We start from the raw sequence: 144179 nt of genomic DNA, 5'->3' as shown, positions 1-144179 counted from the left end.
ATCTGGAAAAGAACGGGAAATCTGAAATTATGGCAGTTTTCTTTTCATCGCGACTGAATCTTCACTCATACCCATAGCTCCAGATGTCAGACTCTTAGATGGGTTCGAAACGTTGTCGACCAAAAAACCAATTTAGTTCGTGCTATGTGCTGTCGCCCAGTAGAACATCCGTAAATGATAATTAAAAGTAACACCACAACAATGGAGCATAGGAAAAACGTATCTGTGACAGATCGTTCTGTCGATGTTGTGTAGGTGAGTTGGTAGAGCGTGCAGGTATCATATCGAAGGTCCCAAGATCAAATAGTACGGATTGTAAACTTTTTAAAATTGTTTACGCTTGAAACTGTTATATGGGGGCAAATTTTCCTGAGATGTAAAAAGACTTTTCGGAGCTTTTAGCAATGTTTTTTCGGAAGTCTGTTTTCGTTTCGATAGTTGAACGTTACGTACTTATTAATTATCTTATTATTGTGTTTATTACTACTATTAGTTTTATTACTATTGTTATTATTATTGTTATTACTATTACTATACTTCCGCGTGTGTGATGCAATTGTTTCTTTATTTTTCTGTTCTGATTGTATACACTGTGAAACTTCAAATGTATTCTATAGGTTTACTACCTTCAACGAATCGAAGCAAAAGCAGACTGCCAATAGAATGTTGCTGTAAACTTCAAACAACGCTTTTACATGTCGTAAAAACGTTGTCCCATATAATACTTTCATGCATAAAACAGTAAATTTTTTTATTGTTGTCACTGACGTTTGAACCCACGACCCGATATATGACACTCTGACGCGGTACCAAGTTCCCCACTCAAACTATATATATTAGGTACTCATAGTTATGCTTTTCCGGTGCTCTGTAAATCTGGAGCTACTTTTAATTAACGTTTACGCTGGATGATAGCACACAGTAAAAATGAAATAGGAGTTCTGGTTGATACTCTATCGACATACAACATTTGCTACCGATCTGAGTGTCTGACAGAAACCTGGGCAAACTCAAATTATTGATACCAGAGACGTAGTTGAGTGATTAAAACAATCTCCAGAATTTCACAAATTTTCTGGAGGCGACCAGCTTTTTAGAGCTAACTGTGGTGATCGCTTTCAAATTTCCGGTTCACGGTACGCACACAGCGGGACAATGGGCTCTGACCTGTGTGCTGCAGGAGTACGTGGCATGGGCAAGGTTTCAAATACTTGTCCTCGCGTTCTCTTCTATGTGGTGTAGGACGTCCTCTTCAAAATCGAGTTGCAATGCGGCTGTGGAGCACCACAGTCCTCCTAGTTTCGAAAGTACCAATTTCTCGCAGTCACTGTTGTAATTCAGTGGTCCCCAACCTAGAGGTAATTACACCCTGAGGGGTAAAATGAAACTTTCCGAGGGGTGAAACCAAAATGGATTATTGATGATTTAATGACCACTGAAAATTATTTTTAAGAGTAATCATCATTATGGTACACTCCAATATGTAACGGAGGATCATCATCTTCCATTTGACATCCAGTTCCTGATAAAAGCCTCCTCTAAATATTTCGATGCACTGCGACTTTGAGCGATACGAATTCCTGTGGCTCCTGATTATTTTCTAATGTCATCTGCCTACGTACCTCCCGTTAATTTTCCTCGGTCTTTGGTTGTTTCTTAGAATCCATAAGAGAATTCCCTTTGCCCGTGTACCATCCATCTTCTTGGCTGTTGTCCACCCCACATCCGCCTTTTTCTGTCTCTATCACAATTACGCCTTCTACTCTATTCTGTTCCGTAACATGTTTATTTGCATTCTTGTCGTTTCCAGTAATATACAACGTGCCTCTCTCCATGCCTCGCTAAGTAGCCCTCGAACTTTGAATGGTTTTCTTGTTAAAAGGCCATGGACCACTGCAAAAGAGTCATCAGCACTCGAGACCATTTTAACTTTTCTGCTTATTCCTTTTGCTGTCCATCGAGTGGTAGTAGTTATTGCTCGTTGTGAATAATAAATTCTAGCAGCAACTATTCTTCTATGTAGAAAGTTGACACGTAAATATCTGGGCTCTAAGCTCAAATTCTGTGGCTGACGGAATATTTTCAGACAAGGAAGTTAATGCGAAAGCACTATTTCTCGCACCTCAAAAAGGCAACATACTCCAAACAGATTTCCTTGAAAGGGAAAAGATATTAATTTGGCGAAAGTTCGGTGATCAGAAGCTTTATTATTGGATCGGTGATTATTGTAAGAGCTCTTAACGTGAACGTGCATCTCCGACTACGGTGGCAAAGGAAACAAAATCGAAGAAGTGAATTAACATTATTTCTTGATGCAGTGAAAAACGTAGAGAACATGTGAATTTCAGTTGTTTGAACATTAGTTAAGAATTGAAAATCATTTGTCATCTTGAAAGATAAGTGTTAATTACTTGAAATTTAATGTTTAATTAGGCCCCAAACTTTGTTCGGAATATTGGATATCATCTGACCTCGTTCAGGGGCAATGGGCGTAGAAAGATTGGGAACCATTGTTGTAGTCGGACGAAGGTATCATGTGATGTCTTAATTACAGCAGGGTCTCACGACTACGCCCCCTTCTCAGTTTGTGTGCGTACCATGAAGCGTGAGATTGAAAGTGATCCAATCCTCAAACTTATTTTACGAGTATATCCATACAATATATTTCCGGACACGATTTCCTTCACAAAACTTCATCTACTAAGTATTCTCTACAACACCTAGAAGCTTGTAATAGGAATTTTGAATCACCCTGTACCTACAAAGAAGAAAATGAGGCGGCCAGAGTGGCCCCGTGGTTCTAGGCGCTACAGTCTGGAACCGCGCGACCGCTACGACGGCAGGTTCGAGTCCTGCCTCGGGCATGGATGTGTGTGATGTCCTTAGGTTGCTTAGGTTTAAGTAGTTCTAAGTTCTAGGGGACTGATGACCTCAGAAGTTAAGTGCCATAGTGCTCAGAACCATTTTTGAAGAAAATGAAAACAAGACGCGAGTCCGGAGAACATGTGAAATTGAGAGATAAATACATCCATGTAAATCTTCTAAAGGAAATACTACACTCAACTTTTCCCGAATGGGCAGTCAAACTTTCAATAACTCGTTAGAATTGCTTAGCTCTGAGACTGAAAAGGAATACACAGTTACGCGAAAATCTGTTCCAGTTTGTCAACGACAATCTATAATTTTGAGATATCTGGCAACTGGAGCATGTCTAAGATTTAAAATTTGTATCCTGCAGTGCAGCTTTCACGCTGGTTTGCACTACGAACTATCAAGTATTGAAAGACAATATTATTTTGTTGGATTCCCGCTTGTACGTCGTACGTGGAATGTTGATTCGTTCTCTGCTTCTTCCACTATAATACTTGGATGGGAAAGACCTCTTCCATTTTGCTGGTGGCATGTGATCTTTTGTTTTTGTCCATATAATCCTTTGATCTAAGTTTCACAATTGTGGAAACCTACGCATCAAAGAGGTAAAATGCAATATGGAGAAAATTCCCTCTCGCTCAAAGTGGACGACGAGGCATCAACATTTGTGCGGTCCATCATCTTCAGTGCCCGACAGGGAAATGGCATTTATCTGGCAAATGCAAGCGTAAACGGTCAAAACTGTTTCTTGAATCGGTCGTCTATCAAAATTTCTCTCAAACACACCAAACGCAGTATTTATTTGATAACGTCAAACAAAGTAGCACATTGCCAAAAAAATTTACACGCACGAGAAACTTGACAAATTCTTTTATCGGCTACAGGTGCCTTAATGATCATGCACGTTCTGCATTATCTAACGACTAAGTATCCATCTGTTGCACGACGGGAAAGAACATCTCTACCCGCCAGTATAGTGAGCGGTAGTGCTATGGAATCATGTATAAGATATGAAGATGGCATCTGTTCTTTCGGACATGTCCGAAAAAACTCTTCATATCGTTTAAGGCTAACCGGCTGATTACCTTCTTCAGTGCGAATGCACACGATTTGCCTGAACTCTTACGGAACTCGGTGGATTGTCTGCCGCGAGTAATGGGTATGATGGCAGGGGCACTACGAACGTAGTGTGTGGACTATAAGTTGAGAATGTGTGTCTCACGGGGAGCGTGCCGGCGATAAATCCCTGCAGTCGCACTATACTCTGTGCCCTCGGTGGCTCAGATGGATAGTGTGTCTGTTATGCAAGCAGGAGGTCCCGGGTTCGAGTCCCGGTCAGGGCACACATTTTCAACTGTCCCCGTTGATGTATATCAACGCCCGTCAACAGTTAATGGTATTGATTTAATTGTAATTCCATATATAAGAGTTGTGCGGGTTTCCTGGCCTAATAATATGATAAATATCTGAACCAGCCATGACGACGAGAGAATGGGGGATCGAATAACACATTACAACATAAAATCGCGCACCTGCGTTGGGGAACGACCCACGATCTTAAGTTTCAGTGTTGACGTTTTAGTGTACCTTCATGGCGCACAGTCCATTTGGGTATTGTTAACCTTTGTTGGGCGCTGGATCAAGAAATAAATTGTTCTTGGCCATGCATGTTAATACGTTATTGCAGTGCCTGCATGTTAAGAGGTATGATCCAATGTTCCTTCGGACATGCACGCTTATATGTTCGAAGGAACATTTCATTGTACTTCTGAACAACGCAGGCTCTGCAGTATCGTATTTATCCGCCGATACCAGGCTGCGACTTTCAATGAAAATGTCCTCCCCCTGGACAGGAATTGTACGTCTACATCTACATGGATACTCTGCAAATCACATTCAAGTGCCTGGCAGAGGGTACATCGAATCACCTTCATAATCCTCTATTATTCCAATCTCGTATAGCGCGTGTAAAGAATGAACACCTGTATCTATCAGTACGAGCTCTAATTTCCCTTATTTTATCGTGGTGATCGTTCCTCCCTATGTAGGTCGGTGTCAACAAAATATTTTCGCATTCGGAGGGGAAGGTTGGTGATTGGAATTTCGTGAGAAGATTCTGTCGCAACGAAAAACGCCTTTCTTTTAATGATTTCCAGCCCAAATCCTGTATCATTTCTGTGACACTCTCTCCCATATTTCGCGATAATACAAAACGTGATGCCTTTCTTTGAACTTTTTCGATGTACTCCGTCAGTCCTAGTGAGGATCTCACACCGTGCAGCAGTATTCTAAAAGAGGACGGACAAGTGTAGGGTAGGCAGTCTCCTTAGTACGTCTGTTACATTTTCGAAGTGTCCTGCCAATAAAACGCAGTCTTTGGTTAGCGTTGCCCACAACATTTTCTGTGTGTTCCTTCCAATTTAAGTTGTTCGTAATTGTAATACCTAGGTATTTAGTTGAACTTACAGCTTTTAGATTAGACTGATTTATCGTGTAACCGAAGTTTAACGAATTCCTTTTAGCGCTCATGTGGATGACCTCACACTTTTCGTTATTTAGGGTCAACTGCCACTTTTCACACTACTCAGATGTCTTTTCTAAATCGTTCTGCAGTTTGTTTTGATCTTCTGATTACTTTATTAGTCGATAAACGACAGCGTCATCTGCAAACAACCGAAGACGGTTGCCCAGATTGTCTCCCACATCGTTTATATAGATAAGGAACAGCAAAGGGTCTATAACACTACTTTGTGGAACGCCAGAAATCACTTCTGTTTTACTCGATGACTTTCCGTCAGTTACTACGAACTGCGACCTCTCTGACAGGAAATCACAAATCCAGTCACATAAATGAGACGATATTCCATAAGCACGCAATTTCACTACGAGCCGCTAGTGTGGTACAGTGTCAAAAGACTTCCGGAAATCCAGAAATACGGAATCGATCTGAAATCCCTTGTCAGTAGCACTCAACACTTCATGCGAATGAAGAGCTAGTTGTGTTTAACAGGAACGATGTTTTCTAAATCCATGTTGACTGTGTGTCAATAGACCGTTTTCTTCGAGGTAATTCATAATGTTCGAACACAATATATGTTCTAGAATCCTGCTGCATATCGACGTTAACGATATGGGCCTGTAATTGAGTGGATTACTCCTATTACCTTCTTGAATATTGGTGTGACCTGTGGAACTTTCCAGTCTTTGGGTACGGATCTTTCGGCGAGCGAACGGTTGTATATGTTTGTTAAGTATGGGGCTAATGCATCAGCATACTCCGAAAGGAACCTAATTGGTGTACAGTCTGGACCAGAAAACTTGCTTTTATTAAGTGATTTAAGTTGCTTCACTACTCCGAGAATATTTACTTCTACATTACTCATGTTGGCAGCTGTTCTAGATTCGAGTTCTGGAATATTTACTTCGTCTTTTTTTGTGAAGGCGTTTCGGAAGGCTGTGTTTAGTAACTCTGCTTTGGAAGCACTGTCTTCGATAGTATCTCCATTGCTATCGCGCAGAGAAGGCATTGATTGTTTCTTGCCGCTAACATATTTCACATACGACCAGAGTCTCTTTGGATTTTCTGCCAGGTTTCGAGACAAAGCTTCGTTGTGGAAAGTGTTATAGGCATCTCGCATTGAAGTCCGTGCTAAATTTCGAGCTTCTGTAAAAGAACCCGAATCTTGGGGATTTTGCGTCTGTTTAAATTTGGCGTGTTTGTTTCGCTGTTTCTGCAACAGTGTTCTAACCCGTTTTGTGTACGGTACCAAGGAGGGTCAGCTCCGTCGTTTGTTAATTTATGAATTTTTATCTGCTTTTTTGAATAGGTATATTTTTCGCTTATTTTTCGAGGATTTGGGGATTGCAATGTTCAATCTCGCTACGACAACTCTGTGTTCACTAATCCCTGAATCGGTTTTGATGCTCGTTATTAACTCAGGATTATTTGTTGCTAAGAGGTCAAGTTGTTTTCACAACCGTTTACTATTCACGTGGGCTCATGAACTAACTGCTCGAAATAATTTTCAGAGAATGCGTTTAGCACAATTTCGGATGATATTTTATGCGTACCTCCGGAATTAAACATGTATTTTCGCCAACATATTGAGGGTAAATTAAAGTCATCACCAGCTATTATCGTATGAGTCGGGTATGTGTTTGAAATCAAACTCAAGTTTTCTTTGAACCTTTCAGCAACTGCATCATCTGAATTGGGAGGTCGGTAAAAGGATCCAATTATTATTTTATTCCGGTTGCCAACAATGACCTCTGCCCATACGAACTCACAGGAAGTTTCTACTTCAATTTCGCGACAAGTTAAACTACTTCTGACAGCAACAAACAGGCCACCGCCTAGCGTGTTTAGCCTATCCTTTCGGAACACCGTTAGGTTCTTCGCAAAAATTTCGGCTGAGCTTATATCCGGCTTTAGCGAGCTTTCAGTGCCTATAACGATTTGAGCATCAGTGCTTCCTATTAGCACTCGGAGCTCTGGTACTTTCCCAACACAGCTACGACGATTTACAACTGTTATACCAATGGTTCCTGTATCTACGTTCTATGTACGAGTGTACGAGTGCAGCTTGTGACGCAGGTACGAAGAAATATGGAAGTTTGGGTGCGGTCGTGGGTCATACACGGGTAGTCAAAGCGGTTAAGGCGAGCGCTCGTATAAAGCTGGAAATCCTGGTTCGAGTATCAGCCGGGCACAAACTTCCGTTGTCATCATTCCATTATATAGCTGCGAATACATTTTATGTACTAAACGTTAACGTCCTTCTATTAGAATCTTCACTATCCGTGTCATTATGGAGTACTCAACAATTCGACGTGGAAGAGAAGCAATACTGAGGAACATAACTGACGCTGTGTATGGCGAAATCACAGCCTGCAACAGTCGATCAAATCTACGATTCCTTGAGGCCTCAGAATGTCCTGTCAACCGATCCCTTCTTTTAGCCAAGCTGTGCCATAAATTTATTTTTTTCTCCAGTTCGATTCAGTACCGCTTCATTAGTTGCTCGAGCTACTCATCTAATCTCGAATATTCTCCTGTAGCACAGCATTTCTACAGCTTCTACTATCTTTTTGTCTGAACTGAAAATTGTCCACGTTTCGCTCCCACACAAACAGGGTCAGTTCGAGGATATTTTTACACACAAGCAGCATTTCATTTGGCGCCCCCCCCCCCCTCCTCCCCTTCCCCTATCCCCCCTTTTCCCGTGGACACTTTCACCCGTATCAAACTTTGCTGTCAACTGTGATACGCGCTGTGTACAAATCTTGCACCTTTGGTGCCCAAGAGGCGCTACTAATTGCATACGTCCTCTCAACTTCGAGCACGAAATGGCGGCTCGTATCGCTTGGGCTTTAAACGGCCACGCATGCAAATTCTCTTTCTCATAAAAGCTTTCCTTGCTTTGCCAGTCTGCATTTTATAACTTCTCTATTTTTGCCATCTTTTGCTGCTTGAATAATTAAAAAAAAACTCATTTACTACTGCCAGTGTTTACTCTGTCTACATTCCATTAGCCTTGTTTTACTTTTGTTGATAGTCATCTTATAACCTCTTTTCAAGACATGATCCATTCCATTCAGCTGTTCTTCCAAGTCTTTAGCTGTCTCTGACAGAACTACCAAGCAGCTTCATGGAATCAGTAAACTTTCTCCCAGGATTTAGTTGTTGTCGTTGTGTTTTTTTTATTAACAGATATGTCTCTATTGGATGTTAACTGCATCAGTTGTTAAAGAGAATTTGTGATACACCCTAGGGAAAAAGAACAGACCCACTACAAAGGAATTACATTATCCCTGGACGGCAATTGATAAATGTGATGTACATGTACAGACAAACAAATGATTACAGTTTCAGACCAACTGGATGATTTATTAACGAGAAAGAGCTTCACAAACGAGCAAGTCAACAACGTGTTAGTCCACCTCTGGTCCTTATATAAGCAATTATTCGGTTTGGCATTGACTGATAGAGTTGTCAGGTGCTCACTGAGGAATACCGTGTCAAATTCTGTCTAAATGGCGTGTTAGCTCGTCAAAATCATGAGCTATTTGGAGGGCCTTGCCTACAATGCTCCAAATGTTCTCAATTGCTGAGAGATCCGGCGACCTTGCTGGCCAAGGTAGGGTTTGGCATGCATGAAGATGAACAGTAAAAACTCTCGCTGAGTGCAGGCAGGCATTATCTTGATGAAATGTAAGCCCAAGATGGCTTGCCATGAAGGGCAAGAAAACCCACGTAGAATATTGTCAGTGTATTGCTGTGCTGTAATGGTGAGGCAGATGAGAACCAAAGGGGCCCTGCTGTGAAATGAAATGGTAACCTGACCATCACTCTTGGTCATCAGGCCAAATGATGGGTGGCAGTCAGGTTGGTATCCCACAGTTGACAGGGGAGTCTCCAGCCTCCAGGCCCTGATGACCAGCGAGACGTCCCAGGCAGAGATGAGATACCTGACTGTCACCTACCATATGGCCGTACAACCAGGAGCGATGGTCTATGGTGCCATTTCATTTCTTAGCGGGACCCCTCTGCCTGTCATCCACTGCATCCTGACAGCACAGCAGTATGCTGACAATATTCTATGCTCTATTTTGTTGCCCTTCATGGAAAGCGATCCTCAGCTTACATTTCAGCAAGATAATACCAGCCCACACACGGTGAGAGTTTCTATTGCTTGTCTTCACACTTGCCAAACTGTACCTTGGCCACTTGGCCAGCAAGGTCACCAGATCTCTCCCCAACCGAGAACGTTTGGAACATTATCAGTAGGGCCCTCCAATCAGGTTGCGATTTTTACGATTTGATGTACCGATTGGACAGAATGTGGCACAATATCCCTCATGGGGACATCCAGCAGCTCTATCAATCAGTGCTAATCATCCTCTTGAATAAATTATCCAATTTGTCTGAAATTATAATCATTTGTTTATCTGTCTATGTACCTCACATCTACTGATTTCAGGCCCATTCAAATAATTCCTTGATGGTGCTTCTTATTTATTTCATTGATTTTTTTTGTTTTGTCTTAAAGTATGCTTTAAAAGAGAAACAAATAAATTCGTTTACTGTATCATGAAACGTTCCACCAGCCATAATGCATCCCCTCTGTGAATGCTGTTCTCAGGAACAGAATGAGTTAGCTGCTGTTTGTAAGCAGCTGGAAATCACCCTGGAAGCTATCAAATGATTGGAAGATGCTGCAAATAAGTGTGTTTGGGAGTGCTACCAAGAGACATGTACCAGTGGTACAAAAGGTACCTCAGGAACCAGTACCATCATCTCTTATGGATACTGTCTCCTCTACAGCAAGTACACAATCTATAAATCTGCCATTGTTCATCCACTTGGCTGTGAGTAATATGCCAGTAGTAAGTCGAGGGGCTCTGCACTGTGGAGACAGTAATGAGGGAGACTCGCAATTTTGCAGCCATCTGCTGAACCAACAAATTTGAGGTGCTGTCCACCATGAAACTGAAATAAGGCAGTAGACTAAACTTCATGCATCTGTGTCCAGTGTTTGTTAGCAGGAGTACTCATTTACTACCATTTTATTTGCCATACTGCATTTATAAGAGTACTGTTTAATATTGCTCCATATTGTGTTCAATTTCTTGTTGGGGGTGGTTCAGTTTTTGGTGCAGAGTACATGTGTCTTATCTTTAACCTATACACACGTATTGTCTGGGAGCTTTTTCATATTTTATAACATTTAATTATGATCAACTGTCAGAATTAGGTGGAGGTTTCTCTTTCCGGCAAAGCGTATATAAATCCAACATGTTGTCCATCCCTTGGCCTTGTTCTCTTTAATTTTACACTCATTTGTAATAGGGGATAACAAGAATCAAATATTAGAGGTATTACATTTTTAAAAACTTAAATTTTTTATCAACATTGCGTGCTGTTCACAATGTTCCTCTCATATGCTTCCTGTAGACACCATGTCAGTCAGTGGCTAAATTTCTCTTATAAATGTTTTTACTAGTTTTAGGTTTTACTATGAATATTTAACCTTCATGGTCAGATAAATCATTTATATTCAGTTTTACAATTAAATAACAACATGTATTTAGGTCTACGAACAAGCTGTCAACATCTATTGTATTCTGGTCTTCGGTCCTTGTTGGCATCTTTATTCTTGGAAGTAATCCAAATTAGGACATCAATATCTGAAGGGGTCTTCAATTAGTACTTGCTATAGCAAGGACAAACATGATTTATGGACCATAGTACTTTATAGAGAAACACATAAGATATAGGTTGTGCATAGCACTGAACACATTGACTGGACAACAGTAATACAGCATAAAGAATAGGCTGAGCACTCGTTTGCAATAGCTTAAATAATGCTGTTTTTTGGGTGGCTCAGCAGAGCATGCCAGGGGGCTGATCCAGGTGGCCTCTATAAGCGGGCCTACACACACACACACACACACACACACACACACACACACACACACACACATACACACACAGTGGTCAAAGGAATTAGGGGAAAATGCGAATCAGTGTCTGGTACGTTAAATCTATTTTCAGACAGCCATTGCCTGTGGTCTTATTGCTTAGCTTGAGACCTATGCTTTCACCATAACAACAACTAAAGTCATTCACAATCTATTGTTTACGTTGTCCATTACAGCACCAGGCGACCCCTCAGAAGCAAGTGAATGGCGGTGTCCTAATGCTCTCTAATGAGGTACGTAGATGACAGCTGTCGTTTTTAGATGTGTTATTCAACCAAGCACATCCAACTCAATATCTTAATTCAGTGCAAGTTGCAAAGGCTTTCTGTCTGATGCAACAAGGATATCTCTCCATCTGTTGTCCATAGGTTGTCCATGCTAAGGGAGACAAGTCACTACACAGCACGAGTTGGATAAGGTTTTCAATGCATTAAAACCTCACATGAAGACTTATCTCTGTGTTGTGGCATCGTTCATTGTTCACAAAACACAGTAATTGATTCTTTCAAGCATGTAATGTAGTTCACCGAGTTTACAGCTAAGAGATAGTACATTTAAATGAAGAAGCAGAACATCATTATTGCTACAGAAAGGTATTTTCATTTCACTGGGTTTTGTGTGTTTACTTGTTTCCACTGAATGATCACCAATAAAACTTTGTTTTTTTCCCAGATCCATGTGAGTTAGGCTTGGTCAATACTGGGAGTTTCCTTGCTGTGTCTTAGCATCTTGCAGCTTACACACCACTTTAGAATGCTGTAATGCTGAAGAGAAGTAGATTGTTGCCTGGCCAATTGCTCTGGCTACCCCCCCCCCCCCCTCCCCAAGATGATGGTGCAAAACTGTTTGAGAATGGAGCCTCTGTGGGGCCGCTGATGTGGGCTCCCATAACAGAAAAACTATCTGCAGCTTGTTGCACCTCATTGTCCAGGTAGAAGCAAAGAATTTCCTCTTGATCAAATTGGTGGTCTGGCCCCAGGGACAGACAGGAAAGAACATCCACATTTGCATGCTGGGATGTACTTCTGAAATATATTTTTTATGTGTATCTTTAGAAAAACAATGCCCATTGCTAGAGCCAATGAGCTGAGCAATCTGGGAAATGGGCTGTGGGGGTTGATCAATGACATCAATGGCTTATGGTCAATTACCAAGTGGAACTTGGTGCAATAAAGAAAGCAAATATAATTGCCAGTGTTTCTTTCTCAGTTTGAGATTGTGCAGAGGGGAGGGTTTTCGAAGTGTAAATTGTGGGGTGCTGTGAACTTTCAGCCCCTCAGTGAGTGAGGATGGCTCCCACCCAGCAGTCCAATGCATCCATCACGACCAGTATCTGCTTCATGGGTTGGAACATTGCTAAACTAGGTGCTGAGAGTAGACATCTCCTAAACTCTTGCAATGCTGTAATTCTTCAGGCTTTCCTGGCGATCTAATGACATATTGGGTTATCGGGTGTTCTGCCACATATCAGCAGAAGGAGTACCTGGTGAAGGGGGAAGGCCACAGGCATAAATACAGGACCAGGTCCACTCGAGGAGTAGTCTCAGATCACACATGATGAAGGTAATGAGTTACGCTACCGAAATATTGTGCAGTACAGCGCTGATATCCGGCAGAACATCCGTCAACCCAAGATGTCTCGGAATGCTGTTTCACTTGCAGCTGACCACACAAAAGCTACTCCCTTCTTACAGAAGGGACATAGTGTATGAGTTATTTGAGATGCCACTGGAATGAATTTTGCATAATATAGAATTGTTGCCAGAAAGGTCTGGAGCTGCTTCAGATTCACAGGCCTAGGCATGGATGCAATTGCTTTGACATGTTTTTGTGTTGATAAGACACATTCATAGAAAGGACATGGCCTAAATATTCCATTGAAGGTTGAAAAAAATTCATGTTTGATGAGGTTGCACTTTAATCCCGCCTCCTGAAAAACAAAAAAGAATAACTTCAGGTTCATTAAATGCTGCTTGGTGCAACTTCCTGTAATGACAATGTCATCTGAATAGTTAATGCAACCTGGCATGATGTACAAGCTCTTCCAGGAACTTCTGGGAAATTGCCAGGGCACTAGAGACCCCAAGGGCCAACTACTTATATCTGTATACAGTGCGTGGCATATAATCACCAGTATCTTCTGTGAACATTGGTCTAATGGAAGCTGTAAGCAAGCACCAGCGAGTCATATCTGGAGATAAAGTGTCCACCCACCAGCTTTGCATACAGATCCTCAGCTGCGGAATGGAATGCATACCCTTGTCAGCTGGAACATTCACTGCGACCTTAAAGTTTCAACACAGTCTGAGTTCACCATACAGTTTCTTGGTGACAAACAGGGAAATAGTCCTCTGATTTGATCATATAGGTTATATCATATCCAATCTTTGCAACCTGTCTAATTCATCCTTGGCCTTCTCCTATAGCGCCAGTGGCACTGGCAGATGGCAAACTAAGCAAGGCCTTACTGAAGGTTTCAGCAAAATGTGAGCTTGAAAATTCTTCACTTTTCCCATACCAAAAGAAAAAAGTTAAGGAATCCAGTGCAGAGCACAGCCAGTTGTGGAGAAAGAGAAATATCTGAGATCAGGTTTACTGTGTCACTGATGTAAAATCCAGGAAATGTTAGTGCTTACAGACTGAAAAGGTTCTCAGTGTCATAACTACTTATGAATAAGAAAGTTAAGTCCCTGGTTACTCTGTGAATGGTGATCTCATGACCATGAGGTGAGAATTGCCACCCAACAAACAGACACAACCATGTCTTGCATATTAGTGCAGTCTGTGCACCAGAATGGATACTTCTGATAACAGTCTGGGCAGAATGAGTAATGCTGTTGAAACCTGGGATGATGTGAGACCCCTGTTTCAATGCGGAAAGACGCATATGCCACTGTTTGAATATTGCCATGACATCACTGCTGGCTGCTAAATCTGCTTTGCGTCTGGGTTCGCTGTTTCATCAAACTGTAATGCTTTTAACTGAAACTCTTTATTGTGTGGTGTGTGGATGATTATGTCTATGATGATGCCTTCAGCATAAAATCTTTGGTAATGGGTGTAAAAACCTTACATCAGTGAGTTAGCCGATGGAGTTCAGCCACCTAAGATTCACAAGACTGACTCGGTTGCTTGCAACACTGGTAAAATTTGAGGCAAGTAGAAATCACCTGACAACGTTTTTGACAGTGAGTACTTAACAAAGAATAAATTTTGTTGAAAGTCAATTTATCAGGTTCCATCTGGGGGGGAGGGGTTCAGCTTGCACAGCAACTGACAAGTTTTACAGAAGAATATGGATTACCAGTATCACCATCATTTTACTTAAACACAGATGTTGTCACAGCCTTTGTTCGTAAGAGTTTTAGTCATCCAGTTTTTTCTCATATGGTTGGAATGGTGAAGGACTGACCATTAGCTGCTGCAGTACTATAGCCAGGAGGTCCTCCATATGCCTTTGACTTTCCACTGGATGAGCCATCAGCTGTTGCATAACAACAGTTAGAGATGGTTCCCCTTGGTAACTGGAAATAAGGAAATGACAGTTATCATTCAGTGCACAGAGTCCATAGTTCACAGAAAAGGTCACTGTCCTAAGCATCAGTCGAGCACCAAAATTTGCACGCACATTTTTGCCGTTCAAATGATTCAACATACACACGTTAAGTCCACAGAAACAAGTTGTGTTATGGAACAGACTACAGCACATGCCAGCACAAGGCACACTAATATGAAATTGAGATCAGGAGTGTTACAACATCCAAATCTTGGACTTTTACTTGTCATGTTTCCATCTCTTTGGATAATTTTTGTCATTCTTCACTGATGGATCAGCCTCTTCACACCAAAAGAAAAAGATTTTATTACACCCTACACACATCAATCCTGTTTTTATAGTTTTACAGCATTTTCTACAGAGCTCTGCACTCACACTTAAATTTTCATGAGAATGCGATGGTCACTTTCTTCCTTTGTCCATTTCCTTTGTCACAGATATTTTTAAATTTGATCCCAAAATCTTCTTGTTGTTTTATGTGTGTTTCATGTTCATATTTTTCAATTAATGTGCACATTTATTAATACTCTGCTAAGGTCATTTATGCACTCTGTGTTGATAAATTTTTAATCTAATTCAATATTTGGGGCTAACCATATTTTCTGTTTAGGATCTGCATTCACACAGCTACAATGATGCATAGTTTTGCACTGAAGACACGTAATGCCCTTCATTGCAAACTTTTCATAAAATCATGGGTTTCCATTCATACACGTGTATATTCATAAGATGACATGGTTTCTCTGCATGCGGAATTGCTGCCATATTTTTATGTTTTCACCTTGCATATCCTAGAGTTATTATTTAAAGGTGGTTCTTAAAGCCTTGTAAGTAGGGTTTCTTGGGAAACTTTAAATCTATCTTCAATAATAAGCCTGTTCGGTTTTTCAGCATCTCTGTGACCATTTGTGCTGCCCTTCTCCGTGTTCATTCAATATCCCTTCATAATCCTATTTGATATGCATCCCATGCACTTGAGCAATATTCTAAGATTGATCGTGCATGTGATTTGTAAGCAATCTCCTTTGTAGACTGATTGCTTCCTAGTATTCCACCTACCTTGCAATTTACACTCAGTGGCATGTTACATCATATTCCAAAGGCATGAAACTAACCTCGGAACAGAGTAACATAATGTATAGGATTCCATAGGGATTGGTACTGGGCCAGATCTTGTTCTTAACTAACATAAATGATCTTCCAATGACTTCAAGGATGGTTAAAACCCTGTACTGTCAGGTGTTAGCTCCAGAAGTAGGCTTTGTTGGTCTTACACTAAATGAAGCATTGTGTGTAATATTTCCTTGAGATAAAAACATGTAAGAAGTTGAAATGATGTCAGTACATAGATATACCCATGCAAAAACCTCACTTCAGCATAATTTGGCCAAGTGACGCTTACTCTAATGACCTAGGGCTTATCATGTATATTTTCACTCTCTGTTGTCTAATCACATTATTTTCTGGGGTATTGCACCTAAAATAAATAAAATATTTATGCAACAGAAGGGTGCAGCAAAAGTATTGTGTGAAGTAAATCTTCCAATGACTTCAAGGATGGTTAAAACCCTTTAGTGTCAGGTGTTAGCTCCAGAAGTAGGCTTTGTTGGTCTTACACTAAATGAAGCATTGTGTGTAATATTTCCTTGAGATAAAAACATGTAAGAAGTTGAAATGATGTCAGTACATAGATATACCTATGCAAAAACCTCACTTCAGCATAATTTGGCCAAGTGACTCTTACTCTAATGACCTAGGGCTTATTATGTATATTTTCACTCTCTGTTGTCTAATCACATTATTTTCTGGGGTAGTGCACCTAAAATAAATAAAATATTTATGCAACAGAAGGGTGCAGCAAAAGTATTGTGTGAAGTAAATAACCACACATCTTGCAGAAGCTGTTTTATGGACAAACAAAATAATGTTCGTGTAGATCTTGTCACCTTCTCTAGTACACAGAATCAGCAAAACCCCACCCAAATCAGAAAAAGAAATTGAGAACCACAACCTTTACAGAGTTGAGGATTGAAAGTTCTGTTAGCTAAATGGCCTGGAGTAGCATTAATTGTAAAACTGTATGGCATGTAGATACACATATATTGTCAAGAGGACTCTGTATTTACAAATTGTTAGAATATGAAGCACTAAACAATATATTTTGGAAATATCTGACAAGATGTGAGTACATATAATGAAAATTCGAGAAGACAAGCTGCTGATTAGCAAAAGACTTTCTACATCTACATGTATTCTTTGCAAACTATTGCAAACTGCATGGCACAGGGTACTTCCCATTGTACCATTTATTAGGCCTCCTTCCACTTCTACACTCCTGGAAATGGAAAAAAGAACACATTGACACCGGTGTGTCAGACCCACCATACTTGCTCCGGACACTGCGAGAGGGCTGTACAAGCAATGATCACACGCACGGCACAGCGGACACACCAGGAACCGCGGTGTTGGCCGTTGAATGGCGCTAGCTGTGCAGCATTTGTGCACCACCGCCATCAGTGTCAGCCAGTTTGCCGTGGCATACGGAACTCCATCGCAGTCTTTAACACTGGTAGCATGTCGCGACAGCGTGGACGTGAACCGTATGTGCAGTTGACGGACTTTGAGCGAGGGCGTATAGTGGGCATGCGGGAGGCCGGGTGGACGTACCGCCGAATTGCTCAACACGTGGGGCGTGAGGTCTCCACAGTACATCGATGTTGTCGCCAGTGGTCGGCGGAAGGTGCACGTGCCCGTCGACCTGGGACCGGACCGCAGCGACGCACGGATGCACGCCAAGACCGTAGGATCCTACGCAGTGCCGTAGGGGACCGCACCGCCACTTCCCATCAAATTAGGGACACTGTTGCTCCTGGGGTATCGGCGAGGACCATTCGCAACCGTCTCCATGAAGCTGGGCTACGGTCCCGCACACCGTTAGGCCGTCTTCCGCTCACGCCCCAACATCGTGCAGTCCGCCTCCAGTGGTGTCGCGACAGGCGTGAATGGAGGGACGAATGGAGACGTGTCGTCTTCAGCGATGAGAGTCGCTTCTGCCTTGGTGCCAATGATGGTCGTATGCGTGTTTGGCGCCGTGCAGGTGAGCGCCACAATCAGGACTGCATACGACCGAGGCACACAGGGCCAACACTCGGCATCATGGTGTGGGGAGCAATCTCCTACACTGGCCGTACACCACTGGTGATCGTCGAGGGGACACTGAATAGTGCACGGTACATCCAAACCGTCATTGAACCCATCGTTCTACCATTCCTAGACCGGCAAGGGAACTTGCTGTTCCAACAGGACAATGCACGTCCGCATGTATCCCGTGCCACCCAACGTGCTCTAGAAGGTGTAAGTCAACTACCCTGGCCAGCAAGATCTCCGGATCTGTCCCCCATTGAGCATGTTTGGGACTGGATGAAGCGTCGTCTCACGCGGTCTGCACGTCCAGCACGAACGCTGGTCCAACTGAGGCGCCAGGTGGAAATGGCATGGCAAGCCATTCCACAGGACTACATCCAGCATCTCTACGATCGTCGCCATGGGAGAATAGCAGCCTACATTGCTGCGAAAGGTGGATATACACTGTACTAGTGCCGACATTGTGCATGCTCTGTTGCCTGTGTCTATGTGCCTGTGGTTCTGTCAGTGTGATCATGTGATGTATCTGACCCCAGGAATGTGTCAATAAAGTTTCCCCTTCCTGGGACTATGAATTCATGGTGTTCTTATTTCAATTTCCAGGAGTGTATTTATATGTGGAGGATGGGAAGAAAGAGTGCTTAAATGCCTCTGTACACATCATAACTAGTCTAATTTTGTCCTTGTAGTCCCTGTGGGTGAGATATATAAGAAGTTGTAGCAGATTCCTAGATTCCTAACTTATAGCTACGGCTACCATCTGTTCCAATTCTTAGGGCTCATCCCTACTTTTTATAACTGTCCAGTGCCCTTCGATGAGTATGGTGGGACCCACTCAAGTACCTCATGATCATCTATTTTTACAGTTTTTTTTTCCTCTTTTATTTTACATTCTGTTGCCCGCAGCACAGTATGCATCAGTATAAGACATTATGTCTCAGTAAGTATAATAGTTTTTGTAGTTATGAAATGTAAAAATATGTTTTTGTCAGATATTTTGATGGTTCAGTTTTGACACTTCTTTACTATGATGCTACATGTCAAAACTGAACTGTCAAAATATCTGGCAAAAATGTATTTTTACATTTTATAACTACAAGAACTATTAAACTCACCGAGACACGACAGAAAGACTTTACTATAGATGCAATATGGTTGTCACTTCCAACTACACATCACCTGATGATGACAATAAGCCAAAACAGGCCTGTCACATAAAATATTTTTAAAAAAAGCGTATTACCTTATTGCCATTGGTTTGGAGCATCCATTTCCATAACATCTTCTTCTTTTAGCCAAAGTCAGTATGTTTAAAAGACATGAGAGAGCAACACCTCCTTTTCATTATGTGTTGCAACATGGTTCGTAGTTACTGTGGAAAGTGAATTTCTTGTTAAAATAAACTATAAAATGAGCTGCTCACAGTTCTGTCAGCATGTTCTAAGCGAGAAGAAATTTCCCATGTCAACTACATCAGACAAATACTTCTATAAGTTCCATCCACAACCCCACTATTTTTCATCAGTGTATCAGATAATCACTATTAAGTTTCAAAATAATCAATTTTTGACAATATAATTACATCATATTGCACTATTGAAATATTTTAAGTTTCAAGTGTGGTATTTGTAGTTTAATTTTGCTGTGAGGATAAAAACTAACACATTAGTACAAATTGCATGTTTAATATACTAAGTGCTTCCTTTTGTTTGAAGTGTTCTGAACCTTGACTTGCCAAAGTTGGCAGTCCCAAGTTTACTTGTCAAAGGTGGAAATCCTGCTTACAGCTGGTTCTTGAGCTCCACAAGTTTCTCTCATTTGTCATACAAAACTGTGACCGTTCACAATACCCTTCTTTGTATACTTTTATAATTCCTAAGCCGTAGTGGATATTTCTGGTGGTAAATATGACATACTAGTACCCTCAAAAGAATTATTTTATTCATAATGAGCAACACAATACAACATAGGTACAATAGGTAACATGGTCTGGAAAACTAAAGTACTTGTTACGACTGTCTCTCAAGAACCCAAAATTTTTGATTATGCAGAAATCTTTCCCATTATCAATCATGTTTGGATCAATCATTAAATAGTTATTTCTGTCATTGCTACACTTTCACTATCTCCTGTGAGACTAATTTGGTATGGGTCCCATACACTTGAGCAATATTTTAGGTAGTGTGACACAAATCTATTATCAGCACACTTGTTGCTATCCTACATATGACCTGAAGTCTGCCACTTGCTTTTCCTACAGTTGAGCCTGTGTGATCATTCTATTTCAAATTTCTATAAATTGGAACTCCCGAGTATTTGTGTGAATTGGCTGATTCCAACTGTGACTTATTGATATTATAGGCACAGGGCAGTATATGTTTTCACTTTGTGAAGTGCACAATTTCACATTTTTGAAAATTTAAAGCAAGTTTCCAAATTTTATACCTTTGAAACCTTATTATGATATGACTGAATATTTGTACAGATTTCTTCAGATCATTCTATCATTATCGATAGATTATATCATCTGCAGAAAATCTTAGGTTACCGTTAATTGTCCGCAAGATCATCAATATACAACATGAACAGCAAGGTTCCCAACAAACTACCAGGAAGCACACCTAAATTTAGTTCTGCATCTGCCAATGACTCTCCATCCAAAATAATATTATTGTTTATTCTTGTACATGTGTTATTGTAGAAATGTAGTACAGTGCCCTAAATGTTTCATTGCACAATGCATGTCACCACTATAGAGCAAGGGAACTTACGAGAAACAGAAGGAGAAAGTGATGTATGGAAGACTTGTTCCAGCAAAGCAATAAAAAGTCATGACGATGAATTTTTGGTAACACAGGCTGTTTATTAGGTCAGACAAACTACTATACCTTATTTAAAAAAAAAACATACAGAGAAAAAATTGTCAGTGCACCAATTTGAGGTGGGATTTGTATAGCCGAGGTTCTTAATTCATGAGTTCTGGCACAGAACGGGTGTTAAATTTATAGTTGGGAGCCTTCACTAAGATTAACACATGTTAGAAAATTCAACATAAACACTAAAAGTTCATTCCTCATGGAGGCTGTGGGAAACCATGTAAGAACTAAATGGGATGGTCTACATGGATACTCCGCAATTGCATGAATGAATACAATGTACAGATCACTTACAGGGGTAGCTGCATGTGGAATGATTGGCCTCTGGAATTGGAAGGCAGGTTCTCCAAAGTGACCTGGACTGCTAAAGAGGATGTGACATATTAGCCATACAGTACGAATGTGACTGGTTCTGCTTGGAAAATTGTGGCATTTGCAAACTATGTGCTGCTAAGCAATGCACAAGGCTGACTGACCAGATTTGTCCTCTAATAGTCATCTTGTGGTGCTCAGGTCCTTGTTGGAAGGACTGGTTCGCCAATGAAAAGTTGAGCATTCATGCTCTTGCACACACTGACTGTTCACCACTAGAACAAGTGGAAGAATGCCAGCATTGCACATTAACTACAGTTCCAAGCAGAAGTCCTGGTAAGCAGGTCACAATAATGGGGGGAAACACATTCCCAACAGTAGGTGCCCACTATGGCATGGGTGCTTTGGAGAGCATGTAGGTGCAACTGTGAGGTAAGGATCATCTGCTAGGACAGACTGTGGGATTCACAAAATTTTAGAATTTAGAGAGGTGCCACTCAACTCCCGCCCCACCGCCAACTACAAGAGGAGGACATTAGGATAACAATGCCACTTGCATATATAGGACATTGAACATTGAGGTTTGGGTCCCATTGTCAATGGTGGTGGCGTGTGGTGGTGTCAGTCAGGTAGCAGAGGCTGGTGACAGGCAAGTTCTGTGATGTCTTACAGCAGGGCATGCCAGCATCATGTGCAGTTGGAGGGAACAGATGGCTACTGTTGGTGGCTGGTTTGGTGTGCTGGCTGTGGTGGCATGGGTCTGGCTGTATTCTGGCAGTAAATAAGCATATCGTCTAGGTAGGCTGCAGAGGACCTCATCTAAGAAACATTTCCAAGTTTTTATGGCAGTGTGGAGGCCAAACATCATCAAGAGGCTTTAAAAGAGACCTCAAGGTGTAACAATTGCTGTCTTGCCAATGTCTGCTGGCGTGACCAGGATCTGTGTAAAAGCATGTTGTGCAATCTGTTTCACTATTACTGTGTAAGAGTGGGATGGGATAAAAGTCAGGAATGGTTTTCGCATGAACCACCAATATCACTGCAAGGGCACCAGGCCCCAACCTTCTTAGGTCCTAAATGAAGTGTGGAGCAGAGAGGGCTTTTGGATGGGTGGAGGATTCGAGCAGCAGTGGTCTCGATATTTCTGCATGCACAAATCTGTGCTTGTCTGGTAGAAGAACACAAATGTTACAGTGAGCAATATAGTGCACCATGTCGTAGTGCACCTTGCGAGGGTTGCAAGGGGCCCAGGTGACGAGGGGGAATTGGGAAAGGAGATTGGTGAAAGTTGTTTGATGATAAAGTGAGTGGCAGACTGGGAAGTGTAGAGGGTGGAGTGGCCCAACGGATTGTCAACTTGGCAGTATTGTGTGAGGCCAGGGAAAAGATAAAAAATTTGCACCAACGACTAGGTTGATCATATTAGCCATGGTGAAGGCCAAAGAAACTCTTCACAGAGGTCAAGATCAGTATAATAGGTAAGGGACTGTATGTAGTGATGACAGAGCCAATTGCAATAGTGAGGAGGAAGGACAAGGGCAGGAGTTTACACGGGAAGATGGACAGGCCTGAGCTGATGTCAGTGAGGTAGGAGATGGGTGAAGTGGGGTTACAGCAGTCAAATGTGAACAGGTGTTAGGAAGTTGCTGAGCAACTGGGCATACCTACTGCCAGTTACTGATTGCTTCTGGATGACATGAGCACAGCGGTTTACAATTGGTAGTGTCACTGCCAAAGCACTTATGATAGCAGTACATGGGCTTGGTATCCTCTAGCTCACTGGTCAAGTGGAAGGAGGGATAGAGTCATAGGGATACTCAGGCCAGTACATTGGCAGTTACCATGGAGGGAGGGAGCACAGTTATACGAGATATTTGGATTGTGAGCTTGGGTCATGTGTGCTGTGGTAGAGGAGAGAGGGGTGCAGAAACAACTGAGTGTAATAGTTAAGTTTGCCATTTTGCTGCTCAAATGCACCATTATTTGTGTTAGGTCTGGCTATGCATCCTGAGGTGTGGACTGTGGAGGCATAACTGTCAGCTGTGCTTCAGGGCGACTGGGGGCTTGTTGTTGTAGGGGCGGAGGAGATAGCCGAGTAAGGGGCCCAGGAGGTGACTGCAGCTGACAGGCTAAGGCACTCAAACACCCTCTCTGTTGTTAAGGTGGTGGTATTGATGTCAGTATGTGCCTGAACAGTGAGCACTACACAGCTCACAGCAGGCAGGTGAAAATTTCAGTTCTGAAATAAAAGCTTGTCTGGCAAGACACATGGTTCAGCTAAGATATGGAGATGTTTCAGGAGCTGTGTGGGTCTTACGTTGGATTACTCCTCTGAAGAAAATAGTGCCTGAGAGAGCTGCATTTTGTATGCTGACAATTGCATGATTAGGTGCTCATTTAAGTTACAGTAACTGCTGGACCATGGAGTGTCAGTGATGGAGTCATGAGCCTCTGTTGTGATAGCTGGTTTGAGTTTATCAATGGTAAGAGCAAACTTTGTTATGTTGCTTGTAATTCTGGACCTGTAATTCAGCAGGGAGGTGGATGGAAGCTCGGCTCATCTAATGGGTCATCAATGGGACATATGCTTAAAGTGTAGCAAACTGGATGAGGAACTGATTTAAACTGGCCACCTGTACCAGTGGGTTGGACAGATGAGGTGCAGGAGTCTGACTGGACTAAACACTCTCTAGTGTGGATGATATTTCAGGGGTCTGCTTGGTGGGACAGTTCTCAACATAGGGTCATCCTTGGACATGAGTGCAGTATGTATCCTAGTGGGAGAGATAAATAAAACATACACTTGATGCTCATGAGTATGCAGGCCCAGTAGAGAAACAGAGACTAAATACTGCATGTAGCTCGTGGTGCAAAACAGACACTTGAATGGTAGCCTAATGGGGAAAGGCATTATTGGTGGAACATATGAAGACTGGAACTGATAGAATGAGGGCAGTCAAGGTCTGGATCACCAGTGTGGAAATACAGTGTGATGCTATAAGTGTTTCACTGCACTATGGGCATCACCTCTATACAGTGAGGGTAATTTAAGGGAAATGAAAAGAGAAAGTGGGAAGCGACATATGGAATGTCCAGTAAAGCAATAAAAAGTCATGGGGGAGAACTTCTGATAACACAGGCTATTTATTAGGCCTGACAAACTACTACACATTATTTACAAAAAAATATGGAGAAAAAATAGAAGGGAGAACCGATAGAGGTACTCAAGTACCCTCCGCCACACACCGTCAGGTGGCTTGCGGAGTATGGATGTAGATGTAGATATAGATGTAGAATTTGAAGTGAGATTTGTATCATCAAAGCTCTTAATATGTCAGTTCTGGCAGACAAACAAACACATTAAATTTGTAGATGGAAGCCTTCACGAAGATTAACACGTTTAAAAAATATCAACATAAACGGTGAAAGTTTGTCCCTCATACAGGAGAGACAGTGACTGGGTGCTGTCACACATGAAGGAAGAACATGAGAACTAATTGGGACAGACCACGTGGATATGCAGCACTGGCATGAAGCGATATAATGTACAAGGCACTTATGTGTGTCACTGCGCGTGGAATAAATGAGCTCTGGAATTGGAAGGTGGGCTCTCCATAGCAACTTGGGAATGCTAAAGAGAATATGGCACATGAGCAACTGGTACTGCTCAGAAAGCTATGGTGCCAGAAAGCAATCTACTGCTAAGTGATGCACAAGGCCAGCTCATCAGATTTTTTCTCGAATAGTCATCGTGTGATGCTGAGTTTCTTGTTGGAGGCACTACTTCACAAGCAAAATATGGAGCACTCATGTGCCTGCTGCAGTGACTGTTTACCAGTAGAATACATGGAAGAATATCTGACTTGCACACCAATGGGAATGCTGAGGAGAAGGCACAGTAGGCAGGTCATGGTAGAAGGGGAAATACATTCCTGTTGGTAAGTGCCTACAATGGCATAGGTTCTTTGGAGAGCATTAACTGTGAAAGTGAGGGAAGAATTATTTGCTAGGAAAGGCCTTAGGACCTGAGAAATTTTTGAATTTAGAGAGGCTCAACATTGTTATTGTTTGTGTCATTCTATGAGGTGTGTTCAAAAAGAAACCGAACTTTTGCTGTATTAGATTTCCTGCTTAATGTACAATGTTTTAAGCACTGTCCTCTACAAAATAGTCCCTCTAGTGGCAATACACCATTCCCATTGTTTCTTCCAGTTTTGGAACGCATCCTGGAACACACTTTGTGAGATTGCATGCAGGTTTCTCATCATATTGCCCTGTATCTCCTCTAAGGTTTGGAAAAGATGTCCTTTCAATGTGTTTTTCAGTTTAGGAAACAGGGAAAAGTCTGCTGGGACTATGGGACTAGGTCCAGAGACTATGGTGAATGGGGCACAACAGGAATCTGGTGTTTTGCTAGATAGCTGCAGACAAGGAGTGCTGCATGAGTTGGCACATTGTCATGCTGCAATATCCATCTCTGGCTTTCCCCACAATTTAGGCTTGTTTCTGTGCATAGCATCCCTCATACAAACTAGGACTCCCTGCTAGATTTCCTTGTTTACCATCAGACCATGTGGCTCAAATTCATGATGGATAATGCCTTGCTAGTCAAAAAACACAACCAACATCATTCTGACCTTTGACCAATTCATGTGTGCTTTTTTTTGACAAGGTGACCCTTTGCCCACCAACTGTGATGACTGCATTTTTCTTTCAGCATCATAGCCGCACACCCATGTTTTATCGCCTGTTATGATGTTCCTAAGAAAGTTTTCATTGTCATTAACAGTGGCAAGCAGTTTCTTGCACATTTCAACATGGATCTGTTTCTGATCTTCAGTCAACAAAATGTGCTATGAATTTTGCACTGACATGATGCATCTCAAGTTTTTCACTCAAAATTTGATGGCATGATCCTATGCTGATGTTACCCTCCTCAGCAACTTCCCAAAAAGTTAAACAACATTTTCCATGAATCACGGCATGAACACAATCCACATGGCCACCATCTATGAGTGGAAGGACATCCAGACTTGGAATTATCACAGACCGACATTCTGCCCTGTTTAAAACACTTAAACGACTCATAGCACTGCATGCAACTCATACAGTCTTCCTCGTATGCTTGTTTAAGCATTTGAAATGACTCTGTGAAAGTTTTGCCAATTTTGTACCTAAATTTCACACACACACACACACACACACACTGTTTTTCAAGCTCCTTCATTACACTAATCTGACAATTACTACTGATTACTTCTGATGATTACTTCAGCAGCTGCGGTTCATTTGCTAATTGTCCGAGTGACACGAGGCAAATGTCAGTTTGTCATTTAAACCTGCTGCTAGGCATACTCACTAGCCACAGTGCAGGCTCTCTGGTTGGCAATCTATTTTAAAAGTTAGGTTTCTTTTTGAACACACCTTGTACGTTAATACATGTACTGTACTGTACTTGTGCACCACCTGCCTTCCCTGCTTATTTCTGTGTCTGTGTGAGAACAAGTATAGGCCAGTTGTGTTTTGACTTTGAATGGAGATAGTCAAATCAGTCCATTTGGACATTCAAGCATTTTATTTCATAGGTGACAAGTCCACAGTGCAGTGATGGCTGTTTTATATTTTATGACTGACTAGGATTTTGTCAACCAGATTATGTATTCCCCTTAGTTTTGTTACTGCTTTTAATTTCCTACTATTTACTATATATTGCCTGTTTTGTTTCCTACAGGTGTAGAACTGTTAATAATTGTTGTGCCATTGCATAAAAGCTTTTTTGCTGAACTTGCCTTTCATAAAATTGCAAGTTAAGGATTGATGTGGTTTTTACTGATATAACAAGTTTGCTCAACTTGTATCTCATATGAGTATGGTAAGTTTTTAAATTATTGGTGTGCCATCGGAATCTTGTGTGTTCATTGTAAAATGGCAGTTATGTAGGATATTTGTTGTTTATGTAATATGTTGACATTTTTACCATGAACAATAGGATGAGTCAAAACAAGGCCCCGGGAGTAGACAACATTCCTTTAGAACTACTGACAGCCTTGGGAGAGCCAGACCTGACAAAACTCTACCATCTGGTGAGCAAGATGTATGAGACTGGTGTAATACCCTCAGACTTCAAGAAGAATGTAATAATTCCAATCGCAAAGAAAGCAGGTGTTGACAGATGTGAAAATTACCGAACTATCAGTTTAATAAGTCACTGCTGCAAAATACTAACACGAATTATTTACAGACAAATGGAAAAACTAGTAGAAGCCGACCTCGTGGAAGATCAGTTTGGATTCCATAAAAATATTGGAACACGTGAGGTAATACTGCCCCTATGACTTATCTTAGAAGCTAGATTAAGGAAAGGCATACCTACATTTCTACCATTTGTAGACTTAGAGAAAGCTTTTGACAGTGTTCACTGGAATACCCTTTTTCAAATTCTGAAGGTGGCAGGGATAAAATACAGGGAGCGAAAGGCTATTTACAATTTGTACAGAAACCAGATGGCAGTTATAAGAGTTGACGGACATGAAAGGGAAGCAGTGGTTGGGAAGGGAGTGAGACAGGGTTGTAGCCTCTCCCCGATGTTATTCAATCTGTATATTGAGCAAGCAGTGAAGGAAACAAAAGAAAAATTTGGAGTAGGAATTAAAATCCATGGAGAAGAAATGAAAACTTTGAGGTTCACCGATGACACTGTAATTCTGTCAGAGACAGCAAAGGACTTGGAAGAGCAGTTGAACAGAATGGATAGTGTCTTGAAGGGAGGATATAAGATGAACATCAACAAAAGCAAAATGAGTATAATGGAATGTAGTCAAATTAAGTCGGGTGATGCTGAGGGAATTAGATTAGGAAATGAGACACTTAAAGTAGTAAAGGAGTTTTGCTATTTGGGGAGCAAAATAACTGATGATGGTCGAAGTAGAGACGATATAAAATGTAGATTGGCAATGGCAAGGAATGCCTTTCTGAAGAAGAGAAATTTATTAACATCGAGTATAGATTTAAGTGTCAGGAAGTCATTTCTGAAAGTATTTGTATGGAGTATAGCCATGTATGGAAGTGAAACATAGACGATAAATAGTTTAGACAAGAAGAGAATAGAAGCTTTCGAAATGTGATGCTTCAGGAGAATGCTGAAGTTTAGATGGGTAGATCACATAACTAATGAGGAGGTGTTGAATAGGATTGGGGAGAAGAGAAGCTTGTGGCACAACTTGACTAGAAGAAGGGATTGGTTGGTAGGACATGTTCCGAGGCATCAAGGGATCACCAATTTAGTATTGGAGGGCAGCATGGAGGGTAAAAATCGTAGAGGGAGACCAAGAGATGAATACACCAAGCAGATTCAGAAGGATGTAGGTTGCAGTAGGTACTGGGAGATGAAGAAGCATGCACAGGATAGAGTAGCATGGAGAGCTGCATCAAACCAGTCTCAGGACTGAAGACCACAACAACAACAACATTATGCTGTAAAGAAACTTCTAAAATGATTTTCTGTATTTTGCTTGTTTACAGATATGAAGATGGATGTTACTTACAACCAAAATTAGATAGCCATCATATTTTAATTTCCTCATGTAAATGCAATCTAGGCATTAAAAGAATTTTGTAAAAAAATTCTTTTAAATTTTAACAAATTACATAATGGTCTCTTTCTCCATTCCTGCATTCCTGATAATGTTGAGCATTACGAGCCACACTGAGTCAACTGAACACACAGTGTCCAGACTACAGTTCTGTAGGTTGACTGGAATGAATAGCTTTCACAGGTGGAGCAGAAGAGAGAAGAAAGGGGAGCAGAAAATGGAAGGAAAGGTTGGGGAATGGTGGCTGACAGCTCAGAGGGAGGTAGAGGGTGCACAGGATAGGAATGAGGCAGTACAAGGCAGCAGATGCATGAGATGGGAATATGGCATTTAGCCACCAGCACAATGACAATGATGTGGAGGAGTGGATTGGGAAGGGGTGGCAGTGCATGGGTAGCAATGACTGTGGGGAAGAGGTGGAAGGTGCAGGCTGATTGAAATTTGGGTTCTGCGCAGGTTGGAAGTGGGTGTTGGGCAGGGGGTTAGTGGAGATTGAAGCCAAGACGATTACAGGAATGAAAGACATGTTTTAAAGACAACTCCATCCATCTAATTCAGAGAAGTTGGTGTTTGGGGAAAGCATCCAGATGGCACAGGTTGTGGAGCAGCCAATGAAATTGAGCATGTTGTTCTCATCATTGTGTGGCGGGTTGAACTAACAACACTGAAAACAACAGATGTGTATTTGACCAGTCAGTTGTGAACAGGTAGTGTTAAGTAGTGGACTTTTGCCTTGCTGTGACAACACTGTTGTGTAACAGATCATAATAAAGCAATATCTCTAAATCAGGTGTTCAAGATATTCCACAGAATGTTCTGAAGAAGAGAAAAGTGTGTGCAAGGCTTTTCCCCACATACTTGACTCCCAAACAAAAACATCAATGCCTGTGTGACCACCACAACTTGAATAAAATGGAAAACTATTACAATAATTGTAGAATTATTCCTGCCTGGAAAAGAATCATCATGGGAGTGAGATTTGGTGTTTTCAGTATTAACGTGCCACAAAATGACAAAGGGCAGTAATTCACTCGAAGGGTCAACCTTTTAAAGATGTAATCAACATTCAACCCAATGTGGTGCTCAAATTGAAAAACATCCCAAAGAAAGACTTCTCTGACTGTTTCACATGGCTGTATGAATGTTCTGTACATTGTATTAAACTGGAGGGAGATTTCAAAGAACACCTGAAGCATTAAAACTGCCACCTTAACTTTCCTCTGTTTTTTTATTATTTCGGTCTTGAAACATTCTGTACTGATGGGATATGGCTCTGAGCACTATGGGACTTAACATCTGAGGTCATCAGTCCCCTAGAACTTAGAGCTACTTAAACCTAAATAACCTAAGGACATCACATACATCCATGCCCGAGGCAGGATTCGAACCTGCGACCATAGCGGTCGCGTGGTTCCAGACTGAAGCGCCTAGAACAGCTCGACCACACCAGCCGGCCACTGATGGGATAGGATGATATGCATAAATTGCATCAGAGGCGGTATATGATATGGCTGCTTTCACATGTGGTGCTATGTCTGATGCCATAGGGTAAACCTATGACTGAAATGGAGCAGGATGTGCTGGATAGGTGAATCAGGCAGGTCCTGCACCTAGGGCTCCCACAAGGGTATGATCCAGGTGGCAAGGGATTGGGGTTGTGTGGCATAGTGATGGATCCGAATGTTGCATTGATTGAGTTGGTGGCAGAATACCTAAAGGAGGGATGGAAAGGATTGTAGTTAGGGATTTCCTCATTTCTAGGCACAATAATAATTAGTCAAAACCCCTGTAAAGGATATGGTTAAGTTGTTTCAGTCTGGAATGATACAGGGTAATGATGAGAGCTCTCCTTTGTAGTTGGTTTTTGGGGATGTTGGGAGGAGTAGGGAGGATGTGAGAATATGGTGCAATAAATCTGTCTGCACACCTCATTTAGTAAATGTTGCCTGTCTGTGTTAGCCTTAATGAGGCATTCATAATCTGGGCAAGACATTTCTCAGTTCTACAGGTGGGCTCTCCAAGAGTGTCCAGACTATATGGCGGTGATGTTTTGGTTTCCTGTCTAGAAATTATCCCCCAGCATAAATAACCTTTATCAAAATGCAGAACTGCCTCTTGTTCACAATAACGTAATAGGTTTTGTGGAATATGGTTTCCATGAACTAACCCTCTGAACCTTAAAGTTAAGAACTGCATTGTAAAATATGCAGCTGTACTATTATTTTTAGTTCATGGAAGCTATCGTCAATCATCCACAAAATCTATTACGTCACTGGGAATAATAGGCAGCTCTGCATTTCAGTAAACATTAGTTATGTTGGGGGACAATTCAGAGACAGGAAACCAAATGCAAAAACTAGATTCGCAAGATGATAGCTGATGAAGTAAATATAAGTACAAAGATTGATACAATTTTATATTGTAGTCAAAAGCATCTGTTATGTTACACCAGAACAAATTTCCACAACCTGAAAATTGAGTTATGATGAACAAAGTGTCTGCTGGCTGAAGCAGTTCAATTACATACAAACTGAGTACTTGCAGTTGATCTTAAGTGAATAAAAAGAGCAGGGAATTCAATAGAGTTATTTAACAACTTGCCTACAGTTCATTGTACTGTGTACAGTTTCTAAAAGCAGTTTGCTCCTTTATTTTATTCAAACGAATGTTTATTTTATGCAGTAGGTAATGATTTCAGTGAATATTGTAAATGTTATGGAGAGTAGGTGAATAGATCCACAGCTGTTCCGGTTTACGTGTAATTACACCTCTCTCAGAATCCTCCTGACTTGAAACCCATCACTTCATTCCACAGACATTTAACTGATTACATGCTCCCTTATCACTAATTCTCCCTTGAGGAAAAGAGATTCAAAAATGTCTACTACATGGCCATGGGCACATACATGGCACCTTCCTATGCCAGCCTGTTCATAGACCTTCTAGAGGTAAGCTTCCTAGCCTCCCAGAGCCCCAAACCCTTTGTCTGGTTCAGGTTAATTCATAGTTTTGTCATAATCTGCACCCAATGCCAAGACGCCCTTTCTAATTCCTCAACATCATCTCCCACACTGACCCCACCTTGCCCTCTTCTGGCCAATGTGGCACCTATTTGGATGTTGACTACCTCTCTCACAGCTCAATCCACACTTCTGTTCATATGAAGCCCACTAACCATCAACACTATTAGTTTGTTGATAGCTGTCACCCCTTCCATACCAAAACATATAGTCTTAACACTCATGGACAGCACACATGCAGCACTGAGGAGTCTCTTGCCCAGACAATGGCCAGTGCCACTTGGATCCTTCCCCTGATCACCAACTTCTCTGAAGTACATAGATGAGAATTATCCTTGCAACACATTCTTCAATTTAGTAGTCTACATCTACATAGAAACTCTGCAAGCCACGGTATGGTGGATGGCAGAGTATACCCTGTACCACTACCAGTCACTTCCTTTCCTGTTCCACTCTCAAACAGAGTGAGGGAAAAACTCTGTCTATAAGCCTCTGTATGAGCTCTAATTTCTCAAATCTTAAATTTGTGGTCCTTAGGTGCAATATATATTGACAGCAATAGAATTTTTTGGCAGTCAGTTTCAAATGCCGGTTCTCTAAATTTTCTCAATAGTGTTTCTTAAAACGTACATTGCCTTCCCTCCTGGGGATTCATATTTGAGTTCCCGAAGCATCTCCGTAACACTTACGTGTTGTTCAAACCTACCAATAACAAATCTAGCAGACTAACTCTGAATTGCTTCAATGTCTTCCTTCAGCCCAACCTGGTATGGATCCCAAACACTTGAACAGTACTCAAGAATAGGTTGCACCAGCATGCTATATGCAGTCTCCTTTACAGGTGAACCACTCTTTCCTAAAATTCTGCCAACACACTGAAGTTGATCATTCACCTTCCCTACCACATTCACACATGTTCGTTCCATCTCATACCACTTTGCAATGTTATGAACAAATATTTAAATGACTACCTGTGTTGAGGAGGACACTAGTAATAATGTAACTGAACATTATGGGTTTGTTCTTCATCTGCATTAACTTACATTTTTCCACATTTAGAGCTACCTGCCATTCATCACACCAACTAGAAATTTTGTCTAGTCGTCTTGTATCTTACTACATTTCCCCAACTTTGACATCTTGCCGTACACCACAGCATCAGCCAACAACTGCAGATTGCTGCCCACCCTATCCACCAAATCATTTATGTATACAGAGAACAACAGCAGTCGTATTACACTTCCCTGGGGCACTACTGATGGTACCCTTGTCTCTGATGAACATTTGCTGTTGAGGACAACATACTGGGTTCTATTACTTAAGAAGCCTAAACAACATGCATATCTGTGAACTTATTCTGTATGCTTGTAACTTTGCTTACAGTCTGCAAAGGAGCACCATCTCAAATGCTTTCCGGAAATCTAGAAATGTGGAATCTGCCTGTTGCCCTTCATCCACAGTGCACAGTATATCGTGTGAGAAAATAGCAAGCTGAGTTTCACACAAGCAATGCTTTCTAAAACCATGTTGGTTCATGTACATAAGCTTCTCAGTCTCAAGAAAGTTTATTATATTCAAGTCAATGGTTTGATGTCATATCATCTGTCTCGCTGCTGTTGTCATCCAGGAGTTCAGTGTCATTTGCTTTGAGTTTATTTTCCCATGCCTAAAATGTTCCAAATGCCTCATTCTTGTTATTTTGAATTTTTTGTATGCAGTACACAGTTTCTGCCTGTTTTGGTGAGACACTGCCTGTACTGCATTTTTAAGTCTTGATTAGAGCTAGGCCTTCAAATTAAAAGATATTTTGTTCCCATATGTTAGCCCCCTTTTTCTTTGCTTCCACAGTAAATGTCTCTGATCTATTATAAAGGGACATTGTATTCATAATGTTGTAAAAAAACTTTTATTACATAATTAAATTTCTCATCTTCTGTGTGTCCTTGATGAGTTTCTTCCCATTTTTCATCCTGTAAATTCTTTCTGAATAGTGTAACTTATTCAGCATTTACAGTTCAGTGAGATTTTACTTTCCCTTTCTATGTTAAATTTGTTTTATGGAGATGCTTTATTGATACCATTTGATCATCAAGTTCATATAAACCATGTATTATGGGACCCACATCTATTTCATGAAAGACAGTCCATTTTGGAACTAAATTATCTATCACTGTTGCCTCAAGTCATGCTGTTCTTGTTTTAAATGTTACTGTGGGGGCGTCAAACAAAGTGCCCTCAATCCTAACTGTCCAAAATGCAATTTATTTTCAATATCCATATATAAGAGGCATTCAATTAAAACCTGGTCACTGGGGTAAAGTAATGGTAATGATTTTATTAACTCAAAAATGTAGTTAGACGCAGTACACATACTCGAAAATAGTCACCAAAACTGTTGGCACATTTATCCCATTGTGTCACTAGGCAGTCAATTCCATCCTTGAAGAAGCTAGTAGCCTGCTGTCAGATCCAGGCCTGGACCCAGTCACACTTTGTTGTCCATTGCAAATCGATGTCCGCGAATAGCTTGTTTTAGAGGTCCAAACATGTGGAAGCCACACAGTGAAAGTTTGGGATTGTATGGTGGATGTTCCAGTATTTCCCACCCAAACTGCTACAATATCATCTTCACTGCACTGGCCGTGTGTGGGCAAGCACTATTATGCAGGAGGATAATACTATTGGACAACATGCCTCGGCGTTTTGACTTGATGGCTTGTCTAAGGTCTGTAAAGTGGCTTGACAATGCTGAGCATTGACGGTGGTTCCCAGCTCCAGGAACTTGACAAGCAGTGGGCTGTCGTGGTCAACAAAGGAGGACATCATGACCTTACCAGAACTGGTGTGCATAGCCTATGATTTCTTTGGAGGTGGTGAAGTCACGTTTCCACTGCTTGCTCTGACTCTTGCTTTCCGATTCAAAGTGGTGACACCATGTTTCGTCACCTGTGACAATATGCAATATAAAGCTGTATTCATCCTCATGGTAACATTGCAGATGACTCAAAGACAGCATCATTCAAGTTTTGCACTGTTCAACAGTCAGTTGGTGGAGAACCAACTGTGCTCAGATTTTTCAAAAATTCAAGTGTTGATGGATTATGGTGTGGGTGGTGCACATGCTGATACCCAGTAACCAATGTGTCATATCCATGGTGATTCTGCTGTTGTCCAAGACTAAAGCATTCACTTCCACAGCCATTTCTGGTGTGATGACACAATGAGCCTGTCCAGGGTGAGCATCGTCTTCCAGTGACTCACACCCTTGAAGGAATCATTTCTACCATTCCACAACACTTGAATGACTCAGACTGTACTCATTGGACACATTCTTCACCCGTCAATACATTTCATGGCCTCCAATTCCCTCCACCATCAAAAATCGAATCACTCCTCATTGTTCCTGCTTACTCACCTGCATGTTCAGTACTGGTTTATAACTTGTGTGACCACCGTCTCTTCGGTGTGAAACCACACTGGTGCTATGCAACATCAAATGGTGTGCACACCTCAGTCTCTCTGCCAATAGATGGCACCATCATACCTGCAGTTACGTGGTGCCACATTACGTGTAAGGCAGAAGTAGACGCACTGACGAGGTTTCATTTGAATGAACCTTGTGGTACTGCCAGCTGAGCTTTGAGTTTTAGGAGTAGCTGCTCTTTCTTCATAATTGTAGAGTGATAGGCACAAGTACTACAGTGCCAAAGGCTAGCCACATCACTCTGATGTACTGCTTCATTGATGTCTTAAGAATAATGTCTCAATACAATAGGTGCAAGATGTTGCCTCAGTTATAGGTGGCAGTCTTTCTGGGAGTTAACCACAGATACTAGGAGAATGGTGGGAACAGCAGCTGATAGTTTGGTTTGGCAGTTACAGGTGAAATTGTGTTTATATTTCTGAGCAACAGCATGATGGCCATACTGAAGTGTAGCAGATACGTGTTTTTATTTTGTACTGGAAGCCAATAATAATAAATAAACAAAGATAAATTTTTCGTTTGTGTTTAATCCATTAATGTCACATCAGAGGTATGAAACTAACTGTGATATCTAATGCAAGTTTTTCCTTGTGTGTGTGTGTGTGTGTGTGTGTGTGTGTGTGTGTGTGTAAAAGAAGGCTATCTGATCACATTTTTAATCTGCCAGACTTCTTGTTAGTCTTATACATGCCAGAAACATATACTGCAAGACAGATTGCTGCTCACTACTCCCACACATGACACCCACTGTCAGGCTAAAATTAACTGGCTGGCACAAAAAAATTGAATAAATTAGAGGTATTAACATACTGCATGTTAATATGTCTTTCACTAAAAGGTACACTGTACATTATCTATAGTGTTAACAAACTAGGTTGCTGGCAACAATTAATGACATGGGATACTGTTTCACAGCTAGAACTAAGACTCCTGGTGCACATAGAGCAGCAGGAAAAAAATATTAGTAAATAATCTGCCGATGGACTGAATACATTCAGTCATGCTTCACATGACATCCTTGAAAATTCCAGTTTGCCTAGCTGCAGATATGTTGCGCAACAGTTGATATAAGATTGTGGTTTCATTAGTCATCCACATAAATGACAGTTCCAGAACATACAGAATCTTTGTTATTGGTTGCAAAAGATACAAATCAATAGGAATAAAAGGAAACTGAAACTACCAACCACAGAACTAATAATAAAGTGGCAGAGGTCACAACAAAAACATGGCAGAGAATTTACTTGTTCAACTTGCTATTCTTGCAATGCACAAGTACACAAAAAGGAATCACTGTCATACAGCCTAACTCCTGCAGTGTGGAGCACTGGAGAGATCTTGGTACTTGAATTTAATTCATCAACCGGTCCTTGTGTGGGTTGGGTGTCACAGTGGCGGTGACACTGTCAGTTGCAACCCTGGTATGTTCATCAGCTGTGAAGATTGTTTTGTTGTTGTTTCTGAAGCGTGACTCATGTGCCCTGGGTTGGTTGTGGCGTGATGTGTCAGCAAGATGTCTAATGTTGTTATGGATAAAATCCATGCTGGTTGAACACATTCAACTGATACTTTCAATGGTGTGCCAATGCACATTATGTCTATGGTGTGCAAGGCTCTGCCCAACACTGGAAAAGGGCCAGTGTACAGTAGCTGTAGAGGCAACTGATTTAGTCCATTTGCAACATCAAATGTAAGCAGCTCTTGAAATTTTCATGTACAGACACCTGGTGGGCACTTTGGAGAGAAGGGGTTGGACAACGTGTATTGGTGCAGTGGTGCTTTAACAGCTGCACCATCAGCAGAAGTTCTTTTGTATCTGGCAGCAATGCTGGCACTAAATTGTCTGCCAGAACCTGCAGAGGTTCACCATAAACTCTTTCTGCTGTGACACTCTGATGTCATATTTTTATGCCATTCGAAGGCCTAACAGCATTAGAGGTAATGTGTCTATCCATTATTCTAGCTGACACATTAGTGACACTTTTAAGGTTTTACATCAACTTTCTACCATACCGTTAGTGGCAGGATGGTAGCTGGTTTTGTGGTGTCATTGGAACTACAAAGTCTAGCTTGTCCCAGGAACAGCATGGACTCAAACTGGCATCGTTGATGAATTGTAATATGGAGAGCACCTGAATCATGCAATCCACATACTCATTAACATTTTTGCTGTGTTTTCAGCTGATATAACTGTTGTTGGTGCTGCATTTGCCCACATTGTACATCTGTCTATGTCTGAGAGTAAATATTTGTATCCATCAAGCTGCAGAAGAGGGAGTATGAGGTCAATGTGAATGTGTGCAAATCTAGTCAGTCAGCCATAGAAGTTACCAGTTGCGTTGTGTATGTAACAACCCACTTTACTTTGTTGGCATTGAACACAGGAATATCTCCGCTCACTTGTGTCTTTCTTCATAGCAGTCACATAAAACAGTCCTTAAACAATCTGATTGAGTGTTGGCTCCAGGGTGTGATAGGCCATAGGCACTATCAAAGGCCATCTTTCAGAGCTTCTCTGAAATGTATGGTCATGGTTTGTCCTGAGACAAGTCACACCACAGCCTCAACTTAGAATTGCATCCCATAATTTGTTCAAATTTTAGACCTGTAGATGTGTCATTTAACAGTTGTTGCAACTGTGGATCCTTGGTTAGCTCCGAATGAGTTCTCTATATATTATAAACACTGACACTCCACAAACGTGGAAGAAGAAATCAGCAACTAAGTTTTCTGTGTGTTTACCTGGTGAATGTTTATCTAAAACTACATTATGAATTCAATATATCGTAACTGTCTTGGTGAGCATTTCTTACTGGCATTTCTTAATGTAGAGATATGGCTTTCTGATCTGTAAAGATAGTCACTGATCGAGCTTCTGTTTGCGCACATGGGTACCTGACTGCTTTGTATATTGCCAAAAGTGCCCTATGATACACGCTCCACATCTGTTGAACCAGTTGCAACTTCTCAGAGAAAAACTCCAGCAGTTGCCACTGTTCATCCACTTGTTGGTGGAGTGCTGCAGTGACTGGTGACTGACTTACATCTACGGCAATAATAGATTGTGTGTAGGAGACTGGGCGAGAAAGTAACAATGCCTGGCTTAAACTCACCTGGAGAATGCTGAAAGCTTTGCCCATCTCTGATATCCATTTGACAAATCTGTGCCCCATAAGTGCATCCACAAGCAGTGTCTGTACTTTTGCTATTGCTGAAAGATAATGTCAATAAAAGTTTGTTACTCAAAATTCCTCAGTTATTGGTAATTCACTAGTTTTGACAGAGATTATAGTGCTGTAACTTTTCCTTCCAATGGGCAGCTGCTGTTAGCTGAAACAGTATAGCCCAGGAAGGGCAAGCAACCATTTGCATACATGGCACAGATGTTATTTGTACACTTGAGCATTAGGAGAGAACACTAAACTATCATCTAAGGAAGTGAAGCAAAATGGAAGTCTTGTGAGTACCTCATCAGTGAAACATTGCCACATTTGTGCTGCATTCTTGAAGCACAAAGGCATGAAAAAAATTGAAGTAAACTGATTGGTGTAATCCTTGCCATCTTTGGAACATTGTTAGCAGCTACTGGTATCTGATTATTTGCCTCTTTATGGTCGAAAATGCTAAAATCTTCCGTCCTGATCATTATGCATGTGATGTCATGTATGTTGGGAACCAGGTACTCATCCAGGATCATTCTTGCCTTTAATGCTTGGTAATTTCCACATGGCCTACACGAGTCATCTTTCTTGTGGTCTAGGTGTACAGGCAAAGGTAATGAATTGTCTCATCAGTGAATAATTTTTGACTGCAACATTTGTTTCAAGATTTTCTTTGCCTCTGTCAGCCTTTCAGGCATGATTCTTCATGCACATAGCAAGTGGCATTGTTCTGGTGTCATACAGATGTAGTGTACAGTATTTTGTTTGATTTCTTTGCAGTGAATATGCTCTTGTGACATGTTTCCTAATTTTCCTGTGTGGTCATCCGAATGCTTCTGTATTTCAGCTGTGTTCCATTTCTTCAAAGGGAGTGTATTGTCAGTTTGTCAGTTATCAGTGGCACTGCATACATCACATGACTTTTAGTCCCTGACACTGCACTGTTGTTCATTAAGCTTAACAATCGCACTCCCTGTACACCACTTGCTAGTGCGAAATGTGCTAAGAAGTTGATAGATTCAGAGATATTGATGGTAAGAGAAGACCATGTGAACTGATATCAGGGAACGTGCTGATGTTGGAGCTGGTATCTACCAAGAACTTTGTGCTGGTTTGTTTGTCTGATACATACAGTCTTTTCAATGTGGTAAAACGTGCATAGGAATGGCTGCTGTCAGTGGCATATAGGCACTGCACTGTTACTGTGGACACCTTTGTCCTTTGTGTAAGCACATGGTGATGTGCATTTGTAGCATTTCTGCCACAATACTTATGATACCAGCACACTTCATGTGAATCTTTCTGCTGACATTGAGTTTCACTTTGTCATGTCACGAGTTGGAACTGGTCTTGATTTGTATCATTGAAGTCTTATCATCACTGCTGCATGTGTAACTGCATTGTCAGTGCCTCCACTGTGGCTCTTAAATCCCTGATCTGGTCTGAAGTGCTCAATGGGAGTCACAGTATGACTGCTTCTCAGTTGGGAGTTGTCATTTCAATTGCGTCTGACTGATCGCAATTGATTTCATTTGACAGGCCCGATGATGCCGTCACAACTGTTGTGGTTCACTCAAGTGTCACATGCACCCTATCTGTGGCCTGCAGTAATTTGTTGGGTGATCTCTCTTCATATAACGCCAATGCTGTTTGAATTTGAGCCAGAACTTGTTGCTTCCAAATGTGTAGCAACAAATTGTCAGACACTACAGAGCTGTCTGCTAAGTTCAGCAGCTGCTGCCAGAACTCCAATGGTGCTCTGTTCACCCCCTTCTCCTGATATAGCACCTGCCTAAGTCTGAGGTCAACAGATGTTATGCAGTGGGAGATTAGCTCTTCTTTCAGTTCCATCTCTCAGTGGTTCACTATAATGTCTGATATCAACTTTATGATTTGATGGTCTAAATTGCTTAGCACAAAGGGGAATTGTTCATAGTTGTTGTCACTTTCTGTTATCAGAATATATTTCTCACTGCTACGAACCACATAAATGGTTGAGAAGGCACTAATGGTGATTAGATTAGATTAGATTAATTATTCATTCCATAGACCCATAAAAGAGGGAATCCTCCTGGGTGTGGAACATGTCATAAACACATTACAAAAATGTAATTAGAAAAACTTAAGTTTCATTAATTTTAAAGATCCTCAGTCAATAAACAGTAAAATTATGTACATGAATTAACATTAAACTTCTAATATTTACAGGTTTAATACTTACATCTGCTTTCATTAAATCCATCATTCAGACATTTGCTAGTTTCTTGGCTATTACAACCAAGTATTGTCAAAAATTAAAGTATAATAAATTTTCATTAAAATGGTCTATTGCACTTGTTGAGAAGCTCATGGATGGAATAGAAGGAGTTGGTCACCAAAAAATCTTTTAAATTATGTTTAAATTGTGCCTTGTTTGAAACGAAACTCTTAATGGTTGCTGGTAACTTATTGAAAATATGCGTTGGTGAATACTGGACTCCTTTCTGGGCAAGAGTAAGTGATTTTAAATCTTTATGTATATTGTTCTTATTCCTAGCACTGATACTGTGTACTAAGCAGTTAGTTGGAAAAAGAGATGTATTATTTACAACAAACTTAATTAAGGAATGAATATATTGAGAAGCTGTGGTTAATATGCCCAATTCTTTGAATAGGTTTCGACATTATGTTCTTGGATTTACACTACTCATTATTCTGTACTCTAAAAATTATTTCTCTGTTTGTGGAGTTACCCCAAAATATGATGCCATATGACATAACGGAGTGAAAATAAGCAAAATATGTCTTTTTTTTTATATTTATACCTTCTATGACTGACATCATTCACATTGCAAACACAGACTTGTTTAGGCACTTTAGCAGTTCATTAGTATGTTGCTCCCAACTGAATTTATTATCAAGTTGTAATCCCAAGAATTTTACACTCTCAACTTTTCCTATTTCCATGTCGTCGTATTTTATACACACACCAGAAGGAAATCTCTTGGAAGTTCTGAACTGCATATAGTGGGCCTTTTCAAAGTTTAATGAAAGTGAATTGGCTATGAACCACTTATTAATGTCAGTAAAAATTTGATTAGCTGCCCTTGCTAAACTTATATTTGATGTACTATTTATTGCACTGTTTGTATCATCTGCAAATAAGACAAACTTGGCACCGGGTAATGTAACAGATAACAGGTCATTAATATACACAAGAAACAGTAGTGGACCTAGTATGGAACCTTGGGGAACAACACATGTAATTTCTTCCCAGTCAGATGATGTCTGATTGCCTACTGCTGAAGTGTTGCGTAATGACACCCTTTGTTTTCTATTAGTAAGATATGACTGAAACCACTTTGCAGCACTACCAGTGACGCCATAATATTTTAATTTACTTAAAAGAATACTGTGATTTACACAGTCACACGCCTTTGATAGGTCACAGAATATGCCAGTTGCCTCTAATTTGTTGTCCAATGAATTAAGGACATCTTCGCTGTAAGTGTAAATAGCATTCTCAATATCACAACCCTTAAGAAACCCAAACTGTGACTTTGACAGTATGTTATTTTCACTAAGGTGCTTAAGTAGATGCTTGAACATAACCTTTTCAAAGATATTTGAAAAAGCTGGCAAAAGTGAGATTGGTCAGTAATTTGATGGCATTTCTTTGTCGCCTTTCTTGTGGAGAGGTATAGCTTCAGCATATTAAAGCCAGTCCAGGAATGTTCATGTGACAAGTGATTGATTACACAAATAACTTAAGATATGACTAAGCTCACATGAACACTCTTTTATTAACTTTGTTGATACGTTATCATAACCACTAGAATGCTTTGATTTCAAGGACTTTATGTTGGATTCTATTTCTTTGGGTGAAGTAAGTGTCAATTCCATTTTACTGAGATTGCTTGTGTGCACTGATCTCAGATATTCCATTGCATTATTTACTGAACCTGACAACCCAATGCTATCAGTAACAGAGACAAAATACTTGTTTAAATGGTTTGCAAAGCAATATGTGTTTGTTATCAGGGTTTCATTTATTTTTAGAGCTATTTGTTCCTCTTCGTTTCTGGTCCTACCTGTCTCTGACTTAACTATATCCCATATTGTTTTTATTTTATTGCTGGATGTATTTATCTTCTTCTCATAATGCAGGTGTTTAGATTTCTGGATAATCTTCTTCAATATTTTGCAGTAATTTTTGTAATGAGCTATAATGCTAGTATCAAAGGCATCCCTACGTATCAGATAGAGTTTCCTTTTTGTCTCACATGATATCTTTATCCTTTGATTTCTTATTAGACTTCTGCTTAATTTGAGTTACCTTCAGGGGAAAACAATTTTCAAATAAGGTGCTAACTTTATTAATGAATGTTTTGTATTTTCCATTTGTGTCTTTGATGCTGTAAACATCCATCCAATTAATTTCTTTGAGTAGTCTCCTAAATTTCTCAGTTTTTGACTGTTTTATTGGCCTTCTGTACTCAGTTATGATAGATGTTTTACCCTGACAATTTTCAAAATTTAATGTTAGGTGTTGTATGTCATGGTCAGATAGCCCATTTACTACTGATTTTGTAATGTGGCAGCCGGCCGCGGTGGTCTAGCGGTTCTGGCGCTGCAGTCCGGAACCGTGGGACTGCTACGGTCGCAGGTTCGAATCCTACCTCGGGCATGGGTGTGTGTGATGTCCTTAGGTTAGTTAGGTTTAAGTAGTTCTAAGTTCTAGTGGACTTATGACCTAAGATGTTGAGTCCCATAGTGCTCAGAGCCATTTGTAATGTGGCTTAGTTACCTAAAATTGTCTATAAATATATTATCAATGGCAGTCTTAGAACATTTGTATACCCTAGTTTGGAAATTTACAGTAGAAATTAAATTGAATGACAATGTAACTGATTTCAGTAACTGTTCACTGACAGTGTTTTTCAGGACATCTATATTAAAATCACCAGCAACCACTAGTTCTTTGTTTCTTAATTTTAGATGAGATAATAAATCTTCAAGACCATTTATAAACAGGTTGAAATTACCTGAAGGTGCTCTGTATATGGCTACTACTATAAAGAACCTATTATGACTGCAACTGCAAGTGCTATAGGGGTGAACTGCTGGAACTGATGGGTAGATACCTTGTTGCTGCAAACTGTGGCCTTAGTTCTGCTATATCATTCACCATTATTGCTGGTCATAGCAGTATGCTTTACTTGACCCTGCAGATATTTTAAATCTTGTTTAACATCTTCCTGTGCTCCACTGAAAGTATCTGCCATGTTGTGGTGCATGTGTGTTGTTGTCCTGCAAAGGTTTTTTGCTCATATTTGTGGGGATGACAAGCTCCAAACCATTACTTCATTTCTAAGCCTACTAATTTCCTCTGTAAAGATAGTGAAATGCTTGTCATCTTCACTCATGACTTCATACATAACTTGGCTACTTGCTGTTTATGCCTTTTGCCAAAAGGTACAAATATTTTAGAGATGTCACCAGTTATGTGGCTTCATAAATCAATGACATAAATGATGGCACATAATTGCTGAGTAGGCAGAATTCTTTATTACTAACTGTGAAAATTACAAATTAATAAGAATGAAAGTAAACTAAAAGTTTCAACCACAGAACTAATACTAAAGTGGTAGAGATCATAATAAAAACATGCAAAGAATTTAACTACCGTATGCAGTTTTCTGTTCTTACAGTGCACAAGTACACAAAAAGGAATTACTGCCACAAGACCACAGCATGGAGCTTACTCAGTTTGAGTTGCCCCAAACCCATCATATTAGTTATGTTGAGTCTTTGTGGGATTTCTTTGCAGTAAATCTGAATGTCTCATATCTATATACATTGATACTGAAGATGGCATTGTATATTCTGTTATGTGACACCCACACATGTACACTACCATATCTTTCACTATGATTATTTCATTCCTCAGAGAGGAGAGAAGGATATGTTAGACAAGTTCAAGAAGGAAGAACAGATCACTCAGACCCCAGGATGGGAGTGATCAACCATTTGTGAAGACAAGGGAAGACGAAAAGGAAGGAGAGGTCAGTAAGTAAGAGGTGAAACATAATACACTGTTAAGCAGAGTCCAGAGATGGTGAGGACAAAAGAGAAGTAAAGGTGGATTAGAGAATGAGAAGTGAATATTGCAATTAAGAACTAGGAGGGGAGAAAACATTGAAAAAAAGTGGAGGGATAAGAATGAAGATAAAAAAAAGTAAATGGAATAAAGAAAATATTGAGAAATTCTGGAAAGTTTCATTCATTCCTTTATAAATTATATCCTATAAATTCCATTAAGAAGGTGATTCATCAGGAATGTGGAACAAATCAAATTGTAATGTTTAACTTTAAACAGACATAGAACTGTGTCTGTATAATGGTAAAATTAATGCTTGTTTAGTGAGAATATTAGTGTTAAGTGGAATTCGTATCCCCAGTCCGTATACTCAGATAATTTACAGGAGTGGCTAATGAAGTATTCTTTTACCTCACTTTTAAAAATTTGGCATTTTCTGCCTTCAGTTTTTTATTTTACTTTACATACATATTCTTTAGATACTATCATGTGCATGAGATGCTAGAATGTAGAGATTATATATAGAGCTGCAGGGAAAATAAAAATATAAATTCAGAACAAAACAGAATCAGAGTAGAAAAAGACATTGTACATGGATTGGCACATATTGTACAATACATAACAAACAAACAGAGTAAATACAGACATAAAAGTTCTATATTTCTCTGTTAAAATGCACCAAACAAATAAAAAGTTTCATCAAGTAAATAGCTTTTCATTTTATTTTTAATAATGCACTGTTACTACATACAGCTTTGATTTGGCAATGAATTAATTATTGTAATACTGGTAAACTGTACAACTGTCTGTGCCTGAGACTGATTTAAATAAATATATTGGGAAGTTGTAGTAAGTGTCCCAGGTTCTGTAAAGTGTTTATGACAGGAGGTTCTTTCGGGGAACTCTGCACATAATTCACACGAACTTTTATTGCAGCTAGAAACTTTTCTTTGATTTGGGTAAATTGCTGCAGGAGTTAATTCCATAGCATATCATAGAGTGGAAGCACCCACAGTAAGTGCACTTGTAACAATGATGTCTCCAATATGTGAGATTGTCCTAATGGTAAAACTAGCCAAGGGCAACCATTTTATGATTTGTTGGATATGATGTCATAGCCAAGCCTGCTGTCCATGTGGAGGCATTAGAATTTGATGCAGAGTACCCTTCAAATTTGCAGACTGTCTTAGGCAATAGGTGTCTCCCATGGGATTTTGTGATCAGAGTTGAACTGAATATAGCTAATTTTGCTCAGGTTTGCTGACAGTGTGTTTACATTGAACCAGGTTAGGAAAGTAATTTTTTAGGATCAACGTTAGATCAGTGGAATGTTTGTTGTTTATTTCAATGCTATGTCACCTAATATGATGAACTTGCATGTTTTACACACACGCACAGTATATATAGTTAAACTTTTAAACCACTGTAGAAATAACACCACTTGTTAGAATGACATCAAATTGCAACATAATATTATTGGAGAAGGGGAAAACACATGGCAGAAGAAAAATAAATAGTTATAAAATGTAGCAATAGATAGCATTGTAAGCATTATAATTTAATAGTGGTCGAGCACAAATGACAAATGAATACATACAACAATGCCTAAGGTGGACATTTGACATTAAATAAACTGTACTACTCAATTTGCACAGGTGTACAGGTGCGATACTGTTAGTTACGTAACCCCATCCTCCATGAAAAAGGTCATATCACATCAGATGAGAAAAAATCAGTTTTTAATTGTCCTGAGGCCAAAAACTGCATAAAAAGCATCAGTCAGATCAGTTTTTAATTGTCCTCAGGCCAAAAACTGCATAAAAAGCATCAATCACATCGGTTTTTAACCATCCTGAGGCCAAAAACCGTGTAAAAAGCATCAGTCAAAATCAACTCAGATTATTAATTTCCATGTGACTGGCACAAAACGTGTTCAATATGGTGTCCACTGATTTCTGCAACAAGTTGAAACTGAGATACAGCGTGTTCCACAACTAATCAAAGTGTTTCCGGGATCATGTTCAGAATGTATTGTGCAATGCATGCCTTCAATGCAGCTAAGTTTGCAATCAGAACATGGAACACAGCATCTTTCAGATAACCCCACAGCCAGAAATCATGCGGATTAAGGTCAAGTGATCAGGATGGCCAGGCTGTAGGGAAATGGTGGATAATAATTCTAGGATTTCAGAAATGGTGCTTCGGCAGCTGCTTAACTGGATTTGCAATGTGCATAGGTGTGCCAACTTGCATAAAAATGATCCCATCCACACATCCATACTGTTGGAGAGTTGGTATGATGTGGCTGCACAAAAGACACTCATAGAGCTTATCAGTAACAGTACAGGTAACAGGACTGGAAGCACCTGTCTCTTCGAAAAAGTATGGTCCTACGATGATGCCATAAACCTCCACCACACAGTGACATTTTCAGGATGAAGTGGTACTGGCTGATTTGCATGTAGATTTTCCAGCAACTCATGCACATGGGTAATTTTGAATGGAAAGCAAAGAAGGACGTTTCGTAGAATTTTACACACCGTGCTCACAGGTACGTCCAATGTTCAGGCAGTTCTCTGTGCACTACATGTTTGCACACCACCACTCATCTCCTCCTGCAGTGCTGTGGCCACTGCTTCCACTGATGTTGAATCAATTGGTTTCCTCCCTCTACCAGTTTGCACACCAAAAGAACTTGTCTTTTAAAATTTCGAATCATTTTCTCCAGACCCACAGCAGTCATTGGGCCAACGCCTTTTCACCAACCCTTCGGGATTCAGAACTTCTGCTGAGTGACATGTGCACACTCATAATTCTTCTAATACAGCATTAGAAGCAGAGTGCGAACCTGCATTGAGACAGTCATGACGAACATCGCAGACACAAAAGGAGGAAAAGCCGTGTACCCAGCGTGTTTATACCAACTTCAGTGGGTTGTGCACATGACAAGTGTTTTCATTTACGTACTCTGGAACATACAGCACCATCTATCGATCAATTTTCACACTATTTTTTTCCTTCTGTCATACATTTTCCCCCTTCTCCAATAATATTCCGTTGGAATTTGACATCATTCTGACCAGTGGTGTTATTTCCACAGCGTTTTGAAAGTTTAACTTTAATAATCGCCCTGTGTGTGTGTGTGTGTGTGTGTGTGTGTGTGTGTGTGTGTGTGTGTAAAACAGCAGTGGTCCAAAGACAGATCCATAGGGGACCCTATGGAGTACAGTGCCTCAGCCAGATTCTAACCTCTCACCTGCTTTGCTGCTCACAACCAAAACCACCTTCTGCTTCCTGTCTTGAAGCCAGGACTTAGCTAGTTTACCTCTGTCCCTATGATGCCACAGTTGCATACTACTTTGAGAAGTATTTTGTGATCAACACTGTTGGAAGCCTCAGATAGTTCACAAAATGATAAAATCTTCTTGGATGATCAGCTTAGAAGATTTTATCATTGGAATATGCTGAGGAATCCTGCAATCACCATACAGATAATGAAACATCTTAACTTGCTTCTTTTTTATCTAGGGATTCCAGTACATCATTCATGAAGGAAAATACAGATTCAGTCAGGGGCACACCTTTTTGGAAGACAAACTGCCTTTCACTCATTATGTCAAAGGTTTTAGGTGCATCACAATTTTGGGAATCAGTACTTTCTTTAAGACTTTTATCTATATGGTCAAGAGAGAGACAGGATGATAATTTGTAACTTGCATTGTATCTCCCTTTTGTGAAGTGCTTCACTATACCAACCTTTATTCCACCTGCACAGACACCATGATTCATGTAAATATTATGTGAGCAAAATTTTGCATAATTGATCTAAATATACTTTTAGAACTACACCTGATCATCCTTAGCTTTTTAAAGAGACAGTGGTTTTCTTTCTTTAATTTCTAGTTATGTTCTGGTATTTCCATGACATTTCCCAAAAAGTCTTTGCAACCTATTTATCCAACAGCACTTGTGATGTGGTCACTGAAGATTTTTGCAATAAACTCCTGGTTGCTTATATGTTTATAACCAATATTTAATGCAATGACTTTGGTTTTAGTGGCACAGTTGGCATTCCTCCCACTCATGATATACCAGTTGCTTTGACTTTATTACAGGAGCTGTTGATTTTGGAGCTAAAATATAAACTTTCACAGTAGATGAGGCATCATTTAAAGACCTTATCATTTCTTCATTTATGTGTCTGGTTACTTTACATTAGTGCTCAGTTTCATTCTGGCAAATAGTCACATCAAAGAGATCATTCAATATTTTACTAATAAAGACAGTGGCAACTGTCCCTTGGTCTATAAAAATATTACTGATTAGAACAGTTGAATTTGGAGTTACTCTGGTGAGAAAACTGACTGCTGGGATGTGGCTGTAGGTAAACATCAAATTTTCCTTGTGTATCTTCTCATTACTGCATGTTAAGAAATTTACATTGGCATGCAGTAAAAGTGAGTCTATCTGCTTCAAGAAGAAGCTAAGAGTCCTGAAGGTACACTATATATTGCTACAATTAATAAGGTAGAACTATTACAGCCCATGCTTCAAATTGTTGCTCTAGACAAAAATCATGTATACATGTTAAATTATACTTGACACAGTTCTTAACAAAAACAGCAATACCTCCTCTTTCCCTTTGTTTTCTGGAGCATAAAGTCATCAGATTGTAATCAGGAATTAAGTCTTTCCACCCCGCAGAAGACATGGTGTTCAGTGAAGCACAGTACATGAGTGTGGTCTATACTTTCATGGCCACGCATATTGATTGTAAGTTCATGTAACTTATTACCAACCTCTAATATTCTGGTGGAAAATCGGCAGTTGATGCTTTCCAGAAACAGTTACAGTGTTTTGTCTACAAAAGAATTAGTAGCTGATGAACTGAGGAATGCATTCTTATCCTGAAAATTTAGAAATCATTTGTCTGATATAGTCTCTCTATATGAAATGCTTTTTGTAAAGTTGTATTCATGTTTACATAAAATAAGGGACAGGCAGCAACACACCTATAGCAGACACTGCAACAGAAAACAGTGTTCACTAGCGTTTGAGCAAAGACTCTTTTTTTTCTTGAAGAAAGTACACAGGTTCACACACACACAGCCACACAGGCATTGAAATACACACTGTGGTGACCACAGCAACAGTGTTGCCATGGCTACAGTAGTGTGCATTTGGGTGTCCGTGTGACTGTGTGTGTTTTTCACTAGAAAAACAGCTAAGCTTGAAAGTTAGTGAACACTGTTTTCTGTTACATGTGTCTATGTGCCATACATCAGTCTGCTGTAGGAGAGTGGTTGCCTGTCTCTCCTCATATGTATTGTTCCATCCAGGAAATTCCAACAGTTCATTTTTAAAGAGCCATCTGTCAAGGGATATTGGTTTGGACTGTGCCCTTTTTCTTGTTTTCTTTTTGATATTATTAAAAATTCCTTTGGCTGCATAATTTTTTCATGCCGGGAAAGACAAGTCTATGGTTTGTGTAAAATGTTTGATGGATTGTGTCTGCTTCGATATCATATTCACATTCGTGAAGCTGTTATAAACTTTTGTATAATATGTTTTATTTACATACAAGGGTTGAGTTAAATCATACCTGTTTAGAATGTCCAGTACAATCACACTGGTGTTTTTTTAATTTGTTTGAACTAGTAACTTAAAAAAATAAAAAAATAAAAAAAAGATAAAAATTAATTTATTATTTTGTGTAAAGAAAACTTATGTTAAAATTACACATTCCACATTGTTATGAAATGTCGTATTCATGATCTATGGAACAAGGGTTAATGTATGTATGTATGCTCTCAATGCATTCAGACCTTGCTAGCAAATTCTACAGACTTTTGTTCCAGAATATAAAATTTACATTACATTCTGAATTCATTCTTGTTATATCCCAAATACTATTGGAGAACTAATGTATTGGCACAAATGTGTAAGAATCACTACATTCATGGAGAAGATTCTGAAAGATGTTTCATTACATATTTTACCTCCTAACGTTTGTACTGCACAATTATGTAGACTATATACTTTTCTGACCATGGTGGCATTGCGTTAGGAGTTAATGACACAAGATTACACTGTGCAAAACTATACTATATATGCTAACAGCCCCATCGCAACCACCTAAATAGAAGGCCGTGGCGCACTCAGTGTGATGTTGCACAGAGTGGGCCAGGATTGACGTGGTGCTGCACTGACAGGATCAAGTTGCGCATCCCACAATCTCTCTAAAACAATTTTATAGAATCTATTCAGTAAAAAAAATCATTTCTATATTACTAGTAGTTTTATATGTCAGCTTCATGGTGAAGTGCTCATCCTTTCATTAATGGTTATAATTATCGCAATATTTCATGTAACAAATCTGAAAACATTGCAATGAAAAAAGGGGGCCACTATGACTTTGCGTATGGTGCTAGTAGACCATATGTTGCTGTGTATGAAATGAAGGTAACATTTTGAATTTTTCTTTAAACTTGGATGGGGTCAATATCTGTCTCCAATCTCAAGAAAATGGACTTTATGTAGCAAGTTCATTTCCGATTACACATGTGCAGGAATGAAATATTGATAACATCCCTCATACTTCATAAACTAGTTGAGATATCATAACAAGATTTTGGCAAATGATGGCATGTGAAGAGGAGAGTATTTTTCCACTGGTTAACATATGGATCTTTATCTGTTGTCATATAGCAGAAGCTACAGCTTTTATTTTATTTTTTTCAAACCAGTGTTGAAGTTTTTAAAGAATTATTGACAGCTTCTGAAAAGAAAATTTAATAATATGAAAAACATGAAATTTCTTTTCTTATGTTACTATAAACTGACACAATCACAAACTGCTTGTTTAATAAGATATTCTGTTTCAGTACCCTGTCACAATAGATTCTGTGTAAATTATACTGTGTTTTAGCAAAAAAAAAAAAAAAAAAAAGAAACACCTGTCAGCAAAAGAAATGTAGTCTTTACTTATAACTGATGATGCTTTGAGAAAGGTTAACACATCTTTTCAACCGTAGATAAACAGGCATCAAATTTGTTATTTCTAGTCAAACAATTCTGAATTTTTCTGCATTTTTTAAACTCTGAAGCTTTGGACAAACTGACAATTTGCAGAACCTTACCAACTATTTGTCAATGTCACTTTCACTGATGAATTAAGAGATATTTGTAGTAAGAAGATTCACTCCCTTACTCTATACATGGGCAGGAATAGAAAAATGACATGTTATTTGCCTTAAACTTTTCATATGTCAAAGGTATCTGAAGTGTGGAAAGAAAATCTGTTGGAAAGCTTTATTGTGTCAGTTTATAGTACCATTAGAGATGAAATGTCATATTTTTCATAGTAACGAATTCTCTTTTCACTAGCTGTTGATGACTTAAAAATTGTAGTATTGGCTTGGAAAAAAATGAAATAAAATATAACATAAAAACTGTAGTTTCTGTTGTATCATTGTAGATAAAGATCCATATGTTAACCATATTGCAAAATACTCTCCTCTTTGCACACTAACATTTGAACATGTAAGCCGGCCGAAGTGGCCGTGCGGTTAAAGGCGCTGCAGTCTGGAACCGCAAGACCGCTACGGTCGCAGGTTCGAATCCTGCCTCGGGCATGGATGTTTGTGATGTCCTTAGGTTAGTTAGGTTTAACTAGTTCTAAGTTCTAGGGGACTAATGACCTCAGCAGTTGAGTCCCATAGTGCTCAGAGCCATTTGAACCACCATTTGAACATGTAAACATGCTACATTTTCTCGAAACCGCCAAGTTTAAAGAAAAATTCAAAATGTTAGCTACATTTCCTACACAGCAATATACAGTCTAATATGCACCAAATGCAAATTCACAGCATCCTCTATTTTTCATTGAAACATTTACGAATTTGTTAGATACAGTATCATGATTATTATGACCATTAATGAAAGGGTGGGTGCTCACCATTAAACTGAAATATAAGGCCACTAGTAATGTAGAAATCAAATTTTTTACTGAATAGATTCTGTAAAATCATTTAAGAAAGACTGCAGGGCGTGCACCTTGATTCTGTCAATGCAGCATCTCACCAAGCCTGGCTCGATCTGCATGACATTACGCTAAGTTAACCAAGGTCTTCTCTCTAGGTGCTGGTAGTCTCTTCCACAGATCAATACATAAAGGAAATTTGTAAGTTCAAAGCAAAGATGAGTCAGTATGCACTCAAAATTATATTTTGCATTAAAAAAAATCAAATGGCTCTGAGCACTATGGGACTTAACATCTGTGGTCATCAGTCCCCTAGAACTTAGAACTACTTAAACCTAACTAACCTAAGGACATCACACACATCCATGCCCGAGGCAGGATTCGAACCTGCGACCGTAGCGGTCACGCGGTTCCATACTGAAGCGCCTAGAACCGCACGGCCACACCGGCCGGCTATTTTGCATTAAGTCTCAGGGTTTATAGTTTTTTCACTGTTGTAATGTATGGCCCTTTGAATACTGCACTACAGTACAGCATCTGGAAACATTCAGACTGTAATATTGAAAGTGTACAGGCTACTAACACATTTATTAGCAGTTTTATCATGTACCTACAGTATTAACAAGGTTATGCAGTCTTAACTGGAGACACTGTTTGTGGTAACTTTAATGTCAATTTTCTGACAGGCAAATTCTGGTCAAGAACAGTTGAGATTTACTTAGGAACATATTTGGATTATTTTTCTCAGTAAAGACCTAGCTAGGACTGAAGGTCCTAATCTGCTGATAATTTATATTTGCGCACCCTCTTACCTTGATGTAGATGTAAAACCATAACAAATGGTTTATGAACCATAGTGTTGAAACAGTGACAGCAAAATGTGAGAAATTATATTTAGATAATAAAAGAACAATATTGCTTGACAGAATCATAACTGATGGCTCTGCCACCTTTCTTGGTTGCAAGGTAAACTTATAATAGGTAAGCTAACATGTAGTGGTGTTGGTGGTATCCCTCTTTTGTGGATGGAATCTTATCTTCATAACAGAAAGCAGAGGGGAATTATGATAAACTGCATCACAGTGTCAAAATTAAATGTATACTGTGTCAACAGAAAATATTAAGTGTTACAAGGATTAGTACTGGATCTCCACCTGTTCTTAAGATTCATAATTATACTTGCAGTGTATTTATGGACTACTCAGAGACTGAAATGCCTGGTGATAATCTAAGCATACTAACCAAGAGTCCTAACTAACCTGCACTAGACATAGTCTGAATGACTCAAGAATCTTTATGCAATATTGCTTTTATTCAATAAAGCAATAGCTAAATGGGATTGCAATGGGTTCACAGCAAAATGTTTGAATCTTAATCCCACAAAAATAATTTCAAGCATATAAAAATGGCTAGCTATTATCGTAAGAAGTCATTAATGGCCATAGAGAAAATGAAACACCGTGTGTAAAATTTGCATGGTCTAGCTGGATAACAAGCAAAAAGAGAGTGAACGCATGCTGGAACAAATAAAAAGGCTTGGTTCAGCATCTTTTCCATTTACAAGTATTTCTCATTGTTCTGGATTGGAGATCAGGATGTTGGCTTATGTTGAACAACTTCACTCATTTTTTTAACATAATCATCTTCTCAAGTACTGCAACTAGAATGAAGAAAGTATTCATTCTTCAAAAGTGAGCAGTAATAATACTTTGTGAAGTAAATAGATATAAATTTTTACACAGAACTTCTCAAACATCCTAGAATACTTAACCCTTAATGGTATTTGTTAGTTATAATGAAAGTAATACTCAGTTGTTCAGTTCAGTTTTCAATTACACATCCGTAATACAAAACAAAAAAGTAATTTCCATATGGAGTCAGCCTCATTGTCAAGGGGCAGATTGGTGCAATGATCTTCTACATCTTCCATCTGATATAAAGTGAGAAACTGAAGTACTATATAAACTCAAAAGAATTAATAGCACAATGTATCAGCCTATCCTTCTGCAAAGTGTCTGGTCATCTGGATCAAATAAATGTGGCTCCTGTTAGCTGTATGACAGATATTGTTGGTCTTTGTCAGCAGCCCTTGTTTTCTTTTAGCAGCAAGTAACTGTTATTCTATGATAAATTGCAGTGTTGTCCTGCAGATATTAAACTAGCAATATGTGATAACAGCCGCTATTTAATACACCTAAGGAATCGGCAGCTCTTTTTTTTCCAAAATAGTAGCAGTCCTCTTAATTTTACACTGAGACACATAGCTGTCATAAATAGTTGATATCAGTCTAAAAATAAATAATTAGTAATGCATTGTCCAACAGCTGGTTCATATTTTGAATCCATCCCTTGACTCATTCCATATCCACAAGGGGTGCTCATTATAACAGAATCTATAGAACAGCATGAATTAATGTTTATTATACTGTGTGTGACATGAAAAAAGTACTAATGACACAAAAACACACATGCGTATATGGTATGACACATTTATTAATTTGTACAAAATGTTTCAATTTTATTGTTTAAATTATTGGATTTGATCTAATAGCAATTACAAAAAAATTTAGAACTATGTGATAAAGACAATCAATAACATATAAAGCCAAAGAAGACATAGAGTTGATCTTTGACCAATAAATAATTTCTTCATAACAACACACATAATTCTTAGACTTTGACATATACTGATACGATTTTGTGGCACAGCAATCACAAAACTGAACTTATATATATATATATATATATATATATATATATATATATATATATATATATATATATATATATATATATATATATATATATCAAACAACATGAAAATACATATTGTACATTTTCTTGGCCATTGTAGAAAATAACACTTCACAAGAACACGTACAGTTGCACGCAATAAAACATTTCCTGAATATCTATTTTAATTTTAGTCTTGTATCATTAACTGTGTTTTCAAACAGATATTTAATATTTCACATAGCATAATATACAAAAAAGACAATGTAAATTCAATACCTTTAAAGAATTTCTATCTACTTGGATATTTAGATTTTTGACTATGTGTGCAAAAACACGCATTCAAGGATTGTGTAGATAAGACAGCAGTTATACAGTTATTATACAAGAATTTGAGAAATAGTAAGAACAATACAGATACACTCATTTCTGATTCCCTCTTCCATGTTGGTCATACAAAAGGATCATTCTTTTAAACACTGAAAAATCTAGGATGGAATAATGACAATATTATGAAAAGGATAGACTGATACTCACTATATAGTGGAGACATTGTATTGCAGATAGGAACATATACGCTGCCTGGAAATATTTGAGAAAAAGAAACAACAGCACTGAACTAACTCTGATACATAATTAGGAGAACAGGGGAAGGCAAAACTGTTTGAGGCAGCACAAGTTATCATTTTAGATACGTATTACAACTTTCATCTTCATTTGAAAGCAACAAGAGGACTCATACAAATCAACAAACAAAATGGAATTACACATGAGAGAAATGATGGAACTACAAACAGAATCTTGAGTAACCAGGATACTCCGAGTATAAATTTGAAATATTCGCAAGAGGTATGGAAAATAAAAAGTGAATGACACATAAAAAAGGAAGAAGAGAGGGTAAAATCTGGAAAGAGAGGAATGTGAGTTGGAGAATAGGTAATTTAGTTGACAAAAACAAGGTGCAAATGGCAGAAAAGTGCATGAGAAAGGGGAAGAAGGGATGATTAGGTGGCAAGAGCAAAAAATGTTAGATGGCTTGTGCTAGGATCACTTTGTATGAGAAATCAAATGATAGGAAGCACCAACAAAAACATTACTGTAACCTAAATTCTATTGTTTGGTAACAACAAGCATTCTTTTCACTTGGCCTTTACCACATCAGAAAGCAAATCGTCACTGTAAGGGGCCCTAACTTTCAGTGTTTATGTGAGCCACTGTTGTCAAGATAACTACTCTCCTCATTGATAAGCTCAATATTTCTAACTTTTATCCCTGATGACCTCATCATTAACTTTCTACTTTATGAATAAGATATTGCTGCCAGATATTTATATCTTCAGAATTTAGTATTTATTATTTATCAGAGCAAGTGATATTCACAGAGATTAATGCAAAAAAAATTAACTAGAATGAGTATAAATCTGCCACCAGTTTCAAAATTGCCACAAAGTAGTTCTTTGTTATGGTGCCTCCAGTTCTTTTCAGTTCTTAAAGCTGTTGATTATTAATTTTACAAATTCATGATGTCTGACAGCTAAACACAGACATGGAATAACACAGTACTTCTGACACTGCAGTGATCTTTGTCTTCCTGCAGTAACTTTAACAAGAAATGGTATACACAGCTCCTGAGCAAATGAAAGCTATTGCACACTTCAGAAGTAACACTTTATTGAACCATTTAGAAATGCAATGAGGACAGACACTACTGCTACCCAGTAAGTGCTCCTTTTAGCTGGAGCTGTGTTGCATCCATCCTCTGTACAAACATGGCAGCGTTCAATGCTGCTATGAGGAGGCAGTTGCACATTGCACGACACATTCATCGGTCCATTTATAGGAACTGAGCCACAGTTACGCATTGTAATCACCTCCAGTGTGTTTACTGAAACATAAAAGAAATATTTTACTATTGTCATTTTAATAATTTAATAAGATAAATGTTGCTGACTATAGAATGGATTACTGAGACAACTTAACACCAATTTTTCAAAAATGTGTTGCTGTTCATCTGTCAGATAATATTAATCAAACAGCTTATTTGAAACAAGTCATCAAGGCACTTTTCTTCTACCCACATTTGAAAACAAGAGTGGTACACAAATTTTTCTCTGGTTGTTTTCTAGAACTTGGGTTCACTGAAAAACTGTAAATGAATGCAGAACGATATTTTCACTCTGCAGCGGAGTGTGCGCTGATATCAAACTTCCAGGCAGATTAAAACTGTGTGCCGGACCAAGACTCGAACTCGGGACCTTTGCCTTTCGCGGACAAGCGCTCTACCAACTGAGCTACCCAAGCACGACTCACGCCCCGTCCTCACAGCTTTACTTCTGCCAGTACCTCTTCTCCTACCTTCCAAACTTTACAGAAGCTCTGCCAGGAAGTTTCATATCAGCGCACACTCCGCTGCAGAGTGAAAATCTCATTCTGGAAACATCCCCCAGGCTGTGGCTAAGCCATGTCTCCACAATATCCTTTCTTTCAGGAGTGCTAGTTCTGCAAGGTTCGCAGGAGAGCTTCTGTAAAGTTTGGAAGGTAGGAGACGAGGTACTGGTAGAAGTAAAGCTGTGAGGACGGGGCATGAGTCGTGCTTGGGTAGCTCAGTAGGTAGAGCGCTTGCCCACGAAAGGCAAAGGTCCCGAGTTCAAGTCTCGGACCGGCACACTGTACATGAATGGCTTCAATTCCAAGATTTTAGTTGTATTTTGATTCTGGAAGCCAAAACGTTTTAACTCAGTGGCTAAATGAATAAGTATCAGACTAAAAATGTAAAGGTGTGGGGCTCAAGTGCCAGTTGGTCTGGTATTTTTTTTTTTCCTGTAGCTTATAACTTTTTCTACCTTTGGTGGTAGTGACACATTGATCAAAACAAAATCCAAGTTGCATCATGATTTGTAGTCCATGATGAACTGTAAGTTCCATTACAAGTGGCTGGTTAAGTCAATTCAAAGATCAGGGGGATACCTCAAACAAAATTATGTGTAGTAGAGCTTAGAGCTCTATGGTGCTCAGGCCATCCACTGGGTTGAGGACAGCTTTACATTTTCTAAGCTAAAAAGCTTGTATACTCTGCAACCAACAACTCTTGATACTCATTGCAACAACCTTTGATATTAACATTCATAAAACATAAATTGAATGTGGAATAAACTACTGTGTTACTTTTGCTCTACCTAACTAAGTCATTAGTTTGTATTGTATATTATAGATATTCAGCTGTACTCTGGAGATCAAATAGAAATGATAAAGAACAGTGTGATTTGGAACTACTGAATGAGGATTTCATACACTTCCTCACACTATAACTAGTAAATAAATTAAATTACAAATTACAGGTAAATGCAAAAAATACTCGTGTGTATACAATCACAAAAAAGGACAACCACAGTACTGTTTTTAAGGCTCTTGGCACAAAGAGAAAAGAAGAACGTGGGAACTATTGATGGAAGAGCTCACAGAAGACAAGACACACACACACACACACACACACACACACACACACACACACACACACAATATAACAACAGATAGTTATCAATGCTGAATCAAGAGAACTGAAATCTCAACACCAGAATAAACTGAAAGCAATAGCTTGAATAAAAAATACGTCTTGTAAATGTAAAGAACAAAAACAGAAATTGTGTAAACATCCAAAGGATACAGATGGAAGAATGAATGAAATATTATTCTAACCTACTGATAGAAGAAGGACAAAATTTGAAAGTAGGAAATAATATATTGTAAGTTAATGACAGAGCAGTGTGTTCAGTGCACAAGTAAGGAGGAACACAGAAATCATTTAAGGCAATGAAAAATGAAAATCTCCTGCTCCTGGATGCATTCCATGATCAGCCAAAAATGCTTCAGATAAGGCAACAGGGATCTAGTTGATGTATTTAATTGTATGTGACTGAACTGGAAGAATACTGGTTTGTTTAACACCACTAGTAAACACAAAAAGTTCTAAGAAAATATAATGTGATAATTATAGGGCTGTTCATGAAATTTTGGTTATTGGAAGGCTGTAGGTGTAAATCATAAGACAAAGGAAGAAAAAGAAATAGATACTGAAGAGAAACAATGCAGATTCACTGTGAATAGATAATATGTTGACAACACCTTGTCAGTGAGACAGGTGAGAGAGGAACTGTCACAATAGATGTAAGCATTTAATTTTGATGATGAAGAGTCCTTGGTGGCATATAGATGATGGAAGGAATAAGGGTACAGCTCTGGCACTGAATGGCTGACAGACACATATGAAGACTGACAACATTGCTATGCTATCAGACAATGTCCTCCTTCAAACTAGAAGAGAATAGACAGTTACTCTGTCTGGGCCAGTTACATTGTATTGACAGTTCAACTTATCTGTTACTGATTTAGAAAAGACATATGATAATGCCCGTGTTGCAAATTATATAGGATGTTAGAAAAATGTGGTCAGAACAGAAAATTTATGTCAATAATATAAAATTTATGTCAACGTATGGAAGTAAGATGAAGCATCTGAATCCTCCTGGTAAGAAGCTACATGCACAACTAATTATTAGAAACAACAAGTCCTTTTCTCGGTAAATTTATGTGAAAGACAGTTACAATACAAGCAGTTAGTCAAAAAACTAAATACTGTAGTTTGGACAAAGCCATGGATCTTAGAGAACATTCATTTATTGTCCTCTGTAAAAGCACCAAAGGCCTCATTAATAAAAATGATAAACTTCTCATTTCCACACACAAAGGAAAGGGCAGATAGAATGTCAACAGATACGTTGTGCTTCCATTACACTGATTTTCGGTGGAAATCAAGTAGAGATATCTTACTGGATACAACTTAATATCAAACTACTGTAGAATTAGTAAGAGGAAAGGCAGAGTGACTATATATACAAAAAAAACAGAGTTAAGTCCCAGGCTCTTGATGACCTCGATGTTGAGCGCCCATAAGCCCCAACACACCACACCACCATCTTCTGATTAATGAATGCTGTGTTGAACAAGTCTTTGAGTACTGTGCCACAATATTGGATTGCAAAACACAAGGTGGGACTCAAAGTGAATTCCAGTATCACAGAATATTAGACAGTAGGGCAACAGGGATAATGAGGTACATGAAGGAACTATCAGTTTTTTGGGGGAATATAAAGATTTAGTACTTCACTCGAAAGAAATTTCAGCTTCATGCAAGATTAGCTACATGGTCCAGTCACATTAATGTGACCACTTGTCAGAAGCCTGAATAACCACCTTTTGCAGTGGAGACATGCAGGAAGAGAGTCAGTGAGGTTCTGGAAGGTATCAACAGTGATTTGGAACCATCCCAACTCCAGTGCTGTGGCCAGGTGCACTAGGTTTCAGAGTTGAGGATGCATGGCATGAACAGCCCGATTGAGGTCATTCCACAGATTCTCAATTGGATTTAAATCCGGTGACTTTGAAGGTCAAGGGAGTACAGTAAACTCATCCTGGAGCTCTTCAAACCGTGCTCATACACTGTGAGCTGTGTGACACATTGCATTGTCCTCTACGTAGATGCCATCATGCTGAGGAAAAAAAACTGCAAATAAGGTGGGGGGGGGGGGGGGGGGGACATGGACCCCAAGTATAGATGCATACTTGTGTTGAGCCACTATGCCTTCCAGAATGATGGTATCACGCAGGGTAACATTCCCTAGGCCATAACGTTCCTTCCTCTGGCCTGGACCCTCACAGTGATCCAATGCCCCTCTGTCTGGTGGAACATGAAATGTGATTCATCTGAAAAGGCCACCTGTTGCCACTCAGTCAACCTCTAGTTGCTGTATTGGCATGTAAATTCCAGCCTCCATCGTCAATGAAGAGCAGTCAGCATGGATACATGAACCAGGTGTCTGCCGTGGAGGGCCAGATGATGATGATAATAATAATAATAATTTTATTGTCCTTAAGCCATTATAGCAATAGAAAAAGTCATACACATAATACAATAAAGTACATGCTATAAAAGAACAGAATTGTTAATAATGTTACAGTTTAATATCACAGGTCATGAAATCCTTTATTTTGTATAATGGGTTTACAACTAACCAGTCATAAAGTGTTTGTTTGTATTGTTGCTCTGGTAAATTTTGTATAGCTTGTGGAAGTTTGTTAAATAATTTTTGGCCCATAAGTTCATAACTGTTAACTGATTTTGACTGTCTGTGGTAGGGCATATAGATACAGCTGTTTGTCCTAGTGTTGTAACAATGTATATTTGCCCTGCATTTTATTTTAGGTAAGTTCTTTTTTGTGTAGATTAAAACATAATAAATATATAGGTTTATTACTGTCATGATTTTTTGTTGAGTAAACAAAGGTTTACAATGAGCATTGTATGGTGAGCCTGTAATTATCCTAATAGCTTTCTTTTGCAGCATTAGTATATCATGCACACAAGTGGAGTTTCCTCATAAAATAATACCATAGGATATAATGCTTTGGAAAAATGAGTAGTAAGATACTCTAACATAATTTTTAGGTACACAGTGCATTAACCGCCTTCCAAGAAAGTTTATCATCCAAATATACCCCCAAAAATTTAACACAACTAGGATCATCTGATGGAAACTTGTCTTTTAAACTAAATACCATCTGCTGGGTTTTGCTTTCATTAACCAAGAACCCATTTGCTTCAAGCCAGAATGAAGCTTGCTCAATTGTCTCTGTAACACATGTTTTACGGGTATTAAGATCATAACTGCTGTTCAGAAACGTTGTATCATCAGCATAGAGTACTGTTCTGGATTTAATAAATGATGGCAGGTCATTTATCATTATTAGGAAAAGGAAAGGGCCCAGCACGGATCCCTGCGGAACACCTACCTTAACTTGTTCTATACTGGACATTTCTTTCCTAACACAGGCGGCTTGCTTACGGTTTTGTAAATATGGTCTTAATAGCTTCAGGTTGTTACCTTTAACAGATACAGAACCTTGGCTGATCTGGGTTGTCAGTTGCTCAATGGTGGCACATGTGTTTGCTCCTACACACCTGTGCAGCCATCATTCACTGCTGTCATCCTGAGATGCACCACTTGCCTTGGTGCCAGTTTTGAGTAGCACCATTTTTCCATGCACAGTATACTTTAACTACAGTGGCATGTGAGCAGTTTACTAAGTTAGCCATTTTGAAATCTTCCATCTTTGGCCCAAAAGCCAAAGATCAAGTCCTTTTGAATGTCAGAAACATCTCCCTGTTTCCACACTACGACAATGAGTACACTATCTACCACGTCCTCCCAAGACACGCTTTATATACCTTCCACTGATACTGTTACCACCTGCCATCTGTGAGTGGTTATTGCTCGCTGATGTCAAACATAGGCAGTGGGTCACATTAAAGTGACTGGATTGTGTATAATTAAAAAGAATGCCCAGTTATAGTATGAACAATTACAAAGATGTCAAAGAAAAAATGTATGGGAGAATTACTCAAAGAATATTATTTGTATTATATTGTATGTTAACTGGGGGCCTAGAAACGATGGAGAGGCTCCATCCCTGCCAGCCGCAGTGGTCCACAACCCCTCGACGACTACCACAGTCCATTTCACCCCTCTGCCGCCCCACACTGAACCACTCTATCCAGGGTTACTGTGTGGTTCGGCCCCCAGTAGCCCCCCCCCCTCCCACCCCCCAGGGAACGTCTCACAGCAGACAAGTGTAACCCGTATGATTGCATGGTGGAGTAATGGTGGTGTACACGTATGTGAAGAACTTGTTTGCGCAGCGATCACCGACATAGTGTAGCTGACGTGGAATAAGGGGAACCAGCCTGCATTCGCCAAGACAGATGGAGAACCACCTAAAAACCATCCACAGGCTGGCCGGCTCACTGGACCTCAACACAAGTCCGCCAGGTGGATTCATTCCGGGGACCAGGCATTCCTTCCCACTCCGGAAAGCCGTGCGTTAGACCACTCGGCTAACCAGGCAGGCAAGTATATTACTTTGTGGAGCATAAATATGGACAATGATCCAAAGAAATCAACAAAGATTATCAGCCTTGGAAAATGTGTGCATGAGGAGAACTAGCTGATTGTTGACGTTGTGGTCTTCAGTCCCGAGACTGGTTTGATGCAGCTCTCCATGCTATTCTATCCTGTGAAAGCTTCTTCATCTCCTAGTACGCACTGTAGCCTACATCCATCTGAATCTGCTTAGTATATTCATCTCTTGGTCTCCCTCTACGATTTTTACCCTCCAATACTAAATTGGTGATCCCTTGATGCCTCAGAACATGTCCTACCAAGCGATCCCTTCTTCTAGTCAAGTTGTGCCACAAACTCCTCTTCTCCCCAATCCTATTCAATACCTCCTCATTAGTTATGTGATCTACCCATCTAATCTTCAGCATTCACTAGTTGATTATCAATGTTATAATGGAAGGCTATTAAAGAAATAAAAGCAATAGAAGGGGTAGCAAAAGACATACTTGAAGAAATACAGGAGTGTAGTCTAAACTTTATGGTCACATAAGGAGACTGGAGCAATGTCATAAGGCAAGGTGAGCTTGGAAATGATGTCCACGAAAGTGGAGGAGAAGAAGAAGATGAAGAGTATGACCAAGAGGAGATTAAAGAAAACAACTAATGTTAGTAATGGAAGAAAGAAAAAAGGAAGATACGGGTGCTTGGAAGAGGATGTAACAAATGGCCAATGAGCCTGAAACAAACACAAGGAAAGGGGCACGGAAGGAAGTGGAGGGGTTCCTCCTGTCTGCAGCTCTCAAGTTGTCACACGCAGTCTTGGCAACAAAATTTTTAAAGTAATATTCCAAAATGTAACACAACATTGTGTTTCAGACACCTAAAGATATGTCATAATCTTGGTTTCTGTTGTTTAAAGTGTTGTTCAATTGCTTTACTCTGTATGAATGTGTGATGTATCGATACTGCTAAGCCACTGCAATGGGCACAGCTGCAATAGTACAACAAGTACTATCAGCTCTGCAAAGCCGTTTTGCCTCAAATATTTAATACTAGTGCATAAATACAGAAAGAAGTTTGGTAATTTTCATGTACCAATCATAAAAATACTTACTTACCTTTAAGAACAATAGCCTCACATGTGGGTTTTTCCCCTTTATGTTTTGCTTTGCATTCAGTCAGTGTCTTATGCGATGGGTAAAATGGGTCAGCACAATCTGGGTCTGCATCAGATGAACAAGACCAGCACTGCAACGCATATCCTGAAACAATAAGATTGTCATTTGTTTCACTTGCTTCATTTGGTTAAGCCAATGCCAATAAAACTGTGCCAGTGCAAGCTCAAATGCTAATCAGTTCTAGGACTCTGAGGAGAAAATGCAGAAAATACATAATATTGAGATATCTGACCATTGACTAAACCTGACTGAAGGCTGTCCTTGTTCTGAGCTTGTACCACACACAGGTTGTGTGTGGGTAGCGTTGTTGGCAATATGGCATCATCCTGAGTTAGAGGGTGCCCATGTTACAGAAAACAAAAAAGCTAACATGAGGCCAAATGTGACATAAAACATAGGGCACAAAGAAATTCTCTGACTGCATGCTATATAATTATAAATTTAATAAAGAAAGGGAGGAAAGTGGATGTGAAGTTTGCAGAGATAACAGGAAATGGAGAATTACACAGATTTCAGTAGGTGAAGGTGAGTTGAGGAATAGAGATATTAGTGTGTTACAATTAACAAAGTATTCTCGGTTATTATGCCGTGGTCGTTGGGATTTCACTTTAAAACCCGACCTTTCGTCCCCATCTGTGGAAGACATTTTCAAGAGGGATCGTAGCTCTGTTGAATGTCCGATTTACACATCGCCTCGCTACTGACTACAGCAAAAATCAGTTTCCACGGGCTTCAGCGCAGTGGCGTGACGTCACATGTTTTGAATACGTGAGTGCAACTGGCTGTGTCGACTGCCGTCGTCCGCTGTTGCTATCATTCCATGGTGGAAGACTGGTACCCATGTTCAGCACCGGAATCCAAATTTCATGCGCAGTGGCCCAGTTGCGCTCGCGTATTCAAAACTTTTGACGTCACGCCACTGCGCAGAAGCTCGCGGAAGTGGAATTTTGTTGTAGTCAGCAGTGAGCCAGGGTGTGAATCTGATGACATTCAACAGTGCTACGATCCCACTTGAAAATGTCCTCCACAGATGGCGTTTAAACATCGGGTTTTAAAGTGAAATCCCCCCGACTACGGCATAATAGCCCGGAATATTTTACTAATCGTGACAATTCTGACCGTGAAAGTTTACATTTTGCAATATTAATATGTTGTCACCATTTTCAATTTATTTTTATTATAGTGATCTTTGCATATTGACCCAGAACTGCCACAAGGGGAAAATTAATTTGGCTCTTTCGGCATTGGAATGAAAAATATTACTATGAGTTGATAATGAAAAATCTTACAGACATTTAATGATTCTTCATTTTTACCCTGGTAATGTGTGAAATGGTCACCCCTTTAAACTGTAAAATTTTGAGTTCTTCGTAGTCTGATATTTGGTAAGTTGCTCATACACATGTGCCAGGAAACTGTAAACGTATAGAAATGTGAAACTAAACTTGTAAAGTATATTTGTAGCTACTCTTATAAATTATATGATTATTTTGATTCTGCGTTTGAAAAAGTCTGCAAGTACTGTGGTAAGCAGACTTTGTCATAAATAAGTCTATTCGTTTAGTATACTTTAATTTTATTCTTCAACAGAATTCAGTGTACTGTCATAATTGTCAAGTAAGTAACAACAAATGAAAGGCAACTCACCTGTGTGACAGGAAAGCCAGCAGTTTTTTCCAGTATAGTAATTTGAATGCTAATTATTTACATTATCAATCTGACGCTTTTAAAATGTAGACAGAGTATTGATAGCCTTGGTATGTAACATACTCTGTTAATGAATGTGGCTCTCTGTATGGCTAGTAGGAGCAGTTTATAATTCCTTCATCTGTATGATATTGCATATCCCGAATCATTCCACATCACTTAGGATTCTCTCTCATCACAGCAACATGATGTATGAATAACTGAAAGCTTGACTGTGGAATGGCTAATAATAAAACCTCAACTTTCTGAAGAGGAGGAAAACTGTATTTAGACAGTTGGAAATTTCTCACAAGTCATATTAAATTTTACATTTTAAAGCTGGTACACAAATGAATGGCATAAATTAAGTTTCCTACAACTTATTCTACTTAAAAGCACAGAGCTAAGTAGTTGTAGCCATAGCTGCTACTGAAGTTGACAAAATTTTTTTAGATACAAATCACGTCACACTGACCCTTAGATGGACAAGATTCAGAATAATATAAGGATAAGTACAGCATCTGCATAGATGAGTGTAACAAATCACTTAAAAATCACTCTCAGCATGTCTCACAGCGCTAAGTAGTTGTAGTCATAGCTGCTACTGAAGTTGACAAAATTTTTTTAGATACAAATCACGTCACACTGACTTGTAGATGGACAAGATGCAGAATAATATAAGGATAAGTACGGCATCTGCATAGATGAGTGTAACAAATCACTTAAAAATCACTCTCAGCATGTCTCACAGCGCTAAGTAGTTGTAGTCATAGCTGCTACTGAAGTTGACAAAATTTTTTTAGATACAAATCACGTCACACTGACTTGTAGATGGACAAGATGCAGAATAATATAAGGATAAGTACGGCATCTGCATAGATGAGTGTAACAAATCACTTAAAAATCACTCTCAGCTTGTCTCACAGTTTCAGTTGACGGTAACTAATTTATACCATGTTTAAAGAATTAACACTGCCAAAATCTCGTCCGCATTGCAGGTCACATTAAGTCATATGGAAGGTATCCTACTCTCTCTCTCTCTCTCTCTCACACATACACACATATACACACATTGGTGCATAGTTTTAATGCATATAAACGCAATACCTCATAAAAAGAACAAAATTATTACTGTTTTGCAGCTCTTGACTGTATTGACACTAATGGCAATTATGGACATTTGATATAATGTCCCTCCCACGCAAATATTGAAGCCATCCACAAGATACAGAGTTTACTACTTACAAAATTTCATAAACTAGTATTTAGCGAGGAATCTAGGAATAAGCTACAGCTTCCTAGGTATCGCCCTGGCAGAGGCTGCAAAGACAAGATTAGGTCAGCTACAGTGGGCACAGATGCACTTCCACATACCTTTAGAAGTTTATAAGGTGTGTGCTTGAAGCAGGAAGCACTCTCCAGAATATCACTCAGATGATGATGTTCACATGAGTATAGTTATAATGTATTACAAGGAAGGAACGTGTGCACAAAATAAAATTAGCTTCAAACAGGGGAGAATCTTTACAAGTGCTCCACTTTTCAAAGTGGGTAATTCTTTTACAGAAATGCATTAAAAATAGAGGAAGTTAGAGATAGCCAAATTAAAGAATCCTCACTCAATTCCAACAGACGTTACAATTGCAAATGTAAGGTAAGGACACTGAAATTTAATAGCTTACGAAGATTACAGTAGGTTTCTGTTTCTTCTCCAGCAGTGCAACGGGAGGATTGAAGGACACTGCTGCTAGTGTTCTACATCGAAATCTATGTTTATATTCCCCATGCCACCTCATGGGGTGTGGCAGAGGGTACTTTGGGACCAGTGTTACTTTCTCCTTTTACTGTTCCTGCCGTGTATGGTTCGCGGGAAGAACGATTGCTGGTAAGCCTCAGTATGAGCTGGAATGTCTAATTTTGCTTTGATGGTCTGTTCACCACATACATGTAAGAGGAAGCGATACATTGGTTGACTCTTCTAGGAACATAACCTCTCAGAACTGTAACAACAGATCGTACCTTGATGCAGAACGCCTCTCTTGCAGCATCTGCAATTGGAGTTGGCTGAGCATTTCCATGACACTTTTGCAGTTACTAAATGAACCTGTAACAAAACATGCTGCTCTTCTTTGGATCTTCTCTCATTTCTCAGTGAATCCTTTCTGCTACCGATCCCATACTGATGATCAGTATTCAAGTATTGGTCAAACAAGTGTTTTTATATGACTACGAAGTCTTTCGCGACGGAGTCCTTGCATAAAAAGTTCTCGGTTTACTTGCCGTGTCAAATTTGGATAAAATCCCAAGCTTTCGATGACTACCTCCGTCATCTTCGTCAGGGGTTATGCACTCAGCAATGCATGGAAGCGCGCAATTGATATAGAAAGAGCGCAGAGGGAGACTTCTTACATTCCTCGCAGTTCTCCGCCTGTTGCGATGGATGGCGCTGCAAGCAACGCTGGATAAAGCGCGCAAACAAAATCTATGGATATAGAGGCCGCCACCTCAGTACGCATCGGTTTCACCGTGACGTCATCCAGCCAATGAGAAGCCGTCCACTGCTTATAAAAGCGGAAGCCTCACCGGTCCACGACAGTCAGTTTTACCCCTGACGAAGATGACAGAGGTAGTCATCGAAAGCTTGGGATTTTATCCAAATTTGACGCAGCAAGTAAACCGAGACTTTTTATGCAAGTGTTTTTATACGCTGATTTGTTTGTTGATGGACTACATTTACTGAGGATTCTTCCAATGAATCTCAATCTGGCATTTGTCTTATTCCTGATTAATTTTACGCAGTTCTTCCACTTCAGATTGCTCTTTATGCATACTTCTAGATGTTTTGTGGAAGTAAATGCCTTCAGTGATTATTCTGCAATTTCTTTATCGTAGAATAAAGGATCTTTCTGTCTATGTTTTATCATATGCTACACTTGTTTATGTTGAGGGTCAACTCCCACACACTGACCAGATTTATATACAGGCTGATTATAATTAAAGTTTCCCTATTTGACATGTTATAACACGGAAACTAATTACTGTATGAGTACCAAACTTGGCAGCATTAATGTCCAGAGTATGGGGTGCATGATTTCCATGCGTCACAGCGCCGCCATCCAGTTCCAGCTATGGCCACCAGGAGCCTGATCAGCCATCCTGATTCATAGCCTCACACACCCGACCAGTGGCAGTGCCCTTGTTGACGTGTTAACATGAGCTCGGGCAAAAGGAGCATGGAATTATTGGTGAAGCTCTATTATCAAAATAACAGTAATGCTGCAGCTGCACTTTGAGAATATTGCTGTCTGATAGGATAACGGAAGGGTCATCTTCCTCCACCTGATGTGCAGAGCATGATGAAGCAGTTCGAATCAAAAGGAGAACTGGGTGCTACTCCAGGAAGAGGCCGACAATATGGCAGACAATACTGCACACAATTCCCGATCGTCAGACAGCGCGCATGCTATGTCATGACAGTTGAATATCCCATGGTCCACTGTACGGGAGATGCTTCAAACCATTCTCAAATGGTATCCGTACGTCATGATACCATACAGCAGTTTGCATCACAGGATGCACAACGACATGTTGACTTCGCTCTTCACCTTCTCGCTAGGACTGAAGTTGCCGGGGCCTGGTCCTGGACCATCCATGGACAGACGAGGCTCATTTTTCACTGACGGGTGAGCTGAATACACAGAAGTTCCGAGAGTGGGGATCTTCACCTCCAGTCAGTGTGCATGAAGTTCCTCTGTATGGTGAACGCGTCACCATATGGTGTGGCTTCATGGTTACGTTCATCATTGGCCCATTCTTTTTTGAACAGGCTGGTGCTCAAGGACCAAAGACGTGCAATGTCACTGGCCAGTATTAAGCTGTGATATGCTTCGCCAGCACGTCATACCCACCCTACAGGAGAAAGACGCATTGAACTCAACAGTTTTTATGCAAGATGGGGCCCCACCCACAACGACTTGTTGACTTTGCTCTCCACTTTCTTGCAAGGATTGAAGTTGATGAGGGCTGGCCCTGGACTATCCTATGGACAGACGAAGCTCATTTTTCTCTAATGGGTGAGGGAAATATACAGAACTGCCGAGTGTGGGCATCTTCATCTCCAGTCACTGTGCATGAAGTTCCTCTGTATGGTGGTCACCTTATGGTGTGGCTTCATGGCTATGTGCATCATTGGCCCACTTTTTTTTGAACAGGCTGATGCTCAAGGACCAAAGACGTACAATGTGACAGACCAGCATCACTGTGATATGCTTCGCTAGCATGACATACCCACCCTACAGGAGAAACACACATTGGACTCAACAGTTTTCATGCAAGATGGAGCCCCACCGCACATCGCTCGTGAAATTCACCTGCTTCTCTGAAACATATTTGGAAACCATCAAAGTATCAGCCGATTGTTTCCAAATGCTTGGCCAGCACGATCACCTGACCTCACTCTCTGTGATTTCTAGTTCTTGGGGATGCTTGAAGGACAGGGTCTAACAGTGGTACATTCACACATGTGCTGATACGAAGAGCAGCATATCACGAGAGGTAGCCATCATACCTACAGACATGCTTCGTTCTGCTGTGCAGAATGCATTCCTGAGCTTTGAGACTCTTCTGGACACTGATGGGCGCCATGTTGAGGCCTTTTGTAGCATAAATGGTACTGGTATGTAATGGTATGATGTACCGTAGCAGCACATTAAAAATGTTTCAGTTTCATTGATTCTGCCACGTTTGGTACTCGTACGGTAATTAGTTTCCGTGTTATAACGTTTTAAATAGGGAAAGTTTAATTATAACCACCTGGTATACTGTGAAAATTAATAGTCCTATAACAGTCCCCTGGGGCATACCCGATGCTAGTTTACATCTGAAGACTTCTTTCCATTCAGAATGACATGCTGTATTCTGTTTGCTAGAAACTCTTTAGTCAAATCACACAGTTGGTCTGATATTCCATACGCTCGTTTTTTTTTCATTAGGTGGCAGTGTGGAACTGTATCAAAAACAGTTCGGAAATCAAGGAACACTGCATCTGCCTGGGCGCCTGATATCTACTGCTATTTGGTCTCGTGGTAGAACTGAGCGAACAGGGTTTCACACGATCCTTGTTTTTGTAACATATGTTGGTTCCTACAGAGGAGATTTTGCGGTCTCCGGAAATGTCGTAACGTGCGAACATGAAACATGTTAAAAAATTGCACAACAGACCGACTGCACAGATATAGGTCTATAGTTTGCGTGCCCGTTCCACAACCCTTCTGAAAACGGGAATGACCTGGGCTTTTTATCCAATCATTAGGAATGCTTCGCTCCTCTAGAGGCCCACGGAACAGTGATGCTAGAAGACGGGAAAGTTGTTTCGCATACACTGTTCAGAACTGAACGGGTATCCTGTCGGGTTCAGTGGCCTCATTCTGTTGACCATTTTCTGTTGCTTTTCTGGGTGTTCTACATGTGCAGCCAGTGTTAAACCTCCTGCAGGGCATTTTGTCACTGCTTTGGACAATTGGACAGCTCAGTGAGTTGATCTCAGAGCTGTTCACACAGTTCACTGATGCAGCTCTGTCAGCATTAACAACATTAAAAACTCAGACTACTGGGTGAATATGTATATCATTGCAAAGCGATGTTTCTACACTTATTTTTCTCTTTGTGATAAACAGTGAGTTAACTGGGTTTAGCTATTGGCTTACTGAATGAACTTACTGGGGTCTCATACGGAAACTTATTGCAAAATGAAATGTCGCTGTGAGATGAAGACGCTTGTTCAGGTATATATTTTTCCAGCAGTATTATGTAACTCTGTCGACGAGGATTTTTGTGAGATAATCGACTCTAAATGCTCATTGTACGCAGTTCTCTTAGCATCGTTCGCTCGGACGCTGACTGAGATGAACGAGTATTAACTGACAGCAGCAATTCTGTCAGCTCTCAAGTCGATTGTCATTCTGGTCCTTGCCGGTTAGGATCTTTTTATGCCCACCGTTTGTATGCCGTGTTGCAGGGGGCAGACAAACTAGAACCGAGCACTCGCTACAACTATACCATCGAATGGTTCCGTTCAGAAGTATTCACCACATGCGTTTGACATTCGTCCCACTGGGAAACGAGACGATCAGTTCCTGTTTCTTGGAGCGCGATCGGCCGCAGACTGATCCACAACCGCACCTATTCTTGCAATTCCTCGTCCGACTGAAACCGACGTGTCCACGCACGTCTTTCTTCAGGTCGCCAAAGGTGCGAAAATCACACGGGGAAAGATCCGGGCCGTACGGAGTATGTTGCAGTGTTTCCCAACCTACACTATTGGCCATTAAAATTGCTACACGACGAATATGACGTGCTACGCACGCGAAATTTAACCGACAGGAAGAAGATGCTGTGATATGCAAATGATTAGGTTTTCAGAGCATTCACACAAGGTTGGCGCCGGTGGCGACACCTACAACGTGCTGACATGAGGAAAGTTTCCAACCGATTTCCCATACACAAACAGCAGTTGACCGGCGTTGCCTGGTGAAACGTTGTTGTGATGCCCCTTGTAAGTAGGAGAAATGCGTACCATCACGTTTCCGACTTTGATAAAGGTCCGATTGGAGCCTATCGACATTGTGGATTATCTTATCGTGATGCTGCTGCTCGGGTTGGTCGAGAACCAATGACTGTTAGCAGAATATGGAATCGGTGGGTTCAGGAGGGTAATACGGAACGCCGTGCTGGATCCCAACGGCCTCGTATCACTAGCAGTCAAGATGACGGGCATCTTATCCGCATGGCTGTAACGGATCGTGCAGCCACATCTCGGTCCATGAGTCAACACATGGAGACGTTTGCAAGACAACAACCATCTGCACGAACAGTTCAACGACGTTTGCAGCAGCATGGACTTTCAGCTCGGAGACCATGGCTGCGGTTACCCTTGACGCTGAATCACAGACGGGAGCGCCTGCGATGGTGTACTCAACGACGAAACTGGGTGCACGAATGGCAAAACGTCATTTTTTCGGATGAGTCCAGGTCCTGTTTACAGCATCGTGATGGTCGCATCCGTGTTTGGCGACATCGCGGTGAACGCACATTGGAAGCGTGTATTCGTCATCGCCAAACTGGCGTATCACCCGGCGTGATGTTATGGAGTGCCATTGGTTACACGTCTCGGTCACCTCTTGTTCGCATTGACGGCACTTTGAACAGTGGACGTTACATTTCAGATGTGTTACGACCCGTGGCTCTACCCTTCATTCGATCCCTGCGAAACCCTACATTTCAGCAGAATAATGCACGACCGCATGTTGCAGGTCCTGTACGGGCCTTTCTGGATACAGAAAATGTTCGACTGCTGCCCTGTCCAGCACATTCTCCAGATCTCTCACCAATTGAAAACGTCTGGTCAAAGGTGTCCGAGCAACTGGCTGGCCACAATACGCCGGTAACTACTCGTGATGAACTCTGGAATCGTGTTGAAGTTGCATAGGCAGCTGTACCTGTACACGCCATCAAGCTCTGTTTGACTCAATGCCCAGGTGTATCAAGGCCGTTATTACGGCCTTCTGGGTACTGATTTCTCAGCATCTATGCACGCAAATTGCGTGAAAATGTAATCACATGTCAGTTCTAGTATAATATGTTTGTCCAATGAATACGCGTTTATCATCTGCATTTCTTCTTGGTGTAGCAATTTTAATGGCCAGTAGTGTAATTGCTGAAGCGTAGCCTTCGTCCGATAGGCAGCGTAGGAGGGCGGGGGCCACTTACTTGCAACAGGATGATGCCGTCCGACAGCATTCCGACACGCAAATAGCAAAGCAAACAGTGGAACCATCCTACATCTCCCACGAGAAATAAATCCAAAGCTATTCACACAAGTTACGGTATGGTCATGATGACCTTCCTCTTCGACTGCAGGGGCCTTCAGCTCATCTAGTTTCTGGTGTGTCGAACCACAATCAATGCACAGCGCTATGAAGACACTTTGCAGAAATTGCGACTTACCACAATGATGATTAGCAGCATTTCATCCAGAAGACGAGGAAGAAATGGTGTGAGAAAGTTGGCATATGCGCTGCCGTTTAATTACCATTAATGAAACAAGTGAAAACAATTGCAGTACCAAGCTTCTCACACCAGAACATTTAGTGTGTTCATGTTTCACCTGTCTAAGCCATCGTGAGTTTTCGCTGGACCAGTCATGCATGTTCTTTTTACTTTCTGCCCTTTGTTAGAGAAGGAACATTCATCTGCAAAAAGAACATCCGAGAGGAAGTTCTGTTTCGCGATGATTTGCTTCTGTCAGCGCTGACACAATTGTACACAGTTCCGGGAATCATTCCCAGCCGGCCGAAGTGGCCGAGCGGTTCTAGGCGCTTCCGTCTGGAACCGCGCGACCGCTACGGTCGCAGGTTCGAATCCTGCGTCGGGCATGGATGTGTGTGATGTTCTTAGGTTAGTTAGGTTTAAGTAGTTTTAAGTCCCATAGCGCTCAGAGCCAATCATTCCCATGCAATTTTTGTTGTGAGTATAAATGACAAGCATGGAACTGGTGGCATATTAGAATTTGTTGTACAGTCGGTTTAGGAACGCCAGTGTCTTGTTCAAGATGTCATGTGCTCACGTGTGCATTCATTGCAGCTGAAACGAGAAGAGTAATTTCGACAGCTTCGTCCGCGCGAGCTCTACGATGATTGCTTTGCCTTGGGTTGCAATTTCTCATTTGCTGAAACGTCATCTGTCGTGAAGGTGGGTTCTTGTCGGGATATCGCCCTCTGTAGAGTTCATCTGCCTGATCAGCATTACGTCTACCTTCAACAAATGTAAGAGAAAAGTAATGGTGATGCAGTTTTTAATCAAGGATTGCCTTTACTATATGCAATACATCGTTTAAAAGTATACAGTACTGTACCAAACGTCCCATTATTCTAAATGAGAAAACATTACTGCAAGTACTGTTCTGCAAGCTTACATTATCCACAGGTGAGTGGCATTTCTACCTGCTCTTCGTCGGTGTACATTGTACTCACAAATAAGTTGACGAGGTACGTTTGCTACCGTAGGCGCCTGTTCTGTGCTCTAGTACAGGTGACCCACAGTCAATTTTGTGTTAAGCTTTTAATAATATCATGTTTACGTGAATGATACACTGTGATACGTGTTTCAACAGGTCTTGAGGAGAGGAAGTGCATTACCCAATACAAAAATGTAGGGTGCTATTTAAAAAAGACTTACTCTTCGTAATGAACAAAATTACAAGGAAGTAAATCATGCTGGTTAGTGTCCCCCTGGTAGCTAAACAATATCCGCATGATAAATTTATATTGAAGACATGTGGGACAGCCTGACTACAACCAAAAATCTGCTATAAAACGCCTTTCTGTGCAAATGGTTGCCACTATTTTGTCATAATATGGCAGAATTTAAAACTGGAAATAGTAAAGGTATAGAATGAAATTTTCACTCTGCAGCGGAGTATGCGCTGATTTTGAAACTTCCTGGCAGATTAAAACTGTGTTCCGGACCGAGACCGAACTTGGGACCTTTGCCTTCCGGACAAGCGCTCTACCAACTGAGCTACCGAAGCACGACGCACGACCCGTCCTCGGGTCTCGGTCCAGCACACAGTTTTAATCTGCCAGGAAATTTCAATAAAGGTGTATACCATAGGTCGGTTTACAAGCTTTTAAAATCTGCCGGTTGATGACAAAATAGTGAAAGCTAGCCGGAGTATAATAATTTTTTACAGCAGCTTTCCGGCTGAACCGTACTTGTATGTATAAAAACGTGTACAAATTAAAGAAGGTTTTATGAGGGGTCGGTGACAAAACCTCCACAACAGCAAACACTATTAGAAATTGCTCTTTGAGACAACGCCGTCCCCCAATCCTGCTAAGATTCACAGCCTTGTCCACGAAGCTATTTTGGTGCCGTACTTCATTCACTGGCGCCGGTGTGACGAAATTCGCACGGCAGCGGCGCCCTTGATGGAAGCCAAAAAGAGTTCCGTCGGAGCTGCGAAATCAGAACAGCTGTCTGCTCGGGAGGTGTCAACAGATGCAGCTGCGCGTCATCTGGTATCGATTCAACATCCTATTCCTCTTCCAATCTCTTCAAAGCTGTATCAGCTGATTCGACAACACTTTCTACGTGACTGTACACAACGTCGGTGATAACCAAAGTGCAATCGTACTGCATATCTTCACAGATATGTAGTTGGCTGTATCCATCGTTTTACTGCATGAGCCTTGTACGTTATACTGGACGCTGAATTATTTTTTAAAATTTTATTTACAGGTGTTTATTGGTTTATATAATTTGGCAAGCTTAAGACCAATTGGGCCTCTGTTACATCTAACCAGACATTCTACTTCTTTAACATTACATATATTACGATAAGCATGTTGTAAATTACACTTACTAGAGAATACTTCATTTAGAAATTACAGTAGTGCGGACAAAAACACACATTTTAAATTCTTCGTGGTAAGCGCAACAATAAAAACAAATTACTGGAAGGTGCTCTAGCAGAAATTGACATGAGGGAATGGGGTGGAAGAGGCAGGGCAAGGTTAACGTGAGAACACTCAATTAATGAAGATAAGGGACAAGATCTATTGGTTATGACGTGTAGATTAAAACTGAAGAAACTCCAAAAAGGTGGGAATTTAAGGAGATGGGACCTGAATAAACTGAAACAACCAGAGGCTGTACAGAGTTTCAGGGAGAGCATAAGGGAACAATTGACAGGAATGGGGGAAAGAAATACAGTAGAAGAAGACTGGGTAGCTTTGAGAGATGAAGTAAAGGCAGCAGAGGATCAAGTAGGTAAAAAGACGAGGGCTAGTAGAAGTCCTTGGGTAACAGAAGAAATACTGAATTTAATTGATGAAAGGAGAAAATATAAAAATGCAGTAAATGAAGCAGGCAAAAAGGAATACAACGTCTCAAAAATGAGATCGACAGGAAGTGCAAAATGGCTAAGCAAGGATGGCTAGAGGACAAATGTAAGGATGTAGAGGCTTATCTTACTAGGGGTAAGATAGATACTGCCTACAGGAAAATTAAAGAAACCTCTGGTGAAAAGAGAACCACTTGTATGAATATCAAGAGCTCAGGTGGAAACCCAGTTCTAAGCAAGGAAGGGAAGGCAGAAAGGTGGAAGGAATATATAGAGGGTCTATACAAGGGCGATGTACTTGAGGACAATATTATGGAAATGGAAGCCCAGGATGTAGATGAAGATGAAATTGGAGACACGATACTGCGTGAAGAGTTTGACAGAGCACTGAAAGACCTGAGTCCAAACTAGGCCCCGGGAGTATACAACATTCCATTAGAACTACTGGCGGCCTTGGGAGAACCAGTCCTGACAAAACTCTACCATCTGGTGAGTAAGATGTATGAGACAGGTGAAATACCCTCAGACTTCAAGAAAAATATAATAATTCCAATCCCAAAGAAAGCAGGTGTTGACAGATGTGAAAATCACCGAACAATCAGTTTAATAAGTCACAGTTGCCAAAACACTAACGCGAATTATTTACAGACGAATGGAAAAACTGGTAGATGCCGACCTCGGAGAAGATCAGTTTGGATTCCGTAGAAATGTTGGAACACGTGATGCAATACTGACCCTACGACTTATCTTAGAAGCTAGATTAAGGAAAGGCAAACATACGTTTCTAGCATTTGTAGACTTAGAAAAAGCTTTAGACATTGTTGACTGGAATACTCTCTTTCAAATTCTGAAGGTGGCAAGGGTAAAATACAGGGAGCGAAAGGCTATTTACAATTTGTACAGAAACCAGATGGCAGTTATAAGAGTCGAGGGACATGAAAGGGAAGGAGTGGTTGGGAAGGGAGTGAGACAGGGTTGTAGCCTCTCCCCGAAGCTGTTCAATCTGTATATTGAGCAAGCAGTAAAGGAAACAAAAGAAAAATTCGGAGTAGGTATTAAAATCCATGGGGAAGAAATAAAAATTTTGAGGTTCGCCGATGACATTGAAATTCTGTCAGAGACAGCAAAGGACTTGGAAGAGCAGTTGAACGGAATGGACAGTGTCTTGAAAGGAGGATATAAGATGAACATCAACAAAAGCAAAACGAGGATAATGGAATGTAATCGAATTAAGTCGGGTGATGCTGAGGGAAATAGATTAGGAAATGAGACACTTAAAGTAGTAAAGGAGGTTTGCTATTTGGGGAGCAAAATAACTTATGATGGTCGAGGTAGAGAGGATATAAAATGTAGACTGGCAATGGCAAGGAAAGCGTTTCTGAAGTAGAGAAATCTGTTAACATCGAGAATATATTTCAGTGTCAGGAAGTCGTTTCTGAAAGTATTTGTATGGAGTGTAGCCATGTATGGAAGTGAAACATGGACGATAACTAGTTTGGACAAGAAGAGAATAGAAGCTTTCGAAATGTGGTGCTACAGAAGAATGCTGAAGATTAGATGGGTAGATCATATAACTAATGAGGAGGTATTGAATAGGATTGGGGAGAAGAGAAGTTTGTGGCACAACTTGACCAGAAGAAGGGATCGGTTGGTGGGACATGTTCCGAGGCATCAGGGGATCACAAATTTAGTATTGGAGGGTAGCGTGGAGGGTAAAAATCGTAGAGGGAGACCAAGAGATGAATACACTAAACAGACTCAGAAGGATGTAGGTTGCAGTAGGTACTGGGAGATGAAGAAGCTCGCACAGGATAGAGTAACATGGAGAGCTGCATCAAACCAGTCTCAGGACTGAAGACCACAACAACAACAAGGGACAAGAAACTGGCGTGACTCATAGAGAAACGAAATGAGGAAGAAACGTGACTGGGAGAATAAAGGACCATTAGTTCTATTGTCTGACAGAGGGAAAAATTAGGATGGCGACAGAAGGGAGTACTCCAGCTTCTTCTTAAAAGCACCAGGCCAATGAATTGTGGGTAGAGTGGAGGATAGCTTGTTCCAGACGCGGACGGCAGCAACAGAGAGCGTGTTAAGAATGTTTTTAGTTTTATGGTTGGTTTGTTGATTCGGGTGAGGGACCAAACTGGGAAGCCATCGGTCCCATCGGATTAGGGAAGGATGAGGAAGGAAGTCGACCGTGCGCTTTGAGAGGAACCATCGCCGCATTTACCTGAAGCAGTTTAGGGAAATCGCGGAAAACCTAAACCAGGATCGCCTGATTAAGGTTTTCCGTCATTTCCCTAAATCGCTTCGGGAAAATGCTGGGATGGTTTCTTTGAAAGGATACGGCGTACTTCTTTCTCTTCCCTTCCCTAATCCGATGGGACAGTTGAGCTCGCTGTCTGGTCCCCTCCCCCAAATCAATCAGCCAATCCCACCACTGCACGAAAAGTTTCAACTACACAGAATAGTTCCCATATTCGATCCTTTTAGGATTACGTTCCTGAATTTGTAAAAAACCTACTAGCATCGCTTTCTTGTCCGTCTGTCTGACCGTCTGTCAGACCGGTAAAAACCCGTTTTCTCAGGAACGGTTACAGATATCAAGTTCAATATTATGTCTCATACTAAGGTCTATGGTCCCTTGGCGGTGTATAAATTTTAAGCTTCTAAGTCAATGCAGTCAAAAGATTCGATCATTTATGTCACATGTTTTGATAATCGTAAATTCACGCACCAAAACCTATATGGTACTTCCCGTTGAGCTAGAATCGTGAAATTCGGCAAGAAATAAGGTTTCGTAGTACAAGTAAATTTAAAAAAATCAGGAAATTGTGAAGTTGTAATTATATCAGATAATTTTTATCCCCCATTTCAACATGGATTGCATTTATCATCCTCCAAAAGCATAATAGACAAACATTACTTCACACAAACGTAAAATGTAAGTTGTAGTCCTATTTTAGTAAGTATAAAAAATGTTTCACTAAATCTTCTCTCGCTACATACTTAAGCTGAAGTGCCCTTCTGTTTTTTTATTATTATTTTTGTATGTCCGGACTAGTCTGAGGAACTACTGTAGAGATTTTGATAATGTCTTGGAATTCCCGAGACCAATATTTTGCCAGTATCGATATTATCGGGAACAGGCAAAAATCACTGAGTTTCTCGATTCCGATCAGTGTGTACTCCTACTCCCCAATTTTTTGGTCTTTACTGACTGGGCATATTGGTGCCATGGTAAGACTCTCAACTATCATTCGGGAAAATTGTCGTTCAGCTCCGCGCCCAAACAAACACAGTTAAATTTTTCTTGGTTTCTGTAAAGTATTAAGGCGAATACCGGAAATAATCAAGGAGAATGCTGGGGTGGTTCCTTTGAATAAAAAAAGGTAACACGACTGTTTTCCTTTTCTATCCTTCCCCAACCCGAGCTTGTGTCTGTCTCCAGTGACCAGGTGGTCGACGGGACGTTAAACTCTAATCGTCCTCCCTTCCTTCGAGAAGCAACGGCTCGAAGCGTTAAGTACGTTTTTCCGTGACGCACAACAGCCAGCACTCCAAGACGAAAACAAAAGGGGTTTATCTTATCAGTGAGCATATTTGCCGCCAAGATTACCTCCTGAGAGCTAACACGCTCGATGCGTCCGTTTACTCGCGCATTCTTGTACGGTGACGCCCCTTGTGGTGGTGCTTTAGAGGTGCCCGCTGGAATACGATGGTAACAACACGCATATATACAAACGCGAAGACTGGTGGGAGGGGCAGGCTACTAAAGACCTCTTCACTATCCAATGGCTTGTTTGTGTTACCTTGTTCGTTCTATCCTTGTAGATTCACTTGCAGTAATGAAGTGTGAAGAATGCCGTTCCTCTTTCATCGGTTCTCGCAATTATAATGGCTTCTAGGTTTCTTATCGAATGTTCGCTTCATTAGCTGTTTGAGTGGCAGGATTCTCTTGCATTGTACTCTAATATATTGGTCCCCTACCATAATTTTTTGTACAAGACGCAACAAGATATGAGAAATGGTGTGATAACACACGCTTATCATGATATTATGGCTACGTGTTTTATAGTTAAATACCGTGAAACATTTTCGACTTTATACGCACATAAGGACCAGATAGTGGTGCAGTTTCTATATCAATGAAAAGAATTAAGTTTACTATTGGGTGGGCGCGTAAGTTCTTTGCGTTTTTCGATACGTTTAATAAACACAACAGGTACACATAACAGAGACTTCAGTCATCGATAAAGTATTATCCTTCACTATTTAAAGCAGTCTGCCAACGCTTGGGTAACTTTTCGATTCCGCGACTAAAGAAATCACGTCGTTTTGAGGCGAAGAACTCGTCGAATAATATTCGGAGCGCATTTTCATCCGGAGAGGAAGTTCCTTGAAGGTTGTGCGAAAGAGTAAGATCAGGTGAATAAGGTGTGTGGAATGACTTCCCAATCCAACTTCTGTTTGTTTTTTTTTTTTTTTTGTCAGTTTAGCAGACTGCAGGCGGGGTTTGTCGTGGAGTAGCATCAATTCACGCAGTCTTCCTGGTGGTTATTCTTGGAATGTGTCTGTAAGACGTCTCAGTTGTTGACAATAAATGTCAGCAGTGGTTCTCGGGGAATCAATCTGAAGCTTAGCACACCGTCGCTGTTCCACCAAATGGATAACATTATGTTCTGTGGATGTGCCCAGGTCTGGGAGTTTCTGCTTTGTTTGGACTCAGCCATTCCTTTATTTTTCTTATGTTAGCATAAAGACACAGTTTCTCGTCACCAATAAAGATACAGCATAGGAACTGTCGGTGTTGTTGACGAGCAAGAAGAGCTGTACATATAGCAACCCGCTGATTTTTCTGATTTTGGTTCAGAGCGTGCGGTAACCATAAACCAAATTTTTGAACCTCCCCCACTGCATGAAAATGTCGCACGATAGTGGAATGGTCACAGTTCATCACATTTGAGTATACTGACGTAAATCATTGTGGGTTAATGCGTTTAAACGATTTTCATCGAGCCCTGAAGATTTTCCTCAAGGCAGAGTCACTAATGTAAAAACGGTCCTCCTCAAAACAACAATGCCATTTTCTTGCTGTGCTCTGTCTAATGACATTATGCCTATACACGGGGCAAATGTTTCTGGCTGCCTGCTTTGCTGTCACCTCTCTGTTGGACTCAAACAAGAAAATACGTCGGAAATGTTACGGTTTCTCCATTTAGCACTCCATTTTCTAACGTCCACAACTCCACTAACTATCTCCAGAATAAATGACAATATGTAAACTGAACCAGCAACAGTAAACTTACAAATAAAAATGACAATCCATAAATAGACCCATAGGAACCGTAATACCAACATGGAAAACAGAAACGCTACGAACTTCTGTACTAGCCTAATAGAACGTCATTGAAGTCCATGATCATAACACAGTTCACCTCAGGGAAATTTTTAAGGTTATACCGACGTTTTAGATAGTCCGGAAGAAGGTGTTAAACATCTACTTGCGGTATTTCATTACGAGCTCTTCCATGCGATGAAAGTATGGAATCCTGATATTAAGACTTTATAAAGTACCCAGCGAATGAAATTATTCGGGTGACGTATTGGAAATCATTTTATCATTCTGTAATGTTCCTCTTTGACAGCGGCTAAGTTCATTTTTTTGTGGAAATTTGTTTATGTCGTGTATTATATCTGTAGAACAGGTGTAGATTTTCGTTTGCATATTCCTTAAATAATATAAAAGTCTCAAATATTTATACATGGAAGGGGGAGAATTCCTGTTTCTCTAAATAAATGTTTACAACGTAGATCCCTCAGAGTGGTTTGTGGGCCACGTCGTCCATAAACAGCCCTTTTCAATCCATCCCACGCATGTTCGATACATTTCAAGTCTGGAGAACATGCTGGCCACTCTATTCGACCGAAATTAGAATTATATTAATACCGTCAGCTGCGCACAGGCGTTGATATAGATCAACGAGGACAGGTGAAAATGTGTGTACCGAGCGGGACTCGAACCCAGGATCTCCTGCTTACATGGCAGACGCTCTATCCATCTGAGCCACCGAGGGCACAGATTATAGTACGACTGCAGGGACTATACCGCGCACGCCTCCCGCGAGACTCACATTCTCACCTTGTATGTTCACACACTACATTCGTAGTGTCCCACCCCAACACACTCATTACTCGTGGAAGACATTCTTCCAAGTCCCGTAAGAGTTCGGGGAATATCTGTGTTTCCACACAAAAGAAGAAGGTCATGGCCGGTATCGCCAGAACTATATACTTATATGGATATGGATATATACTTATATGGATATATAACTATATACTTATATGGGTATGGATATATACTTATATGTCCGAAAGAACAGACACCATGTCCATATAAGTATATACTATTCGACCGATGTTCTTATCCTGAAGGAAGTCATTCACAAGATGTGCACGATGTGGGCGCGAATTATCGTCCATGAAGACGAATGCCTCGCCAATGTGCTGCCAATATGGTTGCACTATAGCTAGGAGGATAGCATTTATGTATCGTACGGCGCCTTCCACGACCACCAGCGGCGTACGTTGGCCCCACATAATGGTACCCCAAAACAGAAGGGAACCTCCACCTTGCTGCACTCGCTGGACAGTGTGCCTAAGGCGTTCAGCATGACCGGGTTGCCTCCAAACACGTCTCCGACGATTGTCTGGTTGAAGGCATATGCGACACTCATCGGTCAAGAGAACGTGATGCCAATCCTAAGCGGTCCATTCCGCATGTTGTTGCGCCCATCTGTACCGCGCTGCATGGCGTCGTCGTTGCAAAGATGGACCTTGCCATGGACGTCGGTGGTGAAGTTGCGCATCATGCAGCCTATCGCGCACAGTTTGAGTCATAACACAACGTTCTGTGGCTGCACGAAAAACATTATTCAACTTGGTGGCGTTGCTCTCATCGTCCCTCCGAGCCATAATCCGTAGGTAGCGGTCATCCACCGCCGTAGTATCCCTTGGGCGGCCTGAACGAGGCATGTCATCGAGAGTCCCTGTCTCGCTGTGTCTCCTCCATGTCCGAACAACATCACTTTGGTTCACTCCCAGATGGCTGGACACTTTCCTGGCAGAAAGTAAGAATGCGGACGCGATCGAACCGGTGTACTGACCGTCTAGGCATGGTTGAATTACAGACAACACGAGCTGTGCACCTCCTTCCTAGTGGAGTGACTGGAACTGATCGGCTGTCGGCCCCCTCCGTCTAATAGACGCTGTCCATGCATGGTTGTTTACATGCTTGGGCGGGTTTAGTGACATCTCTGAACAGTCAAAGGGACTGTGCCTGTGATACAATATCCACAGTCAACTTCTATCTTCAGGAGTTCTGGGAATCGGGGTGATGCAAAACTTTTTTTGACATTTGTACTTATATTTCTTCTTTATACCCGACAACCCTCAAACTGGATGCTTTACTGCCTCAAAATATACCGTAATCCGATATACGATAGATTGTAGGGCGGAAGGGCTAGACTTAGGGGTGCAAAGAATTTTTAATATTTTGGAAGAAGAATGCCGACTTGTAAATAACCATTAAAAAGTATAATTCAGACACTGTTAAAAACCTGCCTAAATCGACTTTTAAATCATTTTGTTGACAGAAAAACACGTGACTACATCGTATGTCTTCCTGTCCCTTGCTTTTCGTCTTCACCTTGTTCGCATCCATAGTGTATGCTTTTTCATCCGTAGAAAATGAGTATTTGCTTTAAAGATTCGCCAAAAGCGCAAGTCTGCAGCGCTGTGATTTATTTCATAACGTGAAATTTTATACAAAGCTTCTATCCCTTTAGTTCCAATATTTACAAATCACATGCATACCAGAACGCTTGTAACTTCTTCGACAGCCAACAATAAATTAAAAGTGCAATATGACTATCAGCGTCAAAATACAGGGTGTCCAAAAGTAATGTACACACTTTTTGAAACTGAATATCTCTTTAATTAAAGGTGATAGAAACGCAGTTTTTTGTGGGTAATTATTCAGAAGGCAATGAAAAACATAACAACACTTTCTTTTTTTCCAGGATTGTAAACATGGTGTCATTGTTGGCTCAACGGAAATGCGTGCTAAAGTGTTACTGAAAAACAGAAAATGTGAGCGAGGTATGATGATGATGGTGGGCTGAATTTGGAACACCATCACTACCAAGTGTAACAATTGCAAGAATCTGAGATAAGTTTGACATCAGAGGGACAGTACAAGATTTGAAGAATGGACATTGCGGAAGAAAGATATCTTCAGCAGACAATGAAAGGGTTGATGCAGTGATCCAGGCATACACACAATCCCAAATAAATCTGCAAGGCAATGCTCTCGTGAGACTGTGACCAGCAAATGCAGTGTTTATAGAATTCAGTGGGCTGAGAAATTGAAGCCTTACATTTCAAGACTTTTCCATGCTCTTAAGGAGGATGGATGATCCCAATAGGTGAAGTGAATTTTGTGAGTGGTTCGTTAACAGATGCAAAGAAGAGCAACATTTACACGATCTAATTCTTTGGTCAGATGAAGTGACCTTTAAACTTATTGGAACAATTAACTACCATAATTGCGTGTACTGGGCCAGTGAGAACCCATACGTAGCAGAGGAAAGACATGGTAATCTACCATGAGTATGAGTCTAGTGTGATTTGTCTTCTGGGAGGTTAATTGGACTGCACTACTTTAAAAACACTGTCACAGGTGACTCTTATGTAGAAATGTTGTATATGATAACTCCTGGTCTTAATGACTTTTTTTTGAAAATGAAGATTATTGCTTTCAACAGGGTGGTGTACCACATCACTTTCACGTTGATATGATGGTATTTGTTAGTTGTACATTCCCTGCAAGATGGATCGGACAAAGAGTGTGGAGTTTCCAGCTTGATCCCCTGATTTAACTCCTCTAGACTTCTGCCTGTGGGGTCCTCTCAAAAACACAGTTTACACTGCAAGACCACAAACACTGGATGATCTTCGACAGCAAATTGAGGAGGCCTGTGATACTATTCCATTAGAAACAATACAGTTGGCATGTCGCTCTGTTGTAAGTAATTGTCGATGGTGTATTGCGGCTGAAGGAGGGCATTTTGAATATTTACCACCCTTAGTTGGACCTTAAGGTACACCTCAAACTTTGTACTGTATTTCTATCTCCTATAATTAAAGAAATTCAGTTTCAAAGAGTGTATACATTATTTTGGGACACCCTGTGTATACGATAACTGCACGTATACAGGGATTATAATTTTTAACGTGTTCTTTTCTTTTAACTTCTAAGCTACTTATCATCTTGTGGCGTTGCTAAAAAGGTGTCTTGCATAAGGCGGAATTCCTCGTCCTAAATGTGAAGCTACTGTTTACACTTTTTTTGGAGTAAAATGTTGCACAAGATACGATGCCGCATGGGTATCAGCAGAAATTTAACCGGTGGAGGATGGGAGGGAGGTGGGGGGACAGGATTCCATTAATTCAATTTTTTATATAAATTAACTTTGTGACAACCAAACAAACATAAATTGCATAGTACTGCCTCAAAGGGATCACCCACGTAATGCTACAATTATCTAAATGACATTATCAAAATCTTAACGAATAATTAAAAACCTAACTGTGGTTGTAATTAGCCACAAATACAGGAAATGACGATTTGAAATCATATCAATCGACCTCAAACTTAGAAGTAACCCCAATGAAACTGTTTAGTCACGCGCTGCACACTCTTCTCTCCGTATCAGAAATGCAAGACGTTAGGAAGGAATATTTTAGTGGATGATACACACAGACACAACGTTTGTTTTACTGCCTTAATCCAACGCGTTCCACGAATGCTAACGTAAGAGAGCTCTCGATGTTTTGACCTTTTTTCGTGCAGTGAAGCAACTAGTTTAAATCAGGCGAGCGCGCCGGGCACGTTAATGGACTCGACAGTTCTCTATGGGCCGTGACCTTGGATGCTACAACTGGTTTTAGCGCCATGTGGCTGACGCACGAAATAAGCAGTAACGGACTCTATAGTGCGTTTAAAATTAGACGCGACTTTTGACGTTTGGCTGGCCGGAGCGGTACGTGACGCCGTTGCCCAGGTAACACCAATGGCGAGCCGGCTTCCCCTACCACGCCGCCAGTGGCAGTGCTGGTAAAGTACCCCTGTTGCCACAGCATGAATAAACAGTACCACGTGGTGTCACGCGTTAGATGTATGAACGTTTGAAACCTCTCGTAAAGTAATACTTTTTGGCGTTGAAGTCTTCCGTAGTTGCCAGGTATTGTGAACAAGTGTTTTGTGTTAGCACTGCATTAGTAACAACAGTGTACATCTGATCACGAGATTTGCAATAAAAGTGTCGTCCAAGAGCACGTTCACCGGCTGCGAAGGTAACGTTCTGCTGCAAAACATTCCTCGAAATTCGACAACAGTAATGGACGAAACGCCATATCGCTCAGTGATGTATAGAGCTCCAACGACGCAGTGGAGGAAAGCGGATTTTTGCTCTGGCTACAAAGAAATGTTCCATGACACGAAGTTGAACCTAGCATGTATAAGGCGAAGTTAATCGAACTTGTGCTGTGCAAGCCAAACACTAACGTTACTAGGTCGACGAACTGGCTAACGATAAAGGGCATATTTTAATCAGGCTTCTCCGCATCATGCTCGTTCAATTCCGACAGAGCATATGAGCTAGGTGAAAAGTAATGTAGCAAAAAACACCAAGAAATTTACGCTCACTGAGGTTGAAAGTACCAGCAAAAGAAGCCACTGCCGGCCGAAGTGGCCGCGCGGTTCTGGCGCTGCAGTCTGGAACCGCGAGACCGCCACGGTCGCAGGTTCGAATCCTGCCTCGGGCATGGATGTGTGTGATGTCCTTAGGTTAGTTAGGTTTAACTAGTTCTAAGTTCTAGGGGACTAATGACCTCAGCAGTTGAGTCCCATAGTGCTCAGAGCCATTTGAACCGTTTTGAAGCCACTGCAAATGCTACGCGACAGGGCTGGCCTTGAGTTGAAATAGAATTCCGAAATAGTATGTTGTTAAACTAACAACTGAGTGCAAGCCAGGTCAATAGTATGGCCTATTCTCAGTATAAAAATAAACGTGTAACTTCTTCACTTACGTTGTTACGAAACCCACAGAAGTTCTCGTTTCACAAGCTATCGATGGCTCTCAATAATCACATCATTTAACTGAAAAAATCTGTAGTCGCTTGAATATTGCGACAGATATGGAACTTTCGCATATTAATCATATGCCAAAACATTCTCGTCTTTGGCCGCTGTCATTTGCCAAAATGTTGTTTCGATATCTCAAACCATTTATGAGATATAATGAATTAATAAATATTCCATTACTGTTTTTAGACTGACGCACGAGTTCGTGACGGAACGCTTTACATACATTCGACTTTCCCGAGATTGGAAACAGACAGCGATAACATTAGAAGTTTAAATAGTAATTATATATATTTTCTACATTTAATAAGTAGAACATGTAACTTAACACGCACCAAACACAAATTCATAGCGAGACCTATTTTTAACTGCAAACTAAGGATTTCTTGCAGTAGTTTACCAACTATCGAAATATCACAATAACTATGACTGTTAACGAAATGATAGGCGGTTCATCATTGAAGCTGACGAATTAAACTGTAAGATATACGAGAATGAGAGTTCATTACCGAATGATTTCTTTAACATCGTTTGAGAAAGATCGCAGATCGGCCGGTTTGAGCGGCTTGCTGTTCACCCAGTGAAGCGAGCCTACTAGATTCTGCGCCGAGTAGGCCTGTCATTCTGTGGTCAGCTACTGACGCGTCGAGCACAAGCTGGCAACTACGCTTGCTCCACCCGCTCCGAACTGAACTGTCAAAAGTCACAACTTATTTTAAACGCTCTACAGCATCTCCTCTGCCGCCCCCCCCCCCCCCTTATGTTACTGGCAGTGACGTCAAACGGGACTCCAATTCGCACTCGTGTCTCAATGAATGGCCCAAACCAGTGATCTCTATACTACCCGGAAGAGAATAGAGCTTTGGCGTGCCTCCAGATTCTTGTCATGCTGTAGTTGGGAAAAATAATTTCCACCGGTCTGTATGTGATAAAGAATTCTTTACTTATTTCTGGCTTTATATCAAACTGCGCTCCGAAATGCTGATGTGCGATTAGAATAAAAAAGTATTTTCATTTTACGTTGTCGTGGACATTTCGTGGCAGCCATGTTGTAATTAGACAAGAATGAAGTACAAGCATCTTTGGCCGACAAATTCAGGCAGATGGAGTTCCACCTGTGGCACAGTGAACATAACTGGCGCCTGGTGCACAAAGCTTAATTGCCCCCCCCCCCCCCCCCAGAAAAACACAGTAATATAATACATAGAATTTACTCTAATACTAACAATAATATATTTTTTGGAAAATCTTGTTTTCTTAGAGGCCATTCACCGCTCTCCAAATGGCACCCTGGGCACAGCAGGTTCCCTTGGCCCCGACCTCCCTCCCTCGCTGGACCAGAGTTCGACATCCAGATAGTACCGAGATCATTGTCCACAACAGAAGTGCCAAAATTGCGCTTCCGCCCCCAAACCCTCCCACTTAAAACTTCCTTCCAGTGATTTTCACAATGATGTTTAATAAAATAGAATAATTATTCAAATATATTACTTAAATGAACTATACTGATGAAAAATATGGTCTACAAAAAATTGAATGTATCATTTAGTAAATAAATTACAACCTTTTTAATTGATTCAACTGTGGGTGTTTGATGAAACATTACATATTCAATTAAATAAACGAAATACTTTTTTAGCCTTGTTTCACAAACTTTATTACCGCTTGGTTTCGAGTCATAAACCCATTTTCTAGTAAATAACTGAGCCCAAAGATGAGAACCAAGCAAAGATAAACATGTCGACTTCTTTGCTCTATCGATTCTTGACTGAAATTGTAAAAACTATCTCTGTTGACAATTTTGACAAATTACACAAGGATTTACAAAATTCATTAAGACAGAATTTACTAAATTCATTAGTACACCATTTACAATAACTATGACTAAACATACATTGGAAAAGACTAACGCACAGAATTGAATTTTTTGTTATGTGAATGGAGGCACCATGGTTTTTCTTCTATGGAGGAGCCACAATATTGTCCAAAAGAATACCTATAAAGACTACAAAACGAGACATCAGCAGGAAAGCAAGAAAATCTGTAAAAGCCGTCTGAAGATAGACATGTATTAAATCAGAAACAGGTAATGGTTTGATTTAAACAAACTTTCTTACACCAAACCTGTGGCTGGCTGCTGTTTTAAATTAAAGACCTTATATCTGTAGGGCCATAGTTCTCATACTGTCTACTTTCGGCAAGATAGTGTTTTAGTGCAAGATGTAATAAAGAACAGATGCAATTTGCTCATAAATTATTAGCAGTGCATAAATTATTCATTAGAAATACAAGAAAAAGGTCTATAATAAAGAGTTGAGAACATATTCCTTTTCCTGATGGGTATTTTATTATAATTTTTACGTTACATTTCATTGCTTTGAACGAAGCATATTCGTTGATTATGTCACTGAAGTCAAGGTTAGGTGCTGCGTCGTATATATCGACAAGACAGCCAATCTTAATCTGTCTTTTTACATTTTTAAATTGCTGAGACTACACTCATAATATGCTGCAGTCTGTGACATTGTTAAAAATATCTCCAAAGGTATGACAATGTTTGGATAAGCAGCTCTCAACCCACATTCTCAAAAGCCTTCAAAAACCCAAATGGCAAGACCGTATCAATGCACTTCATTAGCTCTTTCATCTGGAACATGAAAGCAGCTATTTCACAAACTAGCTCCACTGTGCGAATATCGCCGCTACAAATGGCACAAAATAAGCTGCACATTTTCAAGATATGTTGCGATTAGCGAGAGTAGTAGGTGGATGGGCAAGGAAATAACACATCCCATCACCTTTTCTGTCTGATTCTTCCAACACCACATATCACTCTAGTCTGCAGTTGACAGAAATCGGCAAAAATTGGAAGCCTTCTATCAAGTAGCTTCAGCATCCGCTCGCTGAACGCTGAACTCTGAGAGCCTACAGTACCATGGCGAAGTAGCAGCAAGAACTCAACTGTCGAACATGAGCGAGCTGTGTTGGCGGCAGCTGTGTGAACAAAGCGCACCTGTTGCCACACAAACCACATTACTAGCATGATGATGATGATGATGATGATGATTGGTTTGTGGGGCGCTCAAGCAGACGTCCGTTCGATAGTGGTCGTTTCTTTATGGTGCTACTTGGGTGGATTAAGACTGGCCAACAGCGTGTGTTAACAGTCATGTGCCGAGGCAAGGGCTTTTTGCAATAGGCACAATATACACACGTCAAAAAAAGTTTTGGATCACCCCGGTTCCCAGAGCTCCTGAAGATAGACGTTGACTGTGAATATTGTATCACAGACACAGTCCCTTTGACTGTTCAGAGATATCACTAAACCCGCCTAAAGATGTAAACAACCATGAATGAGCAGCGCCTATTAGACGGAGGGGGTCCGACAGCCGGTTAGTTTCAGTCATTCCACCAGGAAGGAGATACACGGCTCGTGTTGTTTGTAGTTCAGCCATGCGTAGACGGTCAATACTGCGGTTCGATCCCGTCTGCATTACTTTGTGGCAGGAAGGGCTCTCAACAAGGGAAGTGTCCAGGCATCTCGGAGTGAACGAAAGCGATGTTGTTCGAACATGGAGGAGATACAGAGAGACAGGGTCTATGATAAGCCTCGCTCAGGTCGCCCAAGGACTACTACTGCTGTGGATGACTGCTAGCGACGGATTATGGCTCGTAGGTACTCTGACAGCAAAGGCACCATGTTGAACAATGCTTTTCGTGTAGCCACAGGACGTCGTGTTACGACTCAAACTGTGCGTAATAGGCTGCATGATGCGCAACTTCACTCCCGACGTCCATTGGGAGGTCCATCTTTGCAACCACGCCACGATGCGGCGCGGTACAGATGGGCCCAGCAACATGCCGAATGGACCACCCAGGATTGGCAAAACGTTCTCTTCACCGATGAGTGTCGCATATGCCTTCAACCAGACAATCGTCGGAGACATGTTTGGAGGCAACCCGATCAGGCTGAACGCCTTAGACACACTGTCCAGCGACTGCAGCAAGGTGGATGTTCTCTGCTGTTTTTTTTGGGTGGGGGGGGGGGGGGGCATTATGTGGGGCCGACATACGCCGCTGGTGGTCATGGAAGGCGGCGTAACGGCTGTGCGATAGGTGAATGTCATCCTGCGACCGCTAGTACAACCTATCGGCAGCATATTGGCGAAGCATTCGTCTTCATAGACGTCAATCCGCGCCCCCATCGAAAACAACTTGTGAATGACTTCCTTCAGGATAACGACATCGCTCGACTAGAGTGGCCAGCTTGTTCTCCAGACATGAGCCCTATGGAACATGCCTGGGATAGATTGGAAAGGGCTGTTTTATGGACGACGTGACCCACCAACCGCTCAGGGGGATCTACACCGAATCGCCGTTGAGCAGTGGGGCAATCTGGACCAACAGTGCCTTGATGAACTTGTGGATAGTATGCCACGACGAATGCATCAGTGCAAGAGGGCGTGTTACTGGGTATTAGAGGTATCAGGGTGTACAGCAAACTAGACCACCACTTCTGCAGGTCTCGCTGTATGGTGGTACAAAATGCAATGTGTGCTGATCATGAACAATAAAAAGGGCGGAAATGATGTTTATGTTCGTATCTATTCCAGTTTTTGTGTACAGGCTCCCGAACTCTCGAATCCGGGGTGATGCAAAACTTTTATTGATATGTGTAGGAAGACGAGATGTTTGAGCACTCACACAGATCTCTTAGCAATTCTTAAAGCGTCGTTCTTAATTGTCAGCTTTTTGCTGTCCCTCTGTTTCGTTGCTCTTGTCTGGAGCTACCCCTCGCTATGGCCCTGCGTCCAGGCGTTGACTACATTGTTTGTCTATCACAGGGCTCGGGCGCGAGTGCCATAGCGCTAAGACTAGCTGCACACCTCCCCCACCTCCATGGCAAACTGTCCGAGTTCGAGAAGGGGGAAACTGCGAATGTGATGGTGATGTTGGTTTGCGGGACGCTCAACATCGTTGTCATCAACACCCGTACAAGTTCCAAATCTTTCAATTTCCAGTCTCGGCACTTCCCGGATGATGCGGAGATGATTAGGACAATACAAACACCCAGTCCCTGGGCGGAGAAAATCCCCGACCCGTCCGGAAATGGAGCCCAGAACGCCGTGATCCAGAGGCAGCAACGCTAGCCACTAGACCGTGAGCTGCGGGCAGTTGCCAATGTACCGTATTTAAATGGCAATGCAGTCACACTGCAAGGGATTTGGTTTTATGTTTCACATTTTTCAACAACATACATCACAAACAAAATAAATTTTCAGTATTATTTAATTTTTTTTTTTTTTGCGCGCTGAAGACATAATTTGTATCTGGTACAAACTGTCGGCATACTGACGGACACAGGCGATTTCACAGATTTTTGCACCCTGGTTACCTCGTAAACGTGAGTTATTTGGATTCATAATCAGAAAAAGGCTTGTTCATCGAAATATTGTAGCACTTCTGAGCATGGAGACGTGGAAACTACCGGAGGAAAGCAATTTAGATGTCACGTACATCTTTAATGTAAGTGGGTTTGACATTAAAATGGAAATTACCGAGCAGTTACATCCGCACATGAACAGGGGCACTTTCAACTGAAACGGCAAACAGCTCGAAAACAGATGCTGATTGGCGGTAACTTCAAGACATTTAAGAAAGTATCCTTGTAATTCTATCAACGCCACAATAAATTCTTCAAACCTCGCACTTTCTTTATAGCCAGAGAGCTTAGGACATTGGACTGTGTGTGTCAGAATTTGTCCCGCCTGCAATGCGGCTTTCCTTCTTAAATGCACCCCAATCAAATCCGAAATAAGTTGTTTCACAGCTTACTGACTCTTAATAGGGGCAGAGTACAATCAAATCCACTTAAAATGTGATGTCTGCAATCCATTCCAGATGTAATACTTGTCGTTCCTGCACTTCTCTTTCCTTCACAAAATCGACAATAGCGCGTTTTAAATCGAAAAATCCTTCCAGTCATGCCCCTTGACTTAGTCAACATACTTCGCAAAAATGCGTAAAGTCTCCATTCTCTTTGCCCAGTGCCACTGAAAACTTGGCACTGACAGTGGGATAATGCATGTGACTTCAGAAATTTTACTGTTCATACCACCAAATGTCTTCGCGTTCTCCATGCCTGAAAGTTCACCAAAAATGCTTGTTGATGTATAGAACAATGAATCCCTTTTAGCGATAGTTGTAATTTTTTGCCTTTTCGTTGGCAACTATGAAATTCTTAGATTCCTTCTGCATAACATGAACGCAGCATGTCATTCTCAATGGAGAGAAGTCTTCCGAAGTAAGAGTGATTTCAGGTGTGCAGCGGGGGAGTGTTGTAGGACCGTTGCTATTCACAATATGTATAAATGACCTTGTGGATAACATCGGAAGTCATCGAAAGTTCACTGAGGCTTTTTGCGGATGATGCTGTAGTATATAGAGAGGTTGTAAGAATAGAAAATTGTATTGAAATGGAGGAGGATCTGCAACGAATTGACGCTTGGTACAGGAAATGGCAATTGAAATATAATGTAGACAAGTGTAATGTGCTGCGAATACATAGAAAGAAAGATACTTTATCATTTAGCTACAATATAGCACGTCAGCAACTGGAAGCAGTTAATTCCATAAATTATCTGGGAGTAGGCATTAGGAGTGATTTAAAATTGAATGACCAAATAAAATTAATCGTCGGTAAAGCAGATGCCAGACAGATTCAATGGAAGAATCCTAAGGAAATGCAATCCGAAAACAAAGGAAGTAGGTTACAGTACACTTGTTCGCCCACTGCTTGAATATTGCTCACCCGTGTGGGATCCGTACCAGATAGGGTTGATAGAAGAGGTAGAGAAGATCCAACGGAGAGCAGCGCGCTTCGTTACAGGTTCATTTAGTAATCGCGAAAGCGTTAAGGAAATGATAGATAAACTCCAGTGGAAGACTCTGCAAGAGACGCTCAATAGCTCGGTACGGGCTTTTGTTGAAGTTTCGAGAACATACCTTCACCGAGGAGTCAAATGGTTCAAATGGCTCTGAGCACTATGCGACTTAACTTCTGAGATCATCAGTCGCTTAGAACTTAGAACTAATTACACCTAACTAACCTAAGGACATCACACACATCCATGCCCGAGGCAGGAGTCGAACCTGCGACCGTAGTGGTCGCTCGGCTCCAGACTGTAGCGCCTAGAACCGCATGGTCACTCCGGCCGGCTCACCGAGGAGTCAAGCAGTATATTGCTCCCACCCACGTATATCTCACGAAGAGACCATGAGGATAAAATCAGAGAGATTAGAGCCCACACAGAGGCATACCGACAATCTTTCTTTCCACGAACAAAACGAGACTTGAATACAAGGGAGAACCGATATAGGTACTCAAGGTACCTTCCGTCACACACCGTCAGGTGGCTTGCGGAGTATGGATGTAGATGTAGATGTAGATAGTCTTATAACGCCGTGTCATAACAAATTAGCAGTATCCATCGATTATGTGACGGCATAATAGATACTGAGAATTCTCATCCAACTCTTCTGTCATTCCTACTCAGTTTTAAAGTCCTATAACGATAGATCGCTAGACTGCTTCCTCTTGTGCAAACAGCCACTGCACCTGTGAACGACCTTCATAACATGAACAAATACTGAAAGGTAAACTGCGCTGACACCAGGATTCTGCCGAACTGAAGAGACTTGCGCCGGCCGAAAAATGCCGCACACCAATAGTAAATGAAATGCTGCGGTGTACCGGGTACTTCTGAGAAGGGCCGCGCAAACCTGAGACTGGCCGAGCATCGTCCAGCACTTGGTCGGCACACCCAGCTCGTGTGAGGTGTGGCACGCATGACCGGCCCTGTACTATGAGTTTGGAATTCAAGCTCTCGAATTCCAGCCCATTTAGAGCTAGATGATCAGTCGCTGAATTCATGGTATTTACAACACGATACGAGATCGTTGCTATGCTTTCCAGCGCAGGAGTCGAGTTGACTATCTCCGAGCCGCATGCCGACACTCCAACGCGATTCAGCTGTTTTGGCCCACAGAGGTTTCGTGACTCACAGTCATACCTGGTTTCCAGTTTTGATTAGTAATACCCTCCCATTACAGTAAGCAGTCGAAAAACTTGTGCACACCCAGAGCCGGAAACGAGAAAGGTATGTCTCACTGCACTATCGCCTCTGAGAGTTATCTAACCAGGAAGTCGTAAAATGGAAGCCAGACACGGCAGGAATCGTGGCTGCGGCGATAGGAGCTTCCGCAGGCAGCTACCGACTGCTGCACTACATGTTCAGTTGACTTCCTCTGGGGCGTTATCTTCAAGATAGCGACATTTAATCATTTGGAAACGAAGGGCAATGGACTGCATGATTCTACCATTGCACTGAACATCTGTCACGAAGTATATCCAGATCTCGTGCGCATTACCGACAGGGTGAAGGTTGTTGTTCATCAAAATTCCCAGTTTGTTGATTATCTTTCAACGTAGTAAATGTAGTAAATGTGTTAGTAACTTAGTAAATGTCTGCAGATTCTGAAAAGAAGATCAATTCTAAAACTTTGTCTGACGCCTCAGAAAACGCAAAAAACTGAAAAAATACAAGACTAAAATAACGATCATACACTGACGGAAAATGTCGCAACACTCAAAATTGGAAATTTGTGATAAGGACAATGGGACCAAACTGCTGAGGTCATCGGGCCGTAGGCTTACATAATACTTAATGTAACTTAAACTAACTTAACGCTAAGGACAACACACACACCCATGCCCGAGGGAGCATTTGAACCTCCGACGGGGGGAGCCGCGCGAACCGTGACAAGGCCCCTAAGACCGCACGGCTACCCCGCGTGGCCTCGCAACTCCCCCCACAAAAAATTACCTGAAGAGTAATGAAATTTCGGGAATATATTTGTCTGGGTAACATATTTAAGTGGTTAACATTGCAAGATCACAAGTTAATGTAAGCGCGAGATAGGCTATTGCAAAAGTGAAATGCTGTTACATTAATAAACGGTGTAACCGTCTGAATCTTCAATGGAAGCATGCAAACGAGCATGCATTGTGTTGCACATGTGTCGTATGCCAGTTTGTGGTATGGAGTTCCATGCCTGTTGCCCTTGGTCGGTCAATAGAGGGATGTCTAATGCTGTTTGTGGATGCCGCTGGAACTGTCTTCATCTATCTACCATCTACATTTATACTCCGCAAGCCACCCAACGGTGTGTGGAGGAGGGCACTTTACGTGCCACTGTCATTACCTCCCTTTCCTGTTCCAGTCGCGTATGGTTCGCGGGAAGAACGACTGTCTGAAAGCCTCCGTGCGCGCTCTAATCTCTCTAATTTTACATTCGTGATCTCCTCTGGAGGTATAAGTAGGGGGAAGCAATATATTCGATACCTCATCCAGAAACGCACCCTCTCGTAACCTGGACAGCAAGCTACACCGCGATGCAGAGCGCCTCTCTTGCAGAGTCTGCCACTTGAGTTTATTAAACATCTCCGTAACGCTATCACGGTTACCAAATAACCCTGTGACGAAACGCGCCGCTCTTCTTTGGATCTTCTCTATCTCCTCCGTCAACCCGATCTGATACGGATCCCACACTGATGAGCAATACTCAAGTATAGGTCGAACGAGTGTTTTGTAAGCCACCTTCTTTGTTGATGGACTACATTTTCTAAGCACTCTCCCAATGAATCTCAACCTGGTACCCGCCTTACCAACAATTAATTTTGTATGATCATTCCACTTCAAATCGTTCCGCACGCATACTCCCAGATATTTTACAGAAGTAACTGCTACCAGTGTTTGTTCCGCTATCATATAATCATACAATAAAGGATCCTTCTTTCTATGTATTCGCAATACATTACATTTGTCTATGTCTATGTCTGATGATGTCCGACATGTGTTCGATTGGAGACACATCTGGTGAACTAGCAGGCCAAGGCAACATGTCGACACTCTGTAGAGCACGATGGGTTACAAAAACAGTATCTGAAAGAGCGTTATCCTGTTGGAAAACACCCCCTGGAATGCTGTTCTTGAATGGCAGCGTAACAGGTCGAATCACCAGACCGGCGTACAGTTTTGCAGACATGGTGCGTGGGATAACCACGAGAGTGTTCCTGCTGTCATATGACATCGCATCCCGGACGATGGCTCCAAGTTTAGATCCACTGGGTCTAGGAAGCAGACAAGTTGGTTGCAAGCCACCAACTGGCCTCCTCCTAACCAACACACAGTATTCAATGGCACCGAGGCAGAACCAGCTTTCATCAGAAAACACAACAGACCTCCATCCTGCCCTCCAACGAGTTCTCTCTTGACACCACAAATGGTTCAAATGGCTCTGAACACTATGGGACTTAACATCTGAGGTCATCAGTCCCCTAGAACTTACAAGGGAACCTTCCCATCGCATCCCCCTCAGATTTAGTTATACGTTGGCACAGTGAACAGATCTTGAAAAACTGAACACAGATCAATCGAGAAAACAGGAAGAAGTCGTGTGGAACTATGAAAAAAATAAGCAAAATATACAAACTGAGTAGTCCATGTGGAAGATAGGCAACATTAAGGCTATACCGAACTCAGGAGCGCCGTGGTCCCGTGGTTAGCGTGAGCAGCTGCGGGATGAGAGGTCCTTGGTTCAAATCTTCCCTGGAGTGAAATTTTTACTTTTTTTATTTTCGCAAAGCTATGATCTGTCCGTTCGTTCATTGACGTCTCTGTTCAGTGTAATAAGTTTAGTGTCTGTGTTTTCCAACCGCACCGCAAAACCGTGCGATTAGTAGACGAAAGGACTTGCCTCTCCAATGGTAACCGAATACATTTGATCGCAAAGTCATAGGTCAATCGATTCCTCCACAGGAAAACACGTCTGATGTATTCTATTCGACACTGGTGACGGCATGTGCGTCACATGACATGAATATGTTGTCGACCCACCTAACTTGTACACTTGGCGAATGGGTAAAAAGATTTTTTTACCTTGCCCGATTTAGGTTTTCTTGTGGATGTGATAACCACTCCCAAAAAAAAGTGATCGCATCGGACGGACGGATAATAATTGTCTGAAAATAAAAAATTAAATTTTTCACTTGAGGGAAGACTTGAACGAAGGACCTCTCGTACGGCAGCTGCTCACGCTAACCACGGGACCACGGCGCTTCTGAGCTCAGATTAGTCTTGATGGTGCCTGTCCTGTGCATGGACTACTCACTTTGTATATTTTGCTTTTTTTTCATAGTTCCATACAACTTCTTCCTGTTTTCTCGATTGATCTGTGTTAAGTTTTTCAAGGCTTCTCCACTGTTCCAATTTATAACTAAATCTGAGGGGGGTGCGATGGGGATGTTCCCTTGTTAGAACTACTTAAACCTAACTAATCTAAGGACATCACACACATCCATGCCCGAGGCAGGATTCGAATGTGCCACCGTAGCAGTCGCGCGGTTCCGGACTGAAGCGCCTAGAACCGCTCGGCCACCGCGGCCGGCTTTGACACCACGGAAGTCGCAAATGGCGGTGGCTTGGGATCAGTGGAATGCACGCTACAAGGCGTCTGGATTGGAGCTGTCCTTGAAGTAACCCATCTGTAACAGTTCGTTGTATCACTATGGTGCCAACTGCTGCTCAATTTGAAGCTGCAGTTGCGGTACGATGCACCAGAGGCATACGCCGAACACGATGGTCTTCCCTCTCAGTAGTGTCACGTGGCCGTCGGGAGCCCAGTCTCCTTGCGACTGTACATTCTCGTGACCACCGCTGCCAGCAGTCATGTACAGTGGCTACATTCCTGTCACGTCTTTCTGCACTATCGCAAAGGAACGTCCAACTTCTCGTAACCATATTACAAGACCTAATTCAAACTCGGTGAGGTGTTTATACTGGCGTCTTTGTCGCCTTAAGGGCTTTCTTGACTAATATCAACTCAACACATGCAATCTCAATTCACGGTCGTTACAACGTGTATTTAAAGCAAAACTCATTTGCCTCCTCATAGCGGCGCTACTGGTGCCACTCTTATGTGACTGGTGCAAAGTTTGAGTAGACATCATCTTTCAGATGTAGGAACATGCCTACCAACTTTCGTTTACGTCGAACGACTCCTTCTTGGTGTTACGATTTTTTTCCGATACCGTGAACAGACAGATGAGATAAATATTAAGATAGGAAATAAAATGCCAGTGCAAGTGAATGAATTACACAATTTTGGAAGTACAATAACAGGGGGCAGTGTAAGTGTAATGGATATTAAAAGAAGAATTACAATAAATGAACAAGCATTCACATAAGACTAATTGTTTTAAAGCGACCTTAATATAGAAGCGATGAAAAAATTCATCAAAACATTTATTTGGAACATTTTAACCAATGTTTGTGAGAAGTAGAACTTTGGGTGAACTAGAAGAAGATTAGAAGCGGCAGAGATGGGGGTACGGAGAAGAGCAAAAAAACATTCTGGACTGAAAGTAAGTCTAACGAACAAATACAAAAAATTGAAACAGAAAAGGACATTAATCAACGTGATAGAGGTAAGAAAAATTAAAATGGAGACGTAATTTGGCATAGCTGCTTCGTAAAAGAGATCTAGTTAGGAAAATTCAAGAAGCAGGCTCAAAACATCCGTACTGCAAAGTGTTATCACTGGAATGAACTACAGCAACCGCAACCAAATGGTACCCATGAGGAGGGACAGAGAAGGATGACTTCACCAACAACGCGTTGTCTTCAGCGTCTGGTGATAATGAAATGTTATCGGCGTATATGATCACATATTTTAAAAAAAACGTTAATAGTCTGTGCTAATTTCACCTGCACAATGTCTTTGTACTATAGAACTGGTCCAAAGCTTCACAGAAATCTGTTTATCTACAAACAAGCTAGACTGGTAGGGTCAGATTTTCACTAGCTTAATATTCAGCAATGTAAATGGTTCTCGTTTTCAGGAGAGAAGTTAAAAACAGTCTTTGCTTCATTGTTTGTTTGTTAGAGCGGAAGCTCCTGTCGGCACGAGTCTCACGTCAACCGCATTCCACTACAGGCCGACGTGTTGCTGCAGTACAGAAATTTGTTGATTTAGGGGATGTGGATTAATACAGAAAGGCTCACACGTCATACCACAGTACTGTATTAATGTTGATGGTGTTTAATAATGAAGTCATGGAGCTTGTGTTATCTTATTCTACCACACAAACATCTTGGGTTTCACTCGTCTGGTATGAGACGTTCCCGGGGGGGAAGGGGGGGGTGTCCACTGGGGGGCCGAACCGTACAGTTACCCTGGGTTCGGTGTGGGGTGGTGGCGGTGGGGTGCGTGGACTGCTGTGGCCTGTTGTGGGGTTGTGAAACTCTGAGGGCTAAGGCGGGACGAAGCCTCTCCGTCGTTTCTAGGTCCCTGGTTTAAAACATACATACATACCCACAAGTCCGTAAGTGATTACTTTGGTAAGGAACTAGTGCAGTTCAAGCAGTAGTGTGCACAATCAAAATAATTATGTGAGACTACTAACGACAGAAGAGGTAAGTGTCTGACAAAGTGGAAAGCAGTTGGTTGGTTGGTTGATTGATTCGGGGGAGGGAACCAACAGCTAGGTCATCTGCCCCATCGGATGAGGGAAAGAAGGGGAAGGAAGCAGAATGTGCCCTTTCAAAGGAACCACCCCTGCATTTGCCTGAAGCGATTTAGGGAAATCACGGAAAACCTAAATCAGGATGGTCGGACGCGAGTTTGAACCTTCGTCCTCCCGAATGTGAGACCAGTGTGCTAACCACTGTGCCACCTCGCTCTCTGTAAATCAGTAACACCGTCAGTAATTCACTGCTATGTCACGTTGAAGGTTACATGTTTTTAAACCTTTTGCATTCTATACTGCATACAGTGTTCTATTTCATCTTGAGATGCATGGTAACACAGAAAACAGTACTACAGCAGACAGACCAAAAATTGTTAAAAGACATAGTTTACACGTCGCAAAAATACATCGTCAATAACTTACTGGTATGACACGTTGAGAGTTACAAGTTTTGAAACTGTTTTACATTTTACGTACAGTGTGTTACATCATACTGAGATGCACAGTGAGACAAAATCATACCGGCATAAAAAGTGTCACAGCTTATCATGATGTATCTACATCAATCTCTACTTCTATACGTACTTTGCAAGCCACGATAGAGGGCAATTAGTTGGTATAATGTATTATTGTTTCTTCCCCCTCCAGTGGCTTATGCAGCGCTGGAAGAAAGACTGGTTGGCTACCACGTGCTGTATAGTCTGCTCTTATTTCCACGATCCGTCAGCGAGTGATGCATATGGGGAAGAAGAATAACTCTAGATTCTTCTCCTAATACCGGCATTCGAACTTGTGCAACAACCTAAGACGGGACACAAAAGTGATTCGTAAGCAGTCCGATTACATTTTCTCAGTATACTGACAGTGATACGAATTCGACCACCTCTCTTACATACAACCGAGCTTATGTAATCGTTCCCCTTCATATTCCTACAAATTGTTACATCCAGGTATTTATACGAATCTACTGATTCCAAATGTGACTCGTTGATGTTGTAGCCATGGAATATTACTTTTCTGCGTTCTGTGGGGAGCACAACTTTATATTTCTAAACATTTAACGTAAGTTATCAATTTTAGCACCACACTGATAATATCTTATCATGATTTGACTCGATATTTGTGAAGTTTTTTTAGATAGTTTTTACAGTTACAGATAACTGCAATATATGTAAAAAGTCTGAGATTATTATTAGTACTGTCTCCCATGTCAATAACAACTTAGGTCCCAGTACACTTCTCTGGTGCACGTCTGAAGTTACTTCTACTTCTGTCATTGACTCTCCATTCAAGATAACATGCAGCTGGAAATAAGTAACTAATAAATACACCGTTCATATGTAATGTGAACAAAGACTCCTACAATATAAAGTGTTACGTGGCGGTAGATGCTGCAATAAACAAATCTATTTGTGACAATGCAATAATAACATACTCGTATGTATGAGTGCGTACCGGTAAGTTAATTTCGCTATGTCTATAAAGGTAATAATTCATATGAAAATATTAGCAATGTACAGTGAAAGATAGTGCTTAATGTAAACCAAATATTCAACTGGATGTACAAAAACATCTAACAGAAGTATAATTGTAATTAAGTTACGATGCCAATCTAACGCCACAGTTATTTTCAGCTTCAGGAGAGATAAAATGTTGTAATAGCCATCGTGACTGTCAGAACAAACAGGCAGCAGTGGAGGTACATGTTGGCACACCTAATCTTACCACCATATGCCGTATAAAGTGGAAGCCGAAGAAAAAGATTTCGCTTTAGATAGTCTCGGACGTTTCACACTCCATCCTACTTACATTCATGTATCAAGCAGTCAGTTGATACACTGACTAATCATGGTTAAACAATGGGAATGTAAGAGAACAGGAAGGGAGATATCACAATCATAGAGCCTGCAAGAGCCTAGTTTGACACAATGGTTAAAATCCATTGTGCGCCAAAGATTCACTTGCGCAAATTCTCTGCGCTAAAACTGGCGGCAACACTCATTCCAAAATATTTTCTGCAAATGTAACGTCATTTTGACGTCACATGCAATATCGACTACAGCAGGAATCGCTATCGACTTTGTGGCAAGGAAGAATATAGATGTTATTGCTCCTCATTTCACTCACAGCAATTTTTGTTGTCCTATTAGATTCCTGCGTAACTCTGCTCTGGGAAATCGCCAGATATTTATTTCATCCTTCGGCCTCTAATCAGACGGTAATGTAAATAACGTCGAATATTGCAGAACGTACTTGAACTATATTCATAAGAAAGTCCGAGTATGTGTTAACAACGCTAAGGTGAAAAAAGAAAAATATTTGCATGTAGCAGTATACAAACATACATCCTTTCATTCCACAAACCACGAGATTATCCATTACCCTAGCACTTCGTCATATCATATTATTCTCCCGTTTTTGTTATCATAGTATCTCTTGAAGACTTATATCGTTGATGCATTATTGCCTGATATTTAATGATAATAGTTACATGTTTATGATAAACATTCAATGCGCCATTACCTTGGAACGACAAACCAGAATTTAAATATAACCATGCTTCATGCTTAATTTATAAATTACAGTACTGACAATGACAACATACTCCAGAGAAAGCAATCTTATATGAAAGCATTAACCGACGATAAATCATAATGTGACGTTTATTTATAACAACAATTACTATAAATCGTTCCACGAACGACATGTTTTTATAAATCCCCGATACGCGTGCACGAATTCTTGTGAGAGGCCCGTACTGAGCGCGAACGAAAGATAATTGCAGCTCCTAGGGCTACTGATATTGCGCATGTCGTCAAAATGACGTCACGTTTGCAGAAAGTCTTGTGAAAGGAGTTACCCTGAAATCGGTGGAAAAGTGAGCACTAGTATTCATCATCATGTATTTTGACAGGTCAAAAAAGATTTCACTGTAGAAAATGTTACAAAACAGATATCTTCAATGTTTCGAGAGGAGCTCACGGGTTGAGAACAGTAAGAGAAAGGGAGAACTATGAGCAGTGTGGTGGAACATGATGTGTTGCCTATCTTGTAAGTAATTGCTGTACCTCGCGAAAGGTAGCTTTAGAAATTATATAAGATGCTCATTCTATCCCTCAGAGTAAGTGATCTCTCAGTATAATACTTTCGTCAAGAAGATCTCCAACACAAGGTCCATTGTAGTGGACACATACGACCCGATTTGGACATTATATGGTGGCAGCTCCAGAAAACCGACAATCAAGTGTTTCAGTGATTGTGTTGAGTTTTCTTCAAAGAGTCTCAGTAAGATAACAGCGTACTGTCATGGTTGTCACTATTTTATATTTCCACCCTAAATAGTTAATTCCTATAAAAGTACAGGCCATTTTTACAAGCTAATTCTGAGGCAACTCCACACAGATGTTGGTTGCCTTTGCCTGGTCTATCCGAACCGCTTAGTACCTTCCATCAGGGCTATCGCTGAGCTCATAGAGTCCTTCATAGCTATCTAACAGTTACCGTTAATGTTGTGGTCTTCATTCCGAAAAATTGTTTGATCCAGTTCTCCAAGTTGCTCTGCCCTGTGCAAGCCTCTTCATCTCCAAAGAACTACTGTAACCTACAACCACCTGAAACTGCTTGCTGTAGTCAGGTCTCGGTCTTCCTACACAACTTTTATCTCCTACACATCCCTCCATAACCAAATGAACTATCCCTTCATGTGTACCCTATCAAAGTGCGGCTTCAGCCGAACAAAACTTTATGAGTTTTTCTACGTATCTGTAGTGTGTCGTGACCATATGTCAATGAATGGAGTTACAGTGAATTTATGAAATCGCTTCAATCATTTGTAATAGCCCTGTATTGCTATACACCAGAAAAATAGTTACAAAACAACCTCCTAATACATAAACTCATATTAGCTGTTGATATATTTTCCTTCATAGATTCTACAGCTTTGCATTTCTCTCTGAGCCATTCCTACTTTGCCATCTTGCTTTTTCTGTCAGTCTCATTTTTTACATGTCTGTTGGTTGATTGATTTCAGGGAGGGGACCAAACATCGAGGACATCTCGCCCAGCGGATTATGGAAGGACGGGGAAGGAAGTCGGTCGTGTCCTGTCAAATGAACCATCCTGGCATCTGCTTGAAGCGCTTTTCGTTTCAGTCATTCATTAATTTATACTTCCTCTCAAACTCTCAATAAGTTCTGGGTCTTTCAGTTTATCGACATCTCATCTCATTAACGTTTTTGTTCCCTACGCCAAGCTTTACACCTCAGGGCAGTTCTTTCAACCGTCCTCAAATGCTAGTTTGATACGTAGTATTCCAGTATCCGTCTGCTCGTATAGTATGAGCCCTTTATGAGTCCCTCTAGTACCATGGAATTTGTCCCCTGATGCCTTAACACGTATCCTTTAGTCCTATACCGTCTTCCACTCATTGTTTTTCACATATTCCTTTCCTCACCTATCCCACAGAGAACTTCCTCATTTCTTTCAGTCCGCTTTTCAGCATCCTTTTGTAACACCAAATCTCAAACACTTCGATCCTCTTTTTTCCCGGTTTTCCACAATCTATGGCTAATTTTCGCACAATGCTATGCTCATATGCGTAAATTCTTAGAAAATTCATTGTTTAATTAAGGCCTAGGTCTCATTAAGGAAAGAGAAAAAAAAACACCCAAAAATGAAGCAAGCGAAAGGGAATACAGACGTCTAAATATGAGACTGACGGAAAGTACAGAATGGGTAAGCAATAATGACCAGAAGATAAATCTAGAGCTATATAAGAGGAACGACAGATACCGCCTGTAGAAACATTAAGATACCTTTGGAGAAAAGAGAAGCAGATGTATGAATATCAAGAGTTTAGATGGTAAACCAGTTCCAAGCAAAGAAGATAAAGCTAAAAAATGGAAGGATTATGTAGAGGGTCTATACAAGGGAGATGACCTAAAAGCCAATGTTATAGAAGGGGAAGAAGATACAGGCGAAGATGAGGTGGGAGACATGGTACTGGGTGAAGAATTTGTCAGAGCACTGAAAGACCTAAGTCGAAACAATGTCCCGGAAATAGGCGTCATTCCGTCTGAACACATGACATCCTTGGGAGAGTCAGCCATAACAAGAACTATTGCATTTGGTGTGCAAGAGGTACGAGACGGGCGAAATACCCCCAAACTTCAAGAAGAATGAATGTAATAATTCCAGTTTCAAAGAAAACAGATGCTGACAGATGTGAATGTTACCAAACTACCAGTTTAAAAAATCATGTTACAAAATACTAATAGGAATTTCTTACAGAACAATGAAAAAGTGGTAGAAGCCGACCTCGGGAAAGATCATTACGGACTCCAGAAAAATGTAGGAACACCCGAGGTAATACTGACGATATGACGTGTCTTGGAAGATGCTTTAAGGAAAGGCAAACCGACGTTTATAACATTAGTATAGTTACAGAAATCTTTCGACAATGTTGACTGAAGCACTCTCTTTGAAATTCTGATGGTAGCAGGAGTAAAATACAAGGAGCGAAAAGCTATTTAAACTTGTACAGAAACCAGATGGCAGCTACATGAGTCGAGGGGCGTGTAGGGTAAGCAGTGGTGGACAAGAGAGTGAGACAGGATTGTAGCCTACCTCTGATGTTATTTAATCTGAACATCGAGGAAGCAGTAAAGGAAACCAAAGAAATATTTGGAGTAGGAATTAAAGTCCGGGGAGAAGAAGTAAAAACTTTGAGGTTTGCTGATGACATTGTAATTCTGTCAGAGAGCAGAGCAGTTGGACGGAATGGACAGCATCTTGAAAGGACAATATAAGATGAACATCAGCAAAAGCAAAACAAGGATAATGGAATGTAGTAGAGTTAAATCACGTGATGCTGAGGGGATGAATAAAAGAAACACAAAAGGTAGTAGATGAGTTCTGCTATATGGGCAGCAAAATAAATCGTGATGGCCGAAGAAGAGAGAGTATAAAATGCAGAGTGGCTACGGAAAGGAAAACATTTTTGAACAGCCGCGCGGGATAGTCGTGCGGTCTCAGGCGTCTTGTCTCGGTTGGGGCGGCTCCACTCCGTCGGAGGTTCGAGTCCTCCCTCGGGCATGGGGGACCGACGACCTCAGTAGTTTGGTCCCATAGTCCTTACCACAAATTTCCAGTTTTCCATTTTTGAACCTGAATTTGTTAACATCGAATGTAAATTTACATGTTAGGAATTATTTTTTTGTACGTATTCAAATGGTTCAAATGGCTCTAAGCACTATGGGACTCAACATCTGAGGTCATCAGTCCCCTAAACTTAGAACTACTTAAACCTAACTAACCTAAGGACATCACACACATCCATTCCCGAGGCAGGATTCGAACCTGCGTCCGTAGCAGCAGCGCGGTTCCGGACTGAAGCGCCTAGAACCGCTCGGCCACAGCGGCCGGCTTTGTACGTATTCGTCTAGAGTGTAGCCTCATATGGAAATGAAATGAGGGTAGTATGGAGTTCAGACAAGAAGAGAATGGAAGCTTTTAAATGTGGTGCTGTACAAGAATGCTGGCGATTAGATGGGCAGATGGCATAACTAATGAGGAGGCACTGAATCGAAAGGGGGAAAAAGGAAACTGTATGATATAATGTGACTGAAAGAAGGGATCAACTGATAGGACACATTCTGAGACATCAAGGAGATGTAAATTTTGTATTGGAGGGAATAGCGGAGGGTAAAAATTGTAGAGGGAGACCAAAGCATGAATACAGTAAGGAGGTTTAAATGGATGTAGATTGCAGTAGTTATTCAGAGGTGAAGAGGCTCGCACAAGGTGGAGGAGCATGAGCAGCTGCATGAAACCGTCTTGGGACTGAAGATCACAACAGCATGTCCGATAGTAATGTATGTACATATATTTGTTCATGTTATTTTCTTATATCCTTCTCGCTTCGTCCATTAAGCGCCGTTTTTCTTCCGAGGTCAACGGGTTGTAGCTCTTCCAGATTTTCTCTGAGCATAGCAAAGTCATAAACGGATCTTACCGTCGATATGTAATTTTGAAAACATTTTTATGCAGATAAACAGTGATCTAAGTGGGGTATTTTAAAATTATCATCGATATCTTTTCACCTACAATTTTAACCCCAGTCGTCAGGACAGCACGCCGCAACTTTCTCTCCAGTACAGACCTTTTCATCGCCGAGTAGCACGTACTTCCAAAGTCCTCAACTGTTTCTTGGCTGCATTCCAACCATGGTCTTCCACTACAGTCTTTACAATTTACAGTTTCCTCTTAACACATCTCCCGTCATCCTGTCCCTTTTGTCAAAACGTTCTACAACCCCACATATAAACCACTTCGCGTGTCCCCCACAGCCCATGATTTACTACTATACAATATTGTTCTCCAGGTGTACACACTCAGATATTTCTCCTTCAAATTAAGGCCAATGTTTGATACTGGTGGACTTCTTTTGGGCATGATGACAACACAAACACCCAGTCCCGGGGCGGAGAAAACCCCCAGTCCGGCCGAAAATCGAAACCGGGACCCCGTGATCCAGAGAGTGGAAAAGGGGAAGGAGGAGATGGACAGAGGGGTCAGGAGAAGATGGAGAGAGAGGGGGGAGGAGAAGATGGAGAGAGAGGGGGGGGAGAAGAAGATGGAGAGAGAAAGGGAGGAGGAGGTCATGGACTGAGAGAGGGGGAGCGAGAGGGGACAGGAGAAGATGGAGAGAGGGAGGAGAAGATGGACAGAGGGAGAGGAGGAGGTGATGGACAGAGTGAGGGGGAAGGAGGGGGAGATGGACAAGGGAAGATAGGCAGAGGGAGGGGAGAGAAGGACATTAGGACGCATATCCAATTCCCACAAATATTTCTTTCTTTGTTTTCCACTTAAGCAGACTGAGCCAGAGCAAAGCGTGGTCAGGTACAGCTAGTATACCCATGAAGTGAAATAAACGTGTGGCATTCCCATGCGGGGAAATTCATCCGCCGGGTGCAAGTCTTTCAGGTGACGCCACATTGGGCGACTTGCGCGTCAATGATGATAAAATGATGATGAGGACAGCACAACATCCAGTCCACGGACGGAGAAAATCTCCAACGCGGCGGGAATCGCACCCGGGCCAGCTGGATGGTAGGCAAACACGTTACCATTGAGCTAATCAGGCGGACAGTACACTATAACACTGGTACACGCGCCGCCAGAACTCACCAGTGTGGACTAGCGCTGAGACGGCGATTACCAGCAGGAGAGCAGCGCAGCCGAAGCGGGCCATGTCGCGCGTGTTACTCGCGCGGACCCAGATAACCTGCAAGCAGATAAGCAGTCGCATTAGCTCGGCCACTCCACTCACTACTCGAGGCCAGTGCAATTCGCGCCGGCGACTGTCAAGTGGAAAAAACAACGTCGCAACGCGTAACCTCTGTGACAGCACGAAGCGGGCTGTTTATTTGGCTTTGGTTTATTCAACCATATTGCCAACACATTCGTACAACTATACAACAAAGCGGGTCGTTATAATTAAAGTGTAGCTACTCGCGGAGGTCCAGTGTGGGCTGTATTTATCGTATGGCAACGAAACTTGGCAGATATGCTATTGCATTAATGCGGAATCAGTTTACATTGAAAACAAACAAGAAAAAAAAGAAAGGAAAACATTAGTTCCAGTTGTGGCCGCCAGGTGCAAATCTGGCGCTGTACAATGTTTGTATCACGGTATGACATTCACATTGTCATTTCACAAGCCGCAACGTGTGTGAGCAGTATGGCTGCCGAGAAGAGAGACCGTGCACTGTCAGTGAAACTGTTTTGCGTGATCGGCAGCAGTTACAGTGCAGAACAAAGAGTATCGCCGACTGGAAGGTCTGAGGAGACGCCATATGTCATAATATCGTTTCAAAACAGGATGATGAAATTCGAAAACACGGAAGAGTTTAGTGCGGCACCTGGAGGAGGCAGGCGTCGTATCACGCTGGAAGTGACTTACGAGATTGGTGCTGCTGTAACTGACTATGCAGCACGTGACCCTGACAGTGCTGCTGCTTGTGCAGTGTCATGAGAATTGTCCATATCATGGTCAACAGTAGGGCCTCTGGAAAGTTTTGCGGTCTATTTGACACTCGTACCCGTACAAGTTCCAGAAGATGCAGCGCCTGAAACCTCATGATCCGCAACAACATTGTGAATTTGCTCTTCAGTTTCTGGCACGGATTAAGTCGATGACATGTTGCCGAGAAATATTCTGTGGAGTTATGGGGTAGATTTTACATTACAGGCTCTGTGAATACGCAGAACTGCCGAATTTGGGGTACTGTTAAACCGCTTGTCGGGCACGAAGAGCATTTACATTCGCCGTATGTGACCATGTGGTGTGGATGCATAAGCACTATACCCTCGGTCCTTTCTTCTGTGAAGAGAATACACCCAGACGGCCTGTCAGGCGTACCGTGACGTCTGCACATCATCGGGACCTCCTGTAAGCATGCGAGTCCTGCTTTGGAAGAGCGCAACTGTGTGAAAACCACTGTTTCCATGAAAGATGTGGCAATACCTCATGTCGCTCACTCAGTGAAAGTTCTGCGTAATGGGACCTTCCACGAACGTGTTATCTCGGCAGGTTTTCCAGATGGATGGCCTGCAAGATCACCTGACCTGAAACCATGTGACCTGGGGACATTTAAAGGAAAGCGTTTACCAGCGACACATTCGGTCTCTATCTGATCTGAAGGCCAGTATACAGGTACACCATGCTCAGACTCCACTGGAATTGGCGCGAGCGACTGGTGATCATGTAGTTTTACGTCTCCGGTGCTCGTACTGAACAAACTGTGTATGCGGCGGTTAAGAATAAAATCAACATTATGCCTCACTCAGTTGTTTGACCTTTTCTGTCCACGTTCCGTTCTTAATCCACTGCATATGGAAACATTTCTACACATCTTTCTTGCATTCACAGCACCAGATTTGCACCTGGTGACCAGAACGAACTAATGTTTTTCCAGAATAATTCGATTCCGCATTAACACACTAAGATATCCACCAATTTTCGCTGCCATACGATAAATACAGCCCATAAAGGACCTCTGTGAGTGGCTACACTTTAATTATAACCACCCGGTATACAGGATGAGTTACCTCAAACTTGCGGAAATGGAGAGTGCTACTGACTTTCACAGAATGAATTGGTAGTCAGGGACTCGTATTGTTATCCAATCAACAGATTATAATAATACTTAGAAAGTTTAAAATGGTTCAAATGGCTCTGAGCACTATGGGACTTAACATCTGTGGTCATCAGTCCCCTAGAACTTAGAACTACTTAAACCTAACTAACCTAAGGACATCACACACATCCATGCCCGAGGCAGGATTCGAACCTGCGACCGTAGTAGTCACGCGGTTCCGGACTGAGCGCCTGAACCGCTAGACTTAGAAAGTTTATTTTGTGTGTAAATATACACGTTTTAGAGGTAACAATACCTGTGTACACTAACAAACTAAAAGTGGGGTGAATTAGAATGTCAGTGGGTACGCGATTGGAGTCTTTCTCGGCGTATTCCACTGATGAATTCTTCTTGGGTTATCAGCCGAGTGGTGGCGTCGTCTTGTCGCAACGTTTCAATGAGTTTCATACCCATCATCTTCTGGCGAAGTGTCTGGGTGCTGTGTTCTGCATATCTATATAGCTGCTTGGCCTACAGAAGCGGACGACGGCCAAGCAGATATATACGAGGATTGGAACATTAATAGTTGCAACTATTTATTTACAGCTCGTACAAAATGGATACGTGTTTCAAAGTTTTACTGACCTTCAAAGTAGTCACCAGCATTGTGTATAGCCAGTTGCCAGCAGTGTGGAAGTCGTAGGATACTCTTAGCAGTGCCAGTTGTGTTGACAGTTCGAGCGGCGCGGTCCATTGTCCGACGAATTTGTAGCAGTTCTCAAGCGAATGCCGTGAAGTGTTTCCTTCAGTTTAGAAATCGAGTTGAACCTACGAGGGCTAAAGTCAGGGAAGTGCGGTAGGTGGTACAGAACTTAGCAGCCCCATCACTCAAACAAATTAGTAACAGTTTGCGAGCCGGTAGGGGTGGCCGAGCGGTTCTAGGCGCTACAGTCTGGAACCGCGCGACCGCTACGGTCGCAGGTTCGAATCCTGCCTCGGGCATGTATGTGTATGATGTCCTTAGGTTACTTAGGTTTAAGTAGTTCTAAGTTCTAGGGGACTGATGACCTTAGAAGTTAAGTCCCATAGTGCTCAGAGCCATTTTTGAACAGCTTGCGCTGTACATGTTTGAGTATTGTCCTGCAAAGTGATGGTCAGGTCCTGCAGAAAGTGTCATCACTTCTGTCTCTAAGCTATTCGTAGGTTGTGTTCCAAAAATTAGCAGCATAGAGACAGAAGTGACGACACCTTCTGCAGGATCTGAACATCATTTTGCAGGACAACGCTCAAGCACGTACAGTGCAAGCTGTTACTGATTTGTTTGACTGATGGGGGCTGCTAAGTGCTATACCACCTACTGCACTTTCTTGACTTAAGCCCTCATGAATTCAACTCGATTTCTAAATTGAAGGAAGCACTTTACGGCATACGCTTGAGAACTGCTACAAATTCGTCGGACAATGGACCGCGCCGCTCGAACTGTCAACACAACTGGCACTGCTAAGAGTATCCTACAACTTCCACACTGCTTGCAACTGGCTATACACAATGCTGGTGACTACTTTGAAGGTCAGTAAAACTTTGAAACACGTATCTATTTTGTACGAACTGTAAATAAATAGTTGCCACTATTAAAGTTCCAACCGTCGTAGATATGGAGAAATTGCATCCCGACACTTCGCCAGAAGATAATGGGTAGGAAACTCATCGAAACGTTGCGACAAGACGACGCCACCACTCGGCTGATAACCCGAGAAGAATTCGTTAATGTCAGTGGGGTTTGTTGCAGATTCTAGTGCGAATGGTTTACGATACATTGTATTTTGAAAAGTTGCCACACCGACACATGCACAACATCTGTGATAGCATACATTAAAGAACAACGCAAGTGTATACACTAGTCATGTGGATTCTGATAAGTAACGAGACAATTGACCATCAACGGCTGTGTTCAAAATGATCACCGGCAGCGGCTACAAACGCTTCCAGTCTGGCATGGAATGACTGCGGAACACGTGCTAGCATTTCAGCGGAGACGTCCAAGCAGGCTGCAGAAATAAGTCGTTGCATATCATTGGGTGTAGTTGGCATGTCTCTGTAGAAAGCATCTTTCAGCTTCCCCCACAGAAAAAAGTATACATGCGTCAAATCCGGGGAACGGGCCGGCCAAGATACCAGTCCTCTGCGTCCAATCCAACAATTTGGAAACGGGTCGTGAAGGCATCCTATAGTACTTCTTGCGCTATGGGCTGGACAGCTATCACGTTGCCACAAGTTCCTCGTAGCACCCGAGAAGACTGTCTGTTCGGAGGTTGCGATATGTGTTCGCGTTCAGTGTTCCATATACGAAAATCGAGCCTATGCGCTGATGGTTCACTATCCCATACCACACGTTTACATTCCATGGACGCTGGCGTTCCATCTGACGAAGCCAACGAGGATTGTCAGCAGACCAGTAGTGCACGTTTCAGCAGTTTACCTGGCAATGATTGGTACATGTGGCTCCATCACTAAACAAGATACATGATATGTCTGGAGTATCATGTCGTAATACCCATGTACTGAATTTAACACGACTCTCATAATCGTTTGCACGCAGCTCTTGATGGAGAGAGATGTGATGGGGATGGAACCTATGTCGTTGGAGAATATGCAGGAAATTGCTTGACTCACCCAAATTCCTCGTGCTGACGTGCGGATCAGCTGCAACAGCAGCAACAAGATAATTTCCTCGTCTACTGCCATCACTCGTTTCCTTCTGTTGCGTTGTCTAAGTGTTACACTACCATTTTCACTTAAGTGGTTGAAGAGGCTGATAAATAACTGCCGAGGTGGTTGACATGTATTGGGATATTTTGCCGCATACACCATTCAAGAACGAACTGCATTCCCCATACACCATGAGCTTGTCGACTTTTTCTGCGTTGGTAAACCCCATTGCCCACTCACGTCCTACTGCACACATAAACACCCTGTAAGCAACCATAACACCATCGTACCTGGCAACCACGCAGGCCGAAAGGCACGAACAAGTGTCAGTTTAGAAACTTTTCATAATACGATACCTCGGAAACGACTCCCACTAGAATCCTGCATCAAACACCACTGACATTCTAATTTGCTCTACCTATAGCTCGTTAATGTCAAAAGACATTGTTACATTTACAAAAGTGTATGTTCGCACAAAAAATACACTTTCGAAGTATTATTACAATTTGTGAATTGGCCAGCTATACAAGCCACTGACTATCAATCCGTTCTGTGAAAATCGCACATCAATAGCATTTTCCATTTCCGCAATATTTGTGGTGCAAGTTTTAGATGATTCACCCTCCATACAGAGAATTCACACTGCTAAAATGTGAAGATAGGTTTAAAATTTTTGCATAGTGTCCGCATAGGTACAATGCATAAAGCTAAGAAACTTGACTTATTAACTAGAGTAAAAGTAAAAAATAAAAAAAAAACGCACCAGAGAATGGGAGGCAGACACCGGTATATTAGAGTGTTAATGTAAGGAGAGAGAGAACGCCAAACTTCATATACATACGCTACAATGTCGTAGAAAAAAATAAAAAGGTCTTTGTAGTTTTGAGGAACTTCATGACACAATGGGAGTACTTGCTTGGAGGAGGCAGATTCAACTTCATAAGATTTCGCGATAAGCGGTTTTGCTACACTTAGAAAAACTGCAGGAAAACAGCAAGTGGTCCACATCTCCTTCTCTCTTCTGAAAGCCGCAGAAAGGATTATCCTTGATACCTATCAGATGTAAGCGGGAATTAGTTGAACGATGGCTGCTATGCATTCGCACCACCCTAGTTTTCATGACCCTGCTCGCCTCAAATTTCAGAACTACAACTCACTTCTAACTACTGGCTGTATTGCAGTATGTTGTTTACCTTTTTGTAAGATAGACAGGCGCCAAACACTCGCACAGCCTTCCTATGCCAGTTACGGCATCAATAATTTGAAAACCGAGGATTACAGGGCCGGGCGCAGTGGCCTCCTTCGATAGCTGGTCGAGTTTGCCATTGCAGACCGGTCCCACAAGAGCTGGGGACCATAGCAGTGTCATTCGCATGCCTCGTCGTTTATTTAGCAACGATTCTCGTACGATTTCCAGTATTTGAATATTCATTTTACTGTTACATTTCGGGTTTTCAGACTATTGCAGTACACATTTTTCGGATGCTGTCAGCAAGTTATGGAGTCCTGCATGACAGCCAAATTTGAGAGTCTGTCGAATCGCCACCGCTTCCGTGGTAACATTTGAACAATATAGGGGCAGGCGAAAGTACTTGGAATACTTCAGCTAGGAGGCAAGAAATGTGCATCCGACTATACGATTTACTTCAACGGGCGAAGCTTCTCTTCAACGCTAAGAATGTTTTTACTAGTAACACCCTGCCTACAGTCTCAAAACTCTATTTTTCCGTTCAGGACGAATGCGTTTCGGACCCACTTCTCCGTTTTCAGGGAGTACCCTGACGTTTTTGGAAGTTACGACTCCTTCAGTTTATCGCCTAGCAGTAAAAGAACGTCAGAGTTGTAAATTTTACGAGCGCTGCAGACGATGGGATACAACACACTCTGGAGGTGGCAAACTATTATCTCCACATCAGAACTACGTTAATTAGAGGTTAACAAGCCTTTGAGGTTAGTAGTGAAAGTCCTCTATGAGATAGTTTGGGATTGTATTTATTTCATTACTAGCTGAGTACCCGGCGTTGCCCTAGTATATATTTATTTCACTTCCCCATCTCCTTCTTCCCCTTCTTCCCCCTCCCTCCCTCTGTCCATTTCATCTGCTTCCTCTGTCCAACCCCTTCTGCCGCTTCTTCCTATCCACCCCTTCAATCTCTGTCCATCTGCTCCTACTCCTCCGACAATCTGCTACTCACCGTCTCTCTCCCTCTCCCCCTCTCTCTCCATCCACTCCTCTTCCCTTCCTATGTCCGTCTCTTCTTTACCCTTCTCCTGTCCATCTCCTCCTCTTCCCTTTCTGTGTCCATCTCCATCTTCCCTTATATCTCCTGAAATATGCGTCGTACAATGACATCTTCGTAGGTACATTCAGCAGCATACGTGGGTACTGTCTGTTAAATATGTTGCGAGTTAGTAGCAAATAAGCAAAAAAGATAAACGTCACATCATACCTGTTGCTACAGTTTTACTACATGAGCAGCGAAAACGTAGCTAGCGATAAACTTCTTTCCTTTCATCATTTTGTGGAGGCTGTCAGCGAGCGAAAGTTTCATAAAGGTTTGAAATTATGTGTTAAGTTTGTTGCAAGTCTCTAACTTCTGTCGTTCTCAAGTCCGGTATAATGCACATACTAGCTGTGCAACTTGTACATTAAGCAACAAATAGTGTGGGAGTATGGAATAAACACGTTGAAGAAAACATTGTTTCATTATTTAGAATGGTATCACTTAGCACATACCAACAACGAAAACCATTTTCAAAACTGTGATGATCTTCAAAGAGTATATAACTTTGTCAAAGAGTGAATATTTTTTCCTAACTCGCGTAATATTCTTGAAATCAATAAGTATCTTATACTGTACACTTTATAAAGTAGTCCATGTTTTTCCTCAAGGTTCAAGGTATAACCTTACCAAACTTAATCGAAATCGGTTCAGCAGGTTAGCAGTAATAAATTTAGGCGTCATGCATGATGCGGCAGTTTTTGACGCAACTCAGTACCTCTGACGTATCCTGCACAATTTGTAGTACGTAGATATAATTTTTCAGGTACATTCAGTGGCATATGTGAAAACTGTCTGTAAAGGGCATTAGGGCGCAACATTGTTCGTGGCTAGTAATGGACTACCGATGTTCGCAACATGTTCGCAACACAAAATCAGTGTTCCACGGCTGTGTCGGTAGAGATCAAAGGAACATTGTTCGTGGCCTGTTACCACTGAATTCCGCTACGCAGCGTTAGTGTTCGTTTGCTCTGAGTGAGTGTTTGGTGTTTGTTTTGCTGGAGTTTAGTGGTGCGTTTATTTTATGTCCCTTCATTTTTATTTGAAATGGAGTGGTCACGAGACAAAATTTTCCAGCTGATGTCGCTCCATGAGGCAGAGTAGTGCCTGTGGAATGTACGTTGCGCAGGTTACAAAAATACTAAAATCATACATGATTCGTTACAAAAGGTTGCTGCGGCGCTTGGCACCAGCAGCAGTGACATGGACAAACAAATTAAATCTCTCTTGTCTCAGTACCGACGAGGGAAACGAAAAATAGAGGAAAGTAAAAAATGTGGATGTTGTACTGACACGCTTTACGAAACGAGTGGTTTGGATTTAAATATCTACGTTTCCTGCATGATATGGAACTATTTGGAACTATTTGAGATATGGCTGGCTTTGATAGGAGTCTCCTGATGCCAGAAAACGAAGAGTAACAGCAAGTCTTTGGTTCACAAGGGTTGCTTTTTTCTGAAATTTGTGACTTTCTTTGAAACAAATGGTCCTATAATATTCAACAACATTTTAAAATCTGACGGCGACATCCTACTGAAGTAATGAAAGCCAGAACCAAATTCAGCTCACAAAGCATGTCATTGCCGCCACGTCTTCTATAGTATGTTTTGGTCCACCGAGGACGACTACATCGTTTTCTTCGTCTGTTTATTTCGTTAAGTATTATTAATGCAGCACCAAATGTCATTAACTCTTCCTCTTCACTTGACATAGCGTATCTCTTGATGTGAATACACAAAGTAACCATCAGTTCACCGCAGCAGACTATGCGAATACGTAGAAATGTTGCTCACTAGTGTAAACGGGAATGCGAACAACGAACAATATTGCCAACATGTTGAGGGAACAAGTTGCACACAATGTTCCGAACAAAAACACGTTCTGAGCTCAATGTAAACGCGCCTTTAAATGTATTAGCGATTGTGAATATGGACAACCATCAGCGGTACAATGGAATGACGAAAATGAAAATTTGTGTCGGACCGGGACTCGAACCCGGATTTCCCGCTCATCGCGAGCGGTCGCCTTACCATCTGGTTATTCGTACACGACTCACGGCCAGACTCAGTTCATAAACCTCAACCATGCGTCTACAACATGTACTCGCACATCCATTATGTATATTCCCGTACAGGCGAGACATTTTCTTTGAAAGTCGTTTGCCCTGTGTTGGCAGATAAAAACGATATTTTTCCAAAGGAATTTCCGCACTGGGTGTATCAATGATTTTCATTAAATCCGCGACCGGTTTCGTACCACTTACCGGTGCATCCTCAGGCAATCTGTACCAAAAACAATATAATAAGTCCTCATATAAACTAATCGATCCCCCAATTCTGATGTATAAACTGAACTTTTAAACCACCAGTTTTTTGAATGAGGCTAGAAAATACTCACATACGCTATTTATAACACGGTAACGTTGAAAATTGCCCTGTAGCCACTCCCCACCATTCACGTCCAATATACCGCCATCTGGTGAAAGCGGTAGTTAAAATTAAACTTTTTTTTAATTTTTTAAATGATGAGAGCGGCGATGACCTAGAAAATAAAAATTAAATACCATGCTGATAAAACTGCCCCAAATACGAGCAACGAACAGCGCAAACATTAGCATGAACAAACAGCGGAACTTACCGTGCAAGCTGAGAAGAGTCGCGCGGCAGCGGAGGACACGGCCTGACTGACTGGCCGAAACGCGGAAAGCGCTGACGCAGTGGCGCGAGGATCGCCAGAAGCCGATGATGTGTACAAGGTGTGAAGAGTGGGGGGTGCTGAACATTTGATAAACAATTCCATATGTCTATCTTTTAAAAAGTCTAATACCATACTAAGTGGCCAATATAAAATATGGCAATTAGATAAAACCATAAGAATAATAAACGTGGTTGTTCTGGACGCGTAAGGCCCAGAGTACGCATAAAAATATATAGGACAGACCCTACTAACAAGTAAGCTATAGGGCTAAGGCTACCTGTTTAAGTAATCAAAATTTTCTAAGACTCTTGTGCCTTACATCGGTCTGGGCATTAAGTGAGGAGCGAGGGGATTTCTTCAGAATTCGGAAGATTTCAACCTCTTCCAAAACATTAAGGGCAACACCAAAATACAATAAGGGTCATTGCAAATTTTGGTGATAAACATCTTAGTAAATTAGCTTACTACGCCTATTTTCACTCATTGCTTGCATATGGGATCATATTTTAGGGTAATTCATCACTGAGGAATAAAGTATTTATTGCACAAAAGCGTGTAATCAGAATAGTAGCTGGAGTCCACCCAAGATCATTCTGCAGACATTTATTTAAGGATCTAGGGATATTCACAGTAGCTTCTCAGTATATATACTCTCTTATGAAATTTGTTATTAACAACCAAACCCAGTTCAAAAGTAATAGCAGTGTGCATAAATACAATACTAGGAGAAAGGATGAACTTCACTATTCAAGATTAAACCTAACTTTGGCACAGAAAGGGGTCAATTATACTGCCACTAAAGTCTTTGGTCACTTACCAAACAGTATCAAAAGTCTGACAGATAACCAACAAGTATTTAAGAGGAAATTAAAAGAATTTCTGAATGAGAATTCCTTCTACTCGATAGAGGAATTTTTAGATATATATTAAGGAAAAAAAGAAAAAGCCAAACAAAAAAATAAAAAAGTTGTTATATTAACTTAATTATGTTGTTAAATTAACTTAATTATGTAATGTATTGGAAAATTTGACTCGTTCCACATCATTATGAAATATCGTATTCATGATCCACGGAACTAGTATTAATCTAATCTAATTTAATGGGCAACGAAAGGAAGAAGACAGTTTAGAACCGGCCACGCCAATTTGCGACTCTTGTCAAGAGAGTAGAATGTTTTACATTATGTGACCACATTTGTTGACAGAGCACAGTGGTTTGAAAAGAAAAGTATGCCTTATCATTTTTCAGCTACTTTATGAAATGTTTCTAATATTGCATTATACAAATAAATTGCTTTTCATTCATTTTACTGACTTTTTTCAACGATGTCTCAATATTTTTTAGGATAGCCCAAATTAGACCACAGCTCTAGGTTGTGTCAACTTTCTAAAATATTTTTAAATCCAAAATAAGAAAAAATAGTGAGAGTATGTTACATTTCACCATAATGGTTTACGCAAGACACTTCAAAGTATTCTTTGCTGCAACATTCTTTAATTTATTTTGGACATAACGTGAGTAGTATCTTAAAAAGTAAATGGTAGCCCTAATTTAGACCACTTTCCTCTAATGGATCGAATTGGGGAGATAAGTAATTTACGGCATAACTTGACTAAAAGAAGGGATTGGTTGACAGGACACATTCCTGGCGTCAAGGAATTATCAATTTGATGTTGGAGTGAAGCATGGGGGATAAAAATTGTAGAGGGAGACCAGATTGCAGTCGTTATTTGGAGATGAAGAAGGTTGTACAGGCCTGAGTAGTGTGGAGAGCTGCTTCAAACCAGTCTTCGGAATGAAGATGCCACCGCGTTCCTTCATTCATTCACATATTCTGTTCTTCACGGAATGTACGAATTCTGATTACTCAAACGATGAGCCACAGACGAGGGCAGAAACATACACATAAACACATACCTGGAAGTAACAGTGGCTTGAAGTATAATACGGAACTGTCTATTACGTTCTCTGATATGCAAAAGCAATGGCAGACTTTGAGTCGTTAGTGGAATCCTTGAAATGGCAAAACGGCAATGAACAATACTATTCTTTGACATTGTCAATGGGGGGAGATGTGCGATCTGTTGATTTCAAACAAGTGCAGATAAAAATCGTACGTCAGTATTGCAATTTTTCTTTACTGATTACCAGTTTCGGCTCATTACCGAGCCATCTTCAGATCTAAAAATACAGAAAATTGCTTATAAGAAGTGAACAATAAAAAAATACGTTCAGTACTTGAATTTCCATTGTGGAGTACACACCAATCTAAAATGCTGCTCAGTGTATGACACTTATTACACGTCGTCGTATTTTTTAGAGCTAAGTCGCCCTAGTTAAACAAAATAATCCTATTGACATAACACGAAAACATTAAAAAGTGACACTATAACATGCAAAAATAGATGGTAATATGAAGTACCTTGTCTAAAGTGAAAATATTAGTTGGTTGTGTAAACTGTCAACGTTAGTCACTAATCAAATGTTGTTACAGTGCCAATTTTGCCGCACGTAATTACAAACGATGAACAGCAATGGTAATTGCATCGTCCATGAGTGGATATAAACCAGATATGATTTGTAATATTCATATCAGGAATGACAACTTGTTTACATCCACTCACGGGCAATGAACTGTCGTTGCTGTTGATCGTTTGTACATACATGTGGCATAATTGGCGCTCTAACAATATTTGGTTAGTGATTAACGTTGTCAATTTACATAACCAACTAAGGTTATCACTTTAGGTAAGTTATTTCATAGTACTCACCATATATTTTTTGCATTTTATAGCGTCACGTTTACGCCTATGGTATATTTTGTTTCACTTGGCCGACTTAGCTGTAAAAAATACGACGATGTGGTATGAGTGTCACACATTGAACAACATTTTAGATTGGTACGTATTGCATGAAGGAAATTGAAGTATTGAATGTATTTTTATTGTCCCTTTTTTACTTAATTTTCTTATTTTTAGGTCTACAGATGGCTCGGTAATGATCCGAAATCGATAATCAGTGAAGAAAAATTGCCATCTTGACGTAGGATTTTTATCCACACATGACTGTGAATGAGACTACTCATAAAATGATTGTACACCCTAAACTCAAAATTCTCAACTGACTGACAAACGAAGAAATATCTAAAGAAAATCAACTTTAAACTTTCAAGAACCTTTTTTCAGTCTCATTTACGACTACAATTTTGACCCTTACACATAGTTTACATAGAGGCCATGAAAATGAAATTAAACTGAAAACAGTTCCCACAACGGTACATAAACAAACATCGTTTTGAGGATCCGTCTGTGAATGAACGGGAAGTAACTGCAATACGTAGCACAATGAACGGAAAGTAATACTCCCAAATGATTTCCAGTGATTTACAGAGTATCAATATAGCTGTAGATATGAATAGTCCACTTTTTGTTTTAATTTGGCTATGTTGTTAATTAAGAGCTTTGAACATTTCGAATAACACAGAAGAAGCCAATTAAAAAGGAAGTCTGCTGTTTGTCAAGTTATGCTGTCCGAAGGTGTAGAAGGGCTGTGAAATAGATATTGATCAATACTATATGGATGGAGATGGGCCTAACTCACAATGATTGTGTCACACAACTGATGATGTACTTCATTCGAAATATACTGTAGGCTCCCAGTTTTGCCTCACAGAGTATCAGAGATTTCATTGGACATTCATGCAGATTCCCCTTCCTGGCTCACAACCTTGTCACTTGTCTTGCCACATATACTGGATTTACTTGTAATCAATTTAAGCAATCTTACACTTGAATTATCACAGTTTAGACTTCTATGTAACTTATTTTTGATTTGTCTAGCTTTTATGATATATTAACATTGTTTTTCTGTTTTTGTAATCTACTGCCCGAAATAAACCCTTGTATATTGATCATGTATAACCTTCAGCTATCTGAATATTTCTGTAATTTCATTTGTGTTGGGGATAATTCTGGTATCAATTATGATTAACAGCCTCCAAGATATAATTGTATTGCTATATGTTAATATTCATATTTTTTTATTATTCACATGTAATCTGAAACCTTATTTACGATGTCACATAGAGGAATCTAGTTATGTTCAATCGACAGGCGCATACATAGCCTCCACATTCAGGAATTGCATGTGAGAGAATCAGACACTTATTTCCTTTTACTCTAAGTATAATCATATTATTTTTATTAATTATATTAACTTTGGTAACCACTTGTCTCTAACAATTGATGATTTGTATGTTATCTTGTACTTCAATTTCATTTTTAAATTTTGAATAGAGGAATCCTGTTATGTTTAAACATAGCTACCTGAATACTTCCTGTATCTAAAATTGTCTATGCAAGATATTTTAATATTCATTCTGCTACTATGTTTCATGTGAAATTCCAATATCACTTATAATCTTACATAGAGAAATCTAGCTAAGTTTAATTTTTGGGGCACATGTTTAAATTGTACTCTAAAATTTGCATCAGCGAGAACTCGGTTCTCTGTAGATACCATATAGGTTAGAATTCTTATTCTTTGTTTTCCTTTGTGTATATATTTTTATATCTGTTACGTTTTATTTTATACTTAATTAATTATATTAGTTTTTATTAATTATTTTGCATATAAATGTCACTCACTGTATTAAAGAGTGTACTAACACACAGAGCAACAGCCAGGGCAGAAACATTTGAAAAGGTCCGCCTCCACGTGGCAGGGACGGTAACGGAATGGGGGCTTGTCAAGCTAGCCTAACGTGCAAGCAGCCAATTACGGCCGAGAGACCAAACACTGCCTGGCTTGTCACTTGTTTTAAGTAGCACACGGCCCACCTTAGTAACCCAGGTTGTGGGCTGCTCTGTAGTGTTTTTTTTTAAAAAAAGAAAAAGAATGTCCGTTTGCTGCTTATTTACTAATGCATACTACATTCCTACGTAAGTGCACAGAAGCTTTCTGACGAAACGTAGTGGCGTGAAGATAAAACAATGTGCTTTATTGCACTCCACAACACATTAAAAAGGATGTACAGTATCAGAGACAACATAACATGCTGTCAAAACCATAACATATATAAAAGCAACCCCCCCCCCCCCCCCGCTGTAGCTGAACCTTACATTGATGCAGCTCAAGAAATAAATAATGAGACCGAAGAAAGGTAACACATAGGTCATAGGTATCGGCCCTAATTAAAAAGAAGTAAAATAATTTGCTAATTTTCTAAACTCCAAATTTAGTTCGAAAACATCGAAAGGCGGCAATCTCAGCCAGACAAAGATAGTTCTCTAAGCACCATAAGAATAATGGCTTACTTAACTGTGAACAGGATGTTTGCAATAAGGAGGATTTATAGTCCCAGAATCCAGACGGTCGGATAATATTTACTGAAGAGGCTTACGAGTAGTCACAAATACTCACAACGAATGTTAATAATTTTACAAATAATAATTCTACAATTAGGCTACTTTTCATCGGCTGCCGAATGCATTTATAACACGTTTACATATTAAACGTACTAATAGGTCACTCTGTGCAGTGTATGCTTCGTTTCGGGAAAACATCCTTTCTTTCAAGCGCATTTATTGCTCTACATTGCAGCAACACAGATTTGCTTGCGTGCGAAATGCGAATTGCTGTATTTTTATGCTGTGATATTTGTTTGCCCGCTCGTGCAGAAATACACGGCTAAGTGCGACTGATGTGAAAATGCGTGATGTACTTACAGACTTAAGTTATCCACGAGCTCACACTGAAGCCGCAACTCTCGCAAACACTTTACGCATTGCGGAGAAAAAACAACGCAAAGACCACACACCGCTGAGTAGAAGATCGTGCTTCAGAAATATTGATTGCACCGACCCACTTGACAAGCTGGGCTTCTTTTATGCACCTGGTACCCTGTACTGCACACTACAGAAGGTGTGTCATGATTAACAGCGAAACTGACGCTGATGAAAGTATACGACAGTAGAAGCAAAGACGTACCACTACAGATAGGTCTGCAAAAGAAACGTTTGCGTAATAATTGCGGATGAGTCATTATGAGCCGTACTGACGTCAGTGTGAAATATTGTCCCGGTTAATACAAATGTAACTGAAACGTAAGCTTTTCGATTAAGCCCCCATCTGATTGGACTCAAATTTCGCCCATCTACATCAATATTGCGCAAGCCACCTAGCGGTGTGTGGCGGAGGATATTTCTGGTACTATTAAATGATTTCCCCTTCTCTACTCCACTCGCGAATGACGCGTGGGAAGAATGATCGTCGGTGAGCGTCTGTATTGGCTCTAATCTCTCGAATTTTCTAGTCGTAGTCACTTCGCGAGATGTATGTGGGAGGAAGTAACTTGTGGTCTGACTCTTCCCGGGAAGTGCTTTCTCGAAATTTCAATAGCAAACCTCTCTGTGGTGATCAGGGCCTCTCTTGGAGCGCTTGCCACTGCAGTTTGCTGAGCATCTCTGTAACGCTCTCTCTCCGACTAAACGAACCCGTGACGAAACGTGACGCTCTTCGTTGGATCTTCTCTATCTCTTCTATCAGTCCCATCTGGTAAGGATCCCACATTGATGAACAATACTCAAGAATCGGTCGAACAAGTGCCTTGTATGCCACTTCCTTCGTGGATGAGTTACATTTCCTTAAGATTATTCCTATGAGACTGAGTCCAGCCTCTGCTTTTCCTATTGTTTGTTTCCGGATAGTTACTGCCAGATATTTTACGGCAGATACTATTTCCAGCAATTTGTCATCAGTAGTGTGATTGTACAGTAGTCGATTTCTTTTCCTGTGTATACGCAAAACGTTACATTTATTTGCGTTCAGGATCAACTGCCAGAGCTCGCACCGTTCATCAGCCCTCTGCCAGTCATTCTCCAAATCGATACTGTCTTCTGTCATTGCTTCTTTCTAATAGACAGCCGTATCATCTTTGAAGGTCTTAAAGAGCTTCCAACGCTTTCACCTAAACATTTATACACATTTTGAAGAGTAACGATCCTATCACACTTGCTTTGGGTACTCCGAAAATTACATCTGTCGATTTTGTTCCATTAAGAGCAACGTTATTATTAAGCGACCTCCATCGGATTGAAATTAACACACATGTCATACGTGAGAAGCTGGGTATAATGAATAATCATAGGCTTCTTTGCCTCACTGGAGTTTGTCTGAGAAATGCTGTAAAACTCAAATGGCAGAAATACCGGGAAGGACTTCTAGCATCTTGTTAAAACCTCCTTAGAATATTCGAGAAATACCTGTTTTCACGGGCGATATCTGTCAATCCTCTTCAGACACATACACACCTCTTCTTTACAGAAAGTTAAATTAAAATGACACACTAATACCTTAGATAAAGTCATAAAAACAATCTTTTCCCACACTCTTTATCCTGTATTGTAACGGTAAGGCTCCTTTATTATTATTAGCGCAGCACAAACGTAAATGTAACGAGTAAGCTCTTAACTGGAGACAGAATTGTTTTTAATCTCGTTAACTCTTCATACCAGGACTATCCACAAATTAACTTCCGATTGGTTGTTAAAAATAAACAAATGCCCGTAGTTTCACGGCTCCTTCGTTGCTGGAAAAGGGGACATAGAAGGTCATGCTGCATCACTCAGCTCTCAGTTTCGTTCGACAGCGTGTAAGCGGCAAGCGAATGAAATAGACTGTTTTGTTTTGTCTCCAGCTAGTCGCGAGGTACGTTCTGTATCTCGCTTCCTGCAAGCAGGAGGAGTCATTTCCGCCGATGTTCATCGGCGATAGTGCTGTGTGTTCGGGGATGGAGTTATGAATCACTGTGTCGTGACGCGCTGGAGCAGTATATTCACGTCTAGTCGCTTAGTTGTGCATCATGGAAGTTGCCGAGGAAGACATTCAGACGTGACTGATAAACTTGCGCGTGGGAGACGTCGGTTCACATCTTCGAACTTGCCTCAGATTTCAAGGACAAGCGTTCTTTTAAGTTTCTCACAGACAGCTTAGGTTACCATAGGTTTTGTATTCAGGGGGTATCAAAATGTATGATCAATGTTGCCAAATCTGAAACAATGAGTTCCTTCGACACTACATTGACGAGGGAGAGGAATTTCTGAACATAATCGAGAGTTGGGACGAAACATTGGTGCGTAAGTGTGTACGAGTACTCAATAACTAAGGAACAGTCCAAATAATCTGTGCACACTTATTTTTCCAGTAAGCTCAAATAAGTATTTTGACAACAGATTTAATGAGAGTACGATCCGAGAATACTGTGACATAGATTTATTGTGAGACTCTTACGATAGTCTGTAGGTCAATCCAAAACAAACAGCGCGGAGTGATTTTCGAAGAAATCATTACCTTTCACGACAAGCACGACCCTGTGCTGCGAATAGTACTAGGGAAAATATCAGACTTTTGGTTGGTGTATTTTTGGGCATCCTCATAGTCGGGGTATTGCACCAGTTACTTTCATTTCGAATCCATGAAAACTGCGCCCACTGAAATCTCCGACGTGAAATATGCGCCCGACACCTGCTCCTTTTGCGTCACGGCTTACATGCGCCCGGACCATCATAATTACTCTAAACTACCTGCTCCCGAGACACGGCCGAATTGCGCCTATAGACATACTGTACCACAGTAGCTGAGTATCTAAACAGTCTAGTACCGCTCTATCTATCGTAGAGTTGACATCGTGCGATATGGAAGTTTCGACGACCATTCGCGATAAGCCGTGTTGCCGCATGAAGATTATTCTTACATAATGGAGAGAACGAACGAAGACTGGGCTGTGATGAGGCGCTGTTCAAGACAAAAAGTAAACCACTGCCAAGGAATGCTTAAAACCAAGAATTCGAGGGTGCTTTTTTCATTCGAGCATCAGTGTGGAGCTGCGGATGACGCTCGGATGGAAGTAAGAAAGGCTTTGAACCAGGAAAAGGAAAGGGCATGAGAGAAAGGGACTTCTATTTCCGAAACATATTGAGAAGAGCTGGGTTGCCTGCATAATCGATGGTATGATTTTGTTACTGAAATGCCAGAGGAGCAAGCGACGAAGAGAACTTTATACTGCTAGCGGGCAAAATCGAAGGGAAATGAGAGAGATCCGCAGACAAGAGAAGAAATTGATTTCAAAGCAGAGTTGCTAGCTATGGCAGCAGTTCCCTGTTGAGCGACGACAAGTTAGGAGAAAGGATAATAGGTTTCAGCGGAAGAGCAGGGATAGAGGCTCTAAGAACTAAATAAGACTTTTTATGGCTGGTACGTTGAATTGCTGTAGCAAACAGTCTTCGCAGATATACATCATTCACGCCAACTTTCGGGGTACAAATGAGACGTACTTCTATCCAGTTGCCTTTGCATTTTTATCACACAAAAGAAAAAAGATATACATCCGTCTTTTCCGAAATTTGGTGGTAAATATTCCAGAGTGTAAACTGCAAACGTGACCGTAGATTTGGAATCAGCAGCGATTTCTACGATTGAAGTTGTACCACCGACAGACGAAGTGCATGGATGTTATTTCCACACGAAAAAGTCTCTGTGGAGACAAGTGCAAGACCTAGAATTTACTCATGAATAGATAGAAAATGAAGAAGTGAGACAACAAATTCGCATGTGTGCTGCGCAGGCGTTTCTACGGCCTGAAGATGTATGTGTCGACTGCCTCGAGGTACATTCACAGGCACCGAATATCCCCAGGCCTTAGTGTTTTGACTGCTTTCTAGATATGTGGTTAGAAAGTGAAAGATACCAAACTTATCCTTTTGGAGTTGCTACAAACGGCGCCATAGAACGGCCATCGCTGTAGAAGACTGGCGCCATAAAATTAATAACATACTTCGTAAACCAAATTCTAAAACCAATGTGTGGTGTCACCGCCAGACACCACACTTGCTAGGTGGTAGCATTTAAATTGGCCGCGGTCCGTTAGTATACGTCGGACCCGCGTGTCGCCACTATCAGTGATTGCAGACCGAGCGCGGCCACACGGCAGGTCTAGAGAAACTTCCTAGCACTCGCCCAGTTGTACAACCGACTTTGCTAGCGATGGTTCACTGACAAAATATGCTCTCATTTGCCGAGACGATAGTTAGCATAGCCTTCAGCTACGTCATTTGCTACGACCTAGCAAATCGCCATTACCAGTTACTATCGATATTGAGAATAATGTACCGTCAAGAGCGACGTTCACCATTTACGGATTAAAGTTAAGTATTCCACCAGCTACATCCGTTTTTTCTAAATTCTAACTTCCTTGTCCTGTTCCAGACCTCACGCCAGCCTGCGTGAGCTAAAACGCGTGCCTTTCGGCCTCCTCTAGTAACCCGGTGTTGGCTCTCCTGCCAACCACAACAAAATGACATAATTAGGTGCATGAAAAAAGAAGCAGAAAATTCAGCATGCGCGTTAATGAGGACAGAGTTGCATAGGGAAAGTACACAAAAAAACAGTCTACATGAAACCGTATGAAAGGTTTTTTCCTTTACTTGTAGTGTGAAGCCTTGCTCTTGCCAGATTTCATGACTCTTGGTCAACAGGACGTACCCTACAGATTTTTATGCGTCTCGCTGCGAGGATCAAAATATGTCAAATAAATGGTCATATCTTTTGATTGCATTAACTTACAAGCTTAAATTTCTTCCTCCGCCGAGACCCCATAGACCTTAGAACGGGATACAAAATTCTACTTGATATGTCTTCCTGTTCCTGAGAAAAACGCGTCTTAACAGTCAGACGACGGACGGACAGACAGAAACACGGACGGGCAATAAAATGATTCTATAAAGCTTCCGTTTTTACCTACTGAGGTACGGATCCCTAATTATCCATTTCTTCCTTTTTTAATGCCCAATCAGAATTTATTGTAACAAACAAATTTGCCAACGTTACCGATATTGGACATAACATCAGGAACAAATGTAGTTTCAGCAATTTCTAGCATTTATCCGAAAGAATTGCCCTTTATTTTAGTTGTGTCACTTTCATTGTCTTTATCGGACATATAGCGCTTTATTATTTAGAGTTCTGATACTTTTCTACGATAATACATATACGTATGTCACTTTTGATGTTCTTATTAACAATGTTTTATTTCTAACAAAGTCGCACAATGTGTAGTATTAATTTTGACTTATAGGCTCTTGGTGTCCATTGACGCAGACTCATTACGTTTATGGAAACTATGTATATTAACAAAACCTTTCACAAACTCAGAAGCGTCATACAAGTTTAACAGTTATCTGACATTAAAATCGTGGAATGATAATGAGCAGTTCAAATAGTCAACTAACAATGAGAACGACATTATAATGAGAATTATTATGTTCTTTGGAATGATGTTTTTATCAAGATGTTGAATATGTTTCTTCTTGTTTTCAGGCAGAGGAAACCGGATAGAGTAAGCTTTAAACAATCTTCTTTCTGATCTGGATGCAACAGTATAAATGTCATGTCCATTGCTATCAAAATTGGAGCAGAAACAATTGATCCTATTTCATTATAGGAATTCGTTAAAGATGATGCATTTCTATAACAATGAAATTCACGGAGCATTTTATTATGGTCTTCCTTTGCTATCTCACCAGATGTATTTATTTCATGGGTTTCTTCTCAGATTACCAAGATTCCTTCCCTATGTACTATCCTGCAAAATGACAGGCTATCGCCCTGACGAAAACATCATCATTCGGCATGAAAAAGGAACAGAAAAGGATGAATATATTCTTTAAGAATGACACATCTCAAAATGTCCTAATCTACTTCTTCAAAACCAACACAACAGAGAATGTTAATTCTTCTATAGTGAAGCAACTCAAAATAACAACAATTCACAATCGCAAATAATACAATTCACACAATAATCAAGGAATTTGTTTACTTGAAAGAGCTCGCAATATTTAAATTAGAAAATAACAAATTTTCCATGACAAAAACAATAAATGGAACATTATAATTTATTTATTAAAATTGACGTAACGCAAAATTCCCAGAAATAAAATTTCAAAAACTATCATAATCCAAATTACTTAACCTTTCTACATCTACATCTACGTGGATACTCTCCAAATCACACTTAAGTGCCTGGCAAGGAGTTCATCGAACGCCTCTGTCTTTCCGTGGGAGCTCTGATTTCCCTTATTTTATTATGATAACTGTTGCTCCCTATATAGGCCGGCGTCACAAAATATTTACGCATACGGAGGAGAAAGCTTGTGATCGAAGATTCCGTCGCAACGAAAAACGTCTTTGTTTTAATATTGTCCACCCCAAATCCTGTATCATGTCCGTGATACTCTCTCCCTTGTTTTTCGATAATACAAAACGTGCTGTTCTTCTTTGAACGTTCTCGATGTACTCTGTTAATCCTACCTGGTAAGGATCCCATACCGCGCTGCAGTATTCCGAAAGAGGACGGACAAGAGTGGTGTAGGCAGTCTCTTTAGTAGATCTGTTACATTTTTTAAGTGTTCTGCTAATAAAACGCAGTCTTTGGTTTGCCTTCCCCATAGCATTTTCTGTGTGTTCTATCCAATTTTAAGTTGTTCGTAATTGTAATCCCTAGATATTTAGGTCAATTTACGGCTTTTAGATTTGACTGATTTATCGTGTAACCGAAGTTTAACGGATTCCTTTTAGCACTCATGTGGATGACCTCATGCTTTCCATTATTTAGAGTCAGTTGACAATTTTCGTACCATAGTGATCTCTATTCTAAATCTTTTTGTAATTACTTTTGATCTTCTGATGACTTTACTAGACGATAAACGACAGCATCATCTGCAAACAACCTAAGATAGCTGTCCAGATTGTCTACAAAATGGTTTATATAGATGAGGAACAGCAGAGGACCTATAACACTCATTTGGGGAACGCCAGAAATCACTTCTGGCTTATTCGATGACTTTCTGTCAGTTACTACAAACTGTCACCTCTCTATGCTTACTTCGGTCGACTTAAGCGATACAAATAGAAATACCGTGCTGGTTTTTGTGACTTCAATTCAAAATGAACAACACAACTCAAAACAGTTTTGAACTTCTTAACAAGGATCCGTTCGCCATAGAATTTACTACTTAACGAACAATGCAACGTTTTTGTTGTCGTCAGCACGTTCCTATTCCGAACAATTAAACTGAAGCAACTTCCCTCTAACGGCGAAATTATGAAATTATAGAAGAACACTTTTGCTGCTCTGGACAGGTTCCATTTCTGCAACTCTTTCATAGTTACAACTTTAAAAATGAAAATTTTGGAGTTGCATCATTTTTATAGCAAGGGTACGATGTGTTTGACAGTATCGAAGATGAACAAGTGCTCATAGCTCTTAAGGCAAGCAGTTGGCCGCGTCTGGCACGATGGCCTAATCTACAAACTAGATCAGATAGGGTGCTCAGTTCACGTAATCTGGATCACTGACTCTTACAGGACGCCTGTTCTTCGTAAGGAACGAAGACAAGTGCAGACAGACACGACGGATTGCGACAAGAGTCCCGCAAGGTTCGGTTTTACGTCCTGTCCTTTATACAGCGGAGTTTCGATAGTTCGAGCCTCCAATAATCCGAGCCTCTTTTTTTTAAAAAAAAAAAAATGAAAGAAAGAAAGAAAAAGAAAAGGGGTTGCAACGATCTACTTTCTTTTTTTTACTGGCATGACAAATAATGAAAACATCATTGCAAAAGATAGGTAGGGAGAGTACAGCTCAGTGACAAAGCAGACAACAATGCAATCAACACCGACGATTAGCTCGCTGCCCTATTGCACGAACATCTGTTGTCAGTATGGCACGAAATACCCCGACTGCTGCCGGCTGCTACCGATCATAACTGGGGAGTTCATACGCTGCTGTAGTTCCCAGTACCTGTACTGTACAGTGTTGTGTGTCGTTTTGTTTGTTGACTGTGTGTTCCGTTGCACACCTTACGAAGATGAGTGCTGTAACAAAAAAGAAATTAGAAGCACTAAGACGACTTGACAAAGGAGAAACAATAAAAAAAACTTGCTCTCTAATATGGTGTCGGTGAAGTTACTGTTGGTGACAGGAGAAGAAACCGACTTAAATTGGAACAGTTTTCTTCACAGAAATGCTCACACGAATCTCTCAGTCGAAGAAGTATAAAGAAGTCAGACTTCGAAAAAACAAGTGAGGCATTGTTCACGTGGTTTACCCAACAGAGACAGGAGGGTGCTCTGATTTCTGGCCCAATCTTGCAAGAAAAATCTTTGTTTTTCAGAAACCAGCTGCAGGAAGGAGGTGACAATTTCGCCGCTAGGGTGGGCTGGCTCGACAAGTGGAAGAAGAGGTATGGAGTGCGTCAACTAGACGTATGTGGAGAAAAACTCTCTGGTGACGCTCAGGCCATTTCAAAATTTATCGTCGAGTTTAAAAAAATCATACCTGACGAAAATTTGTCTAATGAACAAATATATAACTGTGACGAAACTGGGCTAAATTATAAAATGTTACCAGCCAGAACGCTTGCTTCTTGTGAAGAAAAAAGTGCTCCTGGGCACAAAAAAAAGAGCGGCTCACAGCTATGGCAGCTTCAAATGCAACTGGAAACCACTAACTAAAACTAGTTGTGATTGGGAAGTCTGCCAAGCCAAGAGCATTCAAGAATGTATCCATCTCAGCTCTCCCGATTGTCTATACACATCAGAATAATGCCTGAATGAATCAGGAAATCTTCAAGAACTGGTTTTTAGCTCATCTGTACCTGACTGCAAGAATTTTTTAAAAGAAAGGGGACTGCCATGCAAAGCAATTTTGCTCATCGATAATTCGTCCTCACATCCAAATGCAGGAGAACTGCAGTGCGACGGTATCCGCGCCTTGTTTTTCCCACCAAACGTTACCTGTCTCATTCAGTCCATGGATCAGGGCGTTCTGGAATGTCTAAAAAAAAGTGTCGACGGCGATTGCTACAGTCAATCCTGCATTCCGAAGACAACGAAAGCATTGTAGGAGCTTTGAAGAAAGTGACTTTGAAGGACGTCGTGCACTGGATTAGCGAATCTTGGAGCGAAATAAAGTCAGACACAATTTCTAAGTCATGGAGGAAAATTCTACAGAAAAGTATGCCAGACACAGAAACTGAAGATTTAGCAGGTGAGGACGATCAACCATTGAGTAATTTAATCAGAAGATTGCCAGGGTGTGAAGAGGCAGAAGAGGTGGAAGTAGGCGAGTGGTTAAATTCAGACTAACAGTTGGAAGTGACAGACTCTTCTATAATTGACATGGTTAACATTCCATCGCAGTGTGAGAGTGACGAGGATGACGAGGCAGAGGCTGCACCGATGATGAGTCACACCGATGGCTACGCTGCTCTCGAGGCCGCCGTATGCTACGTGGAACAACAGCCTGAGGCGACACCAACTGACCTACTGCTCCTGAGACGGTGGCGTGACGTTGCCGCGAGGAAACGTTGCAGCTTCGCCAAACAAAAGACACTTCACTATTACTTGTCTAAATAAATAATTATTGTTATTCTACCCATTCAAATGCATGTGTAAATACTTTTATTTTAATAAAATTCATATTTTGGCCTGTATTACTTACAATATCATAATATTTCTTTTTCCCATTTAAATTTCGATAGTCCGAGTTTTCGATAGTTCGAGGTGGTTCCGGTCCCGTTCACCTCGAACTATCGAGACTCTACTATACCATATATACGAATGACATCCCTAGGCAGAGTGGCGGAGAGATTGTTCTCTATGCGGATGACACCGCCATATGCGGAAGCAGTCGCAGGCTCCTCCTTCTAAACTGCCACCTCTAACAACATCTCGATAAGATAACGCAGTGGTGCAACAACTAGAAAATAAAGATCAATCCTACCAAGAGGCAGGCGCTCAATTTCACCCCTAAAATCAAGCTCCCTGAACGTCAACTCACCACTGACGTCAGAGAGTTAACTCGTATAAATTCAGTTATTTAGCTCGGCGTCGAAATAGATCGACGCCTAACATGGAACAGGCACCTCACCACTGCAGCAAACAAAGGCTGCGCCCTATCCTGTAGGTTATATCCCCTGCTGAAAGGCGACGGAATAACCATTGAGTGCAAACTACTCCTCTGGCGCCAACTCGTACTTCCAGTCATCCTGTATGGCTCAGAGGTTTGGCCTGTGGAGTCAGACACAGCACTGTCCCGACTACAACGTCTCCAGAACAAAGTTTTCCGTGTCATTTCAGACGTTGGCAGATACGTCCCCAAGTTACACACATAAGAGACTTCATAGACGAACCCACCATTTACACGCTTATTCAAGACAAATCCACAAAATTTTACGAAACAGCGCAAACTTCGCCCCACTTTCTTATTCAAAATTTACGAAATGAATCACCAGACGCTTCTCTCAAACGCCCAAAATTAATCCTTACACGCCTCTTTAGGTACCAGTAACACACACATCAAACACCAGACACAAGCTTACACACTGAAAACACGCACACAACCCCAATCCCTCAACTTCACGTAAAGCCCTAGCGCATTCTGAAGTCAGACGAGGACAATCCATGGTACTTCATACGCATCCAAAACAGCCACAGCCTCATCGCTCTTAAGGTATTGCCTAGAGCCCATGTTTACTGAACATTTTTTCTTGTTTTGGTGTAAGGAACCTGTTCTCAAAATTTGTAAAAGTAATTTAATCAAACCATGTACAAACACAAACACACACACACACACACACACACACACACACACACACACACAGGCTCGTTTACGCGCGATTTCTGGAGCTTCTTACGATTTGTGATACAGAACAGTACAGTACAACATCGATTATCTGAATACCGACCAACTGAGACATCGATTAACAGCAGGCGTTCCAGTTGGCAAACTCAAATTTGCGTGTTTGCGCCCTACATTATTTCAGCTGACGCTGGGCTGGTCGGTTCGACGGTCCCCCCCCCCCCCCCCCCCCCTCGCTCGGTCACTGCTGCTGTTCTATCTTGACGCCTGGACCTTCGACTGTGATTAGAGTTGCACTCTACCAAAGTTACAATTCGGTAGTTTCGGCAGAGTACATAAATGCAAATGATATGATTATCGTTATCATTTGCAGGGAAGGAAATGAATGTGTGAGGGAGAAACTCAGATCGGATGACTTCTCTTTGTTTTTGGTTTGTTTATTTTGCACGTAGTATGAACCGAACGTCATTCAGAGATAGTCCGGAGTGAATATTACATCCTTACAAAATATAAATTGGATTTTATAAGTAATAAAAATTAGTTGATAGTGTAATTTCTGCACTTTTATGTAACCAGAACGATTACTTTTGATGCAAGAACAGTTTACATGCGCAAACATTAAAAAATCTATATAATTATTGTTGTGTCTAGACAAGACAGCCTAGACACAATGAGAGGAAGCCGAAAGGCACGCGCTAAGCTAGCAGATGGGCGTGAGGTCTGAAACAGGATACGTAATGAATGCTATAAAGAAAAGTACGTAGCTTCTGGAGTACTTAACTTTAATCCATCCTTTTGGTACATCTGGATATTGTGGCGATACAAGTGAGAATCTGTAGTTTCAGACAATATACTGCTAATGTTACTAATAGCGCCTTGCTAGGTCGTAGCCATTGACTTAGCTGAAGGCTATTCTAACTATCTGCTCTGCAAATGAGCGAGGCTTCGTCAGTGTGCATCGCTAGCTACGTCGTCCGTACAACTGGGCCGAGTGCTAGTCCGTCTCTCGAGACCTGCCTTGTGGTGGCGCTCGGTCTGCGATCACTGACAGTGGCGACACGCGGGTCCGACATGTACTAATGGACCGCGGCCGATTTAAAACTACCACCTAGCAAGTGTGGTGTCTGGCGGTGACACCACAATTATTGTTATTATTTTGTATTCAGTAGTACGTTCTTCACCGTGATGCAAGGCAAGGGTTTCCTGCTATTATTGGTAAGTACGAAAGTTGTTTAGTAATAACAGACAAATGTATTATATAAATTAGACGAAGTATTGAAGTGATGTTTTTGTTTCCCTTTTTTTAAGTTTACCTCTTTTTGAGGAAACTGCGTTTTCTACCATTGTTTCATAAGTCTGTGTGTTTTTATTGTCCTATAACATCCTGCTGTTTCACATTACAAATCAACAATTTTTGAATAAAACCTACAGTAAACGTTGATAATTTCAATTTTACTGTAAATACCGTTTATTCTTAAGTAACAGACATGGGGAGAACCAAGTAGAACAAAAATTTCCTGTACGTTACGTGGCCCTTTATATACCCTCACTCAGTTTCTAGACAGTTCACCGCTTCTAGTTCCTAGGGGAATTTAGTAAGAAGCTAACTGCATACGCAAACAAAGCAATCGAAATGGGGTAAGCCCGGTAAGTATGCAAACACACCAAATATACAAGTAACGCGATTACGGTCTTAACTGACCAACACTACTAGAAACATTACTGTAGTCTATCTTATTTACGACAGTCTATGGCAGCCTATGGTAGTTTTACAACTCTAATTGTGACAAAACGTGGTGTTGTTGCACCTTTCGCAATGGCGACTAAAGGTACATGCGTTGTTATTAGTGATTCCGACAAACGTAAAATTTTAGACCAGTTGAAGAAAGGTGCTGGTGGATCGAGCTTGGTTCACGAATATGGAGGAAACACAACGATATCGAACACCAAACAGAAGTTTTTAAATGACGTTATCTTCCTTTCAGCAGTTAGAAATGTTGTTATTTCTGCCTAATGTAAAAGCGTACGTCAAAAACTTATGCTTGAAGATGGCTTAGTGACGAAAATAAAATTCTAACAGTTGAAAGCAGGGTGACATCACTTAAAAAATTTATAGGCGCTGTGAATCCATACTACAACAAAGTAAGCAGAAAGAACATTGAATCCAATAAAAACTATGGTAGTGTATTTGACAGTGAAGGTAGAAGCTTGCGCACAAGAAAGATCAAAATCCAGGATTTATATACCAATTGGCTCGGCTGATTAAAGAATCTTACGGTTTTGAACGATGATACTGAAATATAATGTTCAAGACCGGCTCGAATGTGATGTTGGTCACCCTGGCTATCAAGTATTGACGGACGGTGAAACAACTGCCAGTGTCATGGCCGACCAACACTTCGTGTCGTCAAGGAAGAGCCTGGCAACTGCAATCGCAGGAAAAGGACCATCCAGACAGGAAGCTTATCACTGCCTTGAGTCGGCTATCAGATGATCAGAACAACAAGAAGAATGCAATGCTGTCTAATTGCCGGCTTAAAGATGTTTTCGAGATTTCGTTGCAATAAAAAGAGTTGTGAAGCAAAAACAGATTTTTCGGTCTTATTTTCCTAAACTATAGGCCTCCTTTAATGCCCAGTTTGAAGTTTTAAAATTAGGTTATGCAGTCATTTCTCTGTATCATTTGTAAGACATGTGGCACAAAATAAAATGTATGTGCAGTTTTGTGTGTAATCAGTGTTTTTTTATATTGCTATGATCACTAGTGAAATATGTTTTCGTAAAAGATCGGTTATCCGAATACGCCCCTTCCACAATCGTTTCGGCCCTATTGTTGATGCTACAGAACCGCCAGACTGACTGTGAATCGTGCACATCGCAGAACAGTGGATGGAAAGTATTCATTTCAGTAGGCCATAGGCCTAATGCCAAATCGTCAGTTTACTGACAACAAAGTAGCGTAAGGATTTCTTAATCTTTTCGATAAGTAGAACATTTTTTCAATGTCCTCTTTCATCGTGGGACTTTCAGAAGTTTCTACAGTTTGTTTTTATTGTAAACAGATTATGTACGTCAAAAACTAATTTCAAAATTAACCCAAAAATTCCTAAAGAAACTTACATTTAAAGCAACAGAATCAAATGAACATATAGACGTTAATGAGCCGAATGGTACTTGTTATTTACGCAGATATACTTAATATTAAGCTTTATGGATGAAAGTTGAATTCTCATCAGAGTTTCGACATCAAGTCCGATGCGATATTTGTTTGTCGATAGCCATGCTTCGTACATATACGTAGTTACAAATGGAGAAAAAGTATCAACGCTTTTTACGATAATTGAGGATTGTGATGGTTTAAACTGCACCAGAATTGCGCTGAAGGTATTAATTTACATTTTTCTTCCAAAGATAAATCATATGTCAGTTCAATAAGAGTTTCATGTTTTAATACTGTCACGGTCGAAGATCGCACATTCATCATAAAGGGATTTGTAACCCACACTTCATTTTGATATTTAATCATCTGTTAATTTATAAAATAGTGTTTAAATCTTGATTCTGGCCTCTCAAGTTTTATCATAGGCATTAACTTTTACTGTTCTTCTTAGCTACTTTCTCGAATTTGTATGAAAACCGACACGAAGTTTCGTGGAATCATTGAGTGAACCCTATAGTTCTGCTGAACAACTTGAGAAATGCCTTAGTACATGTTTCGACGAAGGTAGTTTAGGCAGTGGCCAGTAACTGTTAACTACGACGTGGACGTGATTTGTGGAATGGTCGCGAAGTGACAAAGTAGCGACATCTGGTAACCGTGAGTGCAGCTGCTGCGCGGCGGATATGACGTATGTCAGGTGGCAGGTGGTGCGTGGTGAACAATGCGAGGCGGCAGTTCCGCGCCACAGGAAGCAAGCGCAGGTGCAACCACCTAACTACCGTGCCTCGTGCGGGGCTGGGCGCACGAATGGGCGGCGAGCGAATATTGCTTTTAACGGTGGCCGGTCCCAGCCGCTGAAACTTGGGAACAGATGACGAATCAGTGACCGGTAAACTTTCCATTACTAGGTTGATCAACGTTGTTCGCCGTGCTATGTGGCGCTTTGGTTATACTTCAATGGACTCGTACTTCCGCATTGTTGTTGTTGTGGTCTTCAGTCCAAAGACTGGTTTGATGCAGCTCTCCGTACTACTCTATCCTGTGCAAGCCTCTTCATCACCGAGTAACTACTGCAACCTACATGTCTCTGAATCTGCTTAGTGTATTCATCTCTTGGTCTCCCTCTACGATTTTTACCCTCCAAGCTGCCCCCCAATACTAAATTGGTGATTCCTTGATGCCTCAGAATGTGTCCTACCAACCGATCCCTACTTTGGTCAGGTTGTGCCACAAATTTCTCTCCTCTCGAATTCTATCCAGTACCTTCCGATTAATTACGTGATCTACCCACCTAATCTTCAGCATTCTTTTGGTACCACCACATTTCAAAAGCTTCTATTCTCTTCTTGTCAAAACTGTTTATCGTCCATGTTTCACTTCTATACACGGCTACAATCCATACAAATACTTTCAGAAAGGACTTCCTGACACTTAAATCTACACTCGGTGCTAACAAATTTCTCTTCTTCGGAAACGCTTTTCTTGCCATCGTCAGTCTACATTTTACATCCTCCCTACTTTGGCCATCATCAGTTACTTTGCTTCCCAAACAGCAAAACTCATTTACTACTTTGTCTCATTTCCTAATCTAATTCCCTCAGCATCAACTGATTTAATTCGACTACATGCCATTATCCTCATTTTGCTTTTGTTGATGTTCATCTACTAACCTCCTTTCAAGGCACTGTTCATTGCGTTCAAATGCTCTTCCAAGTCCTTTGCTGTCTGTGACAAAATTGCAGTGCCATCGGCAAACCTCAAAGTTTTTATTTCTTCTCCCTTGACTTTAATCATTACTCCAAATTTTTCTTTGGTTTCCTTTACTGCTTGCTCAATATACAAATTGAATAACGTGGGGGTTTGGCTACAACCCCTGTCTCACTCCCTTCTCAACCACTGCTTCCCTTTCATGCCCCTCGACTCTTATAACTGCAATCTGGCTTCTGTACAAATTCGCTCCCTGTATTTTATCACTGCCACCTTTAGAATTTGAAACAGAGTATTCCACTCAACATTGTCGAAAGTTTTCATTATGACTACAAATGCTATAACATAGGTTTGCATTTCTTTAGCCTATCTTCTAAGAGAAGTCGTAGGGTCAGTATTGCCTCGCTTGTTCCTACGTTTCTCTGGAATCCAAACTGATCTTCTCCGAGGTCGGCTTCTACGATATTTTCCTTTCTACTGTAAAGGATTCTTGTTAGTATTTTGCAGCCTTTACTTATTAAACAGATAGTTCGATAATTTTCACACCTGTCAGCACCGGCCTACTTTGTAATTGGGATTATTACATTCTTCTTGAAGTCCGCATAGCATTGTACAAATGCTTGTCCCATCATCCAGATTTATTCCTCCTGGATTATCCTAATAAACTTCAAGCGAATACTGGGATGTTTACCTGTAAAAGACATCGACCAATTTTTTTCGCTTGCCTACATCTACAAACACATCTATACTCCTCAAGCCGTCGTACGGTCTGTGGCAGAGGGTACATCTAGTACTGTCTGTTCCCCTCCTTCCTTGTTCCATTCACGGATGGCGAGGGGACGAATGATGGCCGGTAAATTTCCGCGTAAGCTCTAACTCCTCGGGTTTTCTCACTGTGGTCATTACGCCACATGTATGTGGAAGTTAGCAATATGGTGCTCTCTCTTCTCAGGACGCATGCCTTCGGAATTGCGATAGACAACCTGTCCATGATGCACAACGCCGCTTATGTAGCGTCTGGACTTTGTCAGGCGTCTCCGTGATGCTCCCGAGCCGACTAAACGATTCCGTAGTGAAATGGGCCGCACTTCCTCGGATCTTGTCTATCTCTTCTAGCGATCTGACCTGGTACGGGTCCCAAACTGATGACCAATGCTGAAGAATCGGTCGAATATGTGTTGCGTAAGCCACCTCTTTCATACGCGCTATACATTTCCTTAATATTCTTCCTGTGAATCTCATCGTGGCGTTTCTTTACCCTACTATTTGTTTCATGTGGTCATTCCACTTTATGTCATCCGGATGGTAGTCCTAGATATTGTACAATATTTTGTATTTCTAGTGAATTGTGCCGGTTGTGAAAGTAATGCATTTCCTCGCCTATTTATCGGAATGCGTGCGACAGCATACGTAACTAATGTGTTCCAAAGCTCCCCACATAAAAATGGTTCTTTCTGGTGCTCATACCTCGGGTTCTGTTGGCGATAAAAAGGTAGAGTCAAATGTTTTCGATAGCATTTGGGCTAGGGATCATTTGCGTACCTAACAGAAGGGTCATCTTAGTGTGACTATCATACCGTACATGGTCAAAGTATGAATACACACATTTCCTCCTGCTTAGGCAAATGGAGCAAATCTGGTAGTTCTTTTTGCATTACATGTGGTCTACAGCGGACTTGCTGGGGCCTGTGGAGGCACCATTAGTTCATCGGTGGTTCCTCGGAAAATCCCAAAAAAGGGTTTTTTACTGTGTTTTCGCTGTCATCAGCGGACCAAAACCCAGCCGAGGATTCCAAGACGGCTACGCACAGTAAATGTGTTCTTAAGATCCCGGTCTCGAACAACCTTGAAAATTTTCTGCATATCTTTATCCGTTTCCTAGATTCCTAGGTTCGAAGTTATCGTACTCATACACGTAAAATCCGGTGAGAGCTGAAAACGTAGTTTCTAAACTGACGGAGCACGGAGAAATATGCTGTAAATTCTGTCCGTTATCATCTGGGAACGCCATATTCTGGTGCTGAAGCACATGCAAAAATTTTTTGGACATAAAATCGGGTCTGAGATGCAAAATTAGTTCTGCGTCATTTCAATTTCACATGAGTGAGCTATCCAAATTTTACTGACCAATACATTTCTATCCACATGGGTTACATGCCCAGCTGCAGCAGGAAAAATAAGGGAAACGGCGGAAAAATGTTCATTTCGGAGCACAAAAAATCCGAATATTTTTCTGTTTATTTAAAAGTCTCTGATTGGAAAGTGGGGCACTAGCTGCGTCATTCTACCTTCCTCAGCACCTATACAAATTTTCCCAAATATGTTGGCATGCGAACATATTCGCGCTTTTTTGTGTTGAGAGAGAAGACAATGGCAATGGCAAAGATACGGAAAAGTATAAAGCCTGGTAGATAGTAGACAGTGGTTGTGTTATAGAGAGGACAAGCGAGACAATGGCAGTGTGAGAGAAAGATAAGAACGCGATGGCAGAGGAACATAGTTAACAGTGATAGAACAGTGCTGGTAAAGGAGTGATAGAGACAGTGTCGGAGGGGGGGGGGGGGGGGGGGGAGGACTAACAGAAAGAGAAAGCGAAAGTGGGTAAGAGACAGAGTGATAATGAGCGACTGAGTATATGCCAGAGACACGAAGGAAGAGAGAGGTAGTGACAGTGAGAAAAGAGAGCAGTAGTAGGAAGGAAGGAACGACATATTTGCAGTGAGAGAGAGCAAGAGGGAGACAGCGGCCATGACAGGAGACAATAGTAGTAGGACAGAACGAAGAGTATGTGACAATGATACAGGAGACCATGACAGATGGACACAAAGAAATAGTGACAATGAGCTGGACTGAATGAGCGAGTGAGGAAGGACGACTTCGAGTAGATGGCTATGAGTGACTTACAGCGATGGACTAGTCGGCGTGAGTGAGTTACAATTACGCGAACTTGTGGCAGTTTGAGGTGGGTTGCGCGTTAAAGAAAGCGCG

The 144179-nt window shown here is 41.0% G+C and overlaps 1 protein-coding gene across 1 annotated transcript; it reads right to left on the bottom strand.

The window, feature by feature from the left end:
* Positions 1–55385: 55385 nt before the first annotated feature.
* Positions 55386–119702, bottom strand: LOC126455483 (uncharacterized). Its single transcript, XM_050091235.1, has 4 exons — positions 119571–119702; positions 109991–110087; positions 64361–64504; positions 55386–57175 (listed from the first exon to the last, which is right to left on the bottom strand). Exons 2-4 carry the CDS (start codon positions 110052–110054, stop codon positions 56946–56948), a joined length of 438 nt encoding a protein of 145 aa, XP_049947192.1. The 5' UTR covers positions 110055–110087; positions 119571–119702; the 3' UTR covers positions 55386–56945.
* Between the last annotated feature and the right edge of the window lie 24477 nt (positions 119703–144179).

Source organism: Schistocerca serialis, chromosome 2, assembly GCF_023864345.2.
Source record: "Schistocerca serialis cubense isolate TAMUIC-IGC-003099 chromosome 2, iqSchSeri2.2, whole genome shotgun sequence".
Lineage (NCBI taxonomy): Eukaryota > Metazoa > Arthropoda > Insecta > Orthoptera > Acrididae > Schistocerca > Schistocerca serialis.
This window is presented reverse-complemented; position numbering and strand designations above follow the sequence as displayed.

Coding starts and splice junctions, on each gene's coding strand:
- LOC126455483 (XM_050091235.1), bottom strand. CDS start 110,054: ATGGCCCGCTTCGGCTGCGCTGCTCTCCTGCTGGTAATCGCCGTCTCA. Junction 64,505..109,990: donor CTCAGCGCTAGTCCACACTG/GTGAGTTCTGGC, acceptor TTATTGTTTCAG/GATATGCGTTGCAGTGCTGG. Junction 57,176..64,360: donor TGAGGCTATTGTTCTTAAAG/GTAAGTAAGTAT, acceptor TTTATGTTTCAG/TAAACACACTGGAGGTGATT.